Here is a 141,753-nt window from a genome sequence, read left to right as displayed (position 1 = left end):
TCCCAGAAGTTGCATGCAAGACTTCTACTTACATTCCATTGACAGGAACTTAGTCACATAGCCACACCTAGCTGCAAAGAGACTGGGAAAAAAACTTTTTTTTCCTCTCCAGGAGGCTATGTGTCCAGCTAAAATACTATTACTTAAAAATAGTGGGGGAAAGAGCTATTTAGGAACAAATAATGGTCTCTGCCATGGGGACCTTACAGCTTTTTTGGCAAAGAAAAGAATTCATTCCCTATGTCAGTGTACAACCTGGGCCTAGATTCCCTTCTGAGTTAGAGGTGCAGTCCATGCAGCTTAATAAATAGGGCTTAGAACCTTGCAAAGCCTAGTAACTAATTACCAGCATGGCGTAAGTCACTTATTCTCCCAGCTAACTGCTGGAAGGATGAAGATGAAACTCTAAAGCTAGACACAGGCATTTTCATGTTCCTTCTCACTGGTTTAGTTAATTGGTTATCCTGTTAACTGGCAGAGGTTTCTGTTTCCTCTAAATCACTTGCCTCCTGAAATCCAGTAAGGACCAGACGTCACCAATTTTGGAAGGGGGGCATGTCCTGTGAAGGAAAGACCTGGAACTTCAGTAATGCACATAATTACACTCGTTCAGTTCTAGAGAGGAGATAGAATGAATAAGCTTTTAACAATCCCCGTACCCATGCCAGATGACTGAGGTTTTCTCACACACACCTCCAACCCCCAATTCTGGGCTCCAACGTGAAGGATGGGCCTTCAAGGTCTCCGCTGCTAAGAGAAAAGGAGGCGTGGGAAACAAAATGCTGCCAGAGTCTAAGCCCAAACAAATATTTTCTTCAAAGGCTTGAGTCAGTAGTTTAATTTTTAAATCTGGCTATGGTTGGTAGAACAGAGATGCAAAAAAAATTGCTGCTCTCTGATTAACCCTTCTAGCCACTGGGTGCCACTATTGATTTGTTTGGTTAACCAAACTATAAAAAAGCTTTACTATAGGGGAAAGCTTCTCAATGTAGATTACTTTGGTAAAGTAGGAAGTGAAATTTCGACCAAAAAAGAGTGTGAGTGTATATATATTCCTTTAGATGTGTGTTGGTTATTTTTTCTCCTGACTTCCTTTCACAAGACAAGGACATACTTTTATTTCTCTGTAGTGTCTCGTCCTTGATCTTTCTCTCATAATGAATTTCAGAGTAACACTTTAAGAACCACTTCAAAAATTATAATATTATGCTTCCTAAAGTCTCTTACAACTCTTAAAAAAAGAAATATGTACAAACTCTGCTGTTCCATGATGTTTGTAATTTACATGTTATCGGCATCAATAACAAATGTTTAGAAAGTGCCTACTATCTGCCTGGGGCTGGGGAATAGAAAAATCAACAGAGTTCCTGCCAGCAAGGGTTTATATTCTCTCAATTAATGGAAATGTGACATACAGTGAAGAATAAAAAGGTAGGTAGGTAGGTAGGTAGGTGGGTAGGTAGGTAGGTCGGTCAGTAACTGTGGCCAAAGCTATGGGTTACCTCTCCAAGGCAAAGTTCTTCCCATCTGTGCCCACGATGGCCAAGCCCAAATTTTGTTTTGGTATTTATCCTTGAATGTGGTGAGGGAAAGTGTCCCCCTCCCCAGTGCTAGGGGTGTGCATCATGCTTGGTCTAAGCCAACCATGGTGGCGTCATTTCCCTTACCAAAGTTTGGTTGAGCGTGGCCATGTGACCCAGTCCTAGACAATGGGACTAGAAGTAAAATTTACTAATAAAATACTCACAGAGAAGGAGATGTCAGTCTCTTTAAGCTGAACATGTGATGATGGAATTGTTTTAGTCCTCTTTAGACCATGAGGAGAATCATCCCCAACAAGCCAAGGATAGTAGAGCAGAGAGATGGAAAGCCTTGCAGTTGCTAGACCCAGCCGGGAACAAGCCTGCCTCATGTGTTCTTCTCTTGTGAGATCCAGCCCTCTTTTGTTAAGCCACTTTTAGCTAGGTATGTTGTTCCTTGCAGCTAAAGGCACCCCCATCTGATGCAATGGCCATATCTACTGACTGCTTTATATACATTAGCTCATCCATCTTCCATCTGCCTACGAGGAAGACATTATTAAGCCCATTTTAGAGATGAGTCAAAGGAGTCTTAGAGATTAACATCCAATGTCACACTGGTGGGGCCCTGTTTTAAACACAATCAGTGCCCAATAAAGTTGCGATGCGTGAATAAATGTTCTAGCAGGAGGTGCAGCTGAGTGGCTGAAGGGCATCAGCCCTTCTGGGGGATGTATCCTGTCCCAGTCTTCAGACCATTCCTTGACCCTCCAGCCTAAGTGTCTTCAAATTCATCCCAAACAACCATTTTCTGTATTTCATTGAAAAGCCTCTAATCAAAATCCAGATTGAAGACTAGACTTCTGGCCAGGAAGTCCTTCCTAAAGTCTGACTTTAGACTCCCATGTGGGAAAACAGTTTTGTTCCTTACCTCAGCACAAAACAGCCCTGCCCTCTTCCTTCTCTTTAGCAGGAGGAAGAAACGGTGCCCTTGGATTTAGCACCCCACCCTCCAGGCAGAGCCAGGAATAAGAAAAGAAATCTCATTCGAGACAAAGGCTGCCCGGCACCGCGTAGCTGTCTGCACCGACAGCCTGGGAGCTCTGTTTCAAATGTCCTTCACACTCCCTAGCCAAATGGAAAGCCCACACAGCAAAGTGATGCCTATGTCTTCCTTTCTTTTGTTCAGCGTCCATTACAGGATGGCGATGACTGTTTAGCAGGCACATTTCTCTCTGGCCCGCCACCCAGCTCGTGAGCCGGGACTCGAGGGCTGTCCTTCACCCGGCGCCACACCGCAGCAGATCACCGGCAGCTTCCTGAGGGCGGTGTTCTAGGCGAGGAAAATTGCTCCCGAGATTGCTTAAGGCCCCTGGGGAAATGACAAGGAGAAATTAATCTTCCATTGCTAATCTTCCTACGAGGCTGGATCAGAACTGTTGCCTGCAGGAGCTCGTCGCCTGGCTCCGGTGGGGGCCCCAGGCCCTTCCATGGCTATGGGCAGGATGCCAGGCAGAGGTCAAAACGAGGCCCGGCATGTGATTCTCACACACCCTTCCCTGGGTCTACAGGACAGAATTCCCCACCAGTTTGGTCCAAACCACAGATATTTGACATTGAGCGTTTGCCTACAGCCAACAGTCCAGGCCTCGAGAACTAGACCCACTCCAGCCTCTGGTTACATCTGCCTGCTCTGGGCTCCAGCAGCCCCCATCACAAGGCCTGGACCTCTGTTGGGCCCTCTGCCTCGAACACTTAGTTGTCACAGATGTAATGACTTTCACATCGTGTCCCTGCTAGACCAGAAGGGCAGGTCCCTTATCTGTCTGCTTTGCCACTGTACCTCTAGCGCTAAGCACAGTGCCTGGTGTGCGCTGAGTACTCATAAATAGGTGTTGGAGGAAGGAAACCTTCCTGCGGCTTAGGATGTGCAGAGCATTGCTGTGGGTATTGTGGAGATGAAGAACGAACACATAATTTTCATCATCATCGCAGCTAATTTATTTTATCTGCACCAATGACCCCAAGGATTAGGTACGATTACTCTCTCCATTTTACAGAGGAAGAAACTGAGGCAGGAAGGTGGGGGATGGGGGGGGGGGAACTGGGGCAGCACCAAAAATATCTGTTCCTTTTGTGAAGACGTGAAAGCTTTCCAAGAAATCTTTCATAAGACTTCAGCTTATGAGCCAATAGCTGGCAATGGGTCACATGGCCATCTGACTGCAAAGGGAGCAGGGAAAGTGAACATTCAGCCCTTCCACCTAAGATAGCAGGAAAGGGGGTTGGGAATGGGAGTTAGTTGAGGTTCCCCCAAAAGCAGAGCCCTGAGATGAGGACTTAGGTGTGGGTAGCTTATTTGGAAGGTGACCCTAGAAAACTCAGCGAGGGAGCAGGGAAGTAACACTGACAGAGAAGCCAATTGAGGGGTTTTGATGAGCAAGTTGCCATTAGGCATAACTGAGGCTTGATCCCACTGGTGGCCCCCTGTGAGACTGTGTGGGACATGCCTCAGAACACATCCCCAGCCCAAACACCCATCTTGAGGCAACCAGGACTTGTACCACAGATTCCCATTCCCTATTGGTCAAGGGTTTCCCCAGAATGCTAACTTCGTGACATTTCCATGTTGCCTTCTTACAGCAAGGCCCCTGGTGCCAAAGAAAGCCCATAGGCCGAGAAGAAAAGAGAGGCAAGCACTATAGGCATTCCAGAAACAGCTCACCGAAGCTACAGGTAAATGTAGAGGCTGGCTGAGGGGACAGAGATGGGCATTAATGGTGCCTGTTATGGCCACTGACACATTGTCAGAATGACTCAGTGGCAGTCCCCTGCTGTCCCTCCTCGACTCCACCCCTCAAGGCCCAGTGCTCAGTGACCCTGCCAGCACCCCTCCCTTCAGCTCTCTCCCTGCCGGGCCTTTCTCTATATCCATAGTCTACTCTACCCCACCTACCTTCAGAAAGGCCTTTTGGTAGCCCAGAAAGAATGTGATAAACTAATGTATAGCAAAATCGTAGTGATACATCAGTAGTAATAACATGTATAGGCTCCTTAGAGTTCACCATGAACCTTTACATGCATTATTTTGTTTAAAATTCCTAACATTGCATATCGAGGAAGCTGAGGCTCAGAGAAGTTAAGCAACTTGCCCAGGGATACTCAGGTAATAAATTGACTGAACTGGGTACCTTCTAAAGGCTCATCTCCAAATAGCAAGCTAATCCCACCTTCCCACAATGCCTTCTGTTTTTCTGTCTTGAGTAGGCACTCAATAAATATTTGTGTTGAATAGATTTTTCACCAAAAAAGAAAAAAATACAACTTGTGAGAATTTTAGACATTGAAAAGTCTGTTAGGAAACATGTTCTAGAATAAAAATCCAACCTCCTTATCCTAGCCAACATGGCCCTTCATGATCTAGTACTTGCCCACCTTTCCTTTCATCTCATCTCGCTCCTTCTGTCTATCTGCCCTCACTTGCACAAGTCACATCCTTCACTAACTGCACTCCTATTACTTGAACAGGCTACTCTCTTTCCTGCCTCTGAGCCTTTGTTTTTGTTGTTCTCTCTGCCTAAAACACTCTTCCCCTGGTTCTAGAATTACTGGCTCTGACTCACCCTGAAGCTCTCAGGTTAAATGTTACTTCTTGTTGTCAAGAAAAGAGTTTTCCCTAAAAATCTATTCTTTTTTTCCTTTGATAAATAACTTACTATTTTTCACTGAATACGTGGTTTGCCAGTCTATACTACCCAGTTAGATGTAGTCATGTGACAAAGTTCTAGCCAATAAGGTATAAAATGGAGACGTGTACACAATTCGCAATAAGTGTCCTTAATGAGGAGCCTGCTTTCAGCAGTGTTGCTTCCCTGCCAGCTGGAATGGTTACCAGAAGGCTAGAACTCAAGCTGAGGGGATCAGGGATGGTTGCAAGCTACACAGAGAAGCCTCACGTCCAACATGGTGCAAGAGCCACAGGGCAGCTATGGCCCCAGAGGCATGAAGGCCAACAGCATTCTTAAGCATGGGTAAATAGAACTCTAAAAATGTCCTCCATCCCCAGGATGGGCTCAGACATGGCTGTAATACTAGAACACCAAGAGGCCTCTGGGTAGCAGTGAGGGAATCAGAGTGGACTTAATGAACCAGAGACCATGGCAGTTCTAAAAAGGTCAGGAGTGAATGCATCAAGAAGAGAGAGTGGAGTGAATTGCATTTTGAAAGTGGCCTCACCAATATTTATGATCTCACGTACTGTTCCAGAAGCTTGCCATTCCCTTATGAAGAGATGGAACCTATTTCTCTCTTCTCTTGAAGTTGGGTAGGACTTTGTGACCACCTTGATAAATGGAATGTGATGAAAGTGATGCCACACGATTTCTAAGGACTCATGAAAGGCAAATTGGCCTCTCTCTCTCTCTCTCTCTCTCTCTCTCTCTCTCTCTGTCTCTTCCTCTCTCTCTCCCTCTCTCTCTCCTCACTCTGATGATAACCCAGCTGCTGAGAACCCAGCTGCCACACTGTGAGGAAGCCCAGGCCACAAGTGAGGCCATGTGTAGGTGTTTCCCCTGACAGCCTCAGATGAGGTCCCAGATGACACCCAGTTGTCTGAGGGGGTCTTCGGGTGATTCCCAACCCCTAGCCTTCAAGCCACCCCAGCTGACACTAAGTGGAGCAGAAATAGGTGTTTCTGCCAAGCCCTGCTCAAATCACAGATTTTATGGGAAAAATCAATGTGCTTGTTTTGAGTTTTGGTGTGGTTTGCTATATAGCTGGAGATAGATAGCCCAAAGGGCAGAAGTCAGTGAGTACCAGTGATAGCACGTGGGCTCTTCATGCCAGGACCAGGAGTCAGCCCTTGATTACCCCTGGGGTGAAGGGCAGAAGGAGGTGGGGATGAGGGAGAACCTCATTTACCCTAAAAGGGACCACCTTTAAACTGGAAGTGCCTGAGCTGGTTTTAATTGGCACGCTGATGTTTTCCACCAGCAGTGGAAATTAGATCTCTAGAGCCAAGGTAATTTTAGTTTCAGGAAAATAAAGAGCATTAGTCTGTGCACACCAGACTTTGTGACCAAGCAAAAAATTCCTACCCACTTTACAATTTGGGGCTGGGGTGCTTCCAACCACAGCTCTGATTCTAGCTGTTCCTACCTCCTGCGCAGCCACTAAATTCGCACGCACAAACACTAAGGCTGCACGGGCCTTTCCAGCAGGAAATCATGATTTATTGGTGTAAAGTCATGGGCCCTGGAAACAAGTGTGTCTCCAAGTTCATTCCTCTACTACCCCAGCCCATCTGAGGCTTCCAGCAATGGGAGAGAAGGTAAGAATTAGTGCGGGTAGAGAGCCCCAACCGGCTCCATTCTCAGGGGGCACTCATGGTGAACTGCAGCCCCACCTGTTTACATTCCCTCTTTTTGGCCTCTGCTCAGAGGGTCACATACTGGCCTAACCCCTTTGTGGACAATCCAGGCACAAGGCGCCTCCAGCCATCCCCAGCCTTCCCTTCAGAGACAGATGTTTTATAACTCAAGAGTTTCGAGAAGGCAGTCCTGCTTCAAGTATTCCTATTATAATCTACGTCTGAAGTTTTTACAAGATATATTTTTGTGTTTTGAGATACCTGAAACAGCTGTCTGTCCCCAAACATGCCTTTGGAACTCTTTGGCTAACTCCATGTACAAGTTGAGCAGCGCTGTATTTTTTTTCCCTCCTCAAACAAATTAGGTGCATATTCTCAGGAATAACACATGGTTGCCATTAACGCTCGTGATGTTTGGGGTTTGGTGTAAACCCACATTTTATCCATTGAACTATTTCTTTTTTCCAAAATAGTGAAAAGAACTACAAAACACAAAAGCAATTACATGACTTAACTTTCCATCTTTGTCAAGCCGTGATTAAAAGTGGAAAATAATACCAGCACTTAGGTTTCTTTCTGGAAAGGCAAGAAGAGAAGGAAATTTGTTGTGATCGCTGTTTTTTAATGCCATAAACTACCCGCAAAGAGAAATGGAGAGAAGGATGGGGATTCCTGAAAGTGCAAGAGGCTAAAACAAGGCCTTTCTCCTGAGGGACAAGGGCTTGGTGACCACTCAGGTCCTAGAGAAATGTGAGATGCTCGTGATCATGATGCTTGGGATTATTATTTAGCCTCTGATGGCTCACTCACCCCTGGTAGAATCCAGGGAGACTGACTCACTGTAATATTGTCATTTATAATAAGAAATATACATTTGCACTCCGCTTCCTTTCTGGCAAAGTTTTAAGTAATGACAGTGATAAAGGTATTTTGTTATGTTAATGAGCTGAATTTTAGAATAAGAATAGGGGCTGGTCACCTGAGGAAACAACCTAGAGATTAGAGGGCTGGAACTTTCCGTCCCACCCCCAATCTCCGGGGAGGGGAGAGGGGCTGGAGGCTGAGTCAATCACCAATGGCCAATGAGTTAATCAATCATGCTTACTTAATGAAACCTCCATAACAACCTGAAAGGACAAGGTTTGGAGAGCTTCCAGGTTGGTGAATGTGTGACGATTTGGGGAGAGGGGTATGCCCCTTCCCCATACCTTGCGCTATGTATCTCTTCCATCTGGCTGTTCCTGAGTCATATCCTTTTATAATAAGCCACTGATCTAATAAGTAAAATGCTTCTCTGAGTTCTGTGAGCCGCTCTAGAAAAGTAATCTAACCCAAGGAAAGGGGGGGGGGGTGTTGTGTGAACCTCTGATTTATAGCCATTAGATAAAAAAACACAGGTGACGACCTAGACTTGTGCCTGAAGTTGGGGGAGGGGGGAGTCTTGTGGGACTGAGCCCTGAACCTGTGGGATTTGATGCTATCTCCAGGTAGATAGTGAGAATTGAGTTGAATTTTACGAGGCCCTGCTGGTGTCTGGAGCATTACTTGTTGGTGTGGAGAAACTCCCCATCCCCCACTATTTGGAATTGGAACCTGGACACTTTTAGTCACCAATCGTTTACATCAATGAGCGGAAAGAACTGGCTCCTGATTCACCAGCCAACCCTGTATGATCTCCCCTGGAGTCCCTGAAGATTTTAAAAATAAGCTCTCATAGGTCCCCCCACAGTCATTTAGCATTCCTATGCTCACTTTGTCCTGATTTGGAGCTGTAGCCCTGGCCACAGTTTAGGCCTTCTGATCTCCCCCACCTGCCCACAATCCTTTGGAAGGTGATAAAGGAACATCCTGGTAAAAGTAAGGAGGCTTACAGAATTCTGTGTCACACAGGACTGCATTCAGCTGCCCCTCATAGAAACTCGACAAATGTGGTGGCTTAACGGAAAAGGAACTGATTTGTCTCAGGCAGGAAGAAGTCAGTGTACTACAGTCCAGGTCTGGAAGGGTGGCCCATGACGGCCAAGAAGGAGTCAGGGCCTATCTGTTTCCCCCTCCGTCGGCCTTGGCAATGGCACTGCATCTCCAACTCCAGGCCTTACTTAGCTCCAGCAAAAGGAGAAAGCAGCCAAAGAAGCAATGCCAGATGACTTCTGATTGATTGTGTCCCACTAGTTAGAACGGAACCACATGGCCACCCGTACTGCACAGATATCTGGAAAAGTGGGTTCTTGGCTCTAGACTGTCAGAGAAAAGGCAGTTGAAATCAGTGTTTAGGGAGCCAACCTACCATACCTGTCCTGGTCTCTTTTAGATGGAAGGTGTGTTTTATATGGAGATGTAATTGACATATCACATTATTAGTTTCAGGTGTACAACATAATGATTTGATATTTGTATATATTGCAAAATGATCACCACAATAAGTCTAGTTAACATCTGTCATCATAATAGTTACATTTTTTTCTTGTGATGAAAACCTTTAAGATTTACTCTCCTAGCAACTTTCAAATATGCAATACAGTATTATTAATTATAGTCACCATGCTATACATTACGTCCCCGTGACTTATTTTATAACTGGAAGTTTGTACCTTTTGACTCCCTTCGCCCATTTTGCCCATTCCCTGCCTATGGGCAACCACTGCAATCTCTGTATTTATGAGCTCTGTTTTTTGTTTGGTTTGTTGTTGTTTTTTTTAGATTCCACTTATAAGTGAGATCATTGAGTATTTGTCTTTCTTTTCTCACTTACTACACTTAATATAATGCCCTCAAGGTCCATCCATGTTGCCACAAATGGCAGGATTTCCTTCTTTTTTATAGCTGAATAATATGCCATTGTGTGTAAACACACACACACACACACACACACACACTCACACACACACACCACCTGTTCTTTAATGATTGTGTGGTTTCTGTTTACACTTTGCTTCAGCTGATAGGCTGGGCCTTTCAGTGACCAGACTGCCATGTGCAATTGCCAAAATCAGTTCTCATAGTAAGAATATTCAGCATCCAAAGAATTCTGGGATAATTAATCAGTTTAATTCCTAGAGCAATAAAAACGGTTTTCTGTTACAAGACAGAACCCTCTGCTGAAACTGGCTTAAGTACTGATTGGGGAATGTATTGGTTCACACAACCTTAAAGTCCAGAGGTAGCGCTAGCTTCAGGCAAGCCTTGATCCAGCAATACCGTAATATCTCCAATGCCCTAGTACCTCCCCATTTCACTGTTCTCCCTTTTGACGTGCAGGCTTCCTCCTCAAGTTTGCTCCCTGGGGCAGACACTATCAGTGCCCCGTTCATTATCCTCTCAGCTTTGGGAGACAATTCACCAGACTGTGACAACTTTCTTCCTCCAGCATCCACATATCTCAGATTCTCTGCCTGGATACCCTCTCCTGCAACAGTCGAGCTGGTGCTACTGCGTACCAGGAATTGATGCTGGGGGGAAAAAATCTCCTCCTCCTGCAGCTACAAATGTGGCTTGCTTTGTATTTTGATTGGATAGTGCTGCTATAGATTCTATAGCAAACTAAGCCTGGATGCCAAGTCTGGCCATCCACCTGCTTTTGTAAATAAAGTTTTATTGGAATCCAGCCACACCCATTTGCTTATAGATTGTCTGTGGTTGTTTTTGCTGCAATGGTAGGTGAAGACTTCCAACAGAAACCTTATGGCTCTCAAAGCCTAAAGTATTTCTTCTTTGGTCCTGTACAAAAAAGTTTGCCTATCTCTGGTAGAGAATATTGACCCTAGAAATAGTTCAAATTTTAGTGTATGTGCTGCCAAAGCAAGCACTAGGAATATTTTTAGGCTGCAAAAATATTGCTGGCTTTCAGAAAAGAAGAACAGTTTGGTTATTTTTGGAATACATGAAAAATATATATTTAATGTGTGTGTGCACGTCATATGTGACTGCTACATATGCGTGTATATTTTGGAGTGAAAAAGGGAAGATGGTTGTCATGTGGAAATTAATGCATACAACAACATGGACACTTCCCCAAGACGTGGCTTCCAAGTGATGACTGACCTAACGTGAATTTTGACTAGAATGGAAAGTGTTTCTGACAAGCTCTTAGCAACTTGCCGGAGAAGTATAAACAATATCCTTCGTAGGCTCATGGTAGCAAAGTAACTTGCCCAGAGTCACACAGCTTGTGGGTAACAGAGCCTGTTCTCCAGTCTTCTTTTAAAGGAAACTATCTTGAACCTTAAAAAAAAAAAAAAGTTACAGAATAAAGGAAAGGTGATAGAATGTAGCTATTACCTCAGTGTGCCCAGAACACAGTCTCATCCCCCTTTTTCTGATACTAGCGCCCCGGCCTTTGGTCAATAACTCCAGCCATGGGCCTCTGGCATAGCTGGCAGTAATGACATCCCCACCTACTCCCCAAGAATTAACACATAAGCTAGGCTAGACCTACTCTACTTTCTCCCAAACAGAGCCATTGGCTCTAGGAGTAGGCATGTGACCCAAGCCTGGCCAACCCGAGACCTTTCCCAGAATTTTCTAAAGTTGAAGTGTCAGGATGTAATTCTGGGCTCCTTATTCTATTTAGCATTGCTGTGTAGCAAATTATGTCAATGCACAACAGCATAAAACAACCATTTTATCGTGCTGACAGATTCTGTGGGTCAAGAATCCTGACAGTGCACAGTGGGAGGACTTGTCTCTGCTCCCCAGTATCTGGGGCCTCAACAGGGAGGATTCAAAGGCCAGGAGTAATTTGATGACTGGGGGCCAGACTCATTGGAGGCATTTTCACTCACATGTGGTGGTGATGCTGGCTGTTAGCTGGGACCTCAGCTGGGGCTCTTAGCCAAAACACTTTTGTGTGGCCTTTCCATGTAGCTTGAGCTTCCTGACAGCATGGCAGCCTCAGACTTCTGACATGGCAACTCAGGACTCCAAAGGCAATGTTCCAGCGAAAAAGGCAGAAGCTGTATTGTCCTTTATGACCTAATTTTGGAAGGCACATAGTGTCACTTCCACTGTAGTCACGGGCCCATCCAAATTCAAGGGGAGAAAACATAGATCCCATCTCTCGATGAGAGGAATGTCAAAGTAACATTGTAAGATGAGTGTCACCTTATAAGATGAGCACCTGGGATGGGAGATATCATTGCTGCCATTTTTTGAAAATGTGATCTGCAAGAATAAAGTCAAGTGCCTCAGTGACAGAGTATGTAGAGAGGATCTGGCAGGTGTGTGGTCCCCTGTGCCAAAACCTGAGGCCCTGGTTCTTGGAATCACTTTTTAGACGTTAGAAGCTACTCCCGTCATTTGACCAAAAAGATTTCCTTTTTGCTTAAACAACTGTAAGTGGGTTTCTAACACTTGCAACCATGAGTTCTGGTTGATAAAATAAATAATTATTGATTTTGAAACTGAGAGAAGATTTCATTCATTCACCAAATAGACATAAATATGTACACAAAGTAATGTGGGAAGTACTGTGGCTGAACAACACAATGAGTAAGACACAGCTTTGAGTCACCCACAGGGGTTTACAGGCTTTATTAGTCCATTCCAGGTGCCATAACAAAATACCACAGACTGGGTGGCTTAAACAACAGAAATTTATTTCTCACAGTTCTGGAGGTTGGAAGCCCAAGATAAAGGCGTCAGCAGGGTTGGTTTCTTCCGAGGCCTCTCTCCTTGGTTTGCAGATGGCCGCCTTCTCACTGTGTCCTCTCTCACATGGCCTCTCCTCTGTGTCCCACATGATCCTGGTGTCTCTCTGTGTCCAAAGTTATCCCTCACATGACGACACCAGTCGAACTGGATTAGGGCCCACCTCAACAGCCTCATTTTAACTTAATCACCTCTTCAAAGGCTTTATTTCCAAATGCAGTCACATTCTGAGGTTTTGGGGGTCAAGGCTTCAACATATGAATTTAGCCCATAACACAGGCTATTAGGGATGGTAACTGTGGGAGATTGGAGTCTTATTCAGCAAATGTTCACTCACCTCCCCCTCCCTCTTAGGACGATGTGCTCCCTTGCCCAATGACTTTGGACTTGACACTGTAACTTGCTTTAGCCAATGGAATATGAGCAATATGATGCCAGCAAAGGCTTTAAATGTACTTGCACCATTTGGCCTGCCTTTTCTTCTCTGGTGAGCTGCAATAAGACAAGAATGTCCCAGGAAGCTGCTGGGCCAAGGAGAATGAGGAGATACGTGGAGCAGGCCTGGATGCAAGTCAGAAAGTGCAGCCAAATTCAGCTGAGATCAACAGAACCTCCGCCAGCCCACCCTCCTGTGAGCAGGAAATAAACATTTTAAGTCACTGAGTTTTGGTGTGTTTAAAACTTTTGTTACACAGCATTACTGCAGCAATAGCTGACTAATGTGATACATAATAAAGTAAATTACTATGTAGACAAAAAGCTTTTTCTCTATGCTGAATTTTATTTTACCAAAGATTTTGAATAGAGATAACTCCTTTTTTCTAATGGTTACACAGAAGAGCCATAAATTATTTTGATTATCTAACAATGTACTTGACAGAGAATGGAAGTTTTGCCCAAACACATTGCATGTGCTTTTACTTTACAGAGGAGTATTACTATTTTGTGAGCGTCAGCAATGTGCTAAGTGCTGGCCCGGGCTTCCAGACAGTACAGTTCATGCCCAGAAACTTCAATACTGAAGTCATCTAAGGACCATCAGATAGATGAGGTCATAAGCTAAGAATTTCTTAAATATGTGAAAGGATTGTGAGTAATTCTGTAATTATGCTGGTAATTAGAAGCCCAAGTTCACCTACCATCAATCTCAGGTATGACCCTACATATTTCCAAATTGAAATTTCTCAAAACTTGCGACTCTGGTATGTCCGGTTTCTTATTTCGAATCCTATGAATCTTCTCCCAAAGTTGGCGGCATGTCTCACACCCAACAGGGTTCAAACACTAGTAGCGCCATTTATCCACTCTCATTTTTCTGATAACCTGCCATGAATCAAGATTTATCATCAACTGCATTAGACTTTGAACATTAGTTGAAATTACACTTTATATGATCCCAGCTCATCTGTTTTATTTCATTTGGACTCACCCATTTCCATTGCATCTAGAAGCAAAGGTCATGACCTTTTTTGAAAAGGGCTCAATGGAAGGGAAAATGGCAAGTCTACGTGTTGAAGTAAAAGAATTTGGTTCATAAAATAAAACTAAGGCAACAGAAGGCAAAGGGAGTTTCCGCTGTTTAAAAAGGGGCTTTCTCAGCACAAGCTTGGAAAAAAAATGTTGATGATTTATGCAAATTAGAGAGGAAATGTGCCCCGAGGGATCTTGGCACAGAAGTGCAAGTCGGAATTCTGGATTTGAGGCTGGCGGTGTCTCTGATTCACTCTGTGACTGGGGCTGAGCCATTTAACCTCTCTGTTTCTAAATACCCTCATCTATAAACGCAGGCTAACAACACCATTCTTCCTGCCCCTGAAGGGGAGGCAGTAAAAATGAATGAAATGTCGGGGAATTACTTCTAAGAGCCATCGATTAGAAATACAGCATATGGTCTTAATGAGAGCTTGTTTCTGCCACAAATTTTTCCCTGCTCACTATGATCACTCCAGCTAGAGTGCCACCAAAATCAACTTCTCTCTTCAGCTATCTTCACATGCCGCTCTTAAAATCACAGAGCTCTTTAAAACAGAACTCCTGCCTGCTCTGGGTATGCATTACGAGGCCATGGATCCTGGCTCTGTTCTACAGAGCCATGCAGCCCGGATTTTTGGAGATGGTGGTGATTTAAAATATTCCATCCTATTGTCAGACCATGTGTGAGAACATGTGTCAGATCACATGTCCTGATCATTGCTTCAAAAAATATGGTCGCTCACACCTTCACGGGAAAGGAAGCACCTGCTTGTTGCCTAAAGTCCTCTTTGGAAATAAATGGGGAAACAAATAAAGTTATAGAGACATCAATTGATTGAGCAGTGGATATATAAACGGGAGGGGGAGAGTGCTAATTTTTTTTTGGGGGGAAGGGGAACAGGACTTTATTGGGGAATAGTGTGTACTTCCAGGACTTTTTCCCAAGTCAAGTTGTTGTCCTTTCAATCTTAGTTGTGGAGGGTGCCGTTCAGCTTCAAGTTGTTGTCCTTTCAGTCTTAGTTGTGGAGGGTGCAGCTCAGCTCCAGGTCCAGTTGCCATTGCTAGTTGCAGGGGGCGCAGCTCACCATCCCTTAGGGGAGTCGAACCGACAACCTTGTGGTTGAGAGGGCCCGCCCCAACCAACTGAGCCATCTGGGAGCTCAGTAGCAGCTCAGCTCAAGGTGCCGTGTTCAATCTTAGTTGCAGGGGGCACCGCCCACCATCCCTTGTGGGACTCGAGGAATTGAACTGACAACTTTGTGGTTGAGAGCCTACTGGCCCATGTGGGAGTCGAACCGGCAGCCTTTGGAGTTAGGAGCATGGAGCTCTAACCGCCTGAGCCACCAGGCCGGCCCCGGAGAGTGCTAATTTGAGTCGACCATTACTACATGCCAGGTGGGGTAGGGTGAGTTACCTATTTATTAAGTAGCTAAGCTGGTGCTTGGTACTGGGCTAAACACTGGTTACAGAAAGTAATAGACAACATCCCTGGCCTTGGCAGCTTGCAGTCCAGAGCGGGAACAAGCCGAGGGCATACTTTGGGAATGTAATGAGAGCAGGGACTGTTTGTGGGAAGGCAGGGAGGGCTTTACAGAGGTGGTGACACCATAGCTGAGCATTGAAGGATGAGCAGAAGTTCAGCAGAGGGGCTAAGAAGGAACAAGCCTTCCCAGCAGGAGGGAAGAGCCCTGCAAGGACCTTGTATGAAGTTCCATTGGTGCCCCAACCATTTCTCTCCACCTACCCCAGAAGGCACCTGGAAAGACTTCCGAAATACAATGAGAACTTCCTGAAACTCCATCAGAGGGTGTTCTCTGTCCTCTGAAGCCTGCTCAGCTGGCCACCAGGTGTGCAGGCAGATCTTAAGTGCCTAGCTTTCCAGAAATAACCCTCAACTAATGAGGAATGAGCAGGGGTGTGCTGGAGCAGTGGTACTAGCTCTGGAGATTCTGACTGCTACATATTCAGAAAATTCACAAACCAATTGTGAAATCATTGGTAGCTTAGAATCAGCCATGGTGGGAATATTTATATCGTGGCAATTGTCAAACACTACAAATTGGGACATCCTTGGTTCTCCCAGAAAGCTGGTTTACCAGCACATTACTGGATGGGAGTTGCTACATAAATACTCAAGCTTCCGAACCCCGCACTGGAGCAGTTCTGAGGAGTGTGCTACACAGGGTCCCAGAGAGGCACCAGAAGGATTGAGCCCCAGTTGCCTATATTGGCAACCTGCTCACTATTGTACACTTAATTGGCCTTCCTCCCTTCCCTGTCTTGATTCCCACTCCCTCAGTATGCTTCTTGGAATCACCTCTCTTATGCCCAAAAATCTTTGGCTTGGGGTCAGCTTTTGGAGGTACCCAAATTTAGACAGGCATGGAAGCCAGAGAGAGCATGCATGGTGCAGATCATGGAGGGCTATTGCACCATGCAGAGGATGCTGAACTTAACCAAGGTGTTTCAAGGTCTTGAAAGAATTTAAATAGGAAAAAGATGGCAAGATCGAGTTTGCATCGTAGAAAGGTCACCCCAGGGGCTGTGTAACAGATGATGCAAAGGGAGCAAAAGCAGAGGCAGGAGGATGGTGTTGATGATTGCACAACAATATGAATGTACTTAATACCACTGAACTTTATACTTAGAATGGTTAGAATAGTAAGTTTTATGTTATGTGTATTTTACCACAATAAAAACTAGGGGGTGGGGGGGGAAGATTGAAGGCAGGAAAGCCAGAGACTAGGTCAGTGAGAAAGTCCAGGGAAGAAATGATGGGGGTGTCAGACAACCATGGGAAGTGCCATCCACATAGAACGTGATGGAGGTATGCTCACCACAGAACTACTTGTGGACAGAACCCTAAGCACAGCTGATATTATAGGAGCAGATACCAAAAGAGGAGGCTGGGAGAGAAATCCAGAGAGAGAAGGGGACAGGACACAAAGGGGGATAGTGTCAAGGAAGCCATGGTAAAGGAAATGTCAAAAAGGAAATGTCACCAGTGCCACAGGCCAAAGAGAGGTTGTCATGAGACTTAAATAGGTAAGGATTTAGTATTTGACATAAGATTCTCATTGAATCCTCACAAGAGCCCTACATTAAATTCAGTGACCTTGCTGAATTCCCTTATTAATTCTAATAGTTGGATTGTAGGTTCCTTTGGGTTTTCTGTGTGCACAGCCATGTCATCTACGAATAATGACAGTTTCATTTCTTCCTTTCCAATCTGGATGCTTTTTATTTCTTTTTCTTGCTTTATTGCACTGACTATGACCTCCACTATAAGAATCAATGAAAGAGTAATAGTAGGCATCTTTCTGTAGTCCTGATCTCGGGGGAAAGCTTTCACTATTTTACTATTGAACATAATGTTTGTTGTAAGTTTTGTTTGTACATATTCTTTATCAGATGAAGAAACTCTCTTCTAAGTTTGCTAAGCACTTTTACGCTTACCATGAATGGGTATTGAATTATATTTCTGGTTTCTCTGGGTGACCCTAGGAAAGTTACTTAAACTGTAAACTGTAAAATGACCTACTACCTTGGCATTAGATATATCTGGGTTCAAATTCCAGCCATAACATTTTCTAGCTGTGATTCTGAGCAATTTAATTAAGTTTCCTCATATGGAAAATGGAGATAATTATAGTAACTCCCTCATAGGAATCTGAGAATTTTTTTGGTAAGCTCAAGAGCCCAAGAGGCTGGTTTTAAAGCAGGACTGGGGTTTAACGTCCAAAGTAGCTTTCAGATACTCTGTAGGGGCTGATGTCCCCAAGAACATTTCCATCTCCTACTCCTTGCTCAAAATGTCCTGTAACCTTTCTGATGATACATGGGGATGAATCTGAACTCTTCCATCCATGTACTCATACTTTGCCCCCTCAGGACTAAGGGCACAAACATGAGAGTGGTTGGTCCACTGTGATAGATAATCTCCAAAGATGCCCCCCATGGCCCATGCCTCCTGGTATTTACACCCTTGTGTAGTCCCCTGCTTTTGAATCTGGGTGAGCTTGTGACTCTCTTGTAACTAAATGAATCAGTAGAAGTGATATTGCATGATGTCCAAGGCTAGGTCAGAAGAGGCTTTCTAGATTTGTCTTGGTCTTTTGGAACACTCTTTCTGCAAGACCTGGGCCACCATGTAAGAAGTACTACTACCTAAAGACCACTATACTGGAGAGGCCACACACAAGAGCCACACTCTACAGTCCCAGCTGAGGCCAGCCTTCCAGCCATCCCCACCAAAATGCCACACATGTGCATGAAGCCAACTTGGACCCTCCAGACCAGTACATCCACCACCAGAGTACCACCGAGGGATCCTAGTCGATCCCACATGGAACAGAAGAATCACCCATCCTAGACCTGACCCAATTCCTGAAACACAAGATCATGAGATATAGTAGTAACATGGTTGTTATTTTAAATCACTAAGTTTTGGGGCTGTTCACTGTGCAGCAATAGATAACTGGAATATCTACCTTATGGGTTTTGTCTTCAGTCATGGAAATGTGCTAATCAAACCTCCTCAGTGCTCAAACCTATGACATTCATCTTGTTTGACCCTATTCTAACCATTTGAGTTAACCAGATTCAAATAAGCAGTACTTAAGTACTGAGAAAACAATGAGAGAAGGAAGTCGTTTCACTCTAAATTTCCTGCATGGCTTTGTGCCTTAAGTCCTTCTATTAGTGAGAAGGGGCACAAACAGATAATCCTCATAGCCACCTCCAATGTTGGTACTAGTCATTTCTTAAGGTTGAGGAAACGAAGGCTCAGACAGAATAAATAACTTGCTTAATATCACACAGCTAGTTCAATGGCAAAGTTGGGACAGAAGCCCAATACTATGAACTGCAAACTGAGCTCTTTTTTTTGGTCTTGGTTGGGAACTCTGAGTTGGCAATCAGAAAAATCCATTCATCGTAGCACAAGGAACAGAAGGGACTTGATTAGAAGAACACAGGAACAAAAGTGCAGCCAGGCTTCTCCAGGGGGCAGGACCTGGGCACTGAACCCCCTTCAGGAACCCATCTCTGCCCTCTCTGGGGCCCCACATTTCCGAAGGCGCTCTGCTACTTGCTGCACTTTACTCTCTGCCTTCTTACAGTCTGATTTTCCCTGGCCTGGTATACACAGGCTCAAACACAATGGCCCCACGGTCAGGCAGGGCCAACTACATAATTTGCAGGGCCCAGAACAAAATTAAAACGCAGGGCCCTAGCCAGGATTAGGGAAGTCAGTTTCTCTTTCCCACACGCCTACTGCCTCAACCCATGGCAGTAGGTAGCCTCCAAGGAATCACAGCCTCCATGCTGGGACACATTCAGTGCCTGGATCCATGGTGCATGAGAGGCCTCTGCTAAGTGGCCAGCTACATGTGCTGGGGTCCTGCCACACCAGCAGGGAAGGCTGCCACATTGCCCCATCCCAAGATGGCATGAGACACACCTGACCCCAACTCTGACCTTCCCAAAGTTAGCAACCAGGCCCCTGCCAGGGGTGGAAGGCAGCAACAATCCCAAGACCAGGGTGGTGTGTGGAAGGCCAGGCAGGGCCCGGGACACCAAGAGGTGGGAAGTAGGCACTTGAGAACCCATCTCAGGGAGGTAAGCAAGGAGGCAGCAGGAGGTGGGACCATGCAGGAGCTGAGGCTCCAAGGCCCTGGTACATGCCCCATTGTTCCATCAGCCTTCACCTACCAAACACAAATTTGAAGGTATGATTCAGAATGTCAAGATGGCGACTGCAGAGCATTAAACCCCAAGCATGGGGCCTTTCGGAGCACTGAGCTGTGTGACTACACTAGTCAGATGCCATGGAGCCAGCACAGCTCTAATTGACTGGCTTTCTCTCTCCCCATCCTTCCTCCGTTCCCAGGAAAAAGAACAGAAGTGGCTCAGCTAGGGGCAGGCTCCACCTGCAGCTACAGCAACATAGAGGCTTCTGGAATCCCGACTCCAGGGAGGAGATGAAGGCAGTTCTCAGGGAACAGGGATGTGAGGCCAGAATAGACCCCAAAAGGTTTCTACTGACTCGTCTCGTAGACCTACAAAGTATTTTCATATTGTCCATTACATACTCTCTGTGAGAATATGAGCAGAAGTGGCTGGTTGCCTACCCTCCCTAATAGCCACCCCTCCCCCTCCTTAGTAATTTGAAGCAGCCATGTACCCAAGCTTAAAGGTAACATTTCTCAGCCTCTCTGGAAGCAAGAAGTGGCCAGTAAGACATAAGTGGAAATCATTGGTGAGACTTCTGAGAAATCTTTATAAAGGAAGCTGACTCAGCTGGAAGGGGGTGCCCCTTTTGCCTCTTGTCCCTCCCCTTCTTGCTGCTTGGAGGATTTACAGCAGTGGGTGGCATGAGCAGATGGAGGAGGGGAGTTTGGGGAGGGTGGGTTCAATTGTTCCTTGAAGAATCCTCGAGGATGTCAATTAAGGCAATTGGATGAAGAAGAGCACAGGAGAGATGTTAAGAAGGTAGGACCTACAGAATTTGATGGTTGGGACCATATCTTGAATCTTCTGTGTGCCAAGCAAAGTAGAATGCAAGCTCCATGAGGGCAAGGACCATGTCTTTGGCTTACCATTGCATATACCCAGGCCTAGCACAGTGCCTGGCACAAAGTGGGTAATCTCTAAATGTTGTCCGATGAATGAATGAAGAATGAATGAGAAGTGCTCCACAAGTCCCTTGGGGCCCTTACTCCTAATGAGAAGCAGGCTCAAGGGTTAGAAGTATCCATCCCCCCCGGGAGACCCTTGTACCCAGGGGATGATTCCCAGGTATGGCTTCTCTTGATTTTTGCCAACCATGTGCGTGCGCGTGCCATCCCCACATTCAGACCCAGGGTGGGGTTCCTTGGAGCCTGGAGGAAGAGGACCATAGGAATGCCACTCTGCACCAAGCTTTTCTTTTCCCAGCTCTGTCTCTGATGTGGTTCACAGGCCGAGTTAATGCCACAACATCACTTCCTCCGCAGCGTGAGAAAAGAGGAAGAAATCTCGCTATGTGACGCTCCTCTTCCCCCAGGGAGAGCACAAAGCTGTTGGAAACAATAAAAGCAGCCTGTGTAAAGGGGAGACTTTTGTCTGTGCAGTCAGGGATTGCTGCACCCGTGACTTCCTGCAGGGACATTCAGCAGCTTTGCAGATAAATAAATGCTCACATTCAGAATGACCAGCCTAGAACACTTTTATGAGCCTTTTCTCCTCCCCAGGCTATACACAGATAATAAATCAAATTAGCATCCTGAACCTCCAGTGCAGCATCACTGGTCTCCAGGCCGCCCTGAACAAGAGGTACATGAGTTTCGGCAAGGCTGTTCTCAGCTACTATCAAGCCAAGTCGGATTGAGGCCTGTGGCCTCCTTGGAAATCATTTGATGCTTCTAACCTTGGCTAGCCACACGCTGAGGCCACAGGGTCCTGCTGGTCATTCCAGACCAGACTGTAATAGAGGCGGCCAAAACCCCAGCCTTATAATCAGGATTGGATTGTTACTTAGAGAGGAAATAAACATCTTCATTTCTTGATTAATAATGGTAGGAACATGAGCAAAATAGACAACTGTCAGAGAGAGAGAGAGAGAGAGAGAGAGAGAGAGAGAGAGAGAGAGAGAGAAAAGAAGAGGGGGGAAAGGAAGGAGGACAGATTATATTAATAATCAGAAACAGAGACCAGACATTTTTCCTCCTCTATATTCTGCCTAATGTCATGACTTATATCACAGAGGCATTCATTCAACAGATGTTGGAGGAATCAAATTGGAAAGGAAAAAGTTTACTTTCAGGTAACCTGAAGTGAAATTTGTCTTCATTTCAGATTGTTCAATTAGTGACAGAAGGAACAACTGATTAGGTTTGGAAAATGAAGGGGGAAAAGATAACAATACAGTATACCGTGTTTCCCCCAAAATAAGACCTAGCCGGACAATCAGCTCTAATGCGTCTTTTGGAGCAAATATTAATATAAGACTCAGTATTACATTATATTATATTATTACATTATATTACAGACCCATAAGATCCATACTATAAGATCCGGTCTTATAGTAAAATAAGACAGGGTCTTATTATAATTTTTGCTCCAAAAAATGCATTAGAGCTGATTGTTTGGCTAGGTCTTATTTTCAGGGAAACACGGTAGATGTACATTCTATTAGATTATCTAAATGCACAATTTTTTAAAATTGCACCCTCCCTTGAGCCACCAGCAGGGTTGGGACAGTACACAGCACAACGGCGGCTCTCCAAATTGTAGCTGTGGTCCCACTGACCAGCATCTCAGAGCTGTTGGTTAAAGGTAGATGACTGCTTTCTGAGAGATGTGACCTCACAGCTGGTCAGGGCTGTAACTCCGAAGCAAGCTGCAGGGATGGTGATGTTCCTTATGTAGTCCCTTAAAAACTAACCACTGAGTTGCAAGCGATGCTCTCCCCACCCCACCCAGAAGCCAATGAGCCATGTTTGGTGTGGGTACACTACTCTCTTCCTGCTGTATGTTCAGAATCACTTCAAATGCAGTTCCAGTCTGCCTGACCCTGAACAGAAGCCCTATAGAGAACGAACAGGGCTGGGGGGAAATGGCTGAGACCAAGTAAAAGCTGCTTTGGGTACCTGCCTCAGCAAGTTCAAGTGCTGCCATGCTGATTGGCTGGGGCGTAGAGATGGGAGGTTAATACGTATTTTGACTAAGTTTCCTGTTACCTGCAAACCTTCAAAAAACAGCTAGAGATTGTATTAACTTAAAACAATCCTCTTAGAAGAACAATGGTTGGGGCTGTTTTCTATAAAACCACTTGCCATCAATGATTCTCTCAATTATTTATTCATACACCTACTCATTCCACCAATATTTGTTGAGTGCCTACTATGTGCTAGCCACAATGCAACATGGAAAATATATAGCTCTCAAGTGAATACTAAGTTTTGTAGATGGGTCTGTACTTTGATCCAAGGTGAGCACTTTGGGCATAATGTTTAACCACCCTGGACCCTGGGAGACCTGGGTTCAAATTCCCACTAAGTCATTTCACTAGCTGGGTGACTCTGAGTTACTTAACTGACCTTTCTCGATGCCTCAGTTTCTTGATCTGCAGAGTACTTGCAAAGTACTCAACAAAGAGCGCGGAAGTAAGAGTCACTGTTGTGTAGTGCCATCCCTCTACCCCAGCACAGCTCTGTTCCGGTGCCACAGTCCACCGCTTGGTGGTATTTACGAAACTGGCCAGGCCCCCTGGCGCTGTGACCCTGGAAATCGGTCAAACACTAGTCAAGGCGGCGCGCGCGCGCGCGCGCGCGTTGAGGGTGTAGGGGGGGTCTTTGCGCGCTGCTGCCAGAGTTTCCCCATGACCTCCGGGTAGTCTAAAAACTCACTTCGAAGGAGAGGAAGGACTGTGAAGCGACTCTTTCGATCTGAAACACCCCCCCCCGGAGAAAGCACCCCTCCCCCCAGCCCAGCGTGGAGTGAAATCTTAGAAGCTGCCGCTGCCGGGTTTGAACGGAATGCCGGAGTCGGTGGAAGCCGGAGCTGGTCGGCCCGAAGGTCAGGGAGTTGTTTTGAGTTCTCGTACCCGGAAGGGGGGGCAGGGAGGAGAGGACGCCAGGGCCCGAGAGACCCCGCGCCAGAGCAGAAATTGTTTGTGCTCCGGAACAGGCAGCTCAGCGGAAGCCGCGACGGGGGCGGGTCACGTGCGGCGGTGGCGGCGGCACAGCTGGCGGGGGAGCGGGGCTGGGACAAGGGCTGGACCGGGCGGGGGTGGCGCGAGGCGGTGGCTTTCGCAGCCGAGGGTGGAACCGGCGTACTGGGGGTGCTGAAAGCGAGCGGCGCCCCGAACCTGGGACGAGGGAGGCGCGCTTATGGAGGGGCTGGGGTAGAAGCCAGAAAGCTCGGCGCTCCGCGTGGTGCGACACTGGCGGGACGAGGAATTGCTGGTGGGTGGCGTGGGGATACGGAAGTGGGCCTCCCAGGCCAGAGTGGCGATAGCGGGGCCGACCCGCAGACTGCGCGGGCGTCTGAACCCCAAGAATGAAGGCGCCGCTCTTGTAGTCGCCGGCCTTGTTTTCGTCTTAAACGCAAATCCCGGAACGACCGGAACCGCCATCCCTCTGCCAACGTCCCACGGGAGCCCCTTTACGCTTGGGGGAGGCTGCATCCCGTATGGCGACTTCGGGTGGGGATCGGCCGAGGCCAGGGAGGGCTGCCAAAGTGACTCCGTGGAGGCTGCGGGCGGGAGCCGTGGTGCATGCACACGACACGCACGCCTCCCCCGGAATCGAGGGAAGGCGCGGGCCACCTCTGGGGTCTCCCCGGGGTTGTGGGGCCGTGCGGGGGCTGCAGAGTGGGAGAGGATACTGTACAGAAACCGTTGCTCCCACGTAGAAGACAGGAGTGGCCTTGTGGCCGGGGGTGAGGATCTAACGCTTCCCTAAAGTGGAGCACTTCTACTCCATCGTGGGAGGGAAAGGACACAAACTTAGCCACCACGCCTGAGCCCTTGAGGAGGCGTGACTTTGGTGTCCCCCCCTTCCATAGCCCACGAGATTCAGTTCCGAGGCCTGGAAGAGTGGGGGGGGGGTGTGGCCAGGCTTCGGACGGCAAATCCACCAACGTTCCTCTTCCGTGCCACGCGGGGAAGGCGCAGAACAGTTGTCTTGCAGTTTCCTTCGGCCCCGCCCCCCCCGTCGGAGAAGGGCAGCTCTTCCGGAGGTGGGGGCAGGGGAATGGCGTCGGAACGGGGAGTGGTGCTAGTTCCTTTTCACGCGCGCGACCCTGGCGCAGGAGAGGAGCACGGGCTTCCAGAGTGTTCGCGACCCGAGTGGTAGCGCTTGGCCCGCTGCGACGTTGTCTCGGAGTCGCGGCACTGGGAGCTGTGCAGACTCTGCGACGACGCCAGACTCCATTTACATCCCCCCTCCCTCCTGCAGGTTGGCGGGGGCGGGGGTGTCGCCCGCCGCGGAAGCGTATTCCTGGCAGTGACACTGATTAGATGCTGTGTCGGTACGTGCACAGAATCCGGGTGGGCCTTCACCTCTCCTGTGCTCGTACACTTTCAGTTGGAAAAGTTGTGGTGTTCCACCCCCCACCCAGCCATACAGCTGCTGTCTCCAGGGCGGAATTAGGCGAGCACGTTTGCTCTGCCGGTGCAGAGACGATCGCGCCGGCGCGGACAGGGCGCCGGGCCCGGGCTGCGAAAATCCAGCCCTGGCTTTACGTCGAGCTGCCGAACGCGGCGCTTACGCGGGCCGGGCCAGCCGAGGCCTGGTTTCCATCTGCCCCTTGTGCCTCCGTGTTAAGTTCGCCGGGGAAAACCCAATGATCCGTGCAGAGTCCCTCGGAGGAGAACCCCCGCCCCCCCGCAGCCCGATTCTGACCGATGGAAAAAATGACAGTATAGGTCAGGGCAGGCTCCCCGCGACTATTAAATGCAGCCTCCTTCGTTCCCGGTGCTTGGGGAGGATGGGCGCCTCGCCAGGAAACCGAAGGAGGAGCCACAAGGGCCGCCTGCCCCTTCCCAGGCTAGAAAACCTGGATTCTTAGAGAGACCAGACAAATGTGGTCAGACAGCTGCCCATCTAAATACGGGTTGTCTATCTTTCAAGCAAGATCAATCTTTTTTTTTTTTTTTTTTTTTAAGTCAAGTACACGTTGAGTCAATTACGAATACTGCGAGAACTGGTGAATAGGTAGATGAGGACCTTGCCCTCTGCCTGATATTCAACGTGTGTGCCTGAGATGCCGGTCTGAGCGCGATGCATCTTGGCACCGCCCACGTGTCTTAAGAAGACGCGGTCCTCTTTGCACTCCACCTTCGAGGTCTTTTAACATAATTTAAAAAGAGGATTTATTTTAGTTATATTTCGGGGGTTGCTTACTTCTTGCAAACTCATCCTGGGGTTGTTTGTACTTAGTAGTAGATGGTGCTGGGTATCAGTTTTTGTAGCCCGCGTTTTTCTCTTGGCTTTTTCTTTTCCTGCATACGTGCTGCTGGGTGCAGAAAGCCTTCCTCCCCACCCCCCACGTGTGCTGCGGCCGCCCTCCGACTCTCGCTGGCGCGCACCACGCGGCCCTTAAATAAAGGAAATGTAAATTCTCCGGGTGGCGCTCGAGAACTGGAGTTCTTAGAGCAGCGGGTTTGTTCCGGAGGCTGACCGGCAGCAGCTTAGGGGCCAGAGGCTGTGAAGGGGAAGCCCCGGAGGTGACCCTGAGGCTTCAGGAGCAAACCTTTTCGCGAGGCTGGCAGCCTGGCACGCACAGTTCCGATAAGGATCAAGGGAGCGAGAGCGCTCCGCCAGCACATTTCAATGATTGGGCGAACTCCGACAGGGACGTTAGGAAAAGGCCATTTGCGTTGTCTTTGAAAAGGAAAAGGCTATCCCACCTAATGAATTATGAGTGAGGTGGGAAGGCCAGGCCCGGAGTGAGTGGCGCCCAGGCTTCCTTAGGCCCTTCTTTGCTCAGACTCCTCCCCATTGCACAGGGGAGCCCATTTCAAAGGAAATGGGAAGCTTTTTGACATTAGAAATCTGATGTATTCTATTTACATAAGTAATGGTGCATTTTTGTGTCCCTAAAATGAGGCCCACCAACAGCCCAGACACTAGGCCTGCCACATGCCGGCCCCAGACCAGTGTTAAACTCTGGCTATAGTGTACCCCCCAGAGGATGTGGCTTTTGCTCAGTGCCTCCAAGAACTGATTTATAGATGGCCTCGAGCCATCAAAAAGCTTGGCCTGGGAGAGTCAAGTAGAGGTCCTCTACACCAGTGCTGTTCACCCAAGGCCTCAGGGAGAGGATGGGTAATGGTGCCTGAGCCCTGGCAGGAGCTTCCCATTAATCCAGTCTAAATGAGCGCCATTAAAGCATACATTCCCTTCTACACCACCACCTGCGCAGGCCTTTTAGGGAAAGGCTAGCAGAGAGTGTGAGCCCATTTTGCTTTAACATTTCTTGTGGGTGATAGTGCCCTTCCCCCCTGCTTAAACCCCTGACTCTACTGGCCTAAGAGCATAAACCTAGACAGATGTTTTTTTTTATCCTCTGTGCACGCAAAGGTGAGAGTACCAGATCCTAACAACAAACACATTGTAGCACTGTATGCAAGGCAAAGTTCTAGGCACTTTATGTATTAACTCATTATCTTCAAAACAACCCTGAATTAGACGCTATTATGGGCCTCGTTTTACTGATGAAGACATTGAGGCCCAGAGCTGTTAAGCAGCTAGCCCAAAGTTGCATAGCTTGGGATAGGGCAGGGATTGCACCAAGGAGAGAAGTAGGGTTGTGTTGCCGCTCCAGTGTTGTGTAGTGAAGGCTAGCTGTTTGGGGGTGTTGGGAGAGGACTGTCTGGACCCCCACCTTCCAAAGTTAAACATAGGAAAAGACGAAAAGGCCCAACATTTGGCCCTTATTTTGCAAAGGAAATTTCCGGAGCGTCGTACAGAAGCACGTTGTTGTGGCTCCGCGGCGGAGAAGGGGTCAGGGAAGGCAGTGCAGAGGCCCCTTGCCCCACCTCGCCGCATAGCATCCGGCGGTCATGTCCGCCGGAGGTGACTGGAGACTGGGGACAGCGATTGCCGAGGAACTCCTTATCGCCGAGTGTCAGTGGTCCCGGGAGGCGGATCTAAACGGCCGCCTGCAGGGGCGGCTGGTTCACACCGGTCCCCCGGCGCCGGACGCACCCCCCGGGCTCCTCCCGCGGATCTGGCCAGACGCCTGGTAGCGCCTTCCGCAGCTGCGGGCTTCCCTCCGCTGGAGCCGCAAGCCCTGAGCACGGAGCCTCAGGGCCCAGGAGAGGCCAGTCAGCTCCGGTTGGGGCGGCTGCTCACGGGTTGCTCCCAATTACCCTGCCTCCCCTAAATACTTGTCTCCCTTTCCGGGGGCACGCGCGCGCACACACACACATCCTCTTTCCCTCCCCCCACCCTTGTTCCCAGCGCTCAGCCGGCCTCTGGGCCTCCGCCTTCCCTTCCTCCTCCCCGCTCTGGCACTTCGGAAACCCGTGGCGGTTGTGCGCCGCTCGAGGGTAGAGTCGGGGTGGATGGGCCGGGCTGCCCTGCTCCCCAGCATTCCTGCGCAAGCCGGCATCCTTGAGGCGTGCAGCGAGGCCTGAGGATCCCACCCCCACTCTGGGAAGTGGCCGCGGCTGGCGGGGACCTGGGCTCTGTTTCCTGATGGCCCTGATGACCTTGGGGTCAAAGGGGAGGTCCAGGCAGTGGGGCCTGCGAGTGGATGGGGTGGCGATAAACCCCTTCTCCCGCGAAGGCTGGCTCAGCCTTCTGGCCACGTCTAGCTGGAGTTAAGCCGGCAGGTTTTGTATTGGCCGCAGCTTGTCACCCTGTGTGCCCGGATCGAGTGTGGGTGTATGGGGGAGTGGGGGTTCGTGATCCGAGATGGCGCTGGACGATCAGCTCCCCATTTCGCCGAGCCTCTACTTTTAGCTCTCGAAGATCCAAGGAATCCGCTGCCCTTGCCACCGCCGGGGCCCGCAGAGGGGCAGCCGGCGGGCCTAACTGCAGTTGTGGGCGTTGAGAGGGGCTCGGTGAGCCGGGCGGGCCGCCCAGCCGAGGGAAGGAGGGAGGGAGCGAGCGCAGCAGCCCGCGCGCCTCCAGGCAGAACACACGCCTTTCCCGGAACCTTGAAACCCAGGGGAGCCGCTGCCATCTTCGCGTGACGAGCAGCGAGACGCCGGTGATTAAGTGTTTCTTTCCGGCTCCCTCCCCGGGTTGCGGCGCTCCTCCTTTCTACAGGGCTGGAAGAATAAAACCTGGGGAAAAAACACACAACTGCGCTCTCCACTCGAACTCCATGTCCATACTGATCTCCTCGGGTGCGTCCACGCGGGGCGCGTCGTCCTCCGTCCCCCTACACGCGGAGGATCGAGGCTTTGGGGGTCCAGGGCCACATGCCTCAGTTTCCATCTACTTCGGCTTAAATCTGGGAGCTTAATAGAGAGGGGGCACATATTGCCGAAGCCACCCGACCCCCATCTCTTAAAGGGATTAAACCTTAACACGGGAATCCCCCACCCGCACCAGGGACTAATCCTGCCGCCCCTCCTGGGATTAACTCGGCTCACAGGTCCATAAAACACTTCCGGCGCGGCCAGAGGGTCTGTCTGCAGAAACACTTTAAAATTGTCCTCCCGGGCCTGGAGTCGGAATTGACCCGCTGGAGGGAAGTGAGTAAACAGACGGTTGTAAGAGACGCTTGGGGCCTCCGTGCGGTTTGCAGGCTGTGGAAGGAGCTGCCTAAAATGTGGGCGGTGGGGGCTGCCTCAACTCAGGGTGGCTCGGGCCCCACTAGGTACATCTCAGAAAAGGATGCAGCATTTACAAAGGACATTAAACTGGAGGGCAGATGCGGGAAGAAGCAAGCGGGTTTCACCGGGCTCTGGCCCCAGTTCAATGAGGACTAGATTCGTGAAATTTGGAGCCGAGGAGGTGCTCAGTCCCTCCCCTCATCTCTACAATGGGAACAATAACACTTACCTGCCCCCCTCAGGTGGGATTCTGAAAACTAAACTGTTAAAACACTTTGTAAGCGGGGCATGACCTTTCCACTTTACTGTGATTAATGTTCAGTCTCACCCTAGAAAACACAGCGATTTGCTGATTAAAAAAAAAAAGTGAAAACCAGCCCTTCCTCAAAATCCATGCAGAGTGAACCAGATAAAGGGAATACAAAAGCAACTTAATATTTTGAATCTCCTTTTCTTTTATATCACTTCAAATTAAGTTTCTGAAGTAATGGGAGAATCTTTGGAATGTTCTTAAACAAAAAAACCTCCCTGTCAAAAATTGGGGGTTAAAGGAAAAGAAAAAGGACCTCTCAATTGGGCCAAACGACATTTTAAGGAGAAGGAAATCAGATTAAAAATATATAAATTCGAAGTAGCTTTCTGGCTATGTACCCTTCTGTTAGTCTGAAGAGCAGATGCCCTAGATAGCCACTCCACCCGACCCCAGGACCCCGGAAGTAGGCCCTGACTCAGGCTTGGTCAGCTAAGTGCGAGGTGAGGCGCTCAGGGTGGAGACAGTGAGGAAGGGCAATAATTTGCTTAAAATGCACATCAGAAGAAAGACGTAGGCCTGCTTCTGCGTCCTAAAGGCCCAGAGCTGCTAAAACTGTGTGGGAGGGAGCGCCCCGTGACCTCCTTCCCCGCAGATGGACTCACCGCAGCGTGACCGGCCCCAGGTGGCGGCCAGGCGCGCTGGGGATAGAGGCCCAGGCAGCGCCTTCACCCTGCCTCGCAGATTGCGAGCGGGGACCTCTAGCTGGACCGCCCACCGACCTTCCTGGCCCCAAAGCCTCCGGGCAGGGTCTACTCGCCTCCACCACACTGCTCCTCGTGCTGTGCCCTCCCCTCCCTGGCACCCAGCCCGGATCCCGAGGCCTTCCCCGCCCCGCAGTGCCCGTTCCTCCCTTCCTGATTCAAGTACCTAGCAGCGGTGCAGAAAGCCTGTTTACCTCTGCAGCCCAGGGCGACTCGATCTGCGTAAAAAGCCCAAACGCCGGCGCCGACCAGTAGGGGGGGATTGTCCTATAGATTATTTCTCCTCCTGGGCTTTTTTTTTTTTTTAAACGCAATGGCTCGGTTGGAGAGGGGGTGGGGTGGCGCGTTGCTGCTGTTTTTTTAGAACACAGTATTTGAAAGAGAAACAAAAGCCGTTTCGGAGGTAGCAAGGCTGTTTTTACATATAAAAGTGCAGCGAATACCTCGGGGTCCCCAGCAATGATAAACTTAAATGGTTGGCCTTTTTAGACAATTAGCAGTTAATCTGTTATCTGCGATCTGCAAACAAGTTTTGAGGCTCGAAGGACAATGGATTCCGGTTCTAGTCGATAGCGGTGTGGTCGGATCTGTGGGATACCTCCGAAGCTCCTAGTTTCTCCAAATGCGAATCCAGCTTCCGCAAACAAGGGTTTCTCGAGTTGGAGGACAGGCTTGAGCCACAGAAAATTCACTTGGGCAGCCGAGCAGTCCCCGCAAGCATCGCCCCCGCCCGCCCCCCCCCGGGGGCCCGAGCTTGTATGGTTCCTATTTTTTCCAAATTGGTTTTTACCCCACCCCCAGTTTCTCAAACCTCCTAATTTTGCACGTAGTAGGCCTCCAACAAATGTAGACTGAATGGCAGAAACTAAAGTGAGGCGCTCCGCCTGGAAGGCAGCCTCTTGAGCGACCTCGCCCTCGGAAACCCCATTCCTGTGCTCAGAGCCCCCAGGCCGCGACAGCCTGCGCACAGCGTCGCCCTGCGCGGGCCCGGGCGGGCGGGGGAGGCCGGGAGGCACGAAGCGCCTGGAGCCTGCACGATGATAAATATTGCGCAGACAGCCCATAAATAATTTGCATTATGTTCAGCTGACAACGCAGGGCGATTAATTTTAATAGCTACATATTTGCCTGGGCTGCTGCTTTCGTAGGCCCGGTAATGAAAGGCGAGAGGCCGCCCTGGCTCCGTGCTCGCGGTCCCGGAAGGCTGCCGGGAGGTGCGGGAGGGCGGGACGCGGCGTCTCCTCTAGGCAGCCCCCAGGGGAGCCCCAGCCCCTAGGCCCCTCTTTCGCTTTCCGCGCCATATAAGGGTGGGGTGCGCCCGCAGTGCCGGAGCACCCCCGGGGCCTCGAGCAACAGGAGCCACCATAATGACACTGCATATTTGTCTGTTTGGGGAGAGCCACTTGTGGGCCAGGAGACCCTCCCTGAGGCAATACTCCCCCCGCCCTGGGACCAAGTCCTAAGTGAACTCCAGAGAGGATTTCACGTTTCAGTTTGGTGCGGGTGGGGGGGATGCTGGTGTCAGCTGCCGCCAACTCGCCGGTGGGCTCCTGCGCGATCGAGGCTTTTCCGCCCTCGGGACTCCGTCAAGGGGCCGAACAAAGCCCAGTTGCCCACGCATCCTGAGTTCTGCTGCCCCGCGCCCCGCGGGAGGTCCCCCCAAAATGCTTTCCGAGCTCCTCGATTAAAAGGATCGTACATATAAAGGACGGAAAAATGGGTTTGGAGGAGCTCTTAAAAAGAAGGGGCGGAGAGAGCAGTGCGGCGAGGAAGGACACGGCGCGGTAGTCGCCGCGGTCCCGTGGTGGCCGGGTGCGCGCGTGTGCGTGTCTGTGTGTGCGTTGGGATGACAAAGCCCCGCCGCCGCCAGCAAGCTCCAGGCTGCTGGAGCACTGGAAAGGGAGGGGGATGGGGAAGAGGAGGAGGGGAGCCAGCGCTTGCATAGGTAGCGGGGAATCGAAGGTTCCCTGGAGAAAGAGTTCATTCATGAGCTGGAGGAGGCCTCCTGGCCGGTCCAGGTGGAGCCACCTGAAGCCAACACCTGTGTATTTTCTTTTTTGGAAAAGGCCGAGCGCATCGATTATTACTATATTTTAATTGCCTTTCGCAAAGGTCGTCTCTAATTATGGGTTAGGAGGAGTGTTGGCCAGGGGTGTGTAGCCTTTTAGAGTGTGTGTGTGTGTGTGTGTGTGTGTGTGTGTGTGTGTGTGTGTGGCCGCTGAGACAATGCGCCCAGCTTTTATCGAAATGCCAATCCGAGGGTGTCCATGCGCGCCTGCGAGGCGGTCGCGACGTGCTGGGTCCACGCAGACAGACAAGGCTGCGTACACAATAAAAGCCGAGCAGGCGGTGAAGGGCCGCGCAGACCCACGGGTTTTCTTTTTAGAAACGGTGGTGCTAAGAGACTTGACAATAATAACACGCAGCAGGATCAAATCAGGGAGGGAATAAGCAAATGCATTTTCGTTTGTAGAACCGTAGACTGTGTTTAACCCATCCGATCCCCAAGAGCTTTTGGTGCCCATGTGGACTCACACGCAGGAACAGGTGCCGGGGGTGGGGGCTGAGCGGCTCCGGACTCCCTGATGACATTCTGGGATAGCCACTTTATTTTAATATTAATTTCTTCCTTTAATTCAGCATGGTGGAGGCCGCCGGTTAGCTCAGTTGGTTAGAGCGCGGTGCTCTTAACAAGGTTGCCTGTTCGATCCCCACATGGGCCACTGTGAGCTGCGCCCTCCACAACTAGATTGAAACAACTACTTGACTTGGAGCTGATGGGTCCTGGAAAAACACACTTAAAATAAAAAATAAAAATTTCTTTAAAAAGTTTAAAAAAAAATAATTCAGCATGGTTGTCAGCTACAGTGACGTGGAATCCTTGAGGAGGTCTGTTTTATGGGAAACGATACCCCGTGGTTGAAAAAGAAAATGTTGAGGGTTTTTAAATTTTCAAAGTCTGCATTTCCTTACTTTTCATCACTTGCGAAAACCCTTGAGGCAGAAAAAGCCTATTTTAATTTGGTCTGAGGAAGAAGAGCAGTCAGGAAGGTTGTTGGTGGGTCAGGGTTCTTGGGAGGATATTTTGGAGATGAGGGGGTGGAGATTAGTGAAGAGCTGTGGGTCAGGGGTGGGCAGTAGACACTCTGAACTTGACTTTCTCAAAGGAGTCTGGCATCTCTGAGCCACCATGCTGTTTCTGGGTGTCCCACGTGGCAGAGCTAGAGGCTGAGGTCAGGAGCCTTAGAGAGTTGGAGGATTTTGTATTGGCTCTGCTTCCTGCCTGCCCCCCACACCTGGCCTCCTGGCCTCGCCAGCAGCCAGCTCTGACCCTAGGAAGGCAAAGCCAAATGACTGGTCCAACCCCCAAGAGACCGCCTGGCTTTCTCCTCCCCTGTAATCAAAACCAGATGCACTTAAGCGCCTTTCATCAGAGGAAGCCCAAAGCCCTTTAACAGGCTTCAATAAAAGCCTTGCTAGGGCCTACCAGCTTGCTCAGTGTTCTGCCTCTGTGCCCATTTCCCAGCTGAGGAAGCCTGGGGCTGCAGTCAGGCTCTCTCTCCCCTGGGGCTCCAGAAGCCAAGGACATCTACCAGACCAAGGCAGCCTTTCCAGGCAAGTAGGGTGCCAGGATCTCTGCCAGGTGTGTGGGTACAAACCCCACTGACAGGAAAAAAGAGAGGCATGGGAGGGAAGTCAGCTTCTAGTGCCTAAGGAACGGCTAGTGGGGCTAAGTGAGTAGAGGTCGGGTGGGAGGGCAATGATGATCAAGATATTCTGAACGGTACTCAGAGCCCCTTTCCCACTGTATTGCAGTGTTTGTCTCCAACACTAGCCTATGAACTCCCCAAGGGCAGAAACCGTTTATAAGCCTGGCACAGGACCTGCCACAAAATACATGATCAAATGTTTGGAAGATCACAGGTAGGGTAGAAAGCTCTGGAGCAAGACACATTTGGGCTTAAGATGGGAACTCTGCCTCCAGTGGTTGTGTAAACTTTCTGAGCCTCAATTTCCTTGTCTGTAAAATGGGCATGAGAACGGGAAAGAGTAGATGAAGTCATTGCATGTACAGCACCAGGAAGGTCATAATCATATTTTAATAAATGTTATACCCTTGTCCTTGAAGGAACAAGGGAAGGTTTGGCCTGAAGTATAGGAAGGAAGGTTCGTACAAGGCCCCAGATGGAGACAGGTCTTACTGGCCTGGGATTTGGGTCAGAAGAGAGAATAGCTTCTAAGATGTGTGTTCCTGTTGTCCTGGAAATTGGAGCCACAGGACCCCACTGTCTAGCGGATACAAGCAGCCCTAGGGGATACAAGCATACCTAGGTGGTGAGCTTGGGGAACTGTGCCAGCCTTTGGACTCAGACTCTGGGGAAGGGGCAGGTCCCAGGCCCTTATCCCAGTTGGTGCTGGCTTTCTGTGGTAAGGGGGAGAACTCCCTTTGGCTTGACCTCTGTTCCTGTTTCATGGCTATATCTTTGGCAAGTTCATCCCTTGGCATTTGGTGGTACAGGGAGGGAGTGTTGCCTATTTCTCTTTGCTGCTGGTCCCATTCTGGCCTGTTCAGTAGCTCCCCCCTTTTCCTCACCCCACCCCCACCACACACACAGTTTGGCCTATTTTTCTCCTGCTCCCTGGCTGCCTTGCTTTTTTGGATGGGGGCTAGGACCTGGGCTCCCCACATCCCTCTCCTCAGTACTCCACATTCCAAATGTCTTGCAGCCCCTCCCCAGGTCACCCCAGAGTTCAGCACCTCCTCCCCCCCGCCCCAGGACAGGCTATGAGTTCAGGTCTGGGGTTGCCTGGGCAGCAAGGGCCTGTGCATGCTTCCTTCAGGGAAGGGAGGATGGAGGAAAGGGGGAAAGGAAAGGCCAACAGCTCTGCTGGGTGATTCTGTGGGTATGGCCTAGCAAGTGTGACTGAGTATTGTGAATGAAAATGCGTATGTCTGGAGTGTGACACAAGTGGGATAGTTGGGGTCAGGGAATGCAAAGATGTGGAGTTTGCGGGGGAATTGGGAAGAAAATGAAGTAAGCTGACAGTCCTTCCATATTCCATCCCTCCCCATCCCTGACATGAGAACCTTCAAGAAGCAGCAAGGAAAATGCAGGGAGAGAAGAGAATAAATGGGAGAGCTAAGCTAGCCCTCTGGAAATGCTTGGTTCCTCCCTTCTGCCCAGTGAACTGGCTCCTTTGTGCAGCCAGTGTAGATCAAGAGGGAACAACAAATAGGGTCCTTACAACCAGATCCTTTAGGGGAAATGTGAGCTCAGATTTGAGAAGGAGACAGGTCACTGTCCTACAGGGATTCCATAAAGAACAAAGTGTTGTTATCAGAGGTGGAAGATTTGAGTAGTGATCAAAAATGTCCTGCCCACCATACTTTGGTTTTTAATCCAGCTCACTTTCTTCCATGGATTTAGCAACATGTTATAAAACTGTTCTCCCTTACTATCACGAAAAGAAGGGTCATAGCATGTCAGCAGCAAGGGAGCTAGCTGGAAAACAATTGCATTCTGCTCGTGAATTCTGTGGGTCCGGAATTTTTGGTGGAAAGACTCAAGAGCTGGGGGCTGGAATCATCTGGAGGCGGCCTCATCCACAAGGCTAGCTGCTAGTTGGGACCTCAGCTGTGTCCCACAGCACAAACATGGGCCCTCCCTCTGGCCTGGGCTTCCTCAGTATGGTGGCTTAAGGGCCCTAGGACTTGAAGTTACTGGCAGCTCAAGACTTTAAAAAGAAAGCATGGCAGCAAACAAGATGCAAGCTGTATCACCTCTTCTGACCCACCCTCAGAAGTCACACAGCAACTTTGTGCTATATTCTACTGGTTACAATGACTCACAAATCCAGTCAGATTCAAGGGGAAGGGACATAGATCCTACCTCTCAATGGGAAGAGTGTCAAAGAACTTGTGGCCATTGGGGAAAAAAAGAAAAAGGAAGGGAGGGAAGGAAGGAAGGAAGGAAGGAAGGAAGGAAGGAAGGAAGGAAGGCCGGAAGGAAGGCCGTGCTAGGCACTCTTGAGAACTAAGCTTAATTAGCAGTGGCTCTAAACAGAATAGTCTATGTTATAATAGGAGCTTGTACCCTCTAGAGGCTGCATAAATTATATGGGGGGAGGGGTGGGTAGAGAGCTAAAATTAGGCCAGGGTAAAAGAAATAGAGCCACAAAGCAAACATAGATTTTATGAAAAATAAAAGATATCAAAGGACAGCTCTTTCTGTGAGCTTGTGAAGTGTGGGAAGGACTGAAGAAGAATTGGGTGGTGAGATCGGATGGTTTTAGGCCCTTCAGCATTGAAAGGGAAAGCAGGTAGGGGACAGGACGTGCAATTTGGCTGTCACCATCCTTCGCCCATTTTGGGGAGAATCTGTGGTAACCCTTCATTACTCTAGGTAATATTATTTTCACTATTTGCTTACAAATCACTTTATTTCTACACACAGATATCTTTATGTGGTACAAAGCTGGAAATGTAGTCAATGCATTTCCTAAAGAAAGTGTGGAAAAAATAATACATTATTCTAATAATAATACTTAATGTATTATTAATGTTTGTCCTTTACCCCCAGGTGTGGTTTTAAATATCCAGCATGGATACTGTTGTGACAAAGGGGGCTGGGTACATCTCTGGGGCCCCAGGTTCCCATTATCCTTGTCTCTAACCCCTGAATGGAGAGTTTGACTTCTAATTTCATGCTAGGGGTTTTGCAGGCAACATAATTGTATTTGTCTCTGCCTTTGATCTGCTATTTCATTGTGGCTTAACTAGGAGACATAGATAGAAACATGGTGGGAAAACATGATTCTGTTTTGCTTGAGAATCAGCAGTTATTATTTTCTCTGGCTCCCTCAACATGACACACCTTCCCGAAATCTGAAATCTAATCATTTTTCCATTTCTGAAAATCCAAAAGGCATGTGCACCCTCTGGCCTGCTTTCCTTTTGGCTCATGAAGATTTCATTTTCAGCCAGGCTTTGGGGCATGAGGCTCATGTTTTAGATCTCAATGAAAATAGAAGTCCCAGAGTTAGTGGAAAGCTCCTGGGTGAACTCTGACCTACGTGCCCCTTTCCTGACCTCACCCGGACTTCCCAGGATGTGCCCGGTTCACCCCAGCCTCCCTTCAGGTGATTTGAGTCTGTAGGGCTGGGCTAACTGTTTCTATGCTGGAAACCAAAGAAACCCAGATTCAGCAGGAACCTTGTGGGTCACAAATAAGCAATGTTCAGGGTGGCCTCTGAAAATAAGCTGGCTTCTTGGGCAGGACCAACGCATCAGGTTGTGCAGTTTGTGCACTGCACAAAGGTCTCCAGCCAAGACAGGGAGTGAGGGCTGGAATTCAGGCCCATGTGTACCTTTCTCCAATTCTCACAAAGTCACTCAGTAGGCTAGTGGAAGTTTTGTTCTTGGGGCAGAGGATAAACAGATTCTCTCTCTGATCAGAAAGAAAAGAGATGGTGACACAGGGTAGGATGGGGGTCAAAAGGGCATCTTGGGAGTAGAGTGGGCCAGCCTAAGGCTGTAGACCAAGCCAGTGTTGACCCAGCAGGTTGGAGCAATAGGCCCATTGACTCACTTTGTTTAGTCACCTTTCATCTGCAGGGTCCAGCATTCATAAATTAGTGGGTCTCTCCTAGGCTTTATTTAGAGTTAAAAAAAAAAAAAAAAAAAAAAGACTGGGGTGTCACCCTACCTAAGTGTCTTATTTAGCCAGCAAGGTGGGATTTGGGCGGGGGTGGGGGGTGAGGGGGGTGGGGGGGAGGGATATGTTTTCTTTGGTTTTGAATGTGAAGCCTTTAGCCTTTTAAGGGATGTTGTTAACTGTAGGCCTTTATGTGATGGATGTAAGGCTGTTGAGTGTAAGACCCTAACAGGTGGTGCAATAGAGTTTGACATCTTAACAAGTTACCTGTGAACTAAAATTCACACTAGTGTGTAATGGATGAAGAGAATTTGCATTTAAAAGTGGAGGATCATCCGGAAAAAGCAATTCCTAATCAAAATTAACTCCAAAGAGGGACTCTCCTGGTGTCAGCAACAGGCCGGTAGTGGAAGCCTCTGGAAGCCTTGTACATAAGCAGTGAAAAGCTTACTCTTGTTCACTCTATAGTGGGTGGTGTTGCTATTTGGAATTCCATTAATACTTGGAAAGGTATTTTCACAGTAAAGCCATAAATGGCATGTCTCCTGGGACTGGCAAATTGAAATGATTTGCTCTTCCTGATAACCAGGAATGTACAGGCCAGGGGCCCCAAATCCATTTACCTCTCTGCCTGTTTCTTTCCACACTTTGGGTGGGTAATTTGAGTTGTGTATGTTGAAGGAAGATAGTTTCAAAGGACATCAGTTACATCATTGTGACTGTTTGGGAGTTCTCAGAGTTTTATTTTTCTAAGTCTTTGTGTGTTTAATTAAAAAAATTAATTTGTATTTTTCACAAAGGAATATTTGCTCAAAGTTTATGAAGCCAAATAATATGTGAAGGAGGCTTGGTGCAAAAAAGCAGTTCCCTGCCCGTTTCTTCTGGAAGACATAATTCTAAGTAATATGTAGATGTGGCCTTCTCTTAAATAATCCACGGTAACTGTCATCTGTTGACTTCCTAGTATGGTAGAGGAGGATTCTCATTTTCTGCATCATACTTCCCCTCCCCCATTCTCACAGTAGTGCTATATTGTAATTTGTTATTAAATTCATAGCCAGTGTTTACTTTGTGAGCACATATGTATTGTTTATTGATGAGGCAAATGAGCTTCGGTGATTGCATTTCCTTTCTTGTACTGATTTTTTTTCCCCTAGAGTTAATAATTGCCTCATTTTTTTATTTGCTTAATTTTCTTTGACCTGTGACTAATTTCCCCACACTCTCCAACCTCTGTACAAATCATCTTGGGACAGTGTTCTGCATGTTCACATCTTGGAGACCATTTGCAAGTAAGCTCTTTTTGGTTTTGGGTGTTTCTTTTTTTAATTCCCATTTTTCTTTAAGTCTAAAACATTTTTAGAAGTTTCTACTCTTACCTTTAGTTTCATTTTCTAAAACTCTTCTTTTTATGAAGTGTGGTGGGAGTTTTACTGATTTCAAATGGGGGTATTACGTGTTGATGGAAAATTGCATCTCTACCACCCTGCTAATGTCAGGAGCTGAGAAAGGAATCCACGTTTCTGATTCTTGGTATTTTGCTTAGTTTAAATAAACTTTCACCATTTTTCCTAAACATCAACCTTTCAGAAGTGATGACTGTTATTCCTTGGAATCCTGGAACTATCCAGTGTTAGTAAATTTCTATCCTCCCTTCTCCTCCCAGAACAGATTCTACATTTTTAGAAGTAAAGGTTATTTTTAAAATAATTAATTGGCCCTTCCCCAGGCCATGTACTGCAGGATTCATGCCCATAGTTTACATTCATTTCATGATGCTTTTTGTTTTTGTTTAGTTATTTACAAGTCTGCCTTCCCAGCCAGACTGTACATGACTTGAGGGTCAGGGGTGTCTTTTTAAAAAACTCACTTTTGTACATTTGGATTCTCTTAGGATCTAACATAGTGCCTTGCCCTTAGCAAGCTCTCCAATAAACGCATGCCCAAAAATGGACGAATAGAGTAACGGTCTTCTCCAATCAAGATCCCTTAAAGAGAGGTAACTTTCAAATCCTCTCTTGCCCAGAGACTTAGAAACAGTTTGCATGGTGCGGGACTGAGCTGCAGGCCTCGCCCTACCCCCATGCTGCCTCCGCAGGTGGCAGTTGGGGACAGCTGCCCAAGTTCCGGAGTACGTGGACAGGCCGCTGTGCACGGAGAGATGATAACGTGTGGACCTGTGCAGGAGTCCGGGCACAAGAGGTCATTTCTCGGGGTTGAAATCTGCTCTGGTGTTGCAGCAACGACAAGCCGCGCTTCAACTAGGAGTGGCCACCCGGGGCCGGGGTCCGCCGTGAGCCGCCTTGCGAGGGGGCTTCCAAGCGAGCGAGCGCGGCTGCGGCTCTGCGGTCCCACCACCGGGGGCAGCACCGCCTGCGCCAAGATGGCGGCCGGCGTGCAGCCGCGCCGACCGCCCACTCCCGGGGGACAGGGAGGCGGCAGCTCCGGGGGGCCAGTGCACTCAGCTGTGCCCTCCACCATGGGGGCAGGCCGCTCCTCCTTGACCCACAGAGACCCCCGAGGACCTGATCCTATGTTTTCCCCAGACGAGCGACCTACCTGGATGGTCCCTAAAGGCATGTTTATCACCCAACTCTCCCAGACTCCTGTACAAGGAGGTAGGGACAGGCCTTGGCTGAGATAAAGACTGCGAGGAGGATGGCTGCCTGACTACACACGGTGGACAAAGGACCGGCGGGTACCAACGGGGTGCAGGCCTCACCCCAAGCCGTTTTCTCCCTTACTTGGCAGCCTGGCAAGTAAGCTTTGAGATACTTTTGGTGCACAGTTCCACAACACCAGTGACCGCAGGTGGGGGATCATGCCCACTTAGGACATAGGGCTCAGAGCTCTTGAAATCAGGAATGTCTTGGAAAATCTGGTACATCTGGTTGTGAAATCCATAACATTATCTAGTAAAGGCTATAGAATGTGTGCCGCCCATCACATTTGCTCTGACATCGGTATGCGCATTGTGTAGGCTGCTTTCCTCCTAGGACACTCCAAAACCTGAGGTCCAATTTACCAGAAATGGCATTGATGAATGCGGTGCATTCTGAGTGATCTCGCCTGGGGCTCTCAGGTTGGGAGGTCAGAAGGGGCCCCCTAGGGAGCAGCTGCTGCAGGTAGAATCACAATGGTGGGAAGAGAGAAGTACCCAGAAAAGCTTCCCATTGCCCTTTGTAAACTGCAGCTTACACTTCCCTTTGGTTCAAGATTCCTTTCAAAGTTTGCATGTTGCTTATCTCAGCATGAGGCTGAATGTGAACTTTTTGGTTTTGTTTTGGTGAAATTAATTCTTTCTGCATAACGTTTGCACAGGCTTGTTATTCTTAGGGAAAACACTTCCTCCACCCTTCTAGGCAGCAGCCACGCCAGCCTTTCTTTCCTTCTGCAGCCCCTCTTTTAATTACCTCTCTGTTGCCCCAGTTTAGGCAGCCCCCGGTGCTTTATTCAAGTACAGCAATAAACCCAAGACTGGGCCTAATCCCCCCTGGTCCTGACCTTCTAGTGAGCCTGGAGCCTGGTGGGCCCTCCTGGCCCTCAACTGATTAGGGCCAAAAATGCTGCTTGTTCTGTTTATGTAGTTTCTCCCCTCTGCACACTTGGTACTTTTCAGACAGACTGCTTCACCAAACAATAAATCGTATACAAGAAAAAGTTCAAAGCGGCCTTTTGGAGCCAGACGTTCGCAAGGTGTGTGTGTGGGGTCATCCTGCCACCAAGCCAACCATCTGATTTCTAAACCGTAGCCAGCGCCAAAGGGTTACTGCTGACCTTGCGTCCACCGAATTCCTCTACTACCGCTAGGTCGGGTGGCCCAGGTGTACCCACCTCCATCCAGCCCGGTTCAGCCCCCTTGCCCTTCCCGGGAGGCGTAGTAACCATAAACTGCACGACATGCGGCCGGCTGAGCTGGTTCGGTGACGACTCCTAGGAGACCGCCGCCTCGAGCGGCAGGCCCCATCTGCAGTGCAGCTGAACAAGTTAAGCTGCCCCGACCGTGAGCGACCCGGGGTGAGGCCTGGACAGGAGAGAACCGGTGGGAGCTTGGGCAGCCTGGGCCTCAGGATCCCCCCGTTACTGAACTGGGTGGACCTGACTCCGAAGGGCTGTGTGGGAGGGCCGGAAAACCCGGGTCAGGGTCTGGGGAGGCGGCCTTGGAGCTGGGTCCAGTGTCAGGCTAGACTGGGGACCTTGGAGACGCAGGCGAGACCGTCCTCAAGGGTCCCCCGGGCGGGGAAGGCACTTCTATGCCGAACTGGCAGCGAGGAGCTTCAGCTACCGACCCTCAGGCTCCTGCGACCGAGATGTGCTCCACAATACAGGCGGGCAAGGGAGGCGCAGCTCTCCGTCCGCGCAGCCCCAGGTGCGCTAAGGTTACTCGCCGGCACCTCCGGGATGCCCGCCCCCGCTGTGCCGCCCCTGTCCTCCGCCCTCGGGCCACAGTCCTGGGACGGCCAGGCTCTGCTGCGAGCGACCCCGCCTCGGCCTCACAAAGGCCGCGTGCGACTGGGGCAGTTGAGAAGCGGCCACCACTCTCAGATCTTTAATTACGGCCCTACCCTTCCCCCCACCCCATCATCGGCTTCCAGCCCTTTAATCAATTTCACGATATTAAATATTAATTTCCCGCCAGCCAGGCTTTCTTGGAGGAGGGGGGATACAGGCAGGGTAGCTCTGAAGAAGGGACAGCTTTGTGGGGTGTGACCGCATAGTAGGGTGCGGAGGACGCGCGGGCTCCTTAGTGACCTGCGCGGGGAACTCGGAGCCACCGGGTCTGCGCTCTGCGACTGGGGAACTTGGAGTTATGAACGTCAGGATGCAGGCCTCCGGGGGGGGGGGGGTGGTGGCAGCGAGGTGCGCGGAGATTCCCAGTACACTGGGCGACCGCCTTCTGCTCCAAGCCCCCCCCCGTCGGCCCCCAGCCCCGAGTCAGCCTCACGCGGGCCCGCGGCGCGCAGCGATGATGGATCGCGCCTGGCGGGGGTGATTTGGTGTTGATCGCACATTATCACTGGCAGGTTGGACTGGTTGCTGATGGACGACTTCTAGCGGCGGCAGCAGCAGCGTCTTCAGACACCACGCGGGGACTCGCTTGCTCTGCAAGGGTCTCTCTTCTCCCCCCACCAACCACCTCCTGCCCCACTTCCCGGCGTCAGGAGGACCTGAGAGTCCGAGCGGGATCTTGCCGCACCCAAGGCCGCCCGCCCCCGTCCGGGTCCCATTGTGGGCCGTGGGCCGTGGGCCGGGCGAGGAGGGGAGCCAGGACGCCTCTCCCACTTCCTCCCATTCCTTTTTCCCTTGCCGCCTGCTCCCCCCGCTTCCTTCCTGCTTCCCCATCGAAACCGGGAGTGCCTGGGTCACTTGCCGGGTGGTTTCCCCGCCGCCGAGGTGGTGGTGGGGCGAGCTCTCTCGCCCCAGGCCCCAGGCCCCAGGCCCTCTCCCAGGGCTCGCAGCACCGCGGCGCTGCGGCGCGCCCCTCCTCGCGTCTTTTTCTAAAGTGCCTGCAGATACAAAAGCAGTTTCGTAATGCCTTCCGTCTGGGAGAGCCGGAGGACCTTGGCTGACCTTTCGGAAACTGATTGCAACTGCCTGTTAACAGCCCTTACTGACCGCACCGAGCGGAGCGGAGGACAATCATTTAAGTGACAGACGGCGAGGTGGCCTCGGCTCAGTTGAGCGGCCTGGTTAAGCCCGCCCCGCCCCTCCCCCCGAACCCCCCCTTCAGCTTCGGGCGCACTGCGGGCTGTGGCGGGCGCTCCAGCGGGCAGGGAGGGCGCGCCACGCGCGTGTGTGCCCGCGATTACCGGCCTACGGGTTAACCCTTAGCCGAGCGGTCGGCCCCTTTGAGTCCGGACGCTGCCGGCTTAATCTGCCATCTGTAAAAATGGAATAAAAGGGCCGACTTTCCCTAATGGGTAAACTGTCCCCTCTCTGCGTGACCGGGGCTGCGCCCCTGCTGCTGCCGGGGAAATATCCCGAACCTCGGCTCTTTCGGCATGTCCTGGCCCCCTTCCTTTCCCGCACGGACACCGACATAGGGAACAGCACGCGGACAACGTGAGGGGTCCAAAGGCTCCGGAAGACTAGCGGTGCAATGGATGTGGGTGTTCCGGCTGTTTTCTGTTTTGGAAACTGGAGAAAGGTGGGGGGTGGGCCCACAAGGAGAAGGCGAAGTGGGGGAGGGGAGGCTGGTGACAGGGCACCTCGGGCTGCGCTCGTTCCCTCTCTCGGGAGAGATCGCCAGCTGCTCTCCAACAGGCAGCGCCCTGAAATCTATTTAAAGAGAGGGAAAGGGGAGGAGAACAAAGGGGGAGGAGGGGGGCGGCGAGCGGAGCCTGGGCGAGAGCGAGCGAGCAGGGAGGATCCGCCGCTCCGCGGGCACATCAAGCGCTCACATCTGTACACTCCGCGATCGATGGGGAGAATGGATAATATTTGTCAGCTGCAGACCTTTCTCTTCCCGGTTCCAGAGGAGGGGAGGGGGCGAGCAAGGGGGAGGGGCGGGCAGACCAAGCGAGAGAGTCCGCCTCAAGGACAGCGCGCTTCCCACTGCAGCCACACGGAAACCCAGAGCCATGAAAGCCTGGGGATTTTTCTCTTATTATCATTATTAATTATTTTTTATTATTCCACGGCAGCCAGCGAACGCTCGGCTGCGCCCCTCCCCCGCTCACCCGCCGCCTGTCTTTGTTGATTCTCAGCTGCGAGCGCGGCGTGCCCGAGCCGCCACCGCCGCGGCTGCCACCGCCGCCGAACACGATCTGCTCTTGCGCCCTCGGCCGCAGCTGAGGCCCAGGAAGCCGGGGCAGCGTTCCCGCCCCCCGCCCCCCACGGCGCGGCAGCTCCCGCACCCCCGCCCCGCTGCCGGCCACGAGGCTAGACCAGGCGCTTCGCCGCTTCTCGCCGCGGTCCCGCGTCCCCAATGCCAAGCAGAGGCGCTGGCTGCTGTCGCCCCGAGCCTCGGGCCGCGCGGGGGCCTTCGCCCCCCCCCCCAACCCGGCGGCTGCACTCTGATGCCGCCGTCCCCACACATGGTCTTCATTTCGCACACTAGCGGCGTGCTTCCTCTCGGCTCCTCTCCTCGGGGCTTTTCGGAGCGAGGAGGGAGGTTTAGAGGAAGTTAGAAACCCAGCGAGCCCAGGGGGAAGGGGGAAAACCCTCGCTCGGTCTGAGCTTCCGAGGCGGAGGGGAGCGCCCCGCGGGGGTGGGGCAAGAGCCCCTTCCTTAGGTGCTGAAAGGGCGAATGAGGGGTGGCGGCCGGGGGAGGACAGGGAACTGGAAAGAGAGCGAGCTCCAGGTTTGCCTTCGCTCGCCCCCTTGCCCGCTCCTACCAGCCTGGGTAGAACTGACTCGCCCCCTCAGAAAGGCACAGCCGGCCTGGGAGCTGAACGGATTAGCGATCATCAAATGAGACCAGACACTTAAAGACTGCCCCCCACCTTCCGCGCGGGGGAGCTCCCTGGGCCTTTGCCCCCTTTCTCCTCCAAGGTTGAACGCCCCGAGCCTACGCCCCACAGGCCCGGGGTTCAGGCCCACTCTGAGGGTGGGGTGGGGGTGCAGAAAGTTCTAGTCTGGGTTTACTTGTGGCTTCGCGCCCCCACCCCACCCGCCCTGCGATTCCCGGCCAGCTTGCGGCGGCGTCCCCGACTGCTCCGCGGTCCTGGGCAGGGCAGGAAGCTGGCACGGCCGCTGGCTGGGCCGGCGCCACTTGGCTGGGCCGGCTGCTCGCTGGAACTCGCGCGGCACCTTCGCGCCGAGTCGGGTTCCCGGGTCTCCCGCCGGGTCACCCTGAGCGGCTTTCTACCCCACTGTTTGTCGTCCCCTGTCCGGAGTCTGCCTGCCTCCACCCGCCCTCTCAGCTTTTCCCCTCCTCGGTCTGTCTCGGGAGCCCCGTAGCGCAGTCAACCGCCCTTCCCGAGATTCAAAAAGAAGTTTTGTGTTTCCCCGGGGGCAGCAGCCTAATGCTTCCCTTGTTTTCCGGAACAAAGCAGACATTCAGTGGGGAGGGGGCAGGCGCTTACTCCTTCCCCTCCCCACAGCACCCCGCACCCCTGCTGGTTCAGAACGCTCGCTCCCGGGCCCCGGTGGCCTGGGGGTGGGGTGGGGGCTTTCTTTCCACAGATTCAGCAACAAAAGCCTCGCCCTCCGCGCCCTCCTCCCCCCCCCCAGCCTCAGCTGGGAGCAGGAGAGAAGGCGACAGGGTGTTTGGGTGAGGTTCCCAGCCCGAGCGGGGAGGGCGCGCACGCAGCTGTTTACGGTGTGCCTGTGCTGCTGCGAGCTCACCCGCCGCCGCCAGACTGCGTGGGGCACCCGCGCGCTGCCAGCTCGGAGGAGGCGTGCAGTGGCAAGCACTCCGCTGGAGGCCTCCGCAGCCCTGGGGTCGGGGCGCGCAGGGAAGCTCGAGGTCTCCAATCGCACGTTCCTCATCTAGCCCACAGACCGCCCCCCCCCCCATCAATGGCCTGGATCGGGTAGTATATCAAAGGCACTGGGGGGAAGAGGGGCGGAGCTCACAAGGGGCTCTCAGAGCAGACGTTGCGCTAAGGTTCTGAACAGTCCTTCCTCTCCCAGGGGTAAATTCTCTGGTCGGGGTGAGCAAAGCACTCCACTCTTGCGACTCGGATTTGCTTCGCCCACCAGATCGCGCCCCACCTGCCCCTGCCTACTCTGCCGGATGGGCTTCCCCTCGCCCCACTCCCAGGGTCCGCTGCACTAGCTGTGCCCACGCGCGCCAGGCCTTCTTGTCCGCGCAGCGCTGCCTTAGATCCCGCTCCAGCTCTTCCCCTCTCCCGGGCCTGTGGCCGGCCCCCGGCGCCTCCAGCGCGGCCTGAAACTTGATCCGGTGTCGGAAGGACAGTGTGTAAACACCAGGCGCGCTCCGAGAGCCCGCGGGTGGGGCCGGGCGAGGGCCGCCCCGGCAGATCCGAGGCCCCGCGCCCCCTCCCGCCTGCTCGCCCCGGGCACGATCGGCGGGGCCGCCGCCTTGCTCTCTGCTTTCCCAGTTGGCTCAGCTAATTGGAGCCGCCGCCGCTACCATCGCGGCGGCCTCTTGTTGAATTTTCTAGATCGCAACCGTTCAGTCGTGGCTGCCTGCGGCTCCCCTCCCCCTCCCACAGCTGTTAACTCGACCAGCAACTTGTTGGTAGTGGAGACCGTCCCTCCGCTGACCCTGGCCTCAGGTTCAGTGTTCATCCCAGCAGTTCGGGGTTGTTTTTAGGCTTGGGGGGTGTGCTTGGGACAGAAGGTAGCGTCTTATCGGAACTGTGAGGTTTCGCGCCAGAATCTGAGGCTCCTTGTGGTGAATACTATCTAGGGGATCTCTCTACAGAAAGCCATCGTCCTCGCTGCCTTGCTTCAGGAGGTAGTGACAGTCCCCGAGAAGCTTCAGGAACAACTCCACTAGCAACTTCAGTTCCTTCCAGGAAAACCTTATTGAAGGGTGGGGTGGTGGGAGGGGAAAGGATACCTCCTCTCTCCTGCTCTGTCCCCATTCCCTCTTGGTATTTGGGATTTGATGTGTAGGTCTTTAATATAGCAGCACTCTACTACACCTTGGGACTAGCCACCCAAATGGGACAAGGCAGGCCACTTTCCCTGTAGGTTTGAAGTACCAGGTGGGCCTAGGGGGGGGATGGTTGTGTAGGCCTCAGTGGTTTCTGGAGGTTCACCTCCCCCAGGCTGGGTCAGCCCTAAGCTTGTTGTGCCAGGAGGCCCTTCTGGGCCTTGGGTCCCCCCAGCTGAGCCTCTCTTCTCTCTTGGCCAGTCATCTCATACCCTAGTCACATGTCCTGGCTAGGTGCAAATTGTCAGGCCTGCATGGGTCTGTAAGAGGCCCAGAGCCTGGCCCCATGGCCAAGGTAGAAGTAAGGCAGTTTGGTAGTGCTGAAGGACTCAAGGAGACGTTGCTGATGCTGCTGGAGCAGTTGCTCTGTATCCAACATCCACCTGAGAACATCTTTTCCTCTGAGGAGAACTTTTGCTAGTGGGTTTCACAGGCCTAGGGCCCAATGTTATAAAAGTGGCTGCACCCTCAGCCCAGAAACGCATAAATACACACAGACAAACTCCCAGAGGGCTGGGGCTTGGAACCACCACCCAGAGGATCTGTAGCAGCCAGAGTGTCAGCTTTTCCTGTGAGGGTTCTAAGAAAGGTGCCTTTTCCCTCCCTTTGATGGTTAGGGAACCAAAAGGCAAGGCCACTGGCTTATTAACTGTCATTTTCCAACACCTCTTTCATTCTCTTCTTTTGCCCAGATTGCCACTTTGGGGTTTTCCTGAGGTGTTCTCTCAATTTATTTATAACCAGAGCAAAATTTCCAACTCTATCCATATTGAGTTAAGCTGTGATAAAAAGGGAATCTGTAAAATTAATATTGTAACTTGGTGTCTAGAATGGTACTTCTGTAGGTCAAGTTCACCTAGTTCTTTGGCATCTAAAAGCCTCCAGGCCCATCCAATCAGATAACCTAAGAGTGTCTCTTCTCTTTCTGTAGTGGAAAAAAAGAATCTTCTCAACGATGTTTATTCTCCTTCATCCCTACCTGACCAGTCTGTGAGAACCTTGTTTATGTGTAGGGTAAAGTGTATTGATAAAGAAGAGAGTAATTTGTGTTCCTCCTCAGGCCTGAAAGATAATTGTATACAGGGAGCTTGCTCTTCTCCTGGCTCTTTAAACAGATAATCTGGATTCTCATTCTGGAGCAGGAGTGCTTCAATGTCCCAGCCTCCTTCATATAGTAGTGGTTCCCTTCCCTCTATCAGTACCCACCCATCGCCAGGCCCTTGGGCAGGTCACTTGGCCTGAGGGTTTGTCTTGAATGCTGGTGGTGCCTCAGAAGACCCTGTATCTCCGAGCCTGGTATCAGGCATTCACATTTTACTGTGCAAAGAATATTATGAGCCATTGGAATTCTTGTTCCATCTCCCTGAAAGCTTATGCCAAGAGCTCCCCATGGGGCCTATGGTGATGGATGTCTTGAGGCCCGGGGAAGGAGCCATCACGGTGGGAAGAGTTGGGTGCTCGCCTGTAGGACCCAGACCTGAATCAAACCAAAGTATAAACTGCAACAACAAAAAAGGCAGCTCCATCCACCTGGTAGCTTGTTCCGGAAATAAATCCTACCCACCCCCCAACTAGTAAAGCCTGGGGGCATATCCTTGCTTTGGCCTCCCTTTAGCTGGGCTTAGAAATGGTGCAGTTAAGCATATCAGGAAGCTGAGAGGCATCCACTACTCCTCACTTCCCCTGGTGCTGGGCTCAGCTTAGCTGAACTTGCCACCCCTGTCTTTTTAGAGGAGCTGGTTGTGTTCCCGAAGCAGGATCGCACTGTGCTGCCTCCCCAGGGGTCCTCAGCTATTGATTTTTAATATCCGTATTCAATATTGTGTATTAAATATTGAATCCATGCACGAGAGGATGTGATGCAAATCACCAGCCGTGCCTGAGACTTTAATAGTTGTTTTATTGCCCGGAAACCACAGTTGGACGCAAGGCATCCTGCAGCCGAGGCTGGGGGCGGGGATGACAGGCAGAGAGGAGAGCTGAGCAGACAAGCAGAGCCCGGCCTCCCAAAGATACAAGACCTCTGGAATAGCCACTGCAGAAGGCACAGCCAGGCACTGACAACTCACCCCTGGGTTGGCAGCACAGTGTTCCCGGGCTGCTATGGAAAGTGCAGGGGCTGTTGTGTGAGACCTGGATAAAGGAAGAGGTGTGGGGCTGTGTCCTTCCTTCCTGAACTTCCCTAACTGGACTGTTCATTCCTATCTGGCCATCCCCTTCCCCTCCACACAGATCTGCGGGGGGTGGGGGAACGCGCACCACACTATTGAACAGGAAAGTGAACTTGGGGGCAGGAAGCCCCAGGCCTCAGGCCTCCTCCACCACTCTTAGCTCTACCACTTTGGTACAGACCTCTCAACCTCTCTGGGCCCATTTCCCTCCTCTGCCAATGGGGGTAATGCTATCTGCCCTACCTCCCTCACAGCCCGGTGGTGAGGCTGGTGCAAATGAGATAATGTTCAGGGGAAAGGCTTTTGTAAACTGTCAGGCCCCAAATAGGCAAGCTGAGGGATTAGTGTTGGCTTTCTCTTTATACTTTCCCTCTCCAGCGGGCTGTCTCCGGCTGGCCTCTTTCTTTCTCAGGCATGATGAGCCCCCCCCACCCCGCCTCCATTACAGGCCCTATCCTCTCCCTTGGCCACCTCCACTCGGTCTTCCAGGCTCCCCGCTCAGCCGGGACTCCGCACTCAAGCTAGGCAGTCAGGTTTCGAGGACGCCCAGCAGGGAGACAGGAAGGGCGAGAACGAGTGTGAGTGAGTGTGTGTGTGTGTGCGCGCGCGCGCTCGCGGTGGGGATGGGTGCAGCGAGTGTGCGCAAAGCCGAGAGCCGCGGGAAAGCTCTCGGCTTCATTCCAGGGAAGAGAGGCGCGCTCCACGGTGGCTGCCCGGGGCTGCGGAGCCCGGGGGATGGGGGGTGGGGGAGAAACAGTGAGAGGGGGGCGCTGCTGCTGGGCCCAGTGTGCGGGCGGTGGGAGGCAGCGGCGGAGAACCTGAGGCTGGGGGGGGTCTCTTCCCACATTGCACTGTTCCTCCTTGCGGGAAGTCCAGTCTCGATTCCTGATTGTTGGAAAGTCAGGGCGTGGGCTGTGCCGTAAGCGTCTCGCGGTCGGGAAGCTCAAATGTTAATTCGGTGGAGGGTGGCGGCCCTCCAACTCTTCCAAGTCAGATAAACAGTTGCCCGAGGCTCCGCAGATCGGAGACACGAGCTCTCCGCGGGCCGTGCACCTCTAACCCACTACCTTTGTCCAGGGCTCAGGGAGGGGTGGAGACCAGAGGGATCCCTATTGGTTAAGACCACCCCAGGGACCCCGCCATCTGCTGGGGGAGACCCAAACTGACTCGTCAAGCCGGCCGAGGCCCAACAGGGACCAGCTTTGGCAGTAGGCCCCCCCTGGAATCTGCGTCGTTGTCCCTAGGGGCCCGAACCGGGGTATGCCAGGCAGGGCCTATCTGCACACGCTTCCGCGTCGGGGCCCGGGCGTCTGCTGCTGCCTGCCTTTCTGGGTCTGCCGCGGAGCCTCCCCGTCTCTTTCCTCCTGCTTTGTCTCGCTGCCAGTTTCTCGAGAGCCTGCCCTCACCAGTCTCCTGGGTCGGCGGGTCGCGCTCTACCTCTCCGAGAGCGTCGCGGCTTTTACGCTTTTTACGCTATTTGCGCACGTGCGGCCGCCTTCCCTCCACCCGGGCTTCGCTCGGCCTGTTCCCGCCGGCGATTTAGCATTGTCTTAGGATCAATACGAGTACCCACCCCTCCTGACCCCCGCTCTAGGCTGACACATGGGGTGTGGGGGGCTCGATGACCTCCGAGGCTGAAACGTCTCTCAGGTTCTGGTTTAGCAAACCCAGCAGGGCTCTGAGCATCCCTCGCTGCGTTTACCCTTGCTCCCAGCCCTAGGCAGCAGCTGGGGTGAGGTGGGGGGTTGCTTTTATGAGACCTACTTTGCAGAGTTGAAGGGCAACACTTCTATGGCCAACCTCGCGCCGCCTGTGGCGTTCTCTGAACTGTACAGACTGTAATCCGCCGAGAATTTGAGTACATGGTTCTGCCGCTGCCCCAAAAGTTGGCCAGACGTGTGGGTCAGGGGTGTGTGTGTGTGCCCGGAGTGCATGTGCCGATTGCAGGGACTCTCAGTGGATGAGCCGCTACAAAGGGGGAGTAGGGGGCGCCGGGCTCAGGCGCTCGAGTTTGGGGCCAGCCCAGGGGCCTGCGTACACCCTAGGTATCCGGGTATTCCGAGACTGCCCCCTCTCTCTGGGCCGGCATAAGGCCGGCCTTTGAGGTGGAAACCCTGTCCAACTCCTTGAAAGTAAACTTGTCGCGGGGGGAGCGCAGGAAGGAGGGGACTGGCTGGGGTGTCTGCGTCGGGAAGGCTTGTGTCAAGTTTCTGCCCCTGACACTCGGTGGCAAGGTGCCAAGGCCCTGGGAACGGCGGTGGGGCACAGGGCGGCGGGAGTCGGGGTGAGACTGACCGCGCAGCGGGGCTGGACTAGCGAACCCCGAGGCGCACGGCGCGCGCTCTGGCCGTAGGCGGGCGGGGGGCGGGGGCGGCGGGCGGGGAGGGGGCGCTGGGAGAGCCGCCGGAGCCGAAAGGAGCGCAGGCATCTTCCGCAATCCATTCATGCACTGGAGCGCGTGCAGAGCTGCTGATCGCTGCCATTGTTACTCGCGGGCGGTGTGGGAGCCGAGCCTCCACTCTGGCGAGAGATAAATGGCCTCTGACAGCCCCTCCTCGCCAAGAGAGCTCCTTGGATTTCACCGCGCCGCGGCTCTCAGGTCTGTGCCTTGCTCGCTTCCCGGTGAGAACCTTTAAATCAGCCTCCCAGCCCTCCCTCCTCCCGGACGCTGCCCCCCCCACCCCCACCCCCCTCCTGCTCAGGCTCCGGCAGGGCCCCTGGCGTGCTGCGCGCAGTCTCCGGCCTCCTCTCCACCCGGAGGGGACAAGGTGGGGAGCGCTGGGGGCGGCGGGGGGAGGCGGCTGGCGCCCCCCGCCCCGGTTCCTCACCTCCTCGGGAGAGGAGCCCCGCGCCCCGCCTCCGCGCCCACAAAATGGATCAGGCTACCGTGCGGAGAGCGGGCTGTAAATATTTAAAAAGTCTCTCGCGCGCCGGCGGTAATGGCTTTCGCAGTCGGAATGTGTGCTAGGAGAAGCGAGGAAGGGCGATGTGTGTTCACTGTGTTGCAATGTGGGGGAATTGTACCTGTGCCTTCCCCCACCCAGTCCCGGGTGGGCTGCGCGTTCCGCCTTCCCGATTTCCCGCCCTCCGCCTCGGCCACCGCGTCCCACCGTAGCGTCGAGAACGCCAACCGATAAGGAACTTAAGCATGGCAGGGCGACCGGGGCCTGGGCGAGGTGACCTAGAGCCACTCTCCCCTTCGGGGTTTCCCAAGGTCCTAGGCTGGGCCTGGCCCGAGACTCCTGGTCCAGGTCCACTTCTCGCACAGGGGAGGGCGGGAGATGCACAGGTTGAAGCCCCCTGAGTTTGGGTGGTCGCTGAAGCCTGCGCTAGGATTTCCGTAGCGGGAACCTGGGCCCAGTTTGTGCCTTTGCTCTCCTCCCCATGCCTCGATCCACTCTGAAGGAGAGCCCTCCCCACCGCCCTCCCCTTCTGAATCTGAAAGTAGCTTTGTGGCTGCTGTGACCGAAACCTGGGAGTAGGCAACACAGAGAGATGGGGAGGGGGGGTGCCTAGCACCCAGACTTAGTGGAGGTCACACGTGGATGTGGAGGGGGATCATTTGGTTCTCTGGCCGGTGTGGGCCTAGGATCTTTAAGGCCGAGCTCAGCAGAATGGAAGAGGTGGGGGAGGGGGTTCCAGCCTTCACGGCTGGGAGAGGCTTAATGGGCCCACCACAGGGTGTGTGCGGGTGAGGCTGTCGCCTTTGCCATTGGCCCCTCCCTGGCGGGGCAGGGGCTCCGAGTTGCCCAGAGCTGGGGCGGGCCGGGCGCTGCGGGTTCGCGCGGAAGGTTGGAGGCGGTGTGGGTCCAGGCTGGGGCTGTTCCCCTGCACTCCTTCGGCCCGCCCACTCGGGGACTGGCCAAATTGTGGGTGCTGGCGGCGTGTCAGGGCGCGCCAAGGCTGCTGTCCGCGTTTGAGCGCGTGGAGCTCCCGACTCCTGGCAGCTCCGCGCACTCGGCTTTCAGGGACTTGTGCTGCGCCTTACTCGCTTGTTTGTCTCGTGTGAGTCTCGTAAACCTCCCTGATTTATTACCCAGACTAAATGCTTAATTTGTGAATATGAAACAGATTAAAAGGGGCGGGGGGTAGGGGGCTTGAGGTCGGCATATTTTAGCAATCAGACCAAAGCAGCCCGGCAGATGTTTCAAATTTGTCGACATTTTCAGGCTCATGTGGAAAGCCAGCCAGAATGGTCAAGAGGTCTTTTCTCCTTCCTTCAACCTGAGAACTTGGCAATGATCAAAAGGAGGTGATTAGTAGCTACAGAGAAAAGACACCAGCAGGCAAGGAGTTAACCGAGGCTGAGCCCTTCACCTCCAGGGTTGGGATGGGAGTGTGTGTGAGAGCTGGTCACAAAGGCTAGAGGGGTCCTGGCTAAAAAGGCCCAAGTCCTAGAAGCCAACTTTAAAGGACAAAGTAGAGGATCCATTAAAAGTTAATTTAGTAAATAAACTTCATTGGCGATAAAACAAACAAGAAAGATGGAAATGCCAACTTAAAATAGCTGAAAGATATAAAAATAAATAGTTTTGATGTGGCATAAACATGTGCGCACTCCTTTTGGCAGGCAGGTCCCTACTGTGCTCCGCCTGACACAGGCCTCTCAGGAGCACCCTCTCCCTTTGAAAAGCCCCCATGTATACAGGCAATGTTTTTTGGCATTTGTCATTTTTAGGCAACTTCACACATCAAAGGCGAGCTCAGTGTTCTTTTCAGCTCCCTGGTTCCAGCCGCCCAGTAAAGCAGATACAATTTCTATAAATTGGCCTTCTCCTCTGGGTTTTGATTGATCATCACCATATGAGATTATTGAAAGTCTAATGTCTTATTTCACTTTCTCCAAGGGGTTAGGAGGGGAACAGTTTATTGGAAGTCAGGCCACGTGAAGACTCTGGTGTTGTGCAATAGTAATTTCCATTAGCCTGTGTAGATCAGCCTCCGGAAACTCCCATGTATCTCCTGCTGGGTCCTTGTACAACCCTCCCCTACCCCCTCCAGGTCTCAGCTTTAGTCGTTGTTAACAGGTACAGGACAAACTAGAGCCTTCTGGAGCCTTTGTAGTTGGAAGGAGAAAATTGTTGATTAAAAATAAGGCAACAAAAGATTCATTTTAAAAAATATATTTATAACTCCAGAATCTCCTCTTGAGGATTGTTTCCCACTCCAAACTTTTTTGTTCCCCTTTTGCCTTGATACTGTATTTCATTTTATTAAAGTTGATTATGGTTCCCCTGTCTTGTCCTCAGCTAGACAAAGGCTTAGGGAAAGTCAAAGAACGTGTTAATTATATGTTTCTTGTAAACTGACTTTTCATTTTCCCCTAACACATTTAGTTGGCTTGGTGTTTAGTTTAACACTCAATTGCTGCAAATATACTGCTTAAAAATGCTGTCCTTATTAAAACAAATAAATGAATGCAAAGACCTTTCTAATTTCAACTCGCGTGGGCTAGAAACAGAAGAGAAAACTGAAAGCGGGGAGGGGAGAGAAGAGACCAGGAAACTCACGCGCGTGCACACACACACACACACACACACACACACACACACGCAGCATTCCTTCTGCCAGCCCTCCCCCCAGCTGTGTTAAACTGGTCCATACAATTGTCCCTGGCTGCGCCCTGCAGCTCGCCAGCCCTCCTGGATTTTCCATCATTTGATGCCTAAGGCAATCATTAGCTGAGAATGGACAACCTCTACCTCCTGGCAGCCCATCACTTACCAGCCAGGAGAGGTTGGTTGCAGACTCCTGCGCTGGGGCTGGGCCCCATTTGTTCAACCTGAGAGGGGTCCTTACTTTTTGCCCCTGGGTGCATTGGTGCCTAATTAAACTCTATCCAGGGCAACGTGCACTAAATATAAGGAGGCTGAGAGGCAGCTGGGAGGAAAAGGCTGTCATTACCTGGGCAGAGAAAGTGACTTTTCTAAGAGAGGAGGAAGGGATTCCTCTGATGGCACTTTCTGTTTACCCGCAGTCGAGCCCCTGAGTGCAGATTAACTCCCTTGCGGAAATCAAGGAGAAATGGAAATTAGGAAGGAAAAAACCCCACAGCGCACACTTAACTAAACAGGGCCTGTGTCACCACCAGGCAGGAGGGAGGTCTACCAGAGCTCCAAACAGACAATGGTGGCTGCAGAAAAATGTCTCAGGTGCCCTTGTGGCATTGGAGTTATTGCTCATGTGCCACAGCCCCGTCACATGCAGGAGCCAGAGCTGTATAAATGGCTGTGAGGACAGAAGGGAGCAGATGCGTCAGGAGCCCAAGGACCAGGTGTGTTGTGAAGCTAAACAGACACCATGGAAAAGCAGGGAGAGGATCTTCCTCTGAAGGCCAGGGACCTCACTAAGACCGGGGTGTGGGCAGGATTGAAATGGCCCGACCTGGGGATAAAATGACAGCTGGCATACAGGAGTGTGTAGAGATCTCGGAGAACGGCTGCCAGTGCTTTAATTGAGCCTCCATTTAACCCAGCTGAGGAAATTGGTTCAGAGGGTGAGAACACTAGCTCAAGGTGACAAGTTAGTGGCATAAGTAAGACCAAACCCAGAGCTCTCTACTTTGAGTAACGAATCAAAGGAGGAAAGTGACTTCTGGTTAGAGAAAGATCCAGGGTGCTCTTGGTCACTGAAGAAGGCTCGTGTTTTAGTCATTGAGCATTTATTAAGCACTTGCTGTGTGCAAAGCACTATGCCGGACATATGAAGCCACAGTGCTATGAGCCCTCAAAGGACTGAGCAGGGGTGACTAGGTGCTTCTGTGCCTGGTAAAAAAGACCATGAAGGACAGTGGGTAAGAGAGCTGGAGAAGGGAAGGAGGAAGCCGACCACTTTCAGGGTTCTGCTTTTAAACAAAGCCCACTGTGAGGTTTATAGGAGGGCAGCCTGGACATGAGACTGTTCTCCCAGGGGTGGAGGTACGAGAGAGGCCATCTGGGTGGGCCAGGGCCCTTTGTGCCACTTTCTTTGGAGGGCTTGACTGTTTCTCAAGGCCAGCCAGGAAAATGAGTCGAATGCGAATAGAGGAGGCCACTTGTCTAGCTTGAGTACTCATTGCAGTCTTCTCTCTTGCCCTGGACAAACAGAAGAGTGTAGCTTATCCCCAAAGCTCCTGGACAAATGCAGGCTCTCCGGGGGAGCTGGTAAGGGAATACTGCCTCCCTCAACAAAACAAACCCAAGACTCTCCAAGGTTTAGCACTGGAAACGGAGTCTCCCAGCAGAGAATGGGGGCTGGCTTCATTGCTCCCTGCTCTGTGCCCCCCCAGATTCCACCTGCCCCTTGGGGCACTCGCAGTGTGATCACAGGTACCCTCCCTGCAGCCATCTGGCCTCAGCCCAGCCTCTGCTCTTGGTTTCCCTAAGCAGAGGCGAAATGCTGGAACCTTCAAAGCACATTCCTAAACACTAAGGGAGAGCTGTGGGGAAGTGAAAACAAAGAGGCCAAGGAGCGCTGGAGCAGTTCAGCTTACAGAGTCTGTGGGCCAACAGGGCTGGCCCACGTTCAGTCAGACTTCCTGGCTGTGGGCCAGCCTTAGCTGGCAGCATGCCCTTCCAGCCCACCACTCAGGCCCGTGCTGCCCCCCAGTCCTAGGCACACCCTTGTACTCAGCCAAGGCCCCAGGAAGCCCTGCTGCCCCTAAGTCCCCCTCTCCCTGTTTAGGTTACTAGTTGCAGAGCCAGAATGGCCCCTGCAGTCACTTAACCCAGCGCTTCCTAAGACTGAGTGGGTTGCCAGTGTGCCAGCCCCTCAGGGTGGCCTGGTGTGTGTGTGTGTGGGGGTGGCCCAAGTCCCCTGACTGGTAGCTTCAGGCCTTGAGCAGCCATGTTGGGCAATTGTTAACACTTGGTCACTGTTTACCGTGTGTGCCATAAAGATATTATCACCTTCTCTGTGTGTCAAGACAGAGAAGCACTGCTAACTTGTGATAAGTGTGACATAGGCCCCCAGAGGTAACCACACGTATAATGCGGAGAGTATCAGGCCACATGGCCCTTTACGGAGCGTATCAGGCCACATGGCCCTTTACGGCTCAGTCATTCATTGAACAAGCATCTGATCCAGCCCCCTTGTCTGTTGGGCACTGTGCTTGCAGCCTGGGGAGACCCCAGGCTACCAGGCCCCGGGCCCCTCCTTATAGAATTTAGTCTCACGGAAAGAGATAAGCTCCACAGGGCTGAGAACCTCCATGTGCTCACATTAACTAAAGCCAGGAGAAACAGCCGCCCTCGCTTTCTTCCTCAGGCATATATTTTTCAAGCCAAAGGGCGGATGGTGTGTTTCTGCCCACTTTCCACTTACAACTGGATAACCAAAGAGTCCCCCAAACTCTTGAGTGCTCACTACTGAATAGGGATTTGGGAACTGGGAGTTCTGTGCTTTCTTTCTTGAGGTTCCACCCAGAAGACATCACATTAATGGCAGATGTTATGAGTAACACCTGCGTGTGGCACACCGTTCTAAGGATATCAGAGGGAGTGCCAAGGAGGAAGCCTCTCCAACTCCTTCTTCAGTCACCCAGTTTGCCTCTCTATGGCCAATCACTGTCGCTGGATTCTGGCTTACCCTCCCCAAGATAGTCTATTAAGGCGATTTCTCAAAAAATACATATTTCTTTTATTTTGAAAACTCCCAATCCCACAAAAAAATCGAAAGGACAGTACTTGAGCACCCAGTTAAGAAGGCTAACTTTTGAAAGTACTATATTTATTCAACATGCCTACCCTTGGAAAGAATTCAAAACCCCTTCCAAGATCTGATTTAATTTAACTTTATCTTAACATGTTACTTAAGAATACTTTGCCCTCGTAGATATGTTCCTTGTTCATACTCCCTCCCCTCAGCCCCCAGCACCTTATCAGTGTGCCTTGTTCACAGTAGGCATTTAATAAAGGTTGTGCATTCAGTAGCAAAGACTGCACAGTAGTTCGTAGGGTGGAGTCAGACTGCCCAGGTTGGGAACCTCGCTCTGCCACTTGACTAGCTATGTGGCCTCAGGCAGTGACTCTCGGTGTCTCACTTTGCCCCTCTATAAAATGGAGGGTAATAATACCACAGATTCCAAAATGTTGGGAGAATTAAATTAGTTGATGGACATAAAGCACTTAAAATTGTGCCTGGCATATGAAAGGTCCTTTATAGGTACTAGGGAGACAAATACATTTGGTATCAACCTTGCTTTAGTGATTGCACGTGAGTCATTTGGCCCTGAGTTCATGGCTTCCAAGTTTTCTTTGGTAACCGCAAGAGAGGCCTGAGGAAACCAGGAATGTGGCTTCATAATCCTTCCCTGCCTGAGAGAACTGTCTGCCCTCAGCTCCGCTCAGAGCTGAGGCAGAGTGGCATCTAAGTGGCAGGGGCTTCCTGGGGATAGTTTCCACACTCATGGAGAGTTTCTAGCCGTGCTTATTAAAAAGACATTTGGAGGGAAAGTTTTTTGTTCCTTCCCATTTTCTAGCCTGGTTAGTTGCTGTCCTGCTGATAGAACCATCTTTGAAGAAAGAACTAGCATTTACTTTAGGGACAGAGCCAGGAATGAATAGTCCTCCCTCAGCGAGATCCAAGCTCACAAAGGCCATTTTCAGGCTTGAGTAGAGGGTCAGACGAGCAAGTGGGTGTGGTCCCAGGAGCCTGCCTGTCTGACAAGCTAGAGAGGGTCTTATGAACTCCCCAGACAAAGTAATCTGGAATGCTTTTCACACAGGAATGGTAGAATGGATGTTTTAAGAGCCAGAGGCAAGAGAGGACACAGGAAAGATAAAGAAATTTGTTTAAAGGTATACTTTGCTCTGTGCTATAAAATACTGCTCCTAATGTTAGGTTTTGACTGCTGTAATATCTGACCTTGACATTGTGGTGTTTCTGCCATATAATTTAATTAACGTGTGATGCTGGCGTGATGCCAGAGAGTCAAACGTTCTGACAGTTCTTGGAAGCCACATAAGTCCCTTTGAAGTTCCCCCCAGTGAACTGACACATGGAGAAACCTCCTAAGGTTGAGGACAGTCCCTGATACAGGGTACAGAAATTTTGCTGTGTTGCAGTTACACTGGACGGCACTGGCTAAGTCACCTGCTGACTTGTCACAGTTCTGGAGACCTGCTGTAGTTTCTGAGGGCCCTAACCACTGTGAGTGGCTCCTTGAGGAAGAATAAGTCATCCCTCATCAGGGACAACATGCGGAGGTCTCCTGTTTACAGATTTTTCTCCACAAAATGTTTTCTTCTTCCCCAACTTTGCCTTTCGCCACGTGTCGAGCTACACACAGGAACATAAATTAGATGAGACATATTAACTAAAGATCTAAAGGACTATATACATTCAGTCCACACATTAGTATTTAACACCCACTACGTGCAGCTACCAAGGCTTTGGGCATTTATAGCAGAGGACAAAACAGTGTCTCAGCCATCATAAAACTTCATTTTACTGGAAATAGAAAGAGAATAAATACATGTGCCACATATATATAATATATATATGTATATTATGTAATAATGTATATACAGAAGGTGCCCAAAAAATGTATACACACTTTAAGAAAGGAAAAACTATTAAAATTGTAATACTCAATATATACCGATAACAAAAGATGAATACAAGTCATGTGTATACATTTTTGTGGCACCCCTGGGGTGTGTGTGTGTACACACACACACTATTTCAGGTTGCAATAAATGCTTTGAAGAATTAAGAAGGGTAAGGGGTTGGAGAGAGATGGAAAATCCTTTTAAATGGTAGATAGTGCATCATGAGTCTTGGGTTGATGGAATAAAGTGCTTAGGTGGTTATCAGTCAGTGCTTGCCACAATAAGGCTGTATAACAAACCACCCCAAAACTGAGTAGCTTATATCAATAAGCATTTATTTCTCACATATGTGTTGTGGGTCACCTGTGGTTAGTTGATGTAGTAGTCTGTGCTCAGCTGGGCTTGACTCTAAGTGTGGGTTGGGTCCAGTCTGCTCCATGTGTTTCTCATCCTCTGTGGACAAATGGTGGGACATGTTCTTTTCATGGTGATGGCAAAGTGCAAGAGAGTAGAGTGGAAACATAATGACTCTTAAGTCCTAGGCTTAGAACTTTCACGCTGTTACTTCTGCTTACATTCCGTTAGCCAAAAGACGTCCTGTGGCCTGACATCAATGGAATGGGATGGGGAGATACACTCCACCTCTAGCTGGATGAATTGCAAAGTCACATGGCAAAGGGCATAGATATAGGGCAGGGTGAAGAATTGGGAACAGTAATGCAATCTGAAACAGATGGTTCAAACCAAAACTATGTATTTAGCTGTGACATTTATATATACAAATACATATATCAAATGATAAAACCACCTTCGCTGGAATCTTCTGTTTTAGATTATTTTAAATAAATCCATGCAATAATTACACATTAGCATCCCTAAGGTGGTTTATTATGGGACCAGAGGCTTCTGGGGTCATGGCCACCAACTTCAGGAAACCTGGGAAGATGGACCACAGGCCATCCCAATGCTGAGAGAGAAGAAGGCCATGATGGAGACCTTTCTTCCTGTATGGACTTCCCATTCAGGGATGTTGCAGGTGGGAGAAACCAGAGGAGACCCCAGACCCAGCAAGTGTCCTTGCTGGCCTCTGAGCAGGTCTTGGACTGACACAAATCTAGAATAGGACCCAGGAGGTGTCACCACTGGCCCTCACTCTACTGCCAACTAGACCTATGGCTAGTTTCATTGGCTGTCTAGGACATACCTTTCATGCATTGTATAAGGGTGTAGGTCGAAGATTCCAGCTCTTTCTTGCAGCTCCTTACCCCCTAGTCCTACTCTACCTTTCTCATGCCGTCCTTGGGTAATGTGGGTGGGATCCATAAGTGCCTCTTCAGAAAGTGATGATATTTAAAATCTGGCCTCCCTTCCATGAATTCCTCCAGGGCTATGCAGTCAGCCAAGTTCTGGAACCTGGCCCTTTCCTTTGGGAAGGAAAGCTTGCTGTTCAATTGATTCCAGTGGCTAATGGATTCTAATCACCTTTGCCCAGAGTGATTCCAATCAAAGGAATCTACCATATAAAAATTAAACGTGGCAGCATCTTGTAAGCAGAGAGAATGGAGCGCTGGGCCAAACGTTTAATGTGGGGCCCCATGGGGATTTAGACCATCTCTTATTTGGGAGAATTCTGGCTCCTGTCTCCAAAGGTGTTCAAGGTGATTTATCTTCTGGAACTAATCCTAGCCTAGAACTGGAAGGGGGACCCCTTAGACCTGCCGCCACTATGGAGTGCGTTGGGCAATTCCTGAAACTGCAACTTCGTCTCTGATTTCACTGGTGACTTGACTTGATTCACTGGGTCCATCTTGAACTTCTCCATGTTTGAACTTCCCTCAGCTTTGTTTCTTTGTCACTCTCAGTGTAAATCTCTTCACAACTCGCCCAGAGGCCTTTCTGTGCTTTGCCTTCATTCCCCATTAGATGATGATGATGATGATGATTTACTTTTTACCGAAGCAAAATAGCTGTACAGAAAAGCGCACACATCGTAAGTGTAGGGCTTGATGAACACACCCATATAGCCAGTACCCAGATCAGGAAACAATACTCACTAGCACCCCGAAAATCAACTCATGCCCCCTTCCTAGTACCGTGGCCCCAAAGAAAACTGCTATCCTAACTTCTAATAGCATTGATTTGCGTGGCCCGATTTGGTACTTTATAGAAACGGAATCTACAATGTGAACTATTTGTGTGACTGGCTTCTTTTGGTCCACATTGTGCTTATGAGATCCGTGCATATTGTGTGCTATGTAGCCCATTCATTCTCTGCTGTGTAGTATCACACTGTGTGAATACACCACATTTTATTCTACTGTTGATGGGCGTTTGGGCAGTTTTGCTTTGGGGCGATTACTAATGTTGCTGCTATGAACACTTGTGTACATGCCTTCTGGTAAAGAGATGGATACATTCCTGCTGTGTGTATGTATAACCATGAGTTGAATTGCGGGCCATAGGTTGGGCCTGTGTTCAGCTTTAATAGATAGTGCCAAAGTTTTCCAAAGTGGTTGTGCCAATTTATATTTCCACAGCCGAGTATGAGAATGCTCCTTGCCAGCACTTGAAATTTTCTTTTCTTCCTTTTAGGCATTCTGGTGGACCCTGTTAGATTTCAAGCTCTTAAAGGGCAGAAACAAAGTATTTTCCTTCCTTAAAAATTCTCCCACGTGTCTTCTGGGGAAAATGCTAGCTGACACCCTGGGAAATAAAAGCCTGTGGTTTTCTTTTCATTTTCAGGAAAATCTGAAATTTGGCCCTTGATCTTTAATGACAGTAGCTTTTGGAAACTGAGAAAAATAAAAATTTGGATCCAGCTTCAAGACGCCCCCCCCTTCCCCCTCCCCCACCATCTGGTCCTACTCTGGTTTTCACAATCCACAAGCATACTCACTGGGCAGCCCAAGGCTTCCTGGTATCCACCCATGCCCTCCTGCCTGCTCTGCCCTTCTGGGTCCCCATCTGGAGTGACATCCTTGCTCTCACCCTGATGCCCAGGTCCAGGCACACCTCCTTCATGGAGCCACTCCCAAACTACTGGTTGAAGTCTATTTCTTTGTAATTATTGTCACAGCCACAAAACTTATCATTTAGTTGCTCTGAAATGAGTGATACCTTATCTCCTGTGTTCAGTTGTAAGTTCTTAATGGGCAGGGACCACAGAGCCTCGCAAGGTGTCAACACACACCTTGCCTACAGCATTGCCCATGCCGTACTTATTGATCTATTGATCGGATACGCTACCATTAGGTTCTGTCACTTAGTTGTGTGGGGCTGGAAAAGACTTCTCAGATGTCAGGGTCAGGAAAGTCCAAATTTAATTAGATGAGCACATACCATGAGTGATTTCCTGACACTGGGTATATTTTAAAGAAAAGCTGGCTGGTCCCTTCTAATTGTCTGCAATAACCTGGCTGAGCAGCAGGGTCCTCTAGCTGGTTCACTCACTGACTGTCTCATTGTCACCTGGGATGTCAGTATAGAATGCAGAATCCTGGCCCCACGCCTGAAAAATCTGACTCAATAGGTCTGGGTGGGGCCTGGCAATCTCTATCTTTAACACTCGCCACAGCTGACTCTGAGGCACAGCCAGGTTTGGAAACTAGTTTAGTCTGAAAAGAATGTTCTCTTCTAGGAAGTGAGAAAACATCAGGGGGCACAGTGAAAAGGGGCTGTGAAATAATGTTTTGGATTTAGAGAAGCTGTGTTTGCATCTCAGCTCTTCCACTTCTGAGGTGTGTGACCATGGGCAAGTCACTCAACCCCTCTGAGCCTTCGTTTCCTCTTCTGTGACATGGAAACAACACAATGGATCTGTTTCGTTGCAACAAATTACCCCAGATTTGTTGGTAATTTACCAACAAATTACTTCTCCACTTAAAACAACTGCTTTATTTTGTTCACAATTCTGTGGGTCAGGAATTCTGAGAAGGGCTCAGCCGGGTGGTTCTGTCCTGGGTTTTCAGTTCAATGTCAACAGGGGCTGCAGCCATCTGAAGGATGTCCAAGATGGAGCACTCACTTGGCTGTCAGTTGATGCTGGCCATTTTCTGGGAGCTTGGCTGGACTGCCAACTGGGGTATCTACCTGTGACTCCCCAGCATGGCAGTTGACTTGTTTCGGACTTCTCCTAGAATAGGTGCCCCAGGAGAGCCAGGGGGAAGCTGCGTGGCCTTTTTCTGACTTAGCCTTAGAAATCTCACAGGATCATTTCTGTTGTGTTCAAAGTGGTCACAAGACCACTCAGATTTCTAGGAATGGGGACATTGACCCCACATCTTGGTGGGAAGAGTGTTCTATAACCCTCAGACATGTTTAAAACTGTCACAGTATCTCATTGGGTTGTTGAGGATTAAGTGAGATGATTTCTTTGAAGTGCTAGACAAATGTGAACTTCCCCTTTAGTATGAGGCCTGGGACCTCACAGGGCAAAGTCAGTGCCAGATGCCAGGCTTCTAGTTGCATTTGGTCATGTCTGTAGGGATGGAGTGAATTTTTCTCAGTTTGTAGTCATTTCTAGTCCCTTTGGATAGTTTGTACAGGGCAGCAGTGGGGCACCTTCTCATTTCCCAATGGAGGTTGTTGGGTACACAAGGTCTCCCATGATTTTCTGCCACCCCATGTCAACCCTGCCACATGCCTGGAAGCTCTTTGGGCTCCGAATGGGAACACCCAGGTGAGGACACAATGTCAACACATTCAGGACACCCTGGTATGGGGCCCTCATGGCAAAGTGTTGGGATGATAAACTGAATGGCCGCTGGAGAAAAGGCAGTTGGAGCGCTGCTTTTGTGGGCATGGCTCTTCCACCTCACTTTCAGGACTGAGTCCTTTCTCTGGCCTTGTTTTCTTTACCCCAGGTCTGGAGAGAGTCGGGGATCTGAGGAAAAATCAAAGGGAGACCATTCAGACCAACTTCTGGGCTCCCAAGGGAAGGTGGGGGATAGGTTGCCTCAGGATGAGGCAGCATTCAAAGGGAGGCTGGACTCCAGTTGGTGCCAGAGTGGGTGGGATTTGCACAGTAGGCTGCCTTGGGAAGGCAGTACAGAACAGGGAGGCGCCATTATGTGTCTGCTACAATTTGCTGTCATTTGGGAAGGGGGTGCTTGAGAGCTCTCTCTGAGAAGAGGGCCCATTTGCCCCTCTCTCTCACACTTATTCCGGAAAAAGGCAGTGAGGCCTGTGTTTGGCAGTCTAAAGAAGCTGCTGTCTCTGGTCCTCCTGCTTTTCCTTCTGGGGCTCTTTCACCTTCCCCATCACCACCATTAGCCTCACGTTGGGCAACTGTGTTATTCAGAGTAGGGTGGGGTGAGGCTCCTAGCCACACAGGAATGTAACAGTTTAGCTACCAGAGCTCACAGTCTGGGGCTCTTGACACCGTGCTGAGGGTGAGAAATGGTCCGTAGACCTCTATGGTGCCAGGCAAGGAGCATACCCCACGTGCCCAAGTGAGTGATATACTATGTGAGCACCTCAGGAATGTATGGCAGGGCAGGTCTCGGAGGACTGGGGAGGCTAAGGGAAGACTCCTACACGGAGTAAGTAGGCAAGGCCATGCTGCAGGCTGCCCATCCTCTCACAGCTCCGTGCCTTAGTTTCCCCATCTGAAAAATGGAGGTAACAAGGTACCCACCTCAAAGTGTCTCCATGAGGATGAAATGAGGGGGTACTGATAAACACTCAGCAGGGGCCCAGCATAGTCAGCCCTTAATCAGGGTGTTCTTCACTTGTCAGGGATTTGCATAAACAGGAGGGGAGAAAAGGCCTAGGGGTGCCTGGGGAGTTGCTGGGAAGGGTGGAGTCCTTGAGAAGCCAGGAGGCCAGAGGGAAGGTGAGGGAGGGACAGCCTGCTCCAGGGGTGGGTTCTGTACATCTGGCTGCTTCTGCCCTCACCCCGACCCACACCTCCCCAAGGCCTCCCAAGGCCTCCCAAGGCCTCCCAAGGCCTCCCTCCCTCCCTTCAGACTGGTTCACCTCCCCGAGGCATTTCCTGGCAGCCCCACCCAAGGTTCTGCCTTCTCACAGACCTGGCCTGGCTCCAGCCCCACCACTGAGGCTTGGTCCTACCTTTATATGACCAGCTCCTCAAATTTCTCCTCACTGGGGCAAAAATCTCCATTCTCCTTATATCACCCCCCCCCCCCTTAATTGTCAAACCTTGGGGTAGAGGAAAGACCATCAGTTTGGGAGTCTAGACCCAGGAGCTTTGTGATCTTAGGAGAGCGAGCTACTTAACCTCTGAGCCTCAGTTTCTTCATGTACAAAAGAGGGTAATAATTGACTAGTGACTTGTTTTTGACCAGTGTATTAAATATATACTTTGTACTTAGTGAGTGCTTACTAAATGGTGCCTCTTTCCATAGTGATTCTATAACTGTGTATCCAGAAGGTATTTGATTGACATGTGGGGATTTGACTGGTATAGGTGGCCACTTGTTCTAGAGGGCAGATAAAGACATGAAGATCTTCTCTCTTGACCATTCAGGGAGAGTGCTCCCTGCCTCCTTTCCCTCCTTGGAGGTACCCCATGCTGTGCCCCAGAATTAGAAAGAGCAGGCTCAGTCACAGTGGGGGGCCAACCCAAAGGTAGCTGGAAAGCCCTGAATGGAGAAATAATTCTAGGTAAACGTTTTTCCCATTTAATGGATGGCTTTGCCCAATATTCACAAAAACATACTTCTAAAACTTTTGGATGGAAACCTTTCTGCAGGATGTTTCAATGAGGTGTATCAATTTGTTATTGCTATGTAACAAACCATCCTAAAACATGGCTTGAACAACAATAGTTTCTTCTTGGTTGCTGTTAGGTGGGTTGGCTAGCTCACTCCTGCAGCTGCAGTCAGCTAGAGGACAGCAGGGCAGGCCCAAGATGGCCTCATGCACAGTTTTGCAGTTGTTGCCAGCTCTTGGCTGGAGTGAACTACGGCTCTTCTCCCTGCCACCTTGCATCCTCTAGCACTCAAGACTGGCTCCCTTACGTGGCAGTTTCAGCACTGCTTGAGAGGGTGAAGCAGAGAGCTATTATACAAGGCTTTGCCTCAGAAGTTACAGTGTCACTTCTGCCACATTCTGTTGTTCTGAGCAAGTTACCAGGCCAACCCAGATTCTAGGGGAGGGGACACAGATTCCACCTTGTATTAGCTTGCTCGGGCTGCCATAAGAAAGTACAGAAATGTACTGCCTTATAGTTCGAGGCTGGAAGTCTGAAATCAAAGTGTCCTCAGGGTTGGTTTCTTCTGAGGCCTCTCCCCTTGACTTGTAGATGGCCACTTTCTTCCTGGGTCTTCACATGGTCTTTCTTCTGTGTGTGTCTCTGTGTCCTTATTTCCTCTTATAAGGACACCAGACATAGGATTAGGGGCCACCCTGATGACACCCGTTTAACTTAATTACCTCTTTGAAGATCCTATCTCCATATACAGCCACATTATGAGGTAGGACTTCAACCTAGGGGTTGACTTCAACATATGGATTTGGGGGGGAAGGGGACACAATTCATGCCATAACACACTCCCTTGGTGGAAGGAGCTTCAAGGAAATTGTGGCCATGTTTACTATGGAAGATTATACAGTGCCCGACCATAGTAAGTACTCAAACATGCCAGCTGCAAGTGTTACTATTTCTGCTATTTTATTACACTGTGGGGTCAGTGAGGAAAAACTCCAATTCTAGGTCTTCAACCCTCCAGACTTACTCTCCAGCAAACACACACCTTCCCCAGGGCAGCTGCCCGGACCACACCATTACTGGGCACACAGCAGGCTGTAGGGACCTCACCTGCCTTTGCCACCTGTCTTCCCGTTCGCTCAGCTGGCCTTGAGTGGACTGTGGGGTACCCTCTCAGAACAGGACAAGCCAGGCTGGCCCCACCTGCCTTTATCACCCCCATGCCTCCACCCCCATGCCTCCACCCCCATGCAAACCCCTCTATCTTCTGTTTGACCTGACATTGCCCACAAGGAGGCTGAGTGTCTCTTCCAGGGCAGTCTCCCTTCTGAGCACACATACTCGTTCCTATAGCACCTGACGTATACATAGGGAGTGCTTAATAAGCATTGGTAGAATAGGATTGATTTCAGAGTTTTCGTGGTCCTCTTAAGCTCCTAGCTCAACAATTCCCCCCAAGGCCTCAAATCCCAAAGTCACAAAGAGCCCAGTGGGGATTCAGCAGGTTTCTCCTAGCACAGCTTCTCTGGTGCTTATTACCCCACCCATGAGTCCATTCTACAGCTGCCTTTCCTCACCACGTGGCACCCTCGAAGACATGGAGTTTTGACATTGAACCTAACTTGTATCTGCTATGGATTGGTGGAACCATGGTGCTGAGAGAGGGGAAGCGTTTCTGCTCCCCAGCCCCCCTTACACACACACACACACACACACACACACACGCACACACACACCAGGGAGCTGTCCCCTTCTCCATCTCGCACTTCCAAAGCTGTGGCCCTACAGTTCCAGAGCCAGAGAAGTGAAGGAAAGAAAGACACAGCTGCAGGTACAGCCAACCCAGGAGAAATGAGAAAGTGGGGGTAGAAAACAAGAAGAAATGGAATGGAGTTGGGAGAAGTCAAGTGCCACACTATTGGCAGCTCGGATGGCTGCACAGTGCAGCTCAGGGACACAGCGGGGGTGGCAGCCCAACAACAGGCTGACAGAGCCAATACCCACTGCCAAAGCCTCGGCTCTGCAGCGCAGTCAGGCTAGGTCTATCTCTGGACACCATTATGAACTGATGATGAATATGCAGAAACCGTCCCCCCAAAATGCACTTAACTGACTGCAACCCCCTTACTGACTCTACACAGCCATCCCCGCCCATGATGCGCTGGTGGAAGGTCCCCAAGACCCTCTTTCAATCCCCATCCCCACCCCGGCCACTGCATATAGCTTGGTGGCAGGCCAAACATGACATTGCTTGAGAGTGGGAGAAGTAGGTTCATTGAGGAGGGGGATTCTCCCAAGGATTGATTTCAGAAAAGGGCCAAAATGTGGATTTCTGATCCCCATGGCCCCCTTTTTTTGTAATCACTGTTTGCCCCACAGGGGATGTATTGAAACCTCTATAAAGGAAGGTTAGCAAGTGTCCCAGACTCTCAGGCCTCAGAGTTGCCCCAGGGCGTAGGAAAGAGGTCAGACATGCTAACTGCCATGCTGTGGCCAAAAGGTCCTGCGGCATGGAGCAGTTCTGCTAAGCCAGACCATGTTTTCCAAGCAGTTTGGCTGGCTAGTCAGGCCCAGGGCAGCACTGGGCAGCAACAGGCTAAGTGTGACACTGGGCTGTGGTCCTTTCAAACAAGCTTCGCTCAGCTTCACTCTGTATTTTGAGTTGCCTTCTTGGATAGTGAGAACATCTCTGGCCTGGTGGTGAGGGATCTAAGCCCTGGTGACAGGGGAGTTGAAATTCTCAGGACGGTTGGCCAAAGGCTGCTAAGAATATCCAGCCACAGGCCTGACCACAAGCCAGTTAACGCCCCACATGGCAGCTTCTGTGGTCCTTGGGCATGGGAGAAAGGAGCTTACTGGGCTGCCAGTGCTCGTGGAGTCCCTCAATTGGAAGTGTGTTGACACGGAAGTAAAGAATCAGGTAAAGTAACATTAAAAAAACCCAACAAGCGCATCCCGCCCTCAAGGAATATATAAACTGAGGAGGGAGGACATCCCTGCCATGAGGGACTTACTATACATTACAGATAAAAGCAAGGACAGTCATACAGAAGGGGCCAGAGGTGCGCCACCTCCCTTGAGGCTGTGAGGCTGCAAATGCTAATGACAGAGCCCACACTAGCTTCTTGCAGCTAGAGCAAGTGGATCTTGCGGCCTAGCAGCTGGTGGCTTGATGGGCGGCTAGGGATATGCAGTCCCTCCTCCAGACCTCAATTTGTGCATCTGTAAAGTGAGGGCTTTGGATCACTGTTGCATAAACTTTTTTGAGGGTCAGGTCTCAGACCCTCTGGAACACTGATGCGTGCACCCCCAGGAACATGGACACAGGTACCGAGGCCACCATTTTCACGCCATTTCAAGGGGTGGCCCAGGCCCACGCAGACCAGCCACAGATCTCAGGTGAAGGCTCTGAGGTTTTGGTTTAGGGGAGGAAGTGTTCTTGGAGGTCTGGAGAGAGAGGGCTTGGGAAGAGTTCACAGAGAAAGTGGGATTGAAGGAAGGGCAGAACTAAAATATCAACTCCTTTACTCAACAAATGCAATGAGTGTCAACCATGAGCCAACACAGTGGGTGCAGCTGCAAAGAAAACACAAGGGGTCTTGGGTCTTGTGGGACTGTCATTCTAGCTGGACAGACAGCTGTCATGCCGGAGACCCTGCTCGCTGCGCCACTTGTCGTGCGGGGCGGCCTGCGGGGCCTCTGGTCCCACTCCCCACATAAGAATGCAGGACATGGTGAGGCCAAAAAGGAACACCCACGGAGCCATAGGTAGGGGAGTCACACCACTATACTCTCTCTGGCGGCCGGGCGAGACACACACAGTAGTAGCCACACGATGGGCAGTCCGCCATTCACACTCTGCCTGCCAACCAACCAACCAATCAACGCAGCCCCGCAGTTACATCAGTAGCCAATTGGCTAACTGGTTACAGCTGACGGCCAACCAGTCATAGCCGATGGTCATTCACTACCCGAGCCAGCACCTCCCCACCCGAGGCCGAGAGCCTGGAAACTGCTCTCTGGGACTCTGTCCCCACACAGCCCATTCGGCTCCAGCCATACAGGCCATCCTTCTTTTCCTCAAATAGTTTGTCAGTCCGACTTCAGGGCCTGTTCACTTGCGCCTCAGCTGCCTGAAGCACCCTTTCCTTCATACTCATACAGCTGGCTTCTTCTCAGCTCAAAAACTCATCCTCTGAATGAGACCTCCCTGGCCATCCTGGCTAAAGGTGCCCCTCGCAGCCACACTGCCCTGTTTCATCTTCTTTGTAGCGCATAGCATCATCTGATGTTATCTTCTTTATTTGCTTTCTGTTTATGGTCCATCTCCCATAGAATAGGGACCTTGTCGGTCCTGTTCTCCATGGTGCCCTGGCACCCAGGGCAGTGTTTGGCACAGAGTAAACACCTGTCATAAATGTGATGAACCAAATGAACTAATTATAGACTTAATGATAGATTGCTGTGAACTGGTAAGGCCTGTGGTGTAGGGGAAGGGCAGGGTGGTTTGAGAGGGTGAAGCTGGGGGACTAACCTGGTTTGGAAAAGGTATCTTGGAGGAAGTGCTGTTTGAATAGAGTTCTGAATGACTAAGCAAAGGGGGTGGAGTGCATTCAGGGCCGGTTCCTGGCAAGGCCCTAATGTGGGAAGGGGCTGGAAACAGACTCCAAGAGCAAAGGTGCCAAGGGCAGGGCCTGGTGAGCTGGCTGAGGGTTTTCATCTGAGCTATCTTGAGAGTGACAGTTGCAGGAGCACGATTGCTCTGGCTGCAGGAACTACCCTCCATGACTTCTCTGATCCATCCTCCTCTTTTACACTCTGGAATCCTGGTTGTGTCTTACTCACTGTAGGCACTCTCCCCCTACAGAGCCTGGGCACTGGCTATGCCTCACTCCCTCACCTCCTCGGAGTCTTTGCTTACATCTCACCTTCCCAAAGAGACCTCTCCTTATTACCCCTGAATCCTGCAAACTTCTCCCCACCCCCTGCCCTCCTGATGCCCCTTACCTGCTTCCATTCTTCTTTCCATGGTACTGTCGTGCAGGGCGACCTTGGGGGTCTCTGCTCCCGCTCCCCACACAAGAACGCAGGATATGGTGAGGCCAAAAAGGAACACCCACGGAGCCATAGGTAGGGGAGTCATACCACTATATTCTCTCTGGCGGCACTATACTCTCATTGGAGGCTGGATCCACACTGTCCGCAAACCGCCATCCACGCTTGCCAGCCTCGCCGCCATCTTCTTGCTAGCCCCCATTCTTCTTTCTCTCTTCTCTCTGCTAGCATAGCCACAGCAGTTATATTGTGGCCAATGGCTCACTGGTTACAGCTGACGGCCAACTAGCCACAGCTGATGGCCATGCAATCACAGTTGGCCATTTACTACCTGAGCCAACACCTTTCTATGTGAGGCCGAGAGCCTGGAAACTTCTTTCTGGGGCTCCGCCCCCACAGGTACATATCACTATCTACCTGCCGAGGTAACTTTATGACCTATTACCTTTATTGTTTATTATCTGTCTCTCTCCTGCTGCAATATAAGGGTCTTGGGGGCACGCACCGTTCTGTTCCCCAGGGTGCGCCGAGGGCCTGGAAGGGTGCCTGGCACCTAGTAGCAGTAGATCTTTGCAGGGATAGTTGCTGCTGTGCGGGAAATGGACTGCAGAGGGGCAGGAGTGGATGGAGGGGTAACAGTTTGGAAGTCAAGGCCATGGCTTACGCAAGAGGGAGAGGTCATGCTAGGCAGGCAATGGAGACAACGGAATGCATGACTCCTGGAGCTGCATGGAGGAAAGAAAACAGGATTTGGGAATGGGTCAGGTTGGAGGGGTGAGGTGGTCAGAGAGGTCAAAGGTGACCCCCAGGTTTCTGAATGATATTTTATACATAACTGCATACCGTGTTTCCCCAAAAATAAGACCTAGCCAGACCGTCAGCTCTAATGCATCTTTTGGAGCAAAAATTAATATAAGACCTGGTATTTTATATTATATTATATTACATTACATTATATTATTATGTAAGATCGGGTCTTATATTAATTTTTGCTCCAAAAGACACATTAGAGCTGATGGTCTGGCTAGGTCTTATTTTTGGGGAAACATGGTGTACAGCTTGATGAATTTTTACAAACTGAGCCTACCCGTGCAGCCAGCATCTAGATCAAGATGCAGAATATTCCCAGCCCCCCAGAAGTCCCTGGTGTGCCTCCTTCCAAGGGGTATGCCCCACCCTGTTGTCCCCCTTCCTCCACAGCGCCCCCTCTACTCACTTCTGACACCTCACATTGGCTTTGCCCATTTTAAAACTCAATGTAAATGGAATCAACTTGTGCATTTTTTTTTCACTTACTAGATCACCGGTTTATTATAAAAGGATATGACTCAGGAAGAGGCAGATGGAAGAGATGCTTAGGGCCAGGTATGGAGAAAGGGTGAGGAGCTTCCATGCCCTCGCCAGGACTGCCATTCTCCCCAAATCTCCAACCCGGAAGCTCCTCTTGTGCATGTTTTTTGAGGCGGCCTTCCTCTGTGTAATTTCATTGGTGGAATGTGTCCATGTTCTTGCATGTGCTTGCATTTAGAAACTGTCTTCCCAGCATCCTTCCATTTGAGGTAAGTGCTAAGCACTAAGCCTCCAGAGCCCTTCTGGCTGGTGGAATTCTTCAAGAAAATTTTGGAGAAGCCCTAGTAGAAGGCAGTAGAGGAGCAATGGAGTCTTTGAGTTGGGGGTAGGATAATGTGGGTATTTGAAGCTGATTATATGCTAAGCATTGTGCTGGGAGCTGCAAGGGGGGGGGAAATGTGGCAGATGTGGTTAGGAGATAAGGAGAAGGGAAGATGAGACTGGATCAAGAGAGTTGAGCCAGGTTATAAGAGGGTTTTGAACTGCAAGAGGAGGAAAGTAAGTAACTCACACCTGAGGGAGGGAGAGAGAGAAGGTCTGCAGGGGCATGACTCCCTGCCTCCCAAATAGCTACCCCTCTGCTCTCCTGGAAGATTGGAAGGAGTGGGGTCCTTGCCGTGGGGGAAGAGGCAATTCAGGTTCCATTCTCCCAGTGTCTGGGAAGATTTATCTGTCTGTCTGTCTGTCTGTCTGTCTCTCTCTTTCTCTCTCTCTCTCTCTCTCTCTCTCTCTCTCTCTCTCTCTCTCTCTCTGGGGGAGGGGTGCAAGGGAGGGAGAGAGCATTTGCTTCCTGGGAACCCATTTCTCTAAACAGTAATTCCTAGGGGGCCTCATGCCAGATGGGCAGTGCTGGCTTGCACCTGTGTGATGGTGAGAGTGAAAGAGAGGGAGGAGGGGGCCTCAGAGATTGGGAGAGACATTTGAGAATTTCAGAATCCAAAGTCCAGAGAGGGTGAGTGACTTGCCCAAGGTCACACACTGCAGGAGCCAGCGTTAGAAACCAGATCGCTTGTCCCCTCCAGGGTTCTTTCCATTACTATGTACCACCCCCTCACTTTACAAAGAGCCTAGTGTTGCCATCAAAAGAGCTGAATTACCTCATTTTTGAAAGGCGTTATGAATTCAGTTCTATTATGTGGACTGGGGCATGTTGTGAGTAGGCATGACATTGTAATTCATGTCCCACTTCTTCCATTTCTCTTTGCTGGGTTTTGTGTATCATTGGAAGCAGCCTTAAATCATTATGGGAACAAAGTAGGGAGAAAAATAATAATATATAATTACAAACGAGGAATAGACCATGGAATAGATCCTATTAATTGCCTTCCGTGCAATCCTTATTTTTGGTATTTGCAGAATAATTAAAAGATCACGCTTCCATTGATGGAGATGGTGGGTTAGCACAGAACCCTAAACAGTCACATCACCTACTGCAGGAATGGCCTGGTGCCACCTGCCGCCTGCGATGCTTTCTGACTAACACCAAGGGCTGTGCTCCAGTCTGAGTATTTCCTCTCTTCTGAGGAGAAACTCTGGCAACGGCTGTAAAATAAACTCCAGAGCAAGGAAGAAGCTGAAGAGAGGAAATACTCAGTTGTGCATTAATCATAGTCGTCAGGCCTAGAGCAGAGGACAGAGGCTGGTTCGAGGAAAGACAGAACCTAAATTATCTTGGAGATTGATCTTCCCTCCTCCGCACTCCCTGTGCCAGCAAGCAGGTCAGAAAGGTCCCTGCACAGCCAGTGGCATTGAACGGATGAGGGCGTCCACTGACTGACCAGCATGCTTTGTCAAAGAGAGCAGGGCAGGGATGTCCACACTCTGTCGTGGGGATCATACCAGAGCTTCCACTTGCCCAGAATGGGCTATATCTTGGAAAGCTACCGAAGAGACCTGTGGGACAAATTCACTGCTGTCATGTCCTCAGGGGACATCACTTGTATGCAGGATGCAGTGAAGGCCATTTCCTCCGGATCCGAATAAAGCACCCAATTACAATGAGCCTGTGAATTGGCAGACTCATGAAGCTGACCACAGTTGTCTGGAAAGTCTGAAAGACTTCTGTAGATAAATGTTTGGGCTCTAGGAATCGGGCAATGAGTGTCCAGGCAAGAAGGCAAGTTAATTATCCTCCAAGCCTCAGTTTCCTCATTTGTGAGATGGAGACAATAAGAGTACCTTTATTATAGTGTCGTTTTCTATATGAAATGAAATTATTAACACATATAAAGTGTTTAGAACTGTGCCTGGCTGATAAAGCCCTTATTAATTCTAGCTATTGTTCTTCAAAGAGCTGCAAAAAGCTAGTGACCCTCCACTCCCCCCATCTCAAGAGCTGTCCAGCTTCAGAAAGTCTGTGTGGTGGGTTCTTCCCATAGCATCTCTTCCCTGCTCTAGCTCTCCCCGTGGTAAGAGCATAGTAACCTTTATCAAAGCTCAAAAGCAAGGAAAAACGTTGCCCAGAAGTATGAAAGGGCAGGTGGTTTATATTCTTGCCAAAGTCTGAGCCATAATTTAGTATTGGTGGAGGTGCAGAACTTTCCAAACAGAGATAGAGAATCAACATGTTCTGGGGAGGAAGTCCTTCCCTTGAACTTGGCCCCACACTTTTTCAAAGCTTAACTGGGAGGAAGGCAACTCTTCATTCAGATGATAAATTCTTAAGTTCCCATGGTGAACACAACAGATCAGTTGAGACCTGCTACCAGAAAGAAACAAACTCCTTTCTCGATAGTTACTGCAGTTGGTGAGTTGCCAGGACAATCCTGGAGGGACATGATTCAAGAAGCTCTGTAGGATCTGATCCCAGAAATATTTAAGGTTTGGGGGAACAGTGCATGTGTGTGGGAGGCAAACAATATACTTGACTGGAAAGAGCCCAGGTTTGGAGTCAGAATCTCCATAGCCAAACTCGGCTAGATTACATATGTATTTTAGGAGGGCAATTGTAAGACCTTCAGTTTTCTCAACTATAAAATTAGAATTATAATACCTTACCTATAGGGTGATTTGGGGGCTTATGTGAGGTAACTTGAAAATGGACAAAATAAAGTAACTGAAAAGAGCAAAGGCCCTCAATAAACAGTAGCTATTTTTCTCATGTAGGAATTATTCGTTAAAAGACTTGCTCTGCTATCAAATGTTTCATAGTGACACAGTTGCTGTTACAAGTCAAATGTCATAGAATTGAGAGAACTCCAACTGTCCAAGGTTAACTGTGGCCAGAACCCACTCTTCTGGTTTTAAAGGGTCTCCAGAAGAAAGACGGTCTCACTCCTTTGCCACCAAGTAAGGACCAAATAGTTGGCAAAAGGCAGGTACTCTAGGTTCTGGTTTTAGCTCTGTCTTGCTCTTGGCTAGGATGTCCCTCTCTCATATCCTGGGGATGATATTCTGTGGCACTTAGCAAGGATAGGATGACCAATGCCTCCCCCCAACATACACATCCAGGAACCTTGGCTCCTCTGACAAAGCCCTGTATACATGCGTCCCACGCTTCAATGGGCCTCCCTTGGACCTCCTCAGATGATAGTGGCACCCAGCTTCATACTTTCCTAATTTCTTCTGCTTCAGTCCTCACCAGAACTACAGAGCCAATCCCTGCAAGCCCAGGCACTCCCCTTTTCCTTTAGCACACACCCATAATTGTCTTGCTGTCTTGAACTTGATTTCTTCTCTGGCCATGGTATAGAATGTTGATTCAGTTAGCAAAAATGTATTAAGCATTCAGTCATTCATTTATTGTTTATCAAGTATTTTTTTTTAATTTTTTATTGAGGAATATTGGGGAACAGTGTGTTTCTCCAGGGCCTATCACCTCCAAGTCGTTGTCCTTCAATCTAGTTGTGGAGGGCGCAGCTCAGCTCCAAGTCCAGTGGCTGTTTTCAATCTTAGCTGCAGGGAGCGCAGCCCACCCTCCCATGTGGGAATTGAACTTGCAACCTCGTTATTAAGAGTTCTCCCTCTAACCAACTGAGCCACCCGGCTGCCCCTCCTTTTTTTTTTTTTTTTTTTTTAGCAGCTGTATGTGTCAGGTACCATGCTAGGCAGTATGGGATACAGCCAAGAACATTGTATTTATTCATGTTCATTGCTGGACATTGATGCAAACTTAGTTCACAGTGATGATGTACCCTGTTCTTACAGAGTGTACAGTCTTGTTGGGGAGATGACAGGCCAGGGAGGGACACTCAGAGCCTATTAAGGAGCTGACAACAGGCCTCTATGCTAGCCCTCAGAGGGTGAGGTAGACAGTGGCGAGCGATGATGTGGCAAGGATGGTAAACCTTGTTAAGGAGTTTGAGTTTTGTTGTAAGTGCAGTGGGAACTAGTGGGGTAGTGTCCTGTGACATGTTTTCAAAAGACCTTTCTAGCTGCCGTGTTGGAATGGGATGGGTTGGAATGGGGTGAGCATAACAGCACAGACACCAGAAAGGATAATAATCCTGTATACTAATCCAGGCAAGAGAAGATGGTGGCTGGGCCTCAGGGGGATGTGGGAGAATGGGAAGGAGTAGGTTTATTGCATAGAAGATTTGGAAGTAGAATGAGTTAGCCTCGCCATTGGACTGGAGGAAGGTGAGGTGCCAGATGAAGGAGACAGGTCAAGAATGACTCCCCGCCTGTCAGGATTCTGCTTTAAGTGGCTGAGACATTTTCTCTGACAGGGAAGAGAGCTGGGACAAAGGGCAGGTTCCAAAGAAAGAGCTCTTTCTTTGTTTTGTTTTGTTTTGGAGGGCGCAGCTCACAGTGGCTCATGGGGGGATCTAACCGGCAACCTTGGTGTTATTAGCACCGCGCTCTAACCAACTGAGTCAACTGGCCACCCTGACTTTCCTTTTTAAGGGTCAGTTTGTCCTGCTTTTGACTGTTTCCCCAGGGCCTGGCATTTAGTAAATACCCAAATATTTGTATATGAACTCATTCTTTTAGGAATTCAATTTTAGGGATGCTCTGTGGCAGTGAAGCAGTGTGGCTAAGAATATGGCTTTGGAGCTACCGTGTTTCCCCAAAAATAAGACCTAACTGGAAAATAAGTCCTAGTGTTTTTCAGGATGACATCCCCTGAACATAAGCCCTAATGCATATTTTGGAGCAAAAATTAATATAACACCGGGTCTTATTTTCGAGGAAACACAGTAGGACTGCCTAGGTTTGAATCCTAGCTCCACCATTTTCCGAGTGACTTTGGAATGTTCCGTAACCTCTCTGTCTCAATTTCCTCACCTGTAAAATGTAGATAATAATTCTACCTTCCTTATAGGGTTATTGTAAGGATTAATAGTTAATTATAGTGCTTAGAAGAGTGCTGCCAGCACTCTGCAAACGTTAGCTATTATTATTAAAGTGGACACAGATTGCCAAGTTGAGATGTCAGGTCTGCAGTTTGATGTGGGGGTCTGGAACTGGAAAAAAAATTAAGCGTCATCAGCAAATAGGTGGTATTCAAAGCCACGGGCCTGGATGAGATTGAGGGGAGGAGACTGAGGATGCAAGTCCAAGGCCACTAGTAGAACACAGAGAAGAACCTAGAAAGAGGCTCAGATGTAGGATGAAAACCATGTGTATGCAGCATCTGGGAAGCCAAGAGCAGCTCAAGGAGGGAGTGGCCAGGGGGTGTTGATGCTTCCAAGACTAAAAGACTAAAAAACACCCCCCCCCCACTTATGGCAAGAAGAAGTGATTGGTGATCTTGAGCGCTTTCTGCAGAATGGCTGGGGAGGATGGAGGTGTGGGTTGAAGTGTGATAATGTAGCTATACAGTGGAATTCCAGGAGCCTTGGCACAAACAAGGCCCATCTCCATGTGCTGATAGAAAATGATCTGTAAGATGTAGCAATATGTTTCAGAGGTGAGGTACAGAACAGCTTGTGCAGTGAGTTCCCATTTCTGAAAGTAAAAGGGAGGATGTGCATACGCAAAGAAAGTGATGGTGGTGGGGGGGTGCTCCCCAGCAGTGTAGATGTTTAATGCACATAGGAATAAACATGTGTCTCCATTCTCCCCTATTTTGTTTTTACATAAACTGTAACATACCCAAATTGTAACAGACTATACATACCAGTTCATTCTGCACCTTATGTCTTTCCCTTAATAATAATAGAGCTTAGGGGTCAATCACAGAGCAGATCTTTATTTTTCAAATAGCTACAGAATATTCCATTATGTGCATGTACCATCAACGCCATTGCCAGACATTTAGGTTGTTTCTAATTTTATGCTGTTGCAACGCTGCATTTATCCGAATATCTTAGAATAACTTCAAAACTAGCTGATTTTTAGAGTGCACACAGGTAAGGAAATGGAGGTGCCACATGGATGTAGACGCCTCTTTCCAGAAGTACAGATGTGCAGGGGAGCAGACAAATAGGGAGCTGGGGGAGGAGATGTGCGGTCAAGGAAGGGCATTCTAAAGAAGGGAGATTCAAGGGAATGAATACACAGGGTAATTCAGTAATTCAGCCAGGAAAAGCCTCTACATGATATTTTAGCAGATGTAGGAAAAAGACAAAATGGTTTGAGGCCCTGTGCTGGGTGCTGTGGGAATACCAGCATGGATGATGAACACAGGCCTTCAGCAAGGTTCCACTCCAGCAGGGAAGCTATGATGTTTCACAAATCAGTGGCAATACTGTTAGAAAGTGGTTGATTCTGTTACTGAGGTACGAAGATCTACAAACTTCCCATTGGGGTGCTTGCTGGTGGAGTTCACTCACATTTTCACTGGTTCCTTGGGTTCTCCATCCAATCGCTGGGGGAGAGAATGACACTTTGCCTGAAATTTGTATCTTTTCCCAATGGGATTAAATGACATGCGTGCCCTGGAAGGCTAAAAAAAATCGGAAATAAATAAAAATCCTAAGAATTTATATTCCTCATGGCTTTGCTTCTGGTCTTGTAAATTGTATATTTAGTTAAAGGTACTCCACTGTCTTTTTTTTTTTTTTTAAACTATTGAAGAGCCATTTAAATGTCAACATAAGTGATTCCCTCCCAAATAGTGCTGTTTATACATTACTTCCCCTAATAGACCATAATGATTCATAAGGAGGCATTTTGCGCCTCTAAATTGTAGGCCTATTGAAATATAAATTAAGATGATAAATAATTTGACCTTACCTGAGAGTACTGAGTATTTACATGTGTCAAATACGAAATTACCCTGGATATCAGGGTCCCTAAAAGGCAGCCTTCCACCCCTGGCTTAATTTAATACATAAAACGGTTTAGAAATTTCCTTTAGAGTGTGGAGGAAAGACAAGGGGCATACACAAAAGATCGGGCCCGGGCACCGGCCATCCCCGCCCTCCCGACTTCCCATTAGGCTGCGGGGGACGCTGACCTGTCTCCCGGGGAGTGACAGGCGGGTGCGAGCAGCCCCGGTGCGTCCCCGGAGCTCCCCCCCCAACTCCTCCCGCAACGCGGCTGGAGTTTCTAAACATGGAGTTTTCACGGGAACTTTGCCAGGCCGAGTTCGCAGCCCTCCCGGGTCCCCGCAGCGGGATTCGCCAAGTTACCGGCGCCGCGCGGCCTCCGCCCCTCCTCCCCCCACAGGGAGCCTCTGACCTGGCGGCCTCCTGCAGCTCTGCAAAGCCGCTCTGCCGGGTTCTGCACCCAAGAGAGCGCGGAGCCTCCCGCGCTCAGCACCCCCGCCCGACCCCAGAGGGTGGCAGCTGGGCGCCCTCAGCCGGCCCGAGCCAAGCCGGCCCGCGGGGCCTGTTTGTTTGCCGCCGCCGGCGCTCGGAGCCTGGGGCTCGGCGAGCTCCCCGCTCCCAGGGCCGCGACCGAGACGCGGGGGTCGCCGAGGAGGAGGAGGGGCGAAGGCAGCGGCGGGCCCTGGCTGGGTGTGTAGGCTGCTGGCGCTGGGTTTTTGTTTTGTTTTGAAGCTGGGTGTGGGGGAGGGGCAGCACCTTGTCAATGAGAAATTTCCTGTTCGCAAGACTATTTCTGCTTCCAGAGTTTCTGTCCTGCCCTTGAACTGACAAGTAGATCTCGGCAGCACCGGCCCCCAACAGTCCAGCCGGGCGCGCGCGGGGGTGGGAGCGGGGTCACCCGCGCCGCGGTGCCCAGGCCCGGGGAGCCCGGCTAAGCGGGGCCGACTCCTGCTCTCCCGGTTCCCGGGCGCACTCGTGAGCGCCGAGCAGAGCGGTGACTAATCTGCGGCTCCGGGCTTCTTGGCGCGCAGCCCGGGCTCGCCTTCCGCCCCTCGTCCCTCCCCCTCTCCGCTGTCTTCTCGGCCCCGCAGCGCGTAGCTCCGCCGAGAGAATCGCGCGGGCCAGCGCCGCCGCCGCCGCGTACCCTGGAGTGTGGGAAGCGGGTCGAGGCGGGCGGCTCCGAGTCAGCCTTCTTAGACCCAGGCCCAAGTGTGCGTGTGTGTTTCCTTCCCCGTAAGCACTTTAATCTGCGCTTCCTCTGCGCAGCGGAGGAGCCAGGACGAACCAGTATTTTTAACCCCCTGCGTGCCGCCCCACGGTCGGCTCCGTGGGGAGGGCGGCGTTGGAAGACTGGTCGACACGGGGGCAATCAGTTTGGTTTGGCAAGCCGGAGTCTGTTGGAGCCCGACCGGATCCGAGGAGCTTGCCCAAGCGCGGCAGGCTCTCCCGGGGAGAGCAGGCCGCGAGGCCCGGGGCGTCTCGTTAATGTTCAAGCCCGCCCCGGGGCCGCGCAGTAACTCGACCTGCCCGGCGAGGCGAGGTGCGGGCTTGAAAGGCCGGGCTGGCGAAGGCTTCTGGAGGGGATCGGGAGGCCCCGGGGGGATCGGCCTTCACGCACCCTGTCCACTGGTGCGTGAACCGCTCCCAGCCCCGGGAGGGGGCCTGGCGCCCGCCCCGCAGTCTCGCCTCTGGCCACGGCTCCCTCCCCTGGCCTGGTCTCGCTGGGGAGTTAATGATTGATTTACTGGCTCCGCACGGCCGGCGCCCTCCCAGCTATTTGTCCAAGCTGAGGAGTTGCTGGCGAGCAGCGCAAAGGCCGGGAGAGCGGGGGTCGCGGGAACGAGAGGCCACTTGATCAGCCCCCCACTGAGCGGCTCTAGCCGTGTCCTGGGCGAACCCGCTGGAGGCCCGGGCTGGGCGAAGGGAGCATTGGGAAGCGTCACACGTAAACGGGTTGGCAGCTGGTGATTAGGCCGCCCGGTTTTATGAGTCATAATGGGCCGCCCGCCTGGCCCTCAACCTGCTCGCAGTGGACCCGGCGCTCCGGGGTCCACGGGGTTGACTGTTCCGCGCTGCGCAGAAGGGGATGCTCTGGGGGGCCCGGGCCGCCGAAGGCGTTGCGCAGGATTTCCTCATTTTTCGCAGAAGGCAACACAAACACCCTAAATCAAACCGCTCCGACAGCCGAGGGCTCCACACAGACACATCAATAAGGATTTTCGCCTCCCGCGTTCGAACGCACTGAAACACTTGTCCTATTTTTATGCAAATGACACCACACAAATAGATCTCGCAGGCCTGGGAGTGGGGCGAGAGGAGGAGGGGCGCCGCCGCCCCAGCCTGGGGGCTGCCAGGGGGGAGGGAGTCCCAAGCCTGCACCCTGGGGCCCGCGCCGGCTCGGGCGCAGCGGGGGCTGGTACTGGCCAGGCGGCCCGCCCCGCGCGCGGTGGCTCCCTGCCAGCGCCAAGTCGGCCGCGTCCCCAGGCTGCCTGCAGAGGCGGATTAGGGAAGGAGCGAAGCGAGCCTGTGACTAATCGCGGGGCCTCGGACCGGAGCACCAAGGCCATGTGCGACTGACAGGATCGACACTAGCAGAGGACACGGCGACGCCTCGCTTAATTGCAGGCTTAAAAAATTGCCGCCTGAGCAGCTCAGGTGCGGGAGCCACGGCGTGCGCGCTGAACTGGGGAGCGCGCCAGGGGGGACCTGCGCTCCCGCTCCGGAGAGGGAGATTTGGCGTCTCCTGGATTCAGGGACCTGTCCCTCCTGTCCTACACTCTGTAGGAGTGTTGCTGAACAGGCCAGTAGAGTACGGTCCAGCTCCCAGGCCTAGGATTCTGACCCTTTCCCCCATGGAGCCTACGGTCGCACTTTCTCGCCCTAGATCCTATAAAGGAGGCTGTGCAGTTGGGGGTGAGAGATTGTAACAAACTGAATATAAAAACCACACACGAACCACTTCTCTTCCCTTCCTTCTCCACCGGCTGATACAAAGCCCGGAATGACCAAGGGGAGAGGTAAGTCAGGACTGCCAGGAGCCAGGTCACCACCAAGTGCCCAAAACTTGGGGCTCACAGACATGCACCTTAGGCTCTTCACCCCTGGTTACAGTCCCTCTGGCCCAGACCTTCTTGAAGCGCTTAGGCCTCGGGGGAGAAAGGGGAAGCGTCGATAGGCCGCCTGGCACGCGCGCGCGCGCGCGCAGGCGCGCGCGCGTGTGTGTAGAGTGTTAGGCGGGGTGGCGGGGAACCCAGTGAGAGAAGTTTCCACCACGCTCTGGTCGGTTGCTGCCAAAATCCCCGGGCCCCTCCCCGCCCGCACCGCCTTCCGTTGCCACCACAAGTTTGGTTTAACGAGAGCTTGGGACAAAAGCAAACGTTTTCTATAGATCCCGAAAACAAAGGCGAAAGACGCGCGGGGCCGCGGAGGAGCGGCTGCTAGCGTAATGGTGCTGGGCCGACAGCAGAGCATTAGAACTGCAAAAGCCGCGCGGGCGGGAGGAAGTGCGAGGCGGGAGGCGGGAGGCGGGAGCGCGGGGAGCGCGGGGAGGGCGGACGGGGGAGGGGCGCTGCGCCATGTTTCCGTGTCACCCGCCGAGTCGCCGGCGCTGGGCTCGGCCGCCGACTCCCGCCTGCCTCCGTAACAGCAGAAAGCGTGCGATTAGCAGCCAGCCAGACAGGCGGGGACTCCGGGCCCGCGGGGCCGCCGCACACGCCGCCCGCGGCCGGGGCCCGCGCCCCCCCCCGCACCCGCCCGCCGGGTAATCATCCTCCTCGCTGCAGCGCTGTGTGCACTCTCATTAGAGCAGGGAGGCTTTTCTCTGCGCACTCGCTCGGCTCCCGCTGGCAAAACAACGCCTTCCCCGGCCGGGCCCTGCGCCAGGACTGCTGGGGAGGGCCGGACGGGGGAGGGGGTGGTGAAGCAGGGCGAGCAGCGCAGGTCATTTGGGCCGCCCGATCTCCTCCGAGCACGGAGGAGATGGGTAGAGTCCTTATGCCCTCCCCACGTGGGGTGGTAAAGCCCGAACCCCGTACCAGACCTTTCGTGGGGGAGGGGAGTTGCCGGTGCCGCCATGACCTACTCTCGTCCCCAGCCCGAGGCTAGAGTGGGGGCCATGGGGAGATGAGTGTGTCTGGTTTAGAGAGCGGGGGAGGACACCGGGAAGGCTCCCAAAACAGGTTTTGCCCCATCTGTCTTGCGAACGACCTCTTAAGGCCAGGAGCCCCATCCCACGGGAGGTGACCGTTCAACCCTCAGGAGACCCCAGTTCCTAGGATTCAGGCTTGATCGCACAGAAGGGGTGAGAGATGGGGGCGGCTGAGGGGCTACTCCTGACCCTGAGCTTCGGAGCCCCATTTTCTCCGCGATCTCTACACACTACAGTAGGCTGCCTCTCCCGGCACCACGCGCCCAGCTGCAGGGCCCGGGAGCAGGTGTTCCTGCCCGGCCGGAGTGGCGGCTCCGCGCGCCTCCCGTCCCAGCTGCGGGGCTGGTGGGTGGGTGGGGGGGGGGGCTTATGGCGGTTGGTGTAGAGGGAGGTCTGACTGGAGCACGAGAAGGGTCCTGAGGGCTTTAATGGGGATGCCCCAGGGCGAGTGCGGCCGCTGGGGCCAGGAGGGATCGAGGATGAAGTGCGGCTGGCCCACGTCAGGAACAGCCCTGGGGGCCAACGGACGCTGCTCTGGGTGGCGCAAGGGCTTCCGGTCCCGGTGACTGCGGCGGCGGCGAGGCGGCTGGGAAGTTCCCGGGGCGGCCGCGAGGAGCACCCTCCCCTGGCTGCCGCCGCCTCGCAGCTTTCGGAGCGGCGCCCTAGGAGCCTTTCCGAGTCTGGCAGCGCCAGTCTGGGCTGGCGCGGGGCTGGGGGCTGCGAGATGGTCCCAGCCCAGCCCCCAGCGGGGAGGAGGAGGCCGGGGCCAGAGACCCCGCGGGAGCTGCGGCGCTCCTCCCTGCCCCTCCCCTCGCCGCCGCCGCTGATATGGCGGGCACGTGAAGCGCAGCTCGGCGTCTCGGCGCCAGCCAGGGAGCGGCCTGCCCCGCCGGCTCAGCTTACCCGCGGGCCCAGGAACGCGGAACCGAGCCTGGCCGGGCCCCGCAGAGCCCGCGCCCCCGCCCCACTCCCAGCTCGCTGCGGCCCCGCACCCCTCTGCGCCCAACCTTGGGGCCGCGCCAGACGACTCGCCCGAGGGGAACTCAGGCTGACTAATGGGTCGCTTGTGGGCCTTACGTGAGGCCCGGCTGTCAGCGGATGCCCGCTAGCTCGGCGCCTACGCCGCGCGGTCTGGCTCTTCGGGGAAGGGCGAGAGGAGGGGTTTCCCCGCTCGGCGGTTTCTGCTCCCCGGGGACAATCCGGCCGGCCGAGGCTGGCCTCGAGCTTTAGATTGTGCAGCCCGGCCCAGAGAGGGCAAACTCAGTGTGTGCCCGGCGCCAAGGTGCGAACCTGGGATGGGGGATGAGGTGGGAGCTTTGGAGCTCTGAGCCGGAGGTTCGCGCAGAGGCTCATCAACTTGGTCTGGGGCGCCCGCCTTGATGTTAGCGATCGGGGCCAGCCTCTGGGGCTAGGGGTAATTTACTGGCCGCCCTGCGGGCTTGGAGTTCAATACCGAAACCTCCTTCAATACAAACTCATCCGGAAACCCCTTCGTGAGATTTTTGTGCGGAAAAAGAATTTTTATAAAACTCCCCGAGAGTCCAGTTCGGCTAAGTTAGCAGGTTCTGGAACGTGTGATGCCTTCTTCCTTTCTAGGGGCCTGTAAAAATCAGTTTCTTATTATTTCGCATTAACAACCACTTCGTGTTGACATAGGACTCTCCCAAATATAACTACCTGTTTAGTTTCAACACACGAGCGCGATGGTGAAACACAAACACGTAAGAGTAGGAAAACCCAGCTGCGAGCTTGGGGCTGGATGCAGGATAAATCCTCATCACGCATCCCTGGTTTTATTCAGCCTAATTACACTAGTAATCCTGCCCCCCACGAGAAAGCCTGAAACCCTGGAGTCGAGGTGCGACTTTTCCTGGAGAGCCCCGCCAATGGGAGGAGGGCTGCAGGCGTAGAGGTGGGTTTTAAATGTCACTTCCAAATGAAAATGCTTCCCTTCAGCCTTTTTCTTTTTTTGATGCAGTTTTTGAAAGGAGCATTTTGGCGAGATAAGAAGTGACCGATCAAAATCGCTGAGGGGAGGTTGTAAGCAGCCGCTTTGCCCCAGCTTAACGTTATCTTATCTTTCGCACTTGCATGGCGGAAAAAAAATTGGCTTATCTTCATCCCCACCCCCTTCTCGCCTTAATTGCTAAAAAACACTGGTGTGTTAAACCGGGAGGAAAGAGGTCTCTGGATCGTCTGTGGAAAAGGAAGATTCAAAAATGTGGGCGCCTGATGGAAGCAAGGATGGCAGGATTTATTCTTTTCCCCAGGCCTTTCCTAGTACATCGTAGAGTTGCCAGTCTGGGGTGGAAGGCTCGATGGCCAGATTTGGGGGGGGGATTCTGGGGGTGGCCTTGGGTCCTTTGGCTTCCCTAGGCCTCGCTTTCTCGCGCTGCGTTTCCCAACCTTTCCTCCCCTTCTCCTCTCGAAAGCTGGCGGTGGGTTTCGGATTGAGGCCTCTCACTCTGCCTTCATCTTCCCTCACCATACATCCTCCTTTTGGGGAGAGGGATGCAAGACTGGGATGCATGGCCTGCTGGAAATCATTAAAATATATGCGAGTGTCTGCAAACACACTTTTAAATCATGGCGTTTCCCCTCCACGCTGGTATATTTAAACTCCAGAGCGAGCTGGATCTCCTCCCTCTCAGTCGTTTGTCTGTGTCACCGACAGGCCGCTAATGGCCGGGCTTCCAGGCGCTGTGCATTATGCATTAGCCTCCTCCCTCCGCCGCACACAGAAGGTTCTGTCAGGCCTCGCAACACAAACCACCCCGCGTGCCCCCACCCTCCGCACTTGCGGCCGGTGGCTGCGCGGCTGCTAACGCACTGGAGACACAGGGATGGGGAAGCATCATGCGGGGGGGCGGGGGGGACGGGACGAAGGCAGAGCAGAGTGGTCCCAGAGGGGGAATGGGAGCGGGTAAAAGTGCCGCGGATTAGGCCGCTTGGATTCCTCACCCTTGCGCCAGCCCCCAGCTTTGCTCCTGGCTGCGACCTTCCTGAGACACAACCACCCCGCGCCACTCACCTCTGTGCCTGACTTGGTGGGGACCTCAGAGGTATTTAGAGACAGATCAGCGCAGCGTTTCCATTTGCTAGGCCGTACTCCCTTCCTGCCCCGAGCGAGGAGTTAGCGGGGCTTTCTAGATGCCTCCGGTCTCCCGGGTGGTGCGCCTCCTCAGGGGTCCCGCGGAAGTGGAGGAGTTAAACGGGATCCAAGATGACTGGGACGGAAGGCCGGCGTGCTGGGTCCGCGGCCGAGTAGTTTGATGGTTCTCGGCCCCTCGCCGCCGTTTCCCCCCACTGTCCCAGGGCGGGTAAAAATAGGAGCTGGGGGCGCCTTGCTAAATAAGCAGCCAGGGCGGGACGCGGCGGCCGGGTTTATCTGCAGAAGCGCGGCGGCTTCGAGGGCTCTTAAGCTGGTACCAGGTGGAGTGCAAGACCGGACCTCCCCGAAGCCGTCTGCATTTATGCTTATTCCGCTGAAACCCATCTACCCAGCGGGCCCCTCAGTGTAAACAGCAGTTCACCCACTGGTCTCTGGGTTTGGGGAGCTCAGAGCCTGACACTAATGGAGCCCAGACCAGAAATTCCGAGAGGCAGTTGCTGCTACCCCGTTGGGCCTGCCTTTTGGACCCTCCTACCCAAATAGCCCAATAACCCTTCAAAAGCTAGGCAGAAAGAGCCGCCATATTCAAGCTGGCCATCCCTAAGTCTAGAGGTCTCCTGCCATGGAAGGCAGCTACCCTGAGATGTCCCGGATAACTGAAATTCCTATGACAAGGATGCCGTATGTTTGGAGCGTGGGCCAGCTGCTCTTTTAAGGACCACTGGGTAAGCCCTGAGTTCTTTTACAAAGTGACCAGAGAAGATTGTTAGTGTGGGTGTTTGTGTGTTTCTTAAAATAGTTAACATTAATAGGCTGGCTCACAGTATGTAAAGTAAAAATACATTATCTGTAATCGCCCAACTCCCATCTATTCCAATAACTAGTGTCATAAATGAAAGAACAGCCTCTGAAGGGCACCATTGGGGGTCTACAGAGCTTTTATCATTTAGATCCTACACATGTTACAAACAATACCCCCCCACACACACACACATAATGTTGGGATTCCAGGGTCCCCAAACACTAGGTAAGGTCCTCACCATGGGATGCATGGCCATTTCCCTAGGCCTGGACAGTGATTCAAAGTGTGGAAAGAGGCCTTGGCAGGCCTTGCACAGTCAGCCTGGCCTGAAAACGGCGGCCGGGCTTCAGGCCTGCTCCCTGAAGTGCCTACCTGCTTGTCCAGTTGCAGAGCCTGGATAGAATCTAGCAGGAGAGTGCCTGAGAACCTGAGGTTGAGCCCTAAGTTTTAACCTGGTAGACCCTTCCAAGGGGACCAGAGGTGGGTGGGGGAAGGGTGGCCCACCACGGCTTAATTCAAGCACCTTTCCTTTCGGAGCCTGTTTCTTTATTTCTCTACTGCCTGTGCCGCCCCCCTTCCCTTGCTGGTACTCGCTGACTCTCTCCGCCTCCTCTGCTTTCATTGAAATCCTCCCCTTGCTGAGTGCCTGGTATGGCAGCCTGACCCTCAGGTCAGCTCCTGAGGGGCTCATAGGAGATCTGGGAAGGAGGGAGCAGGGTAAGGCCCTGGCTGCCAGAACACGCTGCAGGCTCCTCAGTGTCCCAAGTTCCCAGAGCCCCTTCCTGAGTGGGACCTAAGACAGGACTGCCCTTCATGAGAGTTCTGCTTCTCCCTGGAACAATTCCAACTAACTGGACCAATAGGTATAAACTACCTCCCTTCCCCTCTCCCCTCTGTCTTGGAGCACCTCGGGAAAAATCTCACATTTTAATTCCCAGTGAGTCAATGAGCACCCCCCCACACACACACACACAAACACACACACACTCATGCCTCTTAGAATTCCCTTAATAAGATATTTTTAAAATCCCACAGAGTTGGAAAATGTGTCCCTCGGAGATGGAAGAGAAACCCCTTAATCCCACCAGCCTGTACGAGTATACCTTGGAGGCGAGACTCCTTTAAAAAAGTGTGTGAATGCTGCAAATTACGTCAAAGGCAAATTTACTGGCCTGTTTGTCTCCAGCATCAAATTTCTCCCACAGTCAGCCTTCCTCTATGCCCCTTCGCATTTACAGTGTGCCCCCTTCCTATTCATTTTAACCTTAGGACTTTTAAAGTTAGACAAACTAGCCCCTTTGTCAGCAGCCCCGGGAGGCCACAGGACTCCAAGAGACTGCAGGCTCCGAGCTCTCGCTTGGTTCGGGGATTTTTCCAAAAGTTTTGTACGGTTATATGCAATTCTTAACTCCGGGATAACCCTGTTCCTGGGGGGAGAGTTGGGGAGGCATGGGAGGGGGAGAGAAGGTGGCCGGGCACAGGGCCAGGGTCTCTGTGGCAGCCTAACCAAGCCGGAAGAGCCTGGCACGGCTCCCCACTCGCCCAGGCCAGCTCTCCCGAGCGGCTCACAGTGGCACAAGGGGCCTTCTTGCCTGGAACCACATTCAAGAGAGTTTCCCCACAAATACCAAACTTCAGCCTTCCCGGTTATTTTAGATTTGTTTTGAATAAAAGGAGTCGCTTCAAAAAGAAATGCTGCTACAACACATAACCAAAGGCCTTTTCTCCAGCTGCGTCTGTAACTCGCATGCGTTCAGTCTAATAACTTTTAATGTCTGGCCCTAAAATGTCTTTATAAAAAATAGCTTTACAGCATAATAGTCCAGGTGTCTTTCTGCTTGTTACCGGAGATTAAAAAAATGTGTGGGTTAGCTTTCAGAGACATCCACCTCCAGAAGGACGGGAAGGAAAAGGCGTGCATTCCATCATGCAGGCGCAGGTCCTGCAAGTGGTGGTGGCCCAGCAGGGCTGGGCACTGCTCGCAAGCGCACTTTCCTGCCTGTCTGTCTTTTGCATCAGTTGTTATAAGCAGCTCTGGAGTATAAAGATTTAATTCTGCTCAAAGTTTCAGGTTTCAAACGGTAGAGATGTTTCACTTCTGCTTTGAAAGGGGCTGTTTTTATAACTATGTGCTGAGAACTAAAACAGAATAAATAAAATCGCACCTAACACCAGTCCTGCAGTCAGTATTAAGTCTAATTTTTAAAAGGGATCAGCTAGCTAGAGCTGTCTTGGCCTTGACCTTGACTTAGTAATCAACTTGAGATGCTTTTGATTATTTTTGGCATGGAGACACTCCAGGATATTTTAAAACTTTCCGTGTGGATTTACAAGCCACCTCCATTTCGGATTGATGTTCTCATCGAGCCTGCACCATCTTGTTCTTAGGCAGAAAGAGACTCCCCATCCCCAGCTGAAAAGACCCTAGCGAGGAGCCTGATGGGGTCACCTTTTGCCGCGACGTCCGGGTCCGCCGTTTGGGTGCGGTTAGGCCGGAACACCCCTCCCCCACTCCCACCCCTTCCCGCCAGCTTCTAGAACTGGGCCTTCTCGGCTCTCCCCAGAGGCTCTGCGCTCCGGGGAGGCCGGAACCTCGCCTCTCTGCTCCCCCTCCCGTCTGCCTGCCCCTGTCCTCCCCCCGCGCCCAGCGCCGCGCCGGGTGCGCTGGAGAAGCTCAATACGTGTCAATTGAATTAACTGCTGCGGGCGCGGGCTGTACGATCAGCACGACGTTACCAAGTGGAAATTTATGGGGCGAATGGTGTAAGCCAAAAGTTGCTCCAGGTCAAGGAAAATAAAACGCGGGAGATAATCTCCCGAGGCGGAGGTTAGGGGCCAGGACAGACCCTCCAGCCATCTGAGGTGCACACTGTGAAATGCCCGCGAACCAGCAGACACTCGGGCAGATCTCCGCTCCCCTACCGTCCCAACCCCTCCACCCCCGCCTCCTCGGGCCCCAAGGGCTGCCTCTTCCACCCCCCATCCCCGCCTTTCCAAACAATTCCCATAGAATTGAAACGTCCGGGGAACTCGGGTGCGGAGTTCGGACGGAACGGCCACTGGTGCCGGTGGCGGTGTTTTCAGGTAGTTCTTGACGCCGAAATGGGAAAAGGCTCCTCCGGGAGGAAGGGGCACCCCAGGCAGGGAGTGGGCGCCGGCGGGCTCTCGCCAGACTCTGCTTGGTCTCGGAAGGGACGCGCGGCCGGGAGAGCGCAGCGCTGGTGGCGAGAGGAGGCAGAGGCGGCTGCCACTGGGGTTTGACAGCTTTGGCTGAGCAGAGTGCGAGGCGCTTTATGGTAATTGCGGTCCTCCACTGGCCTTCTGGGTAGCGAGGGGAGTCTCGGCGCGCGGCTGGGAGAGCCACCCCCGCCGCCCCCCATCTCCTGGGCTCGGGATCTTCGGGCCAGCCTCGCCGCCGCCGCCGCCCGAGTCGGTTTGGGGCTCGCCCGGGACGCGCGCCCGGACCGGGTGTGCGCAGCCAACTCGGTTCGAGCGGGGGCGGAGAGGGCCAGGGGCTTGGGAGCCACCACCCAAGTGGTCCGGGGTTCGGACCCCGAGAGGCGAAACGCGCCAGGCCGGGAATCGGTGACGTCTGGGGCAACTCAGGAAAACCTTTCCTGAGGAATCACCCCTTCGAAAGCCGACAGCCTAGGCGCCGCAGCGGAGGGTGAGCCGAGGCTGGGGGAGCTCAAACTTGCGAGAGCTGGAGGAGGCGGCGGGCGGGCGGCTGTCGCCCGAGCGCTGCGCCTGAGGGGGGAGGGGAGGCGGCTGCTGGGAGGGAGGGAGAAAGGGCGGGCGGAGGGAGGAGGAGGAGGAAGAGGAGGGAACGGGGAGGGGGGACGCGTTGGGATCGCGGCGTGCGGCGGCAGTCGGAGCCCCGGCTCCCAGCGGCAAGGTGAGGCAAAGCTACGCTCCTGGTTGAACGCCGGCCGAGCTCAGCGGCTGCGGAGGAGACGCGCCGGAACCCAGACCGCGACCGAGAGCGGGAGCGAGGCGGGCGGCGGCGGCGGAGGGGGAGCCCGCGAGCCGCCGGGCGGGGAGCCCAAGCCGCGCTGTCGCCGCGCAGGGACGACTTGGCCAACACACACACACACTCTCACACACACTCACACACACCCAGCCCGAGCGGGCGCTCGCGGCGATCCATCAACATGGCGCTGGGGCTCCTGCCCGAGAGCGGGCGGCAGCAGCACTGGCGCGGGAGCTGCTGAGCCCGACCGAGCCCGGCTTAGCCGCGGGAGCCCGGAGGATCGCTGGGGGCCGTCGCCACCTGCCCGGAGGCTTTGAGCCCGCCCCGCCCCGCCCCCACCCCGCTCAGAGCCCACCCCTCCGCGGGGCCGACCCCGAGGGCAGCCGGCTGGCAGCAGACGGCGAGGGAGGCGAGCGAGCCAGGCGCCGCGAGCAGGCTGCGAGCAGCCGGGGACGGCAAACTTTGCTGCTCGCCCCGCTTCCCCGGCCCGGCTCCATCTCCGCTCGCTACTGTAGCCACCCCACTTTGCCCCCACCTCGCACACCTACCCAGCCGCCCCTGGCTCCTTGCCGCCTCGACTCTGCTCGGGGGGGTAAACTTCAAAGCGCCGGATCGCGGGCTCTCTGCTTACTCCCCGGCCAGGGATTTCAGGTCAGTGCCCGGAACACCTTTCCCCGGGGAGGGCGGGAGGGCGGGCACGTCGCGGGTTGCAATCGGCCCCCTTCCGCGGGGCCCCCACCCGCCGCCGGCTGCTCCTCCGACTCTCTCGCGTACCCCACGAAGCTTTCGTCTTGCATTTCCCTTTAGCTGCTGTGCTCGCTTTCGTTTTTATTTCTTAGGTCTAAGTTATTTAAAATGCAGCCAAGTTAAGCGGCCCCGCGTGGGCACCAGGCTAGGGGCGCGGCGGGGGGCCTGCCGCCTCCCGGGGGGCCGGGAAGAGAGCAGGGAGTTCGGCGAGTGGAAGTTTGCAGCCTGTATGTCTGCGTGCGCGGGAGCGCGGTCGCCGCTGAGTGCTGCGAATTAGGCGCGGGAGGGAGGGGGGAGAGCTGGGCTGGAAACTGGGAAGCTCGGCACAGCGTTAGCTCGCGAGCAGGAAGGGGAGGGCGGCGGGCACCCGTCTGCTTTCTTTTTCGACTCGGGAAAGAACTGTAAAAATCCCCAGCCGCTGCCGCTTCGTCTCGCCTCTCCGGGGGCCGCTCGTTCCTCCTAGTGGAACGCGGCGTGTGCGGGCGCCCCCGCCGAGCCGAACTCGACCTGCCGCCACCGCCGCTCAACTCGAGAGGGGAGTCCCGGGCGTTTTGGGTTTTTTTTGTTGTGTTTTTTGGTTCGCCCAAAAACGCAAATCACGTGGATTTTAAAAAAGAAAAAACTACTAGGAAATCGACCAGAGCGAGGGGTTCCGACTCGGCCAGTCCACCCGCCCGCCAGGTCAGACGCTTTGTTTTGTAAATGTTTTTGTAAAATCTCTATCCGCGACCCCCTTCCACCTTCTCTCCGCTTCGGGGTAGGTTTTAAGTTCTGAGCCCTCGGGGTTGGGGGTAGGATGTGCGGGGGCGGTGGAGGGGAGGGAGAACAGGGTGGTGTGTGTGGGGGGGCGAGACCTGAGCCCTCCGCTGGGCCGCGGAGATGGTGGGAAGCCCTGTAGGGCATGTGCGAGTCTGTGACCGAAGGAAGTTGGTCCCACTTCGAGGGCGTGCGGCGCTGAGGCGGATGGCGAAGAGGAACTTGCGCACCCAAGCGCGATCCTCGGCCGCGGCGGGGAGGGCGAGGCGCCGCGGGGCCCGCGCTGGGAGCAGGCAGGCGGCTGCGCTGCAGAGCCTCCGCCAACTCGGGGGCTCCGGGCGGCGGCGACGTGCGCCTGCTGTTTACGAAGCAAGCCCTGGGGCGCCGTGTTAGGAGCCCGGCGGCTCGCGGCACGCGGGGTGCCGGCGGGCTTCCCGGCGGCTCGCACACTCGTGTGGGCACATCCCCGGGTCCCCGAGATGGCAGAGTCTGGTCGCGTGTAGGCCGAAGCCGGGCGACGCTTAATTTGCTGTTAATGAATCTTTTCCAGAAAGTCCGTGATCTCCAGCTAGAGGCTGTGAGAGTGCCTGCGCGCGAGGGCGCGCGCTGCCGGCGTCTGAAGGGTGGGGGGTTGGGGAATGGCAGAGCGAAGGAAGGGGGAGGGTTATGTGTATTTAAAAACAAACCTTAAAAAGAAACCAGCGCTCTTCAAATAGGTATTCGCACAGCCTCGCTGTGTCTAGACTAGACAGCTCAGGGTTTTAGCTGGGGTTTTTTCTTCCCTTTTTTTTTTTTTTCTTGGGTGAAGGTTAGAGGAGAGGTTCTGGTTTTAGGTTTTCTGGGTAGCCTCTTGGAGAAAAATCCTTAAAATTAAAACGTCCTGGGAGTAAACCTGGGGAGGAAATGGCCCACCCCAGAAGGTGGTGGTGGGTGGTGAACGCAGACAGACTTGGGTATTTCTAGCCGTCTGACACTTCCTGTGGCACTGGAAACGGACACCACGGGCCGAAATCAATCCTTACGAGGTGTTGGATTCGGTTTTGCCAATAGAATTGCTTGTGGAAGGCATTTTGATTGTCGGCCTCGGAGACTCCTTCCTATACGTGGACACTTGGAGAATACCTTTGCTTCTCGACCCTTTCCACTCCACTGCCGACCTGTTATCTGGTCTGGGCTTTACAGTATTGGTTCTTGTGTTTATTTAGGGCATGATTTCACCGCAAAGAGGAAGAGGGGAGATGGCGGTGATTAATATGCCGTCCAGGTTTAAACCGAAGCTCGCCTTCAGTGTGCGGGTATATGCCGCCGCTTACCAGGATCGCCTGGGGTAGTTAGAGGAGCGTGTGGGGTTCGGGCGCCAGGCGTTCGGCGGGCTGATCCGGGCTGGGGCTCGGACGGCCCCAGCGCTGTCCTTTGAGGCGCTGTCACCAGTAGGTGACTGAGAGTTAATTAGGAAGTGTTCTCCGGATCAATGGGCCGCACAGCTCATTAGCGATTCTCTCCAGCTCTTTGCAGGGCCGGCCGGGCCTCTGCCTCCCACACAGGCCGGGGCCCTGCGTCCCGGGCTGCGGAGAGTGCCACTGGGAAGTGGGGAGGGCCGGGCAGCCAGGGGCGACAAGGAAGCCGAGTGTAACTTCGCCGGTGGCGTGTTGCGTGCGGTGCCGCGAGGCCCACGCAGCCCGCTCTTTCTTCCTGCTCTTGGTCGCCTCGACTGTGTCTTTAACTCGCTCCGGCTCGCGTCGCTGCCTGGCTGCTCCTCCCCGCCTCCCTCGCCTATCTCTTGTTCTCTAAGCTCGACGCCTGTGCTCCCCGCCCAGTTTGGGATTAGACAAGATAAAAATAGGACTGCCCAGCGCGCCGAGCTGTGACTGTGCCCCGGCAGCCGGGCTGGCGGGAGCTCGGGGGGCCGGGGAGGACCTGCGGTGCGCTCGGGGCGGCCCGCGCCAGTAGGCTGCCCCTTCCACCCCGCAGGCGCGGTCACGCTTCCCAGGCTCTGTCCGCCGGGAACCGTGCGGGCAGGGGGACCTGGGCAGGGTCTCCGCGCTCTCGCGGGTGTTGTTGGTGTGCCTGTGATAGATCGGTCTAGACAGGCATGCAGGCTCCCTCCCGGCTGAAGGACGGGAAAGGGGGGGCGGGCCGCGGAGGCGGTGGCTGACTCCCGTGAGCAGCGAGTGAGCGAGCCAGCCTGCGGGCCCAGCGAACAGGGTGGAGGGAAGGCTGCGAGGGTTTCTCTTAACCCTTTAAAGGCGGTGGGGAGAGTGTATCGGGTGAGGGCAAAAAACCTAGCAGAAGAAATTCCTGGAGGCATAGTAGCGGCTTGTGAGGGGGGGTGCAGGAGTCTGGGCCTAGGGTTTTCCTTTCTCCTCTGCTTGCACGCTCACATTCTGGTGCACTGGTCTCGATTCTTCGACAAACCAAATGCAGCTGCTAGATGATCTAGTTTGACCCGGTACTTCTCAGTGGGGGTGTGTGTGTGAACACAATGGGCACCCTCCCTTAAAGGAACTGAGTTTGGGAGATGGCAGATGTAGACCCTAATGAAGTGGGAGATCCAGTATGGGAAGGTCTGCTCAGAGCTCTAGTCAGTCGGGTGGGGCCTCTGACCAAGACTGCTGCAGACAGAAGAACCTAGCCTGAAATGCCAGGCCACTGTACAGGTATGCATTGGAGGGAGCAAAGAGGTCCTTGAGTTGTCTTTATAAATACACACTTTTGACCATGAACTTGTGGGGAGCTAGAATCAAATGTGTGCTGGGAGACCACCTCCAAACAGGAGTTGCACAGTGATGTGTGTACAGGATCTATCATTTGTATATACATACATGGGATCAATATTGAATTGGCCTAAAAATTTCATACAGCTCTTCAGTCATTGGTTTAGTTCTTTCCAGGGGTTGAAATTAGTGGGTGGGTTACCCTATGTATGAATAATTAGTAGCACTCTTGTGTCCTTCCCCTTCCTCTCAGGGTTTGTGGTCTAGGGGATCTTCTGCTTACATTTACACTATTGGTCTGGCTTGAAAATGAGTTACCCTCTAGGCAACGCAAGAATGTAAGTCGTGAGGAGGTGTGTGTGTTAGACAGGAATGCTCAGATTAAGATGTGTACCTGGATGACATGTACTGAGACAAATCAAGACACTTGGGCTCTGGTGCCCACAAGGAACAGGAGATACATGAGAGATAAAGAACTGGTCAAAAGAAATGTAAACATGGATTTGCACGTACAGAGACCTACATAGCGATATTCTAAGAGAAAATCCCAGATTTTGTTGAGCTGGAAACTAGGGCAGAATTTCTGTAACTGATCCAGAGACAAAAGCCCATTTAAAGGTGTGAAGAGGGTCCCTTGGAAACAGAAAAAGTATTTATTTGCATATATGCTTAGAAACACCAGCTGAATGACAAAAACTCAGTTCCTGAGGAGGACTTTCCTGAGGAGTGAGAACGTCTTGGGCATGGAAGTGTGGGCCACACCACCACTTTCGCACCCTCATTCACAAGGAAATAATGTGTCTTTGGCTAGAAGGAACCTGAAGGCAAAGCAGCCTAGCTAAGCAGCCTAGCATTCGCTTAAGGGTGAATGGCCCTCGATTATTAAGATACTTCTGGTTATAGTTTCTTCCCGTCTAGAGGGGAGAGGGAATGTGTTGTGCAGGTAGGAGGATTTCTAAGAGATTTTGAGTTCTTGACCTTGAATGGATGGAGGGTGGAGGAAAGAGAAGAGGAGCTTTCTACTTTGGGTCAGGAGAGAGGAATGGAAGTCGCACTGCTAAACTGTTTGCTAAGGTGGTGTAGGGCCTAGTGGACTGATAAAGACAGACCATAAAGACAGAACCTGGAGAAGTGTGAAGTTTCTTTCATTTTGGTGTGCTTTCTTTTTTTTTTTCCCCTGGAGGAGACCTTGCAGGGACAGCCTGCATAGCGTGGATTAGCAGGCATCTCTGTGACCCCAGACGCACACGTGTAAAGTAGACTAGGGTTTGGTTTGCCCGTGGTGTTGATTTGCCGCGGTCCCTCTTTGTCTGAGCCCAGCCAGGAATTCCAGCTTTTATTGGGAAGACTGCACTCGGGTGGAGCCCTCGAAAGGTCGGGCGGGGCAGGGCCGGGCGGCCGGCTGGGCGGGAGGCTCGCAGGCAGCACCGAACCCCAGGACTGTCAGGACAGCCCTCTGGAGCGCCCGGCAGCCCTGACAAAGCCATCTTAATGGTTTCCTCGAGGGCGCCGGGAGGCCCGGCGGGGTTGGGGACCGCGCGCGTCCACTTCGGCCGCCGCGCCTCACCCCTCCCCCGCCAGCCAGAGGCCTAAAGAGATCAGATGGCCCTTTGTTAGGCCCCAGGGTCACACCCGTGCCCTGGGGGCCGCAGAGGGGCGGGAGGCCGGTGCTCCAGACGAGAAAGGACCTTTTTGCTTGCAGGCCTCAGCCTCGCCCAGTTCGGGGAGGCAGAGGCCGGCCCCAGCTGCTTTGCCAGTGTGCACCGCCCGTAGGATCCGTCTGTGTGCAAAGACGGCTTCGCTGCTGGGGCCTGGGTGGCGGCAGCCGAGTTGAGAAGCAGCAGGGTCAGAAGTGGATGGCCTCCTCAGGCCGCCTTCCGGGGTGGCCAAGCCACCTTCGTGGCCTGCACTTGGCCCAGGATGTCCACCGACTTCCTGCCTGGCCCGACGGCTTTCGCTAGTTGTTCCCAGTGTATTCCTCAGGAGGGGAGATCTGACTTGGTATTGAATGGAAATTAGTGAATGATGCTTTTTACCGTATTTCTGTAGACGGCCCCCCCCTTCCCAGCACAAGCTCATCTCCGCCTGCCCTCAATGGAGGGTCTCAGAAATGGGGGTTCCCACTTGATATATCTCTCCAGCCAACAGCACCTGTCAGCATCCACGGACTCGTATCCCCGCGATTAGACTAGCGGGGAAGTCCGCTAGGAGAAGATCCTGACAGCATAAAATATAATTTGTGATCTAAAAGACAGTTTCCAGTATAATCTCATTATGCACCACAGACTCCCGGTGTTATTTTGTGGAAGGCGGACAATGATCAATTTACATTGACCCGGGGCTGGGCGAGCTTTTAGATGGTAATTGCCATATTGATTTGCATGCAAAAAGGAGACCTGCTAAAATTAAAGACCGGAAGCTAAATTAAACTAAATTTATTGTCTAGGTGCAAACCAGAGGAACTATTGGGGGAGGAGGATGGATGAGTCAGGTGTGGGGGGGAGAGCAGGTGAGAGGCCCCAGAGTTTCAGGTCACAAATTTGGGAGCAATGTTTGCCCTTGTGGTTTCATAATGTGAGGAGGGGACTTGTTTAGGGTGTGGGGACCCAGCGGGAAAAAGTTATAAACAGGCACTATTGCATTTAAGGCACTGAGGTCTTTTAATACTAATAGTAACTGCGAGGGGGAGGAGAGGTTTATAGGGTTATAGGGGTCTTCCTGCACCATTTCCGGCACCCCCCCATTTCTATTGTTCTACCCGATCGCTCGCAATCATGCCAGGGACACCCAGAACTCTTCCATCTGAAGAGTTAAATTTTTTAAAAAGCCTCCCATAACCCTTGCCGTCTCACTCCCTCCTGCTCCCTCCCTTTCCTCCCCCTTCCTTCCCGAGCGCGAGGTCCTTCGGGGAACGCGTGAGTGTGGGGTGTACTGCACGCGCGTCGCGGGCAGGCTTGGAGCGTCAGAGGCTGCAGAGTTCCTCCCCGGACGCAGCCATCCCTGGCTCGGCGGGACGCCGATCTCTTGGAGAAGCCGTCCGCTCCAGGTGGCCAAAGTGGGGGAGGGGGCGTCTGCCCGGGCCACAATCTCGCGGTGCCGGGGGTGGGGGGTGGAGGGTGTCGCCTCCCTTAAGGTTGGAAGGGCCTGCACCGAGCTGGGGGGTGGGGGCCGGAGGCGGGGCTGGAAACCCGGTCCCGATCTCCGAGGCAGAAAACTTTGGAAAAGAGCGAAAGCAAGCCACTCCCAAGCCGGGAGCCGGGGGAATCCGGGCCGCGGGGGCTTGTTCGGCGAGCTAGCAGGGTGAGAATCCGGCGCCGCCATCGCCTCGGTCCCTCCTGCTGCGCCCAGGCCCTTGCCCGTTCAGTCGCTCCTGGAGCCATTTCGCACATCCGGAGCCTCAGCCTCTAGAGGAGCAACCGGTCGGATGCCCCTGCGGGTCCCCGTCCCCAGCGAGCCGAGCTGGAGACAGCCGTCGGGTGTGGGTAGTTCCCGGAGCATCTGAAAGCCTGGGGCAGACCTGGAAATTGGGGATAGGCACCGACACCTTGCTTGTGGGACGAGAAATTGGGGAAAGGAAAGGCCTTTTTTTGTGGGGCCCCCCCGGGGTCCAGTAAGGCCCGGCATCTTGCAAGCCACTTGCATCTTAATTCGGTCCCCCACCACACTTGGGCCCCAGGAGTTTTTCTTTAAAATCCTAGGAAAGGTAGGAAGGTGTAGGCACTCTTTACAAAGGGCTCTTGCTCTATCTAGATATTTTCACTAACTGCTTTATGTGGCAAAACTAGGGTGGCAAGGTGAGTTCTAGTGCCAAGGAGCCAGCACTTTTTGCAGAGACCTGAGAGTAGTTACCCTGCCTATTCTGGGCTCCTGGAGGAGGAGAAAGTGGAGCCTTGTTGGTTCCAATGTAGGGAGATGGGGGGGGGGGAGTGTTGCATAAGACTTAAAATGGCCTGAAAGGTGACTAGGTGTAGGAGCATCTGGGTTCCAGGCTCCTTGTGGACCAAGTTGCCTAGGTGTTAAAGGTTATCCTTTTACCCTGGAGTTGAGTAACAAGGCCTAAGGAAGCCTTCCGATCTTGTAGGGGATTTCAAATGGCACAATTAGACCAATAATTGGCTCCTCTCCGCAACTCCAGGACTGAGTTTGACCGTGGCCCATTTTTACTAGCTGTGTGACCTTGGGGGCAAGTTATTTATGGCCTCTGAGCCTCAGTAAGTTTCTTCATTTGTAAGACTGGGAATAATTATCCACCTTAGGATCAAAGAAGAATGCTTGGCACATAGTAGGCCCCCGAGGATTAGTGACTGCTTTGAATGACTGGTCAATGTTCCTATGGGTTGCTCTTCCAGTCCCCTCTGCCCCTGAGACCACAGTCTGGGGACCGAGGAGGCAGGTTAAGTTCCCCTCCCAGGGTATCCCCAAGGATATTTCTCCAGCTCCACCTCCATGAGTTCTCTCTCCCTTTGTTACAGTTCTTTGCATTCTGCATTTTAAAGGGTTCCATATGAAAGGACTTGGATTTTTTTCCCCCTAAGTGGGATCATTAGATGGTTAGGAATTGATTCCAGAACCGGTATCTGGGTGCTCTTTGGCGAGTCTTTCCATCCTTTTGGGGGAGGAAACAGCAGTGGCTGGAAGGGAGAGACCTGGTTGGAAGAGGTGAAAGGGGGTGGCCTGCTGCAAAGGCCAGAGGTGCTGTGGTTTGTTTGATAGGGATTAAGTCCGGATGTTATGAGGGCTCAGTGTGGTTTTCAATAAAGTCTGCCAGGGATTGCTTCTTTTATATCGATATGTATTTAAAAAAATTACTAGCATGAGAAGAAAACCAGACCTGTATGGATCCAGGCCGGTAGTAAGCTACTGTGATCAGGTTTCCTACTCAACTCCCAGAGGGGAAGTCAGCGTTTGATTGAAGCTACACTTGGTTCTTGACTCTCAGGGGATGCCTGCTCTGAAACAGGAGCCCTCCCTTTCTCTCCTCCTCCCCCCCCTTTCCCTTCTTCCCCTAAAAGCCTTTGTGCTGAAAGAGCTTCAGTAGGCACGAATCCCTGGTCCCTCTCTAAAGAATGCCTTCCAGCCTTTGCTGACATTGTTTCGTGAACAGTGGGTTTTACCAGGCCAGCAGTTTTACCCCCATCTTAGCTCACTATTTTAGAGGTATAGCATGTCCAGGATGTGCCTAACTGTGGTGCTGTCCACAGTGTGTAACCAGGGCCTTGCCTGTCACCTGAAGACACCTTAACCTTTGCCCTGGGTGCCCCCAGAGTGGGGTGAAGGTGGAGAGAGCCAGGACAGGGGATTGTTGTTGAGGGTCTGTTTGTTTTTTCAAGCAACAGAGGCTGAGGTGGAATGAGGCAAGTCTGAGAGTATGTATGTTCCAGCTTTGGTGTAAAACTTGGTTTAATTGGAGAAACTCTTGGGCATTTAACAGTTCTGTACAAATGCAAACTTGAAATAGCTCTAGGCCTAGGTCATTTAGGAAAGAATAAATGAAGTACAGAAATCTCCAAACTATGTAATTCCTCGAATTGTCTGCCCTTCCATAAACACATGACAAGTGCCAAGGCATTGCCAGTCAAAACACCCATGGAACCAACAGCCTCCACCCTTTGTATTTATTATTTTATTAACAGCATTTTACACAGCATTTAACAAGCACAGCCTGCTTGCTTTGCACCCAGACTCTTAGCAGACTAAGGGGTAGAAAACGTCTGGGGGTGGAGAGGAGTGGTCTCTAGGGGAGTTTTCTAGCTGGAGAAATCTATCAGATGGGGGAAGGAAAAGTAGCATTTGGGGGTGGTTTCTGCTGGCCCCCAAGAGAAGACAAAAGTAATGCTTTGGAGGAAGACATCCCCTCTCTCTTCTCAGGAGGAAAGTTGTGCAGATGTGGTATATCTGGGCAACCACAGATTCCAGAAGGTGAAACCAGGTCTGTTTCATGATACTCTGCCCATCAGTTATTGGTGATTTTCAAAGAATAAGTATTTGTCTGCTATCGTTATTCTATATCCTGGTGGAAAGTTTATAACGAAAAGTAATGCCTTTCTTAAGTCATAAAATGAGCCTTGTATGATTATTTAATTAAAATCTATTTAAGGACCGATTAGGCGTGTAATTTGCGCTAATAATGACGATTATGGAAATGTTCGACTTAACCAAAAATCATAAAGGAGACATTTTGATCAGTGGGGCGGCCAGTAAGTATTCAGGGAGTTGGACAATTTCCGAAACACAAGGGGCTACAGAAAGCGCAAAGCTGCTTGAACGCTGTGACATGGCAAGAGAGCTGCAGGCCTCCCTGCCTAGACCCCAAGCATGGCCTGGGCAGGCCAGCCCATGCTTGCTGAGCATGGAAACCGACCCTGGGAGTCTGAACAACCTTTATTCCCAGCTGAGGAATTGGGGGAGGGGCGCTTTCCCAAGCCACCAGGAAGAGAAAACTATGGGAGCAGGCTGATAAACCACACCAAAACCTCGGTGAAATGGCTGTGCTCTTTTGCTTTGACAATAGTCAGCGACAACCGCATACTGCCTTGGCTAGCCTTGGCTGAGCATGGAGGGGTGGGGGGAGGGGGGGTCCCTTGTTCCGGAGAAACCTGCCAGCTGCTGGGCTTGGTGCGAAGGCCGACGAGGCAGACACAATGCTGCTGTTGTTGGTTTGATCTCGAACTGTGGATTGTTAGTCTGGCTTTAACTATGTGGTAAGGGGGGAATGTGAAGGCTGTTTACAGCGAGTGCAAATAATGTGACAGCTGTTGGTGCACGAGCAGCGCTGCGCCTCCTCGGCACTTACACAAAGCGCACACTATGCAGGCCCTCCGAGAGCTGCAGAGGTGGCCACCACTTTCTGGCCAGAGAGCGTCCTCAGATGAGAGAAAGCTCAGCAGCAAACCTCCCCTCCCCCGCCCCAACACACACCTCTGGCTCCCAGGATTGGGGTGGAGGTGCAGGATGGTTTGTGTGTTGTGCTTTAGGGAATTTGTTAGGCAGAGGAACTTGTTAAGAGGGAGAAGGCTCTTGGGGTCATGAGTGTCCCTGTCTGGAGGGGTTTGGCCAGGATCTGTGGACCTAGGTCCTTAGACGCTTATGACAGGATTTTTAAGATTTGGGGAAATAACTTTCAGTAAGCTTGTTGGGAAGAATGTATTATTAACTGAAGGCTTTCTGGAAATTGCAGAGGCTCTGAAGACCGTTGTTCCCCTCTGAAATAGCCCCGTTATTTGACAAATTAGAAAGACAGGCAGGCGCTATGTGGACCGTTTCCCCAGATTGGAAATCTAAGTCTGTGGGTTTGGGACCCAGAGGGGGTGTACTGAGTAGTAGAGGTGCAGGTTGGGTTCTGATTACCCACATCCCCTTAACCTTCCCTCCCAAGCCTGCCCAGTTTCAAGAGGGCATTTGCCTTTAGCTGCAGGACTCAGAGGTGGAGTCCTGAGGTCTGCCCACAGCGCCACCCCCTCTGTGACTTAATCAGCTAGAAGTCCACAGCCATGGGCCTTTTCTGAGTTCCTGGTCCCCTGCCAGGCACTCCAGGGAGGTGCCAGGGTGGGAGGGAGAGCAGTTGGTGGCAACAGTCACCCACCTGGGCCAATCCTGGAAATGCCTGGATGACCAGGAAGGTGGGTCTGCCTCTTGGCTGTCCTGGGGCAAGCTGGGTGTAAAAATAGTTCTCTACCCCCCACCCCATCCCAAAGTTGAAGGCTTCGCAGCTCTGGCCCCTAGGGTTTGGGGGGAAGGGTCTTTTAGAGCTGACTTAATTCTATATCCTAACCTTTTCTATGTGACTTTGCTTGGTTCTTGGGTGTACAGCCTACAGGATGTCTGCAAATTGAATCTCCCCCTCCCCCCCCATCATGCCCCACCAGGTCTCCACTCCGAGTTTTAATATGGACTTCTACATCTAGTTGGGTTCCCTAGTGGGGAGCTGGGAGATGCTTCTGGAGTGATACATGAACTTCGGTGCCAGTTCTATAAATTGGTCTCTTTTTATGACGTGTGCCATTTTCTGTAGGAATGTTGCTTGCAAAACGAGTTTCGCCTTGGAGGAAAGGCGGAAAGATAAACAAGCCTGCAACGCCAAAACACTGGCAGTCTTTCCCTCCTTCCAGCTCTCTTAAAGCAGCCGGGCTGTATTTCCAGGATTAGACTCCGTGCTTGTGAGGAGGGACTCTGGTTGGCTTTTTTTTCCCCAAGCAAATGCAAATTAGAGAAAAATAATTTTCTTTCAACGATATGCAATGTATTAGTCACTTGTTATCGTGCTCCGAGGCAGGCCTCATTTGCGCGTCTGCCAGCTCGCTCACATCTGCTTGGCGCTGTTCGGGGCATTTTAACCTTGGCGGTGTCGTGTCTAGTCCCATGGATCAAGGAGGAGTAATTAAGCTCTGAACAGCCAAAAAAATTCACGGGCCCTCATTTATGCCGCACTTGTTCCACACCTTTGTTTGGGGTGTTCTGAGTTCCAAGATTGAGTAGCAGACATGGGGTTCCCATTGTTCCTTGTAAAGAAAGTGGGTGCCCCTCTCCTCCTCTGACCCTTATCCCCAGCCTTCCCAAGACCCCCACGCCGCTCACAATCAGCAAGGAACGCGGGTGCAGACCACAGGGGCCTGTGTTTTATGTATCTTTTATTCATAAAAAGTTCCTTTGTGCTTCCTGTGTGTACTAATGATAGCTGTTGTTAATAGCCTTATGGTATAGCTTGTTCCTTGGGGGGGGCATTAAGTGTGTTTTATAACTGCAAAGCTTTGGTGGACACTCCTTCTGGAGTTGTGTGGATCGTTTATTCTGGATTTGCCCCCAGGTTGTGTAGATGCCAAGTAGGAACCCAGCTCTGTAGAGACTAGACAGAAGAGGGTGTGGGGCTTTGGGGGTAGAAGGAGGGGAGTGAGGGTGATTAATTGTATTCAACCTAGATTTCCTGTCCTGGGCCTCCTCCTGTTGGGGACACCAGCTTCCAAATGGGCCCCCCTCTTGCCATTCACACATAGTTGTGTGTGGCACAACCATAAAAGAAAGTGAAAGGAACAAAAAGCATGAGCAGTGGCCTGGACTGGTCGGGTGTCTGGGGGGAAGGGAAGGGGAAGTGTCCAGGCGCTGGTCCCTGAGCTGACCCGAGGCCCTAGCTCTGCCTGGGGGGGGGGGGGTTGCATGGCGGCCAGCCCAGGTTGGGCAAGAAGTCTCTTGCTTGGTCGATGGTCAATCCTTGCTGGTGCCCCCCCTCCCTCTTTACAGCTGATTACACTTGGCTTGCATTGTGGGGGCAGGGAGCATCCACGGAGAGCAACACTCCAGTCTGGTCGGAAGGGAGCCCAGGATGATTGTGGGAGGGGTGTGCAGTACCCGTTCCCTGGGTGGGCTTGGCTGGCAGTACACCTGGTTCTCCATGCGTCCACCCAAAGTTGCTTTTTGTCAGAGACACTAGCTGGGACAGAAGGTGTGGCGGGGGCTCGGGAAGGGCACCCACAGAGGAGGGGGTGGGACTGGGGAACTAGTGGTTAACCTGGGTCAGGGGATTGCCGGGTTTCTGGAAGGCCAGTTCCAGCGCTGCGGCGGCAGCGAGGAGGGGCGGGCCCCGGAGCCACCCGGGTGTGTGTGGTGGGAGAGAAAATCCCTTTGTTGCTGACTGATCCGCGCTGGGGCTGAGGCGGGGGAGGGGGTGCCCCTCCTCTGCTCTCACTGCCACTGCTGCCCAGAGCCAAGTTCACTCCCGAAGGACCTGAGTGGCTCTCTACTCTGACCCAGGCTCCCTGGGAGGAGGCAGGGAAGGTGCTGGTTGCTCAAAAAGGTCAGGACCTTGCAAGTTCCCCGTCGTCCTCTCCGTCCCTCCCTCTCTCTCCCTCAACCCCCCTTGCTCTGCAGCTCAGTCTGTTACTAATGCAAAACTTGGGACATCGGTGGGGATGCCCCCAGAAGCAATGGCATGGCTTGGAGTGTGCCAAGAGACAGTGCTTGGACTAGCTGGATCATTCCTCCCAACGCCCATGTATTGCAGGGGGAGAGACCTCCCTCAGCCATGCTCCTGGAAGCCTGTGGCCCTGCCCAGACTGGGGTATAGGGGGGCAGCCTTGGGGTCCTCCACTCCCTAATGCTATGCACGCAGGAAAAGCAGCTCAGGAGGACCTGCCCCAACATACATCCGGAAGAGCTTTTCTCATCTCCCACCCCCTTCCTAAAATAACTTCTTCACCACCACCCTCTACATACACACACAGACACACACACACACACACAGACACACACACACACTTCTTTGACACCAGTAGAGAAGTGCCGCTGTGTGTGACTCAGTCTGCACTTGGAGCAGCCCCAAGAAGGACTCCCGCGTGGTTAGCTTTGGGCTTCGATGAAATCCACACAACTCTGCTGAAGGTCACTCCTCCCTGGCCTGGCCCCCTCTATGTCCTTGCCTCAGCCTTCTCACTGCCACAAAGAAACTATGCAGCAATTCTGGGGTTTATTACACAGTATGTTTAGTGGAGTCAGATGCTGTTTAATGGGGTTTAACGTGACCTGTACCAGCTATTGCCAGGCGAAACTCAAGTCCATAGTGCAGTTTAATCCTCTGGAAAACATGGTGCCAAATATTTACAGATGGGAGAACCAAGGTTGAAGAGGTTCGGCCACCTGCCCAGAGACACACCGTGCGAGAGAGTGAGAGCTGTCAGGATGTGGTGACCACATTTTCGCATGTTCTCCAGAGAACCAGCTATGCAGTGAGGGAGACCCCTTTCCTCAAAGAGGTCCCCAGCCCCCTGTGCACTGGCTGGGATCCCTGATGCCTGCTCTGCCTTCTGAGCCAGAAGCTTCCATAAACCTGTCCAGGTCTTCTTGGTCACTAACTAGATAATTGTGTGACTGGGCAAGGGTTCCTAGTGAGAGAAACCGGAGGAGAGCACCATTAGTGCTTGTGTGCAGCATGGGGGTTGGGATGGTTTGGTGGTGATGCTTTCCATTTTGTCTGTGCCATTTGACAAGTGTGATGTGCAGACTTGAACCGATTGGCACCCTAAGGGTGGAGGCAGTAGAAAGTGGCTTGGTGCCAGGAAGAGCCGGGGTGGAGAGAAAGGAGAGGTGCCAACAGTGGCCTGGTGCTGCCTCCCCTCCCTTCACTCATCCCAGCCTCTCAGAGTCAGTGCGCCTTCCTTTTCAACCTGCTCTTTGTTGTCTGCCAGGCTAACTCGCCTTTAAAGAGAAAAACATTCTCACCTTTTCCTCAGTCCATAATGGTATATTCCTGCCATGAGGAATAAGCGAAATGATGGTGGTGGGTGCTGCTTGGGGCCCATGTGCCCCCTCATGTCTTCACAAAAGGTGGAAGTACCCCTTCTCAGGCATGCTAAGGTTGAGGTGACAGCTCCTAATCTTGGTCCCTCTGGCCTCTTTCTGCCAATCAGGCCCTTTTCCCCAGTGTCCAGGCCAAGCTCAGATACTAATCATAGCTCTTGGCTTCCAGAGCAGATGTCTGTCCAGGGAGACCCAAGTTCTCCTGTGCTTTCAATTACCGCCAAACTGAGAGTTAGAGACCCCCGGTGTGTGTCCGCATTTTTCTAGCCAGATCTCTCCCCGGAACTGGTGTTTTAGCAGGCAGCCAGTACAATTCCTATCTGTGCTATAGAAACCAGACACTCGTCCGTTTCCCTGTCTGACCTCTTCTCTCAGCCACCTTCCCTCTTTATCCTGATCCCACATCCTAGCCCCCTTCTTACTGGAAAAAAGGGTTAAACCCCAGAGCCAAGGTATAGCTACAGAGCTCACACTGCAAACAGGTTGGTGCTTGTAAAGTGCATTTCATGAGTGACTTCACACATCTTGGCACTTCTAGAAGCATAGCCTGCCTGTGGAAGAAGTGGCGGGGGGGGGGGATGTGTGTTGAGAAATAAGGGCAAATGAGTCTCTTACATATATCAGCAAAGTGCCTGCTCTGTTTGTCATCCAAATCACATCATTGCCCTCTCTACTGTGTCCCACGGCCAAGGGTCAGAGAAGCCAGTTTTGAAGCACTTCCCCTTAGAGGTTAAAAAAAAAAAGCCCCCCATTATTTCAACAGCCGCTTCTAGAAGTGGAGTGGGATGAGTGTCACCAGTTCTCTGCCTCTCCGTCTCTTCATTTCGTACCCCCACTGTCCTGTTTAGTAATACATCCCGGAGAGATGGGGGAGGGGAATCCCCAATCTTCAGTAATGGTGGGGTGTACATAGTGTGGCCTTTGCTTGAGGATGTCACTGCCAGGGATTTGGGCTGCTCTTGTTTGTCGCCCTGGAGAAGGGCCTCGTGCCAGGCAGGGCCGTTGCTCATTGGCCCTTTCCACTCAGCTCCATCTTTGGCCAGGAACCTGAAGAGTTAAAAGTCTTTAGCTTGTTGCAATGAAATTATGGCTGGCAGTGGCGCCGCTGTTTGTTCAACAGACCTCCACTTTTAAACAGTTCACAAAAAGTTCATGGGGCAGCTAAAGATTATAAGTGTGCGTGTGCGTGTTTGTAGTCAGCAGGATCCAACAACGTACACCCCCCACCTTTCTGCTGCTTCGTGTTCAGCCCTGCCTATCCCCCTGCTTCCCCCCCCCCCCCCCCCGCAACACACACGCAGATGACACTGAATGGAGCTCTGGGCCTCAACACTCCATCTGACCCTGTGCATGTGAGAACACTTCATTCTGACGCCTGGTGTCATTTATCTGTGCAGCATTAATATTGAAAACCCCACAGGATAAGCCCTGGAGAAGGAGAGAAGCTTTGAAAGCACCCAGTGGTTCCAGATGTCTCTAAACTACATTTCACCTTTCCGCTCAGTCCAGGCTGCCCTTTCTAATGAAAAGCCCTTTTAAAGAAAGGGTGCTCAGTAGGGTGATTGAGGCAGCACCCTTCCTATTTCCTCAGGTGCTTGGAGATCCTTGTCACAAAGTGACTACTAAAGGAGTCATGTAGGAAGGGCTTGTTTAAGGGGAAGCCAGTTTTGAAGACTGGGACACCAGGAGATGGAGGTTTTGTAGGCACACACTTTTTTTTTCCCCTCTTCCTTTTCTTAGAGGTTGGATTGAATGACCCTTTTGGTCCTCATGTAATTTCTATATTTCATCATGATACACAGCTCGGGGATGGTACAGTATGGTCCCACTGCTGCAGCCAAGGACCAGGACACTTGCACCAAGGAATGGTGCTCTACCTTCTACATTAGGACACCCAGAATGTCTTCCTTTTGTTAGAAGGGGTGGCAGGTTAGGGAGGGGACACTCCGTTGAGCGTGCCATGTGGTCGACCCAGCACAAGTAGTGGCTTGCCCTCAACTTGATCTGTATATTTGGAAGATGGAAGAAAAGGCCACGAGTCCCCACAGAACCTTCCTCGACACCCAAGTCTGTCTTTTGGGGGCACTGTGGCTCTCGCATTGGAAACACCCCAGTCTGTGTAAGAAAGATGCTTCCCAGAGAAATAGTTCCTTCAGAATCCCACCAGGCCTGCCACACTCTGCAGATGTCTGCCTCTTCTTTCGTTCTGTAGCTTCATTTGTGAGCTCTGATTGTGCGCAGTGTGTCTGTCCGTGTGGCTCTTGATTACCAGGCGGTATTCTACGTATAGGGTCTGATGGGGGATGCTGGTGGACAAAAGGCCTAGTTAGGACAAAGAAATGCCCAAGGACGGCCTGGCTTTTGGATTCAGGTCTCTCAGGTGTTCCCCCCACCCTTTACTCCAAGATTCTCAGAAAAAGACTCCCTGGACCCGATGCCTCCAACCCAGGAAGGCCTGGCAGTCTGCTTTTGTGCTAAAGTGTAAAAAACGAGCATTTGCATATTTTTTCTTGCTAACAAAGGAAATGTGTCGACTTAGGGAACATTTGGGTTTTCGGAAACTGTGGGTGGGTGTGTGAGGGAGGAGGAGAAAGAAAAGTTCCCCTGATGAGCTGCACGCCAATGATTTCACACTCAGGTTCGGGTCCCCTGGTAAAGACGCTGTGGCCAGTCCAGACAAGGGAGCTGGCGATGTGATTGTGAGCAGGGAATTGCCCAGGGCCATCGGTCCCAGGCATTAAAGGCTCCCCTACTTATTAACCCAGCATTTAACAGCAGGATATGGGCTGAAGCGCAGTCAAAAGAAACGGCTCAACCTCCAAAGAGCAATTAAAATCCTGCACGAGGATAAATCACGCGCCGTGATAATCCTGTTAATAAAATGCAGCTTGTCCTGACCCTTCACTCATGCAGCAAACTAGAATGTGATGTGGGTGGGGGGGTGGGCAGAGAAGGTAAGGAAGTATGTGTGGGTGGGGGAGAGGTACTCTCCCCTCTTCTGCCTGGCAGCCTCTGCCTCCTGCCTCCTAGTACGTGGAATATGGGTGGCTTTTGGCCACTCCCAGAGTGCCAGTGTGCCAGCGGCTGGCAGCCCAGCAGACTGGGCTGCTAAGACTTCTGCGCTCGCTAATGATTTCTTGTCCCTAGCGAGCAGGCGTCATTGAATTACTCAGCCGCCTCCCTCTGCAGCTCCCAGGCCAAACCACCCTGGTTCTGTGCTTAATCTAATCTAGGGCTGGGGTGGGGCTGCTCACCAGCCCACCAACTCTTTTTAACCCTAGAACTGTAAATTGCACATACCACAGCCCTGGAAATGCATGATGGTGTGGGCCACACCTGACTGTGATGCTTTCTACCCGCTCTGATCCTTTCAACCCCAAGAAGTATCAGTGGGGCTCCCTGGGATCCAGCACCGTTCCTTCCAAGTATAGTTTCTCCAAAGGCTGGGAAAGGGGAAGGGAGGCCCACCAGTGGGCAGGGGGCTATATCTCGGATGGTGTGGGGGTTGGCGCTTTAACCCTCTCGCCTCCCCAGACCTTCAGGTCAGGTATGTGCCTTCATTCGTGGCCATCTGTAGAACATTGAGCACAACCTGCCTCCCCGAGTCTGTTCTATGTGAATTGCCTAGAAAGAGGGCTTCTCTCCTTTCCTGTTTGGCTCTTCTTTATTCAACCTCCTGGGATTTTGTTGTTGTTGTTTTTTTCAACAGACTAGACGCTTGAAGAAAAGCTGCCATCCAAGAAGACGACATGCTTTCAGCAACCCCCCTGTATGGGAACGTTCACAGCTGGATGAACAGCGAGAGGGTCCGCATGTGTGGGATCAACGAAGACAGGTGAATGCGCCTGTCTGGCAGAGGCCTGGGAAGAGAGCACAAGGGTCTCTCCCCCTCGCCCCCCTAGCAGAGCCAAGTTCCCCCTCACCTTCTCACAGCCAGAATGGGCACAAAGGGGGTGGGGGAGAGATCTCCTGCCTCGCTGGCGGCCCTTGATTTACAGTTTTAACAGGCAACCCAGCTCAGCGAAGCATTGCCGCCCTTTAAAAGATTAGCCCCTAAAGCGGCCTTTCAGTGCACTTTCGTCCTTAATTTATTATTTCATATTTATGAAGGAGAATTAATCCCAGTCTATATGCTGCTTTAACTCTAAATGTCAAGAGTGTGGGCCCAGGTGGATCGGCATTCGATGTGCTTTTAAAACAAATAGTTTGCTCAGTAATAACTGGGGAGATAGCCACCCTTTACTTCGTTTAAGCCCAGGGTTTCTCGGCGTCCTCTGCCGCCTATTCGGCAAGGCTATTGGCTCCTGGTTTCAGTCACCTGACAGCTCTGTTAGGTTTCCTAATCAGTAATTTTGCAGTGTGGGGTAGGGGCAGCTAAGCAGTAGATGATTGAAGCTGCTCTTCGGGGTAATGATGAAACTTTTCCTCTGCTGCTTGTCAGCGATTTTATCCTGGGCATTTGGAAGTTGGCACCAGGCGCTTTCTTTATCGATGCTCTCTGATAACAAGTCCCAGGGCAGCCGCAGCAGCCTGGCACAGATGTGTGGCTTCCTCTGGAGCCTGGAGAGACTGACATTTGTATGATATTAGTGTGTATCCCCCATCGTTTTGATAAAGGAAGTCAAATATGGCTTCATTATCACCATGGAAACCAGTTTCAGAGGACATGGTACCTTACTTTGGGAAAAAGTTTGGAAAACCTGCCCTTGTAGGTAACAGAAGTGGTTGATGTGACCAGCCAGTGGACTCCAGCTTTGTGTCCCCTAGTGACTGGTGGGATATGTGCTTTGGTCTTTGGCCATTGTATTATTTAATGTCTGTCTTCGGTAGAAGTTATAAGCGTCATCTAGGACAGCAGAGTCCAGTTCGGCCTACTTGGCATTCTGGAAAAAAAGATTGTGCTAGAGGAATGGTGCCTAATTTCTGGTTTACCCAAATCAGGGGACATATTTGTGATTTCATGTCCCTGTTGGCCTTCCTTTGTTTCTCCCAGTCCAGTTGAATCACCATTTGGGGACAACTTTCAATATGGGCCATTGGGGAGGAATTTCTTTTTAAGGGCAGTTGAAAAAAATGGAGTTGTTAGAAACTAGTCTGTTGTGGGGGTGATCTATGAAAGATGGATTAAGTGAGGAATGCTTTCATGAAGTTGGTGTGTCCTTTTAAATAGGAAAATTCCTGTAAATGATGGTGACGCTTCAAAGGCCAGACTGGAACTAAGGGAAGAAAATCCCTTGAACCACAACGTGGTAAGAGATTAATGGCTTCTGTTGATGTGCTATCTGAATCTCAGTGATCTGTAATCAATCGTGTATTAATTTGCATACCATTAGAGGGCTTTTCAGGGGCAGGGCAGGGGTGTTTCAGGACACGGCTGAGAGGAAAGCCCCTGTCTGTTGCAGGACAAGGCCCTCACCTAAGCTTTTCCTACCTCAGGTTCTTAGCCACGTACTCCTTTGGACACCTTGCCATTTATGTCCGCGTCCCCTAGTAACTGGTGGGATATGTGCCTTCTTTTCTTCGCTAAGCTACATGCCACATCAGTGCTCCCAGCTGGATAAATTTCCAACCTCCAAGTAGATCCTTAGGGTTTACCTTTCCTGTAAAATATGAAACACAGAACCTTCTTCAGACACCAGGGAGAGGAAGTCAAAAGACGCAACCACAGTTTGACCCATGACCTCTTTATTGATTTAGAAATGAGACAGCTAAAGTCCTCTGTTCCTCCGGTCCCACTGAAGATTGTTTCTTGTTATGTTAAATACATCCAGGAAAACCCCAGTGAACACTGCCCCCACCCCCAACCCAACAGGCCGAGGGAGAGTTACTGTTCATTCTGGATCCCCATACGGGGGGTGCTTGAAAGCAGTGGAGTTGGTGTGTCTCAGTTGTAGCAAAGAATTTTTGATGAGAAGGTGAATTTTCCAGAGTGAATAGATGACTGAATTAATGTGTGGGCCTCAAGTCTAAAGGGATCAACATTTTCCAGGCTTTCAGGGTAGTTGAACAGAGGGGAGAAAGGTGGGCAGCAAAGGAAGGGTTTTGGATGAGGTGGGAGGGGCCAGAGACCCTGTGAATCCTCTTTAATTCTTTCTGCTCAGATGTTAAGGTTGATGTCATTTTGAGCTAGTTTGAGGTTTCTTTTCGGGACGGGCCCGGCGCTTTGAAGGAATGTCCTAAGTAACACCCGTGTTCTTCTGCAAAGGTGGATGCGACCGCGGCCCATCGGATCGATGGCCTTGCAGCGCTGAGCATGGACCGCACTGGCCTGATCCGGGAAGGGCTGCGTGTCCCAGGCAACATCGTCTATTCTAGCTTGTGTGGACTGGGCTCCGAGAAAGGTCGGGAGGCTGCCACAAGCACTCTAGGTGGTCTTGGGTTTTCTTCTGAAAGAAACCCAGAGGTGCAGTTCAAACCGAATACACCTGAGACGGTGGAGGCCTCCGCTGTCTCTGGAAAACCCCCAAATGGCTTCAGTGCTATATACAAAACACCACCTGGAATACAAAAAAGTGCTGTGCCCACAGCAGAAACACTGGGCTTGGACAGGCCTACCAGCGACAAACAGAGCCCTCTCAACATCAATGGTGCTAGTTACCTGCGGCTGCCCTGGGTCAATCCTTACATGGAGGGTGCCACGCCAGCTATCTACCCTTTCCTTGACTCGCCAAATAAGTATTCACTGAACATGTACAAGGCCTTGCTACCTCAGCAGTCCTACAGCTTGGCCCAGCCGCTGTATTCTCCAGTCTGCACCAATGGGGAGCGTTTTCTCTACCTGCCACCACCTCACTATGTCAGTCCCCACATCCCGTCGTCCCTGGCTTCGCCCATGAGGCTCTCGACGCCTTCGGCTTCTCCAGCCATCCCACCTCTGGTCCACTGCGCAGACAAAAGCTTGCCCTGGAAGATGGGCGTCAGTCCTGGGAACCCAGTTGATTCCCATGCCTATCCCCACATCCAGAACAGTAAACAGCCTAGGGTGCCCTCTGCCAAGCCAGTCACCAGTGGCCTGCCGGGGGATGCAGCTCTCCTGTTGCCCCCCTCGCCTCGGCCTTCACCCCGAGTCCACCTTCCCTCCCAGCCCCCTGCAGACACCTACTCCGAATTCCACAAGCATTATGCCAGGATCTCCACCTCGCCCTCTGTCACCCTGTCAAAGCCATACATGTCGGTCAGCAGTGACTTCCCCGTGGTGAGGCTTTCTAATAGCAAGTATCCTAAGGCTCCGGAAGGGACTGAAAGTGCCCAGCCAGTTCCTGGGCACACTCGGAAAACAGTGGGTCAAGACAGGAAAGATGGTGGCTCACCTCCTCTCTTGGAGAAGCAGACGATTACCAAAGACGTCACTGATAAACCACTGGACTTGTCTTCTAAAGTGGTGGACGTAGACGCTTCCAAAGCAGAGCACGTCAAAAAGGTGGCTCCCACAGTCCTGGTGCACAGCAGAGCTGCCAGTGGCTTAGTGCTCTCTGGAAGTGAGATTCCAAAAGAAACCTTATCTCCTCCAGGAAACAGCTGTGCTATCTATAGATCTGAAATCATTAGCACGGCTCCCTCGTCCTGGGTGGTGCCCGGGCCCAGTCCCAACGAAGAGAACAATGGCAAAGCCATGCCGCTGAAAAACAAGGCCTTGGACTGGGCCATACCACAGCAGCGGAGCTCTTCGTGTCCCCGGATGGGCGGCACAGATGCCGTGGTCACTAGCGTTTCGGGGGCAGTATCCAGCGCGGGCCGCCCAGCTTCCGCGTCACCAGCCCCAAATGCCAATGCAGATGGCAGCAAGACCAGCAGGAGCTCTGTGGACACCACGCCATCCGTCATTCAGCACGTGGGCCAGCCCCCAACCACGCCTGCCAAGCACAGCGGTAGCACCAGCAGCAAGGGCGCCAAAGCCAGCAACCCAGAACCGAGCTTCAAAGCAAGCGAGAATGGCCTCCCGCCAAGCTCAATATTTCTCTCTCCAAATGAGGCGTTCAGGTCCCCACCAATTCACTACCCCAGGAGTTACCTCCCTTACCCAGCGCCTGAGGGCATTGCTATAAGTCCCCTCTCCTTACATGGCAAGGGACCTGTCTACCCTCACCCAGTTTTGTTGCCCAATGGCAGTCTCTTTCCTGGACACCTTGCCCCCAAGCCTGGACTGCCCTACGGGCTGCCCACAGGCCGGCCAGAGTTTGTGACTTACCAAGATGCACTGGGGTTGGGTATGGTGCATCCTATGTTGATACCTCACACTCCCATAGAGATCACGAAAGAGGAGAAACCAGACAGGAGGTCCCGCTCTCACGAGAGGGCCCGCTATGAGGACCCAACCCTCCGTAACCGCTTTTCCGAGATGTTGGACGCTAACAGCACCAAGTTACATTCAGACATCCCCACCGACAAGAACCTAAAGCCGAGCCCCAGCTGGAATCAAGGGAAAACGGTTGTCAAAAGTGACAAGCTTGTCTATGTAGACCTCCGGGAAGAGCCAGATGCTAAAACTGACGCAAATGTTTCCAAACCTGGCTTTGCAGCTGAGAGTGTTGGCCAGAGCGCTGAGCCCACCAAGCCCCCCGCTGACCCAGCCCTGCAGCCACACCGTGATTTCATTGCCCTGAGAGACGAGTTGGGGCGCATCAGTGACTTCCACGAAGCTTATACTTTCAAACAGGCTCCAGGCCAGTCAGTCTTCAGCCTAAGCAAGGAGAACATTCCGGCAGGAACCAACAAGGAGAACCTGGGGATGCCAGTCTCCACTCCATTCCTGGAGCCAACTCTGGCGAGCGATGGCCCTGCTGTAACTTTTGGTAAAGCCCAAGAGGATCCCAAACCATTTTGTGTTGGCGGTGCCCCACCGAGTGTGGACGTCACCCCCACCTATACCAAAGATGGAGCTGACGAGGCAGAATCAAATGATGGCAAAGTGCTGAAACCGAAGCCATCTAAGCTGGCAAAGAGAATCGCCAACTCCGCTGGTTACGTGGGTGACAGATTCAAGTGTGTCACTACTGAACTGTATGCAGATTCCAGTCAGCTCAGCCGGGAGCAGCGGGCATTGCAGGTGAGCCCCCCACCCAAATGTCAGTCATTTTACCAGGTGTCAGTTTTTTTAATGTGTAAAGAGGACTGGGGGAGTATGGTAGGGAAGGACACTGAGCAGATATGGTTAATGAAGCTTATGGTAATTTAAATGTATGAAATGTGGCCAGTAAGGGGATATGAGTGGTAGCACTTAGGAGGTTCATGTGTCTGATTATTTTAAGTTATTCTGTAGATTTTAAGAGAGCTCCACTCAAATACTGATGAACGGAAGTTTTAATTATTGTGAAGGCTATCTAAAGACTGCATGACATGTACCTATCAATTGCTTTGATTTCTCTGCCGTTACTGTACGTTAACAAATATACCTAGAAGTGCTGCTTAGAATGCCTTACGTGATACTTGGTAGAGGTGTGTAGCAGCCGCATGTCTGTGGGATTCGTGCAATTTTTTTTCACCAAAAAAAAAAAAGAAAGAAACTCGCTTAAAGGGATAGAGTATGTATTTAACTTGCTAGTGAATGATAGATGTTGTATAGGAATTTCCTTAAGATATTTTACTTTTAATTAAAAGATAAATAAAGCCAAATTGTTTTTGCAATGTTAAGAAAAAAATTTAGTTTATGCTTATAAAAATGGATGAAGTTATCTAAATGATCCATTGAGTGCCCATTTTAATTACATAGATGGAAGGATTACAAGAGGACAGTATTTTATGTCTACCCGCTGCTTACTGTGAGGTCAGTTCTTCAAATTTTTATTACTAGAATCTTACATAAACCTTTTGAGTTAAATTTCATTTCCAAATATACAAAGGGAAGTTTGTGGGCCATGGTCGTCTTTATTCATTGTGCATTTTGTTTTCTTTTCTGTTGTGTTTTTGTTTTGTTTTCTTTGCGTTGTGTTTTTGTTTTGTTTTATTTACCTTCAAAAGAGAATGTCTGTCTCTATGCAATAGTGTATGTATGGATATACATACACACCGCATATATATCTATACATATGGCTTTATGAATAAAGAATGTGTGACTACTTATATATAGATACTTTTAAATTTTTATCTGTTAAATTTAAAAATATCTCAGTTGTATCATAAATTGTGGTTGGTTTTGGGCAAACTTTTCTTTGAAAATACTTTCCTTTAAGGTAAGACAAATGAACTAGCTTTTATGGTAAGGTGTTGTTTTTTTTTTTTTTTCCATCTCCGTTCTCTTTCTAGCGTGCAATGATGCGCTTCTCAGAGTTGGAGATGAAAGAGAGAGAAGGTGGCCACCCAACAACCAAAGACTCCGAGGTGTGCAAATTCAGCCCTGCTGACTGGGAAAGGCTGAAAGGAAATCAGGACAAAAAGCCAAAGTCGGTCGCCCTGGAGGAGGCCATTGCTGACCAGAATGACAATGAGAGATGTAAGTAAACCCAAGCAGCTTGTGTGTGGTACCACATTGGTGAAAATGGGCGACTGGTGAAAAATGAGCTGAGGGAAGTGAGAGGAAGCAATTCATTTACGATGCCCTGATGTCTAGTTGGTGACAATTCACTTACTATGGCCCAATGTCTAGTTAGTGGCTGCTCAGAGGAACAGGCCACTCTTGCCGTCCATGGAGGGAAGGGCTGATTGTCCTTTGGAACATTGTAGCATCCAGTAAGGAGGCTCCTATGAAAAATTATTTCCTGGGACACATCTTCTTTCCCAGATTAAAATTGGTTCTGTGGTTATTAACAGTCTAATACAATATAGCAGAGGAATGGCAGTGGAAACTAAGTGTAAGTGTGGCACATGTATGTTCTATTTTGTAGCGGGTACAGATACATTTTTTTTGTAGCAGTGGAATGACACTTCCAGCCAGCGGTTATCCCCACCCCCCCACAGTGACAGTCTACTCTGGAATGGAGAGTACTTATAGTCTCCCTCCAAATGCAGAGGTTTTGTTTAAGTGGATGAAGGATGATAAAGGCACCGCAAAGATGAGCGTAATTATTTTCTGTGGCGGATTTGTTTGTCATCATTGGGAGTTGACAACACAATCCAAGGATGTTGTATAAATGAAAGGGGTTCTTCCCACCAGACAGAGTGTATTGTGTTTTGGAGGCAGTATGTTGTAAGAAAGCTTGTGCTTTCCTCAAGTCAGTTTTCAGGCCCAACAGCTGTTCCCCCACTGTGGTGAACTTTGGGGTTTGCTCATGACCCCTCCCTGCCTGATAAGATGTGTTGGCAACAAGTGGAGAAGGTCTTTCTCGTCATTTCTTAAATGCATGCTCTGGCCCTCAGAAATGGTGGTGGTGATGGTGAATTAGGGCGTCTGGGTGAACACTGAGAGAGTGGGTGCGAAATCCTCCTGAGACGGGACAGTCAAGGATGATGGGTGTGTTTGCAAGCTCTGGGCCATTGGATGTCATAGGTTTGACCTTCCCACGCACACTTGGTTCATCGGTGCCTGATCAAGTTTGGGAGAATTTGTGGTCTGGGAGAGCATGCTTCTTGCTGCATAGAGCACAACCCCCTTCCCCACCAGCCCACTCCCAGCTCATCTTAAGTCAGGCAAATGCCTGTGGCCAGGATTCTGGGTTGGCCACACCAGGACCAGTTTGTTCTATTAGTCACGAAGAAGAGAGCTTCTGTTGCTAGTCAGTGGTAGCCTTACCTGAGTGGCAAGGATTCTTTTCTTTTTTCTTTTTTTTTTAACTTTTTATTTATTTAAGTGTGTTTTTCTAGGACCCGTCAGTTCCAAGTCAAGTGGTTGTTTCAATCTAGTTGTGGAGGGCACAGCTCACAGTGGCCCATGTGGGGATGGAACTGGCAACCTTGTTGTTAAGAGCACTGTGCTCTAACTAACTGAGCTAACTGGCAGCCCCGAGGGATTCTTGATGTACCTGAAGTAAAGGTGTCCTTACTCCTCCACGCCATGGGATTGACATGGGAAAATGGAGAATCCAGGCTGCTCTTGAGTTAAGCAGCAAAGAAAGCTTTCCTCCTCCCTGATGGCCACCACAGGCATGTAGCCCTTGCCTTCTGGGTGCGTCAGAGTGCCAGCACTTGGGGAAGTCTCTTGGGAAGACCTGGTAGATGTGGGCAAGGCCAAGTTAAAGGGTAGGTGCTTCTCTGAGGAATGGGAACTGCCTGCGAGGTAGATGCCCTCTCTGTTCTGGGTAGATGGTGAGGGAGGCTGGAGGAAGGGAGCAAGAGGCTAGGCAGCCTCAAGTCTTCTTGCCTTTTCTCTGGTTTTCCAGTGATATGGCCAGACCCAAGGTGGCCCATGTCCTTCACGTCTCAGTGGCCTCACTGCAACTTCCCTCCTAGAGAAGTCTGTGTCCTTCCCCATCTTTCCTGCTGAGACGAGAACTCAGTGTGGCAGGTGGGGCGTGAGCCCGAGCCCTAGATGAGTCGGAAAGCCCTTCTCTCAGCTTCAACAAGCCATAAATGGCCACTGAGGGCAGGAGAAGGGTTGGGGAAGGTGAGAGGCTCGGTTTTAATTAAAGACTGGGACAACAAAGGAGGTGAGTCACCATCCCCCATTTCCTGGGGGCTTGTGGCTTGTGGTTGGTTAAGAGGAGTAACCTAGAGGAGCCTTTGTCCTTGCTGCCACCTCCTCATCTAGGGAACAGCAGGGGCTGGATCCATTCAGCTGCAAATCAAATGGACCTTGTTTTTTTGGCCCTTGTGTCTTGAGCCCACATGGGCTTGGACCCCGCTGCATATTGGTCCCCTTCTCAAGTTCTCTTCTCATGAGTGTCAGTGTGGCCAAGAGTCGAGCTTTGAGCACATGGGAGCTGAGGCAGGCAGGGTTCACAAAGAGTGTACAGGACGCCTTCCAGATGCCGTGCCTCTTCCAAGGCAGCCTTCCACTCCTGGAGGCACCAGGAGCACCTAGGATAGTGGGTGCATCTTGTTGGGAGGGACTGGCTTAAGAAAAGCGAATTGACTTGAAAACACAATGTCCAGGATTTTCATTTATTCTTTGTGATAGGAGTGGCTGAATGAAATTTTTATTTTACAAGTTCAACAAATGAGTCAAGAGGCTCCTCAGACTTGGAAGGTTATTAATAAGAACCATCAGTGGCATTTTGAAGATGGGGAGGGACAAGGAGGCATGAATCCATCCCTTCTTTCTCAGGCATGGAGTGACTGACCGTCTTCCTTGCCAGCCACTTGGCTGGGGCAGACCCAGGACCTGCTCAATGGCAATGCCTGGGCAGGAACTGGAGGAAGCCTGGGTCAAAGGGCTTCACAGAACCTCTTAGTTCAGGAAACTTCTTTTCTGGCCAAGCAACCTGCGTGTACTTTGAGTTTGGAAGACATTGCCTGGGCCTCTTCTGTAGAGGGTGTAGGTTTTAAGAAGGTTAGCCTTTGCTGGGAGGTGCTACAGTTAGTTACCTGTGATGGAGTGACTTTCAATCGTGAGTAACCCTCCCACCTTGTTTAGAACTCACTGGGCCAGTGGTAAGGGTGCTTTGTTGCCACGGTGACTTGTAAACGTTGCCATAGCAATGCTTCTGTGAAGTAATGCCACGGCATAACCATGATAAATTATGGGGTGTATGTGCTGAGTCATATGACCACGCTGCAGGGAGCAAGTGTTAAACCACGAATAGCATGGCCACAGTCACATCTGCTTAGATTGAGTGACCAAGGGCACATGGCTTCCCGCTTTTAGAAAGACTGAAAGTAGCAACAATGGCAGAGTATGATGGTTAGGACTCTGTTTATCTATCTGCATCTCCCTTGCTCTCAAGGGTATTCCTGTGGGTAGCGGTTGGGATAGCCTCATCCAGGAGTTCCACGTCTGATGTGATGTGCAGGAATGTGACCTGGAGTCTCTCCCCCATAGCAGGTGGCCCTGTGTATCTTGGGCAGTCAGGGTGGGTGTTCTTCAGGATTACTACTGGTCTGAGTCAGGTCTTGGGGACGTCACTGAGTGGAATTGGGATCTTTGCCCTGAGAGAGGTTTGGGGGCTGGGGAAAGACTGGATGGACATAGTTTGGGAAAACATCCTCAGGAGAAATGGGGAAGACAGCAACTAAACTATGTGGGTGGGTGATTTCAGTCTGGGATGAGGAACTACAGACATCATGCTGCTGAGCCCCTGGTGACAAGGCAGGAGTGGACCACCTGGAAGGTTAGGCATAAGAGCGCCATCCCTGGCTGAGCTGGAATGGCAGGGGTGTGTGTGTGTGTGTGTGTGTGTGTGTGTGTGTGTGTGTGTGTGTGTGTGGCGCGCTCTCCATCCTGGAAGGTGAAGGGGTGCCCTCCACACCCAGGCAGCTTTACCAGATGGGAGGCCCAGAGGAGACAGGGCTCATCTTGTAGGGGTGCTCTTGTTCCGCCAGGAGCAGGGAGACAAGGTCCCTAGTCAGTCACTGCCTGCCAACACCTGTGAAATAAGTCACTGTAAGTCTTCCGGGTGGTTTTCTGTGGTGGGCACTGTGGGCCCTGTGGCAAAAAGTCAGGTGGGTGAGATATAAAGTAATTTCACTGTTAGAAAGGAAGTTTGCCGTGAGGGGGAAAACCGTCTCCTTGAGAAAGATGCCTCTTTCTCAGGGTCGGGACTGTTACAGGCTCAGGTGACTCCAAGACCTGGAGCTAAAACATAAAATGGAAGTGATTTTTAATCGTAGTGGGAGACATCTCAGGTGTGGGCAGAGGTGGCCGGGCAGAGCAGCCCCATTCTAGGTGGGGCCCCATGCCAGCCAAGCTGCTGCCTATTTGTGACCCTGGAAGGCACTGTCATCTTTCCTACCTATGTGGGGGTGTTGATGGGAGACTACACTTTGCAATTAGTTCTAGAATTGCACGTGGTGGTTCATAAGATAGCCCTTACATTTGGACACTGATCCCCAGCCTCTCCCAACAGGGCTTTCTGGGACAGCTGATTGGACCAGAGAAGTCAAATGGTATAACTAGAAGGGCTCACATCTTAAAATTTCATATACATGGGGGCTAAAATTCCAGCTGCTCTGAGAGTCTTGGCGTCCTTTTGTTAAAGCGATTTCTCCCACTTTGCCTTTGCCGGCTGGACCTGTGTTTATGAAGCCCACCCTGGGAGGTGGCTTGCAGTAATATTTCCCACTTTACAACTGAAGGGGCCGAGTTGTAAAGTGGTGCTGTTACTGCCAGAGCTGTTAAGAGGGTCACAGAGCAGCCGGAGTGAGAGTTGCAGCCGCTCCCCGCACAGGCCAGAGGTTTGGGCGAGCTACAGGTTTCTTCTGGCTACCCACCTGCTTTGTGTTGGAACGCTGCCATGACGGAAGGCCCGCATAGTTGGGGCAACTCCACGAATCCTTTTGCAAGAACAGACGTGGCCCCATTTGTCCCATATGAAGGTCCCTTTGGAAAGGAGGTGAATGCTCTCCTTCCACCATTAAGAACACACGCTAGCCAAGGGCCAGGATGACACTTGTCCCCAAAACTGACTGCCACTCAAAGCTGGGAAAGCCCCCAAGTGAAGGCTGACCAGGGGTTCAGCAGGGCTGGTCAGAAGGGGGGGATGATATTTGAAGTGGACTGGGGAAAGGAGGAGAAATGGAATTAGCGTATAAGGAGTGTGTTTATGATTTCATCTGGAAATGGACTTGGGCAGCTTACTTAGCTCAGTGTTACTGCAACACGAAACTCCTTCCCCTGGTGATGTGCAGAGTTACCTTGGGGGAACACCTGTACATCACCATGATGGCTATGGAATTCTTTGTGTATTAGAAAAAAATGCAAGCAGCATAGCAGTCGATGAGCTGTTTCTTAGGCCAGAGCAAAGTAAGGAGAGATGTTGGGCTGAGGCGATTTAAGGAAAGGCCCCAAGTGGATATCAGGTTGAGCGGAAGGAGCAGAAGTGGCACAGGTGGTGTTGGAGTGAACAGTTTAGCGAATGCTGGCCTAGTGTGGAAAGACATACCGGTACCTGACAGTGAAGGGGGAGGTCTCTTGTCTTTGGAATGTCCTTAGATGCTTGCATACGAAGGAGTGTCAGGTGGGGTGATTCCGTACTTGTGGGTGTGCGTGGTGTTACCAGGGTACCAAGGCCTTGAGGGCTTTCTGCCTGAACAGGACATAGGAATATCCCCTTGGTTGCAGTCATATGCTTCCCCCACCCCCACGAGCGTGAGAAAGAGGACAGAGGGGTGTGCAGGGATCAGGTTGAGTTCTTTGCCATTGCCACCGACCCTGTGCATGCACCGAGCTCCTCTTCCAAGTGCCCTTGGCCTCCCAGCTTCCCTGCCTCCCAACACCCTCCTGTCGCTCTTCCTTTATCATCTCCCCTGTTGCCCACGTGAACATTGGTGTTAACCCCTTCTATAGATGACATTTAGGGGACATTTGGTCTCTATTACACCAGCCTGCCTTTTATTTCAAAGTAATGACCTCAGCCAATGTTGCCAGAGAGGGTCAGCCCTGGCTTGGTTGGATCTTGTTGTGGGGTCACCCATCCTCTGGGAAAGGGCCCTGGAGGGGATCCAAGCACCATCAAAGTTGACCGACTAGGATGTAGCAGGTGGGGGGAATTCTTTCATCGTATTTTTTTTTAAAAAAAGATAGTGTCGATGCCTCATTTCAATTGTCTCGTGCCCCAACTTTAATAAGGTATTGAAAGTTGTGACTCATAAACACCGCACTGTCTGCTTTTACTACTGATTGTCTTCATCTGACCTTCCTGTGGGACATGCTGTTTCTGAGGTGTTTGTTCTTCCAGTGTGTGAGACCCTCAGTCTCCACAGGACGGCCTGTTGGTAGCAAATTACCTTGGGCATGGAGGGCCCACCTGCTCCCCAAATCCTGCCTTTCTTGTGGTGAACTTTGGACCTTAATTTCTGTGTTGCTGTCTCCCCTCCCCCAGGTGAGTATAGTGCTGGAAACAAACACGACCCCTTTGAAACCCCGGAGGACAAAGACCTGCCTGTGGAGAAGTACTTCGTGGACAGGCAGCCGGTCATCGAGCCACCCATGGAGCAGGCTGCTGTGGACATGCCGCCTAGCCCCACCCTCCGGCTGGACAGAAAGCGCAAAGTCTCAGGTGACAGCACCCATACTGAGACCACTGTGGAGGAGCTGCCAGAGGATCCTTTGCTGAAAGCCAAGCGGAGACGGGTCTCCAAAGGTGAGCTTGGTCGACTTTGGCTGTCTGCTTAGCGGCCGAAGGTGGACAGGCGAGCACCCACCCTCACCCCAGGGCTCCCTGGGGATGTCACAGGGTGGGGCAGTGGATGTTTCCAGTCCCACCCTAGAACCCTGGGGAAGCCCTCACACCTCCCTCCCCCCAAAACCAGAGTCAGGAAAGATCTTGTGGCCCATATGGCCAAAGACGAATAGGCGCCTCCCAAGACTTGGTGAGACTCTCCAACCAAGACCATGACCACACCCCACCCCTACCCCACCCCCCATTAGTGATGGGTAAGACAGTTTGTTACCCCCTCCCCGGGGGCTTTTTGATTAATTTGTAGTTATTTCTCCATTAGATGACTGGCCTGAGAGGGAAATGACAAACAATTCCTCTAACCACTTAGAAGACCCACATTATAATGAGCTGACCAACCTGAAGGTGTGCATTGAATTAACAGGGCTCCATCCTAAAAAACAACGCCACTTGCTGCACCTTAGAGAACGGTGGGAGCAGCAGGTATCAGCAGCAGAGAGCAAACCTGGCCGGCAGGGCAGGAAGGAAGTGACCCAGGCTATTGAGCCTGAGGTCACTGCCCAAGGCAATAACATCTCTGAAGAGAAACCCGGCAGGAAAAGGGCAGAGGCCAAAGGCAACAGAAGCTGGTCAGAAGAGTCCCTCAAGTCCAGTGACAATGAACAAGGTACACAGAGGCCACTCTGACTGCCTGCCCTACTCCTAGAGGGTGGGGGTCAACCGCCCATGGGAAAAGGCCCTTGAGGGGACCTTAGAAGTGCCATAGAAGTTGAGTGACTACAAGGTGGCAGGCAGCGAGTTCTTTCATGATGCCCTTCCAACCTCCATACTTACTTCTGGAATGAACGGTGAGGAGGGCAGCTGAGAAGAAGGAGCTTGACTTCCTGGGCTGTTTGTCACCCAGCCTATGGCTGGGCAGGACGTCTGGGTGACCCTGGGGGCTTGCCAGTGCACTCATTTCTGCTTCAGGCTGTGTCTGTTCACCAGGTCCTGAGTGCCCAGGACCATCCTTGGGAACGTCCTAAGTACCCAGGGCCAGTGGGGTGGGGATGAGAGAGCACAAGGGGCTGGCTTCTGCCCTCCTGTCCCGGGCCTTTGAAGAAACTTGCCACTTGGTATTTTGTGGGTTAACCTATTTGCCATTTGAATGTGGGGTAATTAAAATATTAATGCTTTGAAAACATAATTGGTATATCTTTAAAAACTGAAGCCGCTCCAGTGATCAGTGCTAACAATGGGCTTTTCTCTCCACACTGGCTACAACTGTGTAACGCCTGCTTCTCCCCCTCCCTTCCTCCCCTCACCCACCACCCCCTCTGGATTTAGGCTTGCCTGTGTTCTCGGGCTCTCCGCCCATGAAGAGCCTTTCATCCACCAATGCAAGCGGCAAAAAGCAGACTCAGCCAAGCTGCACACCAGCCTCGAGGCCGCCTGCCAAACATCAGAAAATTAAAGAAAGCCAGAAGACAGATGTGCTGTGCACAGACGAAGAAGAGGATTGCCAGGCTGCCTCCCTGCTGCAGAAATACACCGACAACAGCGAGAAACCATCCGGGAAGAGACTGTGCAAAACCAAGCATTTGATCCCCCAGGAGCCCAGGCGGGGCTTGTCGCTGACAGGGGACTACTACGTGGAGAATGCTGATGGCAAGGTACCTCTGGGCCTGGGCACATCCTGCCTGCCTGCTACTCTGCTTCTGGGGACAAAGCTTTCCTTTTCCTGGACTCCTCCCCCAAATGTCACTCCTCCGTCCTAGGGGGGAACATCTCCTGGGTGGTGGTAAAGTTTCAAACCTGTAAGAAGAAACCTCTACCCCCAACCCCTCATCCCCAAAAGAAGGGAAAACGTGCCTCCCTCCACTGGGTTTGTAGCTGGGGTAAGAGGCGGCTATGAAAGGTGGCCTTAAATGTGTACACTGCCTGATTTTGTGATAGGTGACCGTCCGGAGATTCCGAAAGCGGCTTGAACCCAGTTCCAACTATGATCTGTCACCAGCGAAGCAGGAGCAGAAACCCTTTGACCGTTTGCAGCAACTGCTACCAAGTTCCCAGTCCTCACAGCTGCCACGCTCAAGCTCCCCTCCAGAGGCCACCCAGTCGCGCCCGATGCCCCCAGAAGCACGGAGACTTATTGTCAATAAAAATGCCGGCGAGACCCTCCTGCAGCGTGCTGCCCGGCTTGGCTATGAGGTGAGTGTCCTTGGGGGTGCCCTGGATTCAGAAACCACAGGCCATTGCTCCTTGAGGTTGAGGGGGGCACTGGGCAGAGACGAGACTCAGAGCCCAGCCCCCTCCACTTGAGGGGGCTGGGCTGGGTATCCCACAGGATGTTTGTGTTAGCCCCACTCCATTGCCTTCTCTTTGGTGGCTTGTTCAATCGCGGTGTGAAAAGAAAGGCCTCTCTGATGTTCAGTTCGTGTTCAGGCAGGTAGGCTGCTTGGCACCCTCCCATCTCGCTCACTTATCTCTGATATAAAATCTGACATAACCCAGGGCTTGGCGACTGGGGGAATTTTAATGAGCCCTTTGGATTCTGATTAGCAAGGGGGAGAGAAGTTGTTAGCTCTATTTTGGGTTGTGGACAGGAAATGTCTGTGCAGGTAGGAAGGGGTCGGGGGAAGGACCTGAGCCGTCTTTTTCTGCGAGGGCAAGGGAACCTGAGGACTGGGGGAGGCGGTGGGGACTCAGGCTTTGCCCCAAACTCACTGCCCTTGGCCACATATCCCCACCGAGCATTGCCGATAACAATAGCCTATATTGCTGTAGCAATATAGATGGAAAGATCGCTTATATTTTTCTAAGCCTGTATGATCTAATGTAACTCATTTCACCCTTTCCACATCTTCGTGTGGTAATAACTAGTATTATCCCACTTTCAGATGAGGAAACTGAGCACCAGAGGGGTTAAATGATGACTTGTACAGGTAGCAATCCAGCAGTCTGGCTCCAAAGCCCAGCCCCCCCACCTTCCCACCCCTCCTCCACCCCACTCCTCTCCCAGACTGGCTCACATTGCAATTGCCCTTTGTACAGTTCCAAACCTCTGTGAGATAGATTACTCCCTCTGCCCCGTGCAGCTCCCCCACCACGCTTGTCAGTTGAAATTGTGATGTAATAGCCCATAGGGCAAAGGCATTTTTTTATGCTGGCATCAGCCCTCTGGGAGTTGAATGGTGAAAATAAAATGCGGCTGAGCAGGCTGAGTGTGGAGGTGTGGATGAGTGCCTGGGTGGCAGGACTCATGCTGGCACGGGCTCGGCTGAGGGCTCATAGGATTTGTCCAGAGCGCTGGCTCCCACAGCCTGGCCAGCACTGTGCCACTGTCCATTATGCAGTAAGCCTTTCATGGTGTGACTGCCTCCACCCCTGAGGCATGACTGTGTGGGTGGGAAGTTGGAAGCCCGAGTGCTTTCTTAGTTTGGGAGTATTTTTGTTTGTTGGTGGTGCTGTTTTGTGTCAACGTGTCCCTTCTGGAGATCTCTGGATTACCTGAAGAGAACTCTGGAAGATTTGGTAGTTAACTCATGAAATCCAAGTGGCAGCCGGTTGGCTTCCCATGACCTAAGAGCAGTAGATGTTGCATGTGGCACTGAGCTAGACCCCTCATGCCAAGCGTTCGCTAGTCGTGGTTTGCTAGTCATGGTTGAGAAAATGGACTGTGCTTCCAGGAGACACTGGAGATGAGGGGATGGGGGGCCAGGAGGGTGGACTGTGGGGTTCCTGGCCTCACCATTGATCGTGGCATCTTTTCCACCCATGTCTCTTTGGGACCAGAGATCTCAACAGATTCTTGTCGGCCCTCTCAGGGAGTTTCCCTTTTGGTTTGCATAGAGCCAGTGGGTCTGAGGCCTGGACCAAGGAGCACTTGATCCATCTTTTTATAGGCTACCAGGCCTTTCGTGGCGCACAGGAAGCCTTAGGAATGTTTATGTCAGGACAACTGCTTTTTTCCCCCCCTTCAAATGTAAAGTTTAATACACAAATTGCACAGGTCACCAGTTTTGATGCTGAACATTTAACTACTGAATGAAAGCTTTCAATTTTGAACCCAACTTTCTAGGATTTCTTTAGGCAGAATTTAAACTGTCAGGATGATGGCCGGTCAGGAGATGTGGCAATTTAAACCTTTTAAAGTTGAAGGACAATTTGCTTAACCCGGTGAAGGGGTAAAGGTGTGGCTTGAATGCACACGTCTGGGAGGGCTCTCCTAAAGTTAGTCTTTCCTTGTTATTTTCTGCTTAGCTAACGATACCATGTGCAGTAAAAAGGCTGTCTGAGCTTTACGTCGTGTTAATCTGATTCTTGAGGTTTAGAAACACCCTCTGTGTTAAATGGATGACTTGCATGGCCAGAGACACGCAAACCTTTCCCTTCCAGTAAAAAGGCTTCTGTTTCTTAGGCTAAAAGGCCAGTCTGCAACCACATGCTTGTGCGTTTAGTGGTGATGGTTAAATTTTCTATGAATTGAATAAATCATGTTTTAAAAAAGTTAATGAGGCATTTAATTAATTAACAATGTCGGGTTTATGGCCTTTATGGTTACATTTTGTGGTTAATGGCATTCGGCTTATAGCCGCTTAACAGAGAACTGTCCAACAAAAACAGTTTGATTTTGTTTGGGAATGGGTGGGCTGCCCTTCAAACACTCCCATTTCTAGCGTAGAAAATAAACCCAGAAATGTATTGGGTAGACAGACTTGGCTGGCCCCTTAACCATTCTGTCCAACTGTTGGTGACAGTGATTGCCATCCGTTTAGAGGCCATCGCCCTCACAGCCAGGAGAGCCTAGTTAGCCCACTTGACTCCAACAGAGAGGGCCGGTGGGGTACTTGTCACAGCTGGATTGCATCTCTAGCTGTGGCCCTCTAGGGCCTTTTGAATCTTTCCAGCTGCCCAGGTACCAAAAGACTTGAGTTCTAGGTCTAGTGCTTCACGTTAATTGAACTTGGGCTTAACCTCTCTGGGCCTCAGTTTCCCCAGGTGTTGAATGAGAACGGTACCACCTTCCCTTCCTGATATCTCATAGGTTACTGTGGGATAACAGAAGACATACTCATTTGGGAAAATGAGAAGTGCTATGTAAATAGTGGTATCAACGTGGCTGAGTTAGCACAGCCCATGGCAAAATGTCTGACCTGGCTGTGGGTTGCTACTGCCTCTGTCACCGTCCTCCAGGAAAAGAGTTGGCTTACCCATCAGCTTTGCCGTCCTTTCATTTCTAGGTACCCTCTAATCAGCCCTAGTAGCGATGAAGGTTTCCAGGTGAAGGCCATAATTGTCAGCAAATAAACCCTGGGTTGACAGGACACCAGGCAGGCCGCTGGGACCCGGGTAAATTGATCTGTGCACAGCAATCGGTGGTGCTCAGACCTGATCCCAGAGCCACGTGATGGGGCCTCTCCCGGGCTGGGGTACACAACTCATTAGCTTGCAGCCATCCACTCGAGTCTGGCTAGTGAGGGCCTGCTAAAAGAGCAGCAGCTTCATGCGGTATCCTGGATACCAGGGCTTGGGGCAGGTGGCCTGGGAGCCCAGAGGATTGTGGGCTTTCTGGCAGGTTAGGATCTGAACGAAGAAACACATCTGTGGGCATGCCTTCTCCCTTCCTCCTGTTTCAGAAGGGAACTGCCCCAGTGACCTGAAGCAACAGGGCACCGATGGCCAAGTTGACTAGCATGCAACATTAGGTTCACAGGGTGAGTGTATGGAACATTCTAGTTAGCTCTCAAGTGAGTGGTCATCTGTGATTGACGTGTCCTCGAAAGATCATTAAAAGGTTTTTCAGAACCCACCTCAACATCTGTGGGTAAATAGAATGACCCCTATTTTAGGTGTAACAGGTTGAGTTATTTAAGAGTTGTCACAGGGCTGCCTGCTCTGACCCTCTGCAGCTTTCCCTGACCAAGTGGAGTTTGTGTTGGGCCACCTGCAGACTCTGCCTACCCCGGTTCTCAGAACCTGACAGCTCTGCTGGGCATGACTTGTAGGAAAAGAGAAAAGCGTGTTTTTTGGTGGCAAATGCTGTTCTATGTGTTTGAAAATTTTCTTAATCAACGTAATAAAACATTGAATAAAATACTGCTCTGCTTAGTGAGAGCATTTCATATTAATATTTTTACACGCCAAAGAAGTAAGATTAATACAGTGACTGTAATGCAACCTGTTGACACAGAACACCTTCCAAAAAGGGGCAAGAGTGGACTTCTTTTATTTAGTTTTTGAAATGTGTAGGTTGAAGTATCTGGTATATCAGATCCCTGTCATTAACTTAAGTAAATATGAAAATGTTACTGATTGGGGGGGGATGAGGAAAAAATAGAGGGTGGGGTTATTTGAAGCGTTTTGTGTCGTTTCTTGTTGATGTATGTGGTTCAAAGAGAGAACCTCTCTTTTACTCTACTTAACAAACTCTACTGTACAAACAGGAGCATTTGTGCCCCAGGCTCTATTTTGGGGTCTTCACAAGGGTGTGAGGACCTGGGTATCCCTCCCTCCCTAAGTTCAGGAATGTTCTCCAGCTGATTTAATCTCTCCTTATGCATCAGTCATCCATACTTGTATCTAAACTCACGTTGTCATCCACTACCACCTGCTGAATGGACCCATCGAGTGAGAATGTTCTCTGTACTTGTCTGTGTTATCTAAGATGTTAGCAGCCGGACACCTCTGTGCTGGCCATGCCCGGCTCTGGGCTGAGGGCTTTTCTATCTAATTTGCATCCGCTCAGCCACCTTATAGAGCTTCTGTTATTCTCCAGTCTCACAGAAGAAGAAAATGGACACTTGGAGAAGTTCAAGGGTAACTGACCCAGGGCCAGACTGCTGGGGCAGCAGAGCCAGGTTTCACATATAGTCACCAGCTTGTGGAGCCCAGATGACACTGTCTCCATCAACAAGCCACTCACACATGCTCTTGCCCTCTCACCAAGACATCCACCACCTGCCTGTGCCATAGTGCGCTCTCAGGCCCAAGGATGTAGGTCTTCGGAAGGCGCTATGGAGTGGTCACCCTTAAAAGGTTCATTGTGTGGTAGTCTGATGGCATCCCTCTCATCCCCTGCCCACAGGAGGTGGTCTTGTACTGCCTGGAGAATAAGATTTGTGACGTGAACCATCGAGACAACGCCGGATACTGTGCTCTGCATGAAGCTTGTGCTAGGGGGTGGCTGAACATCGTACGACACCTTCTTGAATATGGCGCTGACGTCAACTGCAGTGCCCAAGATGGAACCAGGTCAGTGGTGGGTCTTGGCTGTCAGCCTCACCCTGCTGACAGGTAGTGGTTCTCTGGGTATGTGGGAAACCCCAGAAGGAAGAACAGAGTGACATGAAAGCACATTGATGGTGGAGTCCTCTAAAATGGAATCGACCAGACCTTTCTGGCAAATTTAGACAGAACTTTAAACATTTGCAATGCTCCCAGGGACAGAAGTCCCTGAAAATGTTGAGCCTGCCTGAATAATTGAGGATGTTGCCTTTTAAGACCCTGGACTCCTCACCAGCATCTATTAAGTCACAGTATTTAAAATATATGGGAGCCAACAGGACCAACTGCAGCTGACTTGGTAGGGCCTGCCTTGCCCACCCACATCCCCTGGGCCTGGCCCCACCCTGTCCTTGACCTCGGTTTGCGGATCAGAGGCTGGGTCTGAGTTAGCCAGATGTCTTCCGGGTTGTGTGGGTGGGGTGCTACCAGGAGGCGGGATGTTAGGCCTTACCTGACAGTCATACCATTAGTAACACTGTGGTTCTGGTCCAGAGGGTTGATCATTGATCTCTAAGCACTGGGGTCTGGCTTTCAGGAGCGGCCCCACTTCGCACCTAGTTTCTTTTTAAAATGGAGTAGGCGCTTTTTTTTTTTTTTTTTTTAATTGGCTTCCATAATGGTGGGGGTTTTCCCCTTGTAAGTTATCTTACCTACTCCAGTTCATTGAAAACGATTTCATTTTGGCTTGTGTTCCTCTGTAGGCCCTGGATTAAGATAAATATGCACTTGAGAATTAGGCCTGAAATAGTAAACACTTAGGTGTTGCTTGACCTTGGGCGATTCACTGCCTCAGTTTCCCTATCTGGAATGACAGTGACCGTACCTGCCTCCTCAGTGAAACATTACTCCTAGGCGGCTTGGCATGCACATGCCTAATTCTGCCTATTGTTAGACGTAAGCATTTTGTGCACAAGTTGAATCCCTCTGTGTGTGTCTCCTAGGCCTCTCCACGATGCTGTCGAGAACGATCACTTGGAAATTGTCCGCTTGCTCCTCTCCTATGGTGCTGACCCTACTTTGGCTACATACTCAGGTAGAACCATCATGAAAATGACCCACAGCGAACTTATGGAAAAGTTTTTAACAGGTATGACAAAGTTCAAGAAACAGTCTTATTCAAACATCTAGATGGTGACTTCGCACACTTCCCAGCCAAAGAATGCCACAACTCACTGGGCCCACTCTTGTTTACCTTAAGTTCCACTGACTGGGAAAAGCAGCGTAAAGTTAGTCTATCAAAGAAGAGATCCATACTTTTTTTTGCCTGTGAGGACTGAAAAGACTCATAGTTTGCCAGTCTAGATTTTGTTTTGGTGGGCTAGGGTGGTTCCTCCATCAAGAGGGCAGGCGAACAGCTATGTAGGTTTTGGTCAGATATGGCAGAGAATGGTGTTGGAAAATGCACAAAGGGAGTGTCATGGGGTGAACAGGAAGTGAGATGCCCCCTAACTCTGCCAGCATTAGATTCTCACTAGCAGGTTTTATTTTGTTTTTGTCTTTCTAGATTACTTAAATGACCTACAGGGTCGCAGTGACGATGACTCCGGTGGCTTCTGGGAGTTCTACGGCAGTTCCGTGTGTGGTGAGCACCATTGCTCTTTTAGTTGAAGGGGAAGTGAATGAGTTACAGAATATGTTATAGAATGTATCTCCCTGGTGTGGGTGAGGCATGGCGGGTGGTGGCTCTGGAAGTGGGGCTCAGTTGGGCAAGAATCTTTAAAGGGTCCTTTTCAAGATTTTTGGGGGCGGGGGAACAGGACTTTATTGGGGAACAGTGTGTACTTCCAGGACTTTTTTTCCAAGTCAAGTTGTTGTCCTTTCAGTCTTAGTTGTGGAGGGCGCAGCTCAGCTCCAGGTCCAGTTTCTGTTGCTAGTTGCAGGGGGCACAGCCCACCATCCCTTGCGGGAGTCGAACCGGCAACCTTGTGGTTGAGAGCCCGTGCTCCAACCAACTGAGCCATCTGGGAGCTCAGCGGCAGCTCAGCTCAAGGTGCCGTGTTCAATCTTAGTTGCAGGGGGCGAAGCCCACCATCCCTTGCGGGACTCGGAGAGCCCACTGGCCCATGTGGGAATCGAACCGGCAGCCTTCGGAGCTAGGAGCATGGAGGAGCTCCAAACGCCTGAGCCACCGGGCCAACCCAAGGGTCCTTTTTTGACAACAGCTAACGTCTTGCTGTGGCTTACTGATTCCTTTCTCTCTTCCTTGTTTGCCTTCCATTAGAACCAGATGATGAAAGCGGATATGATGTGTTAGCAAACCCCCCAGGGCCAGAGGACCAGGATGACGACGATGAGGCATACAGCGATGTGTTTGAATTTGAATTTTCAGAAACCCCTCTCTTACCATGTTACAACATCCAAGTGTCCGTTGCTCAGGGGTGAGTTTGGCTGTCATGTGGTTGAGAACTAAGTCAGCTGCTCTTGGGGTGGCAGAAGTTAGAAATCCCTTGAAGTAGATGAGGATGGGCGGGTGAATGAATGCCTGTGTGTCCATGGAATGCAGTGGATCTTTTCCAGAAAAGGTGTAAAGAGTTCGCAGCTTGGATCCTTCAGTCACTAACATCTTTGGGAAGGGGTCCTTCCTAGGAGCCTCTTCCCCACAGGCCACCACAGGAGCCTTCCAAGGCACTTGAGGTCTGTTGGACTATATTGATAGTATAACCCCTTCTCGTAGAAGATTAAGAAAAGCATTACATGGCACCTGGAATCTTCTGTGTTGTCAGATTTGGTTAGATCCAGTCTGGCTCCATGGTTGGGCCACTGCGCCCCTGTGACCAAGGCCTTGAGGTGTACATGTCAGGAGACCGGGTTGTGCTGTGTTGACCACAGCGCTTAATGAGTAACATCCTCCTTGGGCTCTGAGGCTATAAACGTGGGTGTCGTCACTGTGACATTTTATTAGTGATAGACACCGTCGAGTGTGGCAAGGGTGTATGTCAGGAATGTAATGCCTTGTCAAAATCATTGAGGGCTTGGGGTGGAGGTGTGGGAAAGGAAAAGAGCCAGCTAGCCTTCTGTGTTTATAATCCTCTATTAGTGAGCTGCGGAGAAGAAAAGAGATAAAAGAGGTGATTGTGATGACTGGCTGGGCTGCAGACTGGCTTTCCCCAGTGACTAGAGTGGGGCACTCACTTGGAGAGGGGTGGCTCGAGCCGAGTGGGCAAGTCATTACCTGTCGGTTTCCGTCAGCACCAGCAGCACTGAGGGCAGCCTGTAATGTGTCTCGTTCAGAGGTGTTACTTCTGCTTCTGGCTAAGGTGGTTGGTCCTCCCTAGGTGGATGGTTTCTTAATAAGTCCAGATGAGTCCACAGTTCCCACCGCTAGAAGCAGATTGCTCTAGGTATGGTGAGAAATGGTGGGGGGAGGCGTGTCAAAGCAGAAGTAAATGGCCCTTGTTTCAGCCGGGGACAGCTTGTTGGAGTGGAATTTAATAGTCAGGAGCACTTTTAATTTTCCCAGAAACTTGAACCACTTTCCTTTTATCTTTTGTAGGCCTCGAAACTGGCTGTTGCTTTCAGATGTGCTTAAGAAATTGAAAATGTCCTCCCGTATATTCCGCTGCAATTTCCCAAATGTGGAAATTGTCACCATTGCAGAGGCGGAGTTTTACCGGCAAGTTTCAGCAAGTCTCTTGTTCTCTTGCTCCAAAGACCTGGAAGCCTTTAACCCTGAAAGCAAGGAGCTTTTGGATCTGGTAGAGTTCACTAGTGAGCTTCAGACTCTGCTGGGCTCGACCGTGGAGTGGCTACACCCCAGTGACGTGGTCACCGACGACTACTGGTGAGCTCACCAGGCCCACCATGTATAGTGTGTTATACTGTTAATCCTTGTGCATATGTGTCATAATACGGCTATTTCTGTAAAGAAAGGACACTATTACATATGAAAATATCTCTTCTTTATATAAGAGAAATGACTCCAGTCGGAAGGACTTAGAAACATGTTTTTGTTTTTTTTTCTTTTTAAACTTTTAAGTCAGTTTTTACGAAATTGTTATAATGTTTCTTTACTTTTCAGTGCACACACGCTTCGGGATATGTTTGTTTTTACTTGGAATATTTGTTTCTTTTCTTTTTTTAAGGAAAAAAATGAGGAAAAGGAGCTCCACACTTTGACTTAATTTCATACAAAGCTCTGATGACAGAGACCGTAACTATTTAGAGTGTGGTCGGTCGGAACTGTGTGGTTGGTTTCGGGGAGTGAATTCGGTGAAGGCACTTGGCGACGTTGTAACTTTATGTTTTGTTTACAGAGTACCTGCTCTGGCCAGGTAAATGCTATTGGATGTAATCCAGTAGCGTGTAATATAAATTCAAACCATATCCACACACAACAACTAATTGTATGAAACTTTTATATCCTAATTTAAAGCTGTGAAATTAGTTTTCACGCATCAACCCGGATTGTTTATATGTTTAAACATTTTATGCTCTTATTTAAAGAAGACTTTGAGCTATTTTTTTCTGTACCCTGTAAAATATTGAAAACTAACATAATATGTTGAGGTTGCTTGAAAATGTACATAAAACTAAAATTTTCTGAACTGTGTGTTTATGTTTGAAATCTGTGTTTTAACTTTGTAAGTAAATTCTCTGCCTTTGTATTTATATTTTACAAAAATTTTCTTAAAAGGCAATAAACCTGTTGAGGAAAGGAGAATATCGAAGTACGTTGTATCCTATGTATTCCTAAAACATTGCCACTCATTTCTTTAAAGTGATGTTGATGGTCATAGTCGCTATGAACCAAAGCAGATGGAGGATTTCAGGGGAATTGTACTCAAGATACAATTTGGAGTGCCATCTTGAAAGCTCCATTTGTGGACGTGTATAGTGATGTCTCTCAGATCCTGATCTTCCTTCCCCATCTCCTTTGAAGCCCTAATAGGCTGTCACATTGCATTTGGCCTTGACGGACTGCAATAGCTCCATTATGGCCAACCCTATCTTTAGGAGTGCTTTTCCAGAAACGAGGTTTTCATTGTGTCACCTCTCCTTCCAGACCCCCTATTTTTGTGTTACTTTTTAGGTCAAGTCCAAACTTACCTGACCCAATAGTCAAGGCCTGTACCTTTGACCACTTTGCTTCTCCACTGCTTTTATTTTCCAGCAGTATCCATGTCACTGTCAGTTGGCCCTTAATTTCTGTGCCACATCCTTTTATGTCCTTCCTTCATTGCAGAGGCTAGAAAGCTGAAAACTACTAGATTCCCTTGCAGCTAGGAATCTGAGTGTCTGTTCAGTTTGGAAGTCAGAGTGAGGTAGAGGCATCTTCTTGCTCTAGTGGCTGCTGATAAGACAGGTCAGGGAAACATCCTGGCCAGTTGGAGTGACTAGACCAGACTTCCAACTTTGGTTCTTTAGCTTTGTGGGTGATGAGAAGCAGTAGTGGTCATGGCAACAGCATTCTGATGCCTGAATGACAACCTCAGCTGATTGCTCTTGAACCCAGTGGTTGCAGTGTCTAATTTTTTGTATCAAATTCATTTGTGCTCAGAATGCATTGAGTGCTTTCCACACCTGCATTGTACCCTGAGTACACCAAGGCAGAGTAGATGGAAGGGGACTCTGGGGTCAGGGAAGAGGCTGTGGTGACAGTGTACTTGAGTGGGGTCTTGAAGTATGTGGAGGGGAGGGGTCAGCAAACTATGGCCTGGCAGGTGGAAAAGCCAGGCATAGTTGGGAATGGGAAAATCCAGCACTGTCAGATAACCTGGTATGTGGAATGAGAGAGGGAGGCCGTTTTGGGGGAAGATTTGGGGGTTAACCAAATGAAGTTTGGGATATATTCTAAAACACAAAAGGCAGCCAACAAGTGTTTTTGAACTATTGAGTTTTCCTATTATAAAAAGAGTACACTTTTACTGTAAAAATCACAAAACAAAAAATGAATTCAAGCATTTGAAAATAGAGGCTCGTTGCCATCCCAAGCCAACCTTTCCTCCCACCTCCACTCTGGAGTGAAAACCACGGTTTATAGTTTGCTGAATTTTTGTTTTTTAGGCAGTCACCTCAGGTAGCAGGTGGGAGTGATGGAATAAACAAAGCAAATAGGAAGACCGGTAAAACAGATCTGCGAAAATGATTTAAGCAAAAGAGGCCAGGTGAGGCTAAATTACTATGTAGACAACAAGTAGAGCCCAAATTAAAGCAAAGACTCACTCCAAGATATTCAGCTCTTTGTATTTGTATTTGGGCTGGAGGCAAAGGGAGGGCCCAAGGCCAACTGAGGTTTCATCCTGGGTGAAGGTTCTTTGAATTCAGCCAAGAAAACAGGTGGACGCCACAGGTTTAAGGGGTGCAGGCAGAGTAATGAGCTTGGTTTAGGAGACCTTTAAGGTTGTGGCTCATGCAGTTGGAGGAGCTTTTAGAGTTAGAAAGAACATTTATTGTAAGCGTCATCAGGATGTTTGAAAACATGGATAAAGAAGAACTAAAGAACTGACTGACTCAGGGTATAGATAAGATGACCATGACCTAGAGAAATTTGTGTGTCATGGAACTCCCTATGGGTAGAGACGAGATACCACTGGTGTACAAGCACCCCCACCCCCACAGTGGGAATAAAGGGAGCGCAGGTAGATCACTTCACTCCATTGTGAAGAGACCATGTAAATGAGATCACACTGGCTATAGGAGGGGTCACTGTATAGATTCACTCATACTGCTCACTATAGCTAGAGCAGAGCGTGGTTCATTCAGCTTCTAAAGGGGTCCCTAAAGATCAAGGACATGCCCTTTGTCTTTGTCCTGTCCCCTCTCTCTCTCTCCTGGCTGGAATGTGGCTGTGACAGCTATTGCCAGAGCAGCCACCCTGGACCATGAAGTATGGAAGTCAAGCACTCAACGTGTTTAGAGGAGCCTGGGTCCCTGAGGACCTAGTGCAACAGAGCCACCTGCCCTGCCCGCCTTTTATTTTTGAGAAAAAGAAACAATTATGTTGAAGCCACTGTTACTTTGAATTTTTCTAGTACTCCAGCCAAATCTAATCTTAATACGTTTGCCTAATCTTTGTGAAGTTGGCCACGTTACTCTTTTAACCTTGTTCTTCCTCTTTTGTCAAATCAACCAAACAGTTGTAATAGCACAAGACTGAAAACACCCAAATCTCCATTAGCCAGGCCCTGGTTGAATTAATAATGATCTGCTCACACGGGGGGTACTATGCAACTGTACAAGGAATTGAAAAGCAGCTTTCTAAATTGCTTTAGAGTGTTCTTCAGAGTATATCATTAAAAGAAAAACAAGGAGAAGAAAAGTATGCATGGTTTCCTGCTATTTAAGAAGGGGATAGGGAGTTAAGCATATACATAGATCTGCTTTTTAAAAATGAAAGAATAAACACCTCTTTAAAAATGGTTACCTCTGGGGAAAGAACAGGCTGCAAGGGAAAGGGATGAAAGCTACACTTCTCTGAATGTCCTTACAGACTTGACTTTAGAGTTTACATAATTATAAACCTAAAGCGATGCCTACAAATCAAAAGGCAGAATGAAACAAACCTAACTATGTATCCAGTTGGTAGCATGACCACACAGAAAGGAACTGTTTCTAGTAACTTTAAAACAATAAATTGATTATATATAATCCCTAGTGGATCTACTCTCAGGAGAGAAAAATGCAAAAACATTCTAAATTGTTTTCAGTAATTCTTGATGGTCTTGTCAGCATTGTTATACTGAGGTTATCTGTTTTGTGTTGCGAGATAAAGCAAAAAATATTTGGTATTGCTGGAAACGGGGATTCTCAGCATGGGAGAAAGGAGATGCAAATGTAGGAGTGGGATGGTTGGATAAAAATTATGTGGTCCTGAACTTCAATTAGAAGTATCATTATTGGAGCTTCTGGGTTGGTGAACATGGGAAGATTCAAGGAAAGTGGTGCCTTCAGAGCGGATGTAGAAGCTCCGGGCCCTTTCCTCATGCCTTGCCCTTTGCATCTCTTCCATCTGGCTGTTCTGGAATCATATTCTTTTATAATAAACTGGTGCTCTAGTGAGCGAAAAAAAAAGGTATTTACTACCGTGTTTCCCTGAAAATAACACCTATCCAGACAATCAGCTCTAATGTGTCTTTTGGAGCAAAAATTAACATAATACCCAGTCTTATTTTAACATAAGACCAGATATTTAACATATAATAATATAATACTGGATCTTATAATAATATAATATATATATTATATATAAGACCGGGTCTTATATTAATATTTGTTCCAAAAGACGCATTAGAGCTGATTGTCCAGCTAGGTCTTATTTTCTGGGCAACAGGGTATGAACTCATGATGAATTTTATCTTAAAAAATATTTCAACTTTATTAACAATTGTCACCCCAATAAACTTTAAAATATATATATCTCATAGCTCTGTCCACTGAGAAGGCCTAGAAACAATGACCAATGGAAATGAGCACCACTATGTCCAGGCTGTGTTTTCTAAATACCTTTTCCCATTAAAATGAGATTCCTTCGAGAAATGGTTGATTCCAGATTGAAGAGGGCGAAAGTTAGAGGGGAGTTCGGATATTCAATAAGCTGGTAGGGCTGAGTCAAAAAGACTGGGCAGCCAACGTGGAGATGTCCTCATTGGGTAAATATGGGCTGCTTTGAGCATCAGTGAGAATAACTGCAATAACTATAAATAAACACAAAATACGTTCAAATCCATGAGCTCGTAAAGGTACACAAAACAAACTTACTGATTGCCTTTGGAGGGATGTTGGGGGAAACCTCATCATTTGGAAACTGACAAATGACAGAATCAAGCATTTTCCTTGCCTTTCCTATATGAAAGGAAATGTTATGCTTTACAACAGTTTTCCAGCCGGTATACAAAGAAATAATAGAATGTTACCTTAGATCTATTTACAATTTACAGGAAATACAGGGGACAGATGAACATGTTAGGACACCGGATAGATATTCAACAAAAGTCAGAGAGGCTCTATAAAGCACATGACTTGCTTTCTTCCAATACATTGTAAGGGGGAAAACAGATGGAGGGAGAACCTATAGACTAAAAGAGACTTAAGAAAAATATCAAGATGGAAAACATGGATCTTTTAGACTGATTTGAATAAAAAATATTTGTGAAAACCAGGTAAATAGGAAAACTGAACTTTTTTTTGGTAGAGTCCTTATCTTTTATATGCTGAAATATGGATACATTTATGGATGAAATGATAAGGTTGCTGGGATTTGCAGCAATCATCCAGGAAGAGGGGGAAGGAGGAGGTATAGACTAAGCAAGTTTGATCATCAGTTGGCAATTGTTGAAGCAAATGATGGGCACATGGGGGTTTATTTGCACTGTACTTTTCTCTACTTTTGGGTACATTTAAAAATTTCCACAATAAACATTTTT

General features: G+C 51.2%; 1 protein-coding gene across 11 annotated transcripts; it reads left to right on the top strand.

Annotated features, from left to right (window-relative positions):
* Positions 1-23,431: 23,431 nt before the first annotated feature.
* BCOR (BCL6 corepressor) lies at positions 23,432-137,051 on the top strand. Of its 11 annotated transcripts, none has more exons than XM_019747884.2 (15): positions 23,432-23,565; positions 111,691-111,816; positions 113,152-113,230; positions 114,187-117,027; positions 117,691-117,744; positions 118,224-118,410; positions 124,829-125,089; positions 125,448-125,792; positions 126,452-126,777; positions 127,061-127,315; positions 132,192-132,358; positions 133,333-133,478; positions 133,896-133,973; positions 134,613-134,769; positions 135,885-137,051. In XM_019747884.2, the coding sequence occupies exons 2-15, from the start codon at positions 111,731-111,733 to the stop codon at positions 136,174-136,176; spliced, it is 5,274 nt and encodes a 1,757-aa protein (XP_019603443.1). In that variant the 5' UTR covers positions 23,432-23,565; positions 111,691-111,730; the 3' UTR covers positions 136,177-137,051. The 11 variants fall into 11 exon arrangements, with proteins under 11 accessions (XP_019603443.1, XP_074179307.1, XP_019603445.1 ...); XM_074323206.1 differs by lacking the exon at positions 23,432-23,565 and adding an exon at positions 52,134-52,288; XM_019747886.2 differs by lacking the exon at positions 23,432-23,565 and adding an exon at positions 91,772-92,175.
* Positions 137,052-141,753: the final 4,702 nt, after the last annotated feature.

This window comes from Rhinolophus sinicus, chromosome X (assembly GCF_036562045.2).
Source record: "Rhinolophus sinicus isolate RSC01 chromosome X, ASM3656204v1, whole genome shotgun sequence".
NCBI lineage: Eukaryota > Metazoa > Chordata > Mammalia > Chiroptera > Rhinolophidae > Rhinolophus > Rhinolophus sinicus.
This window is presented reverse-complemented; position numbering and strand designations above follow the sequence as displayed.

What these genes read in the sequence shown, in the direction of transcription:
- BCOR (XM_019747884.2), top strand. Translation starts at nt 111,731, where the DNA reads ATGCTTTCAGCAACCCCCCTGTATGGGAACGTTCACAGCTGGATGAAC. An exon ending in ATCCCTTGAACCACAACGTG is followed by an intron (nt 113,231 to 114,186) that starts GTAAGAGATTAA and finishes TCTTCTGCAAAG; the next exon opens with GTGGATGCGACCGCGGCCCA. An exon ending in CAAGTGTCCGTTGCTCAGGG is followed by an intron (nt 134,770 to 135,884) that starts GTGAGTTTGGCT and finishes TATCTTTTGTAG; the next exon opens with GCCTCGAAACTGGCTGTTGC.